General features: G+C 54.4%; 8 protein-coding genes across 14 annotated transcripts; 4 read left to right on the forward strand and 4 right to left on the reverse strand.

Moving 5' to 3' along the window:
* The first annotated feature begins 12,072 nt into the window (after nucleotides 1-12,072).
* IGFALS (insulin like growth factor binding protein acid labile subunit) lies at nucleotides 12,073-15,223 on the forward strand. Its single transcript, XM_082858050.1, has 2 exons — nucleotides 12,073-12,143; nucleotides 13,281-15,223. Exons 1-2 carry the CDS (start codon nucleotides 12,128-12,130, stop codon nucleotides 15,083-15,085), a joined length of 1,821 nt encoding a protein of 606 aa, XP_082714176.1. The 5' UTR covers nucleotides 12,073-12,127; the 3' UTR covers nucleotides 15,086-15,223.
* Nucleotides 15,224-16,173: 950 nt separating this feature from the next.
* On the reverse strand, nucleotides 16,174-21,594 carry NUBP2 (NUBP iron-sulfur cluster assembly factor 2, cytosolic). Of its 3 annotated transcripts, none has more exons than XM_082856253.1 (7): nucleotides 21,532-21,594; nucleotides 18,929-19,047; nucleotides 18,636-18,780; nucleotides 17,733-17,887; nucleotides 17,507-17,617; nucleotides 17,332-17,401; nucleotides 16,174-16,779 (listed from the first exon to the last, which is right to left on the reverse strand). In XM_082856253.1, exons 1-7 carry the CDS (start codon nucleotides 21,545-21,547, stop codon nucleotides 16,634-16,636), a joined length of 762 nt encoding a protein of 253 aa, XP_082712379.1. In that variant the 5' UTR covers nucleotides 21,548-21,594; the 3' UTR covers nucleotides 16,174-16,633. The 3 variants fall into 3 exon arrangements, with proteins under 3 accessions (XP_082712379.1, XP_082712378.1, XP_082712380.1); XM_082856252.1 differs by having other exon boundaries at nucleotides 18,636-18,834; XM_082856254.1 differs by lacking the exon at nucleotides 21,532-21,594 and adding an exon at nucleotides 19,250-19,620 and having other exon boundaries at nucleotides 18,636-18,834.
* Nucleotides 21,595-22,036: 442 nt separating this feature from the next.
* SPSB3 (splA/ryanodine receptor domain and SOCS box containing 3) lies at nucleotides 22,037-28,148 on the forward strand. Of its 2 annotated transcripts, none has more exons than XM_082856470.1 (7): nucleotides 22,037-22,071; nucleotides 23,350-23,487; nucleotides 26,316-26,490; nucleotides 26,572-26,759; nucleotides 26,839-26,941; nucleotides 27,019-27,144; nucleotides 27,372-28,148. In XM_082856470.1, exons 2-7 carry the CDS (start codon nucleotides 23,362-23,364, stop codon nucleotides 27,704-27,706), a joined length of 1,053 nt encoding a protein of 350 aa, XP_082712596.1. In that variant the 5' UTR covers nucleotides 22,037-22,071; nucleotides 23,350-23,361; the 3' UTR covers nucleotides 27,707-28,148. The 2 variants fall into 2 exon arrangements, with proteins under 2 accessions (XP_082712596.1, XP_082712597.1); XM_082856471.1 differs by lacking the exon at nucleotides 22,037-22,071 and adding an exon at nucleotides 22,589-22,606.
* A 618-nt stretch (nucleotides 28,149-28,766) lies between these two features.
* Nucleotides 28,767-31,977, reverse strand: EME2 (essential meiotic structure-specific endonuclease subunit 2; the record flags this gene model as incomplete). Its single annotated transcript, XM_082857786.1, is given in 15 exon segments — nucleotides 28,767-28,937; nucleotides 29,025-29,038; nucleotides 29,041-29,149; nucleotides 29,151-29,214; nucleotides 29,409-29,464; nucleotides 29,468-29,524; nucleotides 29,707-29,736; nucleotides 29,740-29,800; nucleotides 29,979-29,994; nucleotides 29,997-30,069; nucleotides 30,775-30,867; nucleotides 31,279-31,415; nucleotides 31,616-31,787; nucleotides 31,791-31,863; nucleotides 31,925-31,977. Coding segments are annotated over 15 exon segments (1,179 nt in total).
* MRPS34 (mitochondrial ribosomal protein S34) lies at nucleotides 31,940-33,224 on the forward strand. The gene is made up of 3 exons (XM_082856630.1): nucleotides 31,940-32,296; nucleotides 32,446-32,488; nucleotides 32,577-33,224. Exons 1-3 carry the CDS (start codon nucleotides 31,976-31,978, stop codon nucleotides 32,867-32,869), a joined length of 657 nt encoding a protein of 218 aa, XP_082712756.1. The 5' UTR covers nucleotides 31,940-31,975; the 3' UTR covers nucleotides 32,870-33,224.
* Nucleotides 33,225-33,527: 303 nt separating this feature from the next.
* NME3 (NME/NM23 nucleoside diphosphate kinase 3) lies at nucleotides 33,528-34,797 on the forward strand. The gene is made up of 5 exons (XM_082856664.1): nucleotides 33,528-33,605; nucleotides 33,684-33,814; nucleotides 33,979-34,080; nucleotides 34,145-34,257; nucleotides 34,373-34,797. The coding sequence occupies exons 1-5, from the start codon at nucleotides 33,560-33,562 to the stop codon at nucleotides 34,488-34,490; spliced, it is 510 nt and encodes a 169-aa protein (XP_082712790.1). The 5' UTR covers nucleotides 33,528-33,559; the 3' UTR covers nucleotides 34,491-34,797.
* A 1,534-nt stretch (nucleotides 34,798-36,331) lies between these two features.
* Nucleotides 36,332-82,186, reverse strand: MAPK8IP3 (mitogen-activated protein kinase 8 interacting protein 3; the record flags this gene model as incomplete). Of its 4 annotated transcripts, XM_082856182.1 has the most annotated exons (31): nucleotides 81,734-82,153; nucleotides 66,137-66,257; nucleotides 63,913-63,983; nucleotides 63,551-63,642; nucleotides 60,214-60,237; nucleotides 57,889-57,937; nucleotides 54,291-54,537; nucleotides 53,621-53,723; nucleotides 53,257-53,375; nucleotides 45,117-45,207; nucleotides 44,669-44,821; nucleotides 43,634-43,715; nucleotides 42,259-42,389; nucleotides 41,778-41,834; nucleotides 41,516-41,686; nucleotides 40,854-40,980; nucleotides 40,581-40,676; nucleotides 40,335-40,493; nucleotides 39,653-39,818; nucleotides 39,211-39,393; nucleotides 38,951-39,140; nucleotides 38,721-38,840; nucleotides 38,565-38,645; nucleotides 38,415-38,482; nucleotides 38,145-38,293; nucleotides 37,588-37,759; nucleotides 37,391-37,504; nucleotides 37,161-37,199; nucleotides 36,791-36,970; nucleotides 36,529-36,678; nucleotides 36,332-36,453 (listed from the first exon to the last, which is right to left on the reverse strand). In XM_082856182.1, the coding sequence occupies exons 1-31, from the start codon at nucleotides 82,049-82,051 to the stop codon at nucleotides 36,332-36,334; spliced, it is 3,945 nt and encodes a 1,314-aa protein (XP_082712308.1). In that variant the 5' UTR covers nucleotides 82,052-82,153. The 4 variants fall into 4 exon arrangements, with proteins under 4 accessions (XP_082712308.1, XP_082712309.1, XP_082712307.1 ...); XM_082856183.1 differs by lacking the exon at nucleotides 60,214-60,237 and having other exon boundaries at nucleotides 43,661-43,715; nucleotides 57,796-57,937; nucleotides 81,734-82,186; XM_082856181.1 differs by lacking the exon at nucleotides 60,214-60,237.
* A 5,219-nt stretch (nucleotides 82,187-87,405) lies between these two features.
* On the reverse strand, nucleotides 87,406-101,954 carry JPT2 (Jupiter microtubule associated homolog 2). Its single transcript, XM_082857138.1, has 5 exons — nucleotides 101,865-101,954; nucleotides 96,843-96,982; nucleotides 91,550-91,692; nucleotides 88,769-88,814; nucleotides 87,406-87,890 (listed from the first exon to the last, which is right to left on the reverse strand). Exons 1-5 carry the CDS (start codon nucleotides 101,906-101,908, stop codon nucleotides 87,709-87,711), a joined length of 555 nt encoding a protein of 184 aa, XP_082713264.1. The 5' UTR covers nucleotides 101,909-101,954; the 3' UTR covers nucleotides 87,406-87,708.
* Between the last annotated feature and the right edge of the window lie 1,361 nt (nucleotides 101,955-103,315).

The following is a 103,315-nucleotide window of genomic DNA, read 5'->3' on the forward strand; positions in this document are numbered from 1 at the left end:
ACGCCTGCCACACCCACTGTCAGACACCTTTGTTTTCGCTGATCTGTGGGTGTGGATGGCACTTTGTGGAGGTTTCACGGGTGTTTACCTGCCTGGTTCGGGGGTGGGGGGGAGGTTGACTGCTTTCCACACGCTTATTGGCCACTTGGATTTCCTCACCTGGGGGCTGCCTCTTAGGTTTCTTCCTGGGTTTTCTACCAGGTTTTTGTTTCTTACTGATCAGTTAGGAGTTCTTTGTTTCATGTTGCATATTTTATGATTTCTTTGGTTCTGTGTGTTTGCAGTTTCCTGCTAGTTTGTTGTGGCTTCACACTGGTGTCTTGTTGAAGAAATTCTTAACGTAGTCAAATGTATATTTTTTCCTTCATGATAAATGCTTTTGTGTCCTGTGTAATAACTCTTTCCCACCTCTGATGCCTTCCTATAATTTCATCCAGTAGTTTTTTGTTTTGCTTTTCACACTCAGGTTTGTGATTCTTGTGACTGAGCTGTTTATGCTGGTGTCTGGGAGACGGACACCTGATATCCCACCCCCTCTGCACTGCTAGCTGTGGTGAGCCAGCATCCAGGGGTCCAGACCTGTTTTGTGGCTCTCCATCCCACTGGTATGTCTGTCTGTCTGTCCTGACGCTGGCCCCACATTCCCTGTTACAACAGCTTTAGGACCTTCAATTCCAGGAATGCTGCCCAACCTCATCAGGAGAGTCTTGGCCCTTTGCTCTTATGTATAAAGATTAGGGTATTTATGTCTGGGATTTGGACTGGAATAATGTTGACTTGTTAGATTGGGAAGAAGTGACTTTTTTGTGATGTGGGGAGTTTCCAATTATGACACGCTGCTTATCCATCCATCCACTTGGGTCTCTGATGCTGTGTGTGCAGGGCAACTCTGCTATCAACCACAGCATTAGCACAAGCACAGGGCAAGGGCACGGTCCCCCGTCAAGACCGCCCTCACCTCAGACTCCAGCCAGAAGCTTGGGGGTCCCTGGCCACCTGCACTTCTAACCAGCTGGCTACAAGTTCAGAGGTTCTCATGACCTCTCAGATTCAGTAACTCACTAGGTTGATTCAGAATTTAGGGAAGCTCAACACTTATGATTTTACAGGTTTTTTTTTTGTTTTTTTTTTGCAGTACGCGGGCCTCTCACTGTTGTGGCGTGGCCTCTCCCGTTGCGGAGCACAGGCTCCGGACGCGCAGGCTCAGCGGCCATGGCTCACGGGCCCAGCCGCTCCGCAGCATGTGGGATCTTCCCGGACTGGGGCACGAACCCGTGTCCCCTGCATTGGCAGGCGGACTCTCAACCACTGCACCACCAGGGAAGCCCGATTTTACAGTTTTATTATAAAGGATACAAACTGGGACCAGCCAAGTGAAGAGACCCACAGGGCGAGGTGGGGAGGGTCTGGGTGGCCAAGCCATGCCCTCACTCCATGGAATGCAGGCTCCCACCGTGCTGGCACATCAGGAAGCTCACTGAGCCTCAGTATTCCAGTTGGGTTGGGGTGTCACTGTGTCATCCACAGCATGAACTCCAGCGCCCCCCAGCCATTCCACCCTCTGATCACAGGTGGGGCTCCCTGGTGACAGCTCTGAGTCACTACATTAGCATAAACTCAGGTGCTCACTATACTGTAAATGACGAAGTCCCCACCCCTCAGGACACTCCCAGGAGTTAGAGTCTCCCTCCCCAAACCAGGGACAAGACCAGACAAACTTTTCCATCAGGGTTTATAACTTCCTCCCTAGAAGCTGGTTCTGTGGGGACTCTGGCCCCTCAGTAGTATGTCTTTTGATGCTGTTATAAATGGTGTTTTGTTTTAAATCACTCCAGGGGTCAGGAGCGTATAGGAGTGCAGTCAGCCTTGTTCCTGGGGACCCTGCTACGCTTGCCCAGCCTGATGGTAACTGTTTCTTTTGTGGGCCTTTGTGGTACCATCAACAGGGCTTTTGTTTTTCATGTCTCCCCGAGGCAAGCGGGCCTTTATTCCTGGCTTCATTGATTGGTTTAACAAATACCTGAATGCTGACGATGTGGCAGGTACTGAGATGCTCTGGGGATTCAGAGTGAACAGACAGAAATTCCTGCCCTTGTGGAGCTTCTGTCCTGGTAGAGGAGACAAGATGAGTGGAATACCAAGCAGGTCACACAGAAGTACTGTGGAGAAAATAAGGCAGAAAAAGGTACAGAGGGAGCCGAGGATGTCAGCCTTCTTAAGTAGAGTGGCTGGGGCCTTGCTAAGGTGACATGTGAGTGACAATGAGAGGATGGAGAGAATGAGACATGCAGGTATCTGGGTGAGAAAAGCAAGTACAAAGGCCCTGGAGCAGGTCTGCAGAAGAGCAAGAGGCCGGCATAGCTGAGCCAGGCGAGGGTCAATGTACAGGACGTGCAAGGACCTCGGCGTCCACTCTGAGCTGTGCAGAGGCGGGGTCAGAGCTGAGCTTTACCAGGACTTCTCAGTGTGTCGTGGCAGGGCCCCTGGAGACAAGTCTGGGGCAGCAGCCCAGGGAGGGCCGGTGGAGGAGGGAGTGGTGGCAGGGTTCCCAGTGGGAGCTGAGGTGGAGGCAGCAGTATTTGGTCCCAGCTTGGATCTGAGCTGTGAGTGATGATTTAGGGAGACTCCACATCCATTTCCCAGGATGGGGAGACTGTGAGGGGCTCACAGGCTTGAGCGGTTGGCTTTGGGCAGGTCAAGTTTAAAATGTCTCCAGCATGTGGGTGAGTCCAAAGCCAGGAGATGGCACCATCACATGAGAGTGAGATGGAGATGTCAGGGGTAGGGGGAGAACTAGAGGGGGTGTATTGCCAGGAGGAAGCACCCTAGTCCCTGGAAGGCTGGCAGGCGGGCTGAGTAGCTGTTGTCAAGCTGAGCAAGTCTTCCTAGCTTGCTGGTCATCCGAGTGGGAGCTGGGTCTTACCACATACTCTCCTTTGGTCGGCTGAATTATCCCAACAGTTTTCAGTGCCTAGTCATTTTATTCTTGGGCGAGATCCCATTTCATCGGAACTTCTGCAGCTGGCTTGCTCTCCTTGTACAGTCCCTGTCTGGTTTTGGAAATAAGGTGACATGGAACGTTTCCTCACTTCTTGGGGAGTTTGTAGAAGGTAATGCTAGTCTGAGCCTTGTGCTTTCTTTTGCGGGTTATTTTAAAAACTAGTGATCCTGTTTTTTAATGGTTATAAGGGCTGTTACTTCTATCCTTCTTCAGCTGCTTTTGGTAAGTTGTTTTCTTTCCTACATTTTCAAATCTGGTCTGTAATGTCCTCTTGTCTCTGACGTGGGCATTTGTCTTCCCTCCCCATTCCTAGCTGAGCCCTTTGCTGTCTGTCCTATGGCTTTGGGGTCCTGCTTTCTTAGCTCCTCAGGGATCTCTCCTTTTTCTTGAGAATGTAAAGGTAAAAACTCCCCCAGAGCGTCTGTTGTGAAGCCCTACAATCTGGCCATGTAAACTGCCACAACTCCTCAGTTTCTTCCCGGGCACTAGTATAAACAGAGCCCAAGCATTTTCTTCACTAGTTCCTGATCCCTGACCCAGTGCCTGCCTGCTTCCCTCTGAGGATTTTTATTTTAAAGTATTTCCTGACTGCTCAGTTAACTGTCTGGGTGGAGGCTCCGTCTCTCACCAAGCTACACCTCTGTGCATTTACCCTGACTCTCTGGGAGGTGCCCCCAGGTGGTGGTCTTACTTCCCACAGCCAGCACACTAGGTCCTTGCTGCTTTTCTGACAGCCACCCACCTGACCTGTGTGTCATGTGCTATCCCAATGTGATATATTTCTCTCCAGCTGTAACACTGCTTAGATTTTAGGAGTGACTGTATTTTACTAAATAGAACTTTTAAAACTTATTTAAATTGAGGTGAGATTCACACAACATACAATTAAGTTTATAATTCAGTGGCCTTTTTTTTTTTTACTTTCTTGGCTGCACTGCACAACATACAGGATCTTAGTTCCCTGATCAGGGATCAAACCCGTGCCCTCTGCATTGGAAGCACAGAGTCTTAACCACTGGACCACCAGGGACAACAATTCAGTGGCATTTAGTACATTCACAATGTTGTGCATCCCCCACCTCTCTCTAATAATCTGAAACTTTTAACTATTAATCTGTCAGTAAAACTGTAAAAGGAGAGGCTTTTCCTGGACCATCCACTTCTATGGACACTGGTTCTGAGTTGGGGCAGCAGAGAGGCCTGGAGAAGAATTGGATCTCAGTGGATCTGGGAGAGAGCCTGGCCCAGGTGCTGTGGATCCAGAGAGGAAGGCTGGTCCTGCAGCCATGTGTGTCCCCAGGGTACACACACCTGTTCCACCGTGTCTCAGTCAGTCCTCAGCAAAGGTCAGGGTCACCTCTGCTCTGGGGCCCTTAGGCCCATCTGGGATTCCACTGAGGTGGCAGAAAATCAGGTTCCTTCTCTTCCTTTCTTCTCCAGCCTTTCTCCTGCTCTGTAGCTCAAAGAAAGAGTTTTCTTATTCTTTGTCAGAATATTTTCTTAGGCCAGAATCTTGACTTTTTAAGGTTCCAATAATCTCTTTTCTTTCCTCTGATTTCTGTTCTAACAACCCTCTTTTGAAGGAATGAATACCTCATGTCTAGTCTGAATGGTCAGGGACCAAAGAATTTTAGAAATTCAAAGATAAAATAAGTAATTCAACAATGATGGAGGGATTCCCTGGTGGCACAGTGGTTAAGAATCTGCCTGCCAATGAAGGGGAAATGGGTTCGAACCCTGTTCTGGGAAGATACCACATGCTGGGGAGCAACTAAGCCCGTGCACCACAACTACTGAACCTGCACTCTACAGCCCATGAGCCACAACTACTGAGCCCATGTGCCACAACTACTGAAGCCCACGTGCCTAGAGCCTATGCTGTACAACAAGAGAAGCTACTGTGATGAGAAGCCTGCGCACTGCAACGAAGAGTAGCCCCCACTCTCTGCAACTAGAGAAAGCCTGTGCGCAGCAACGAAGACCCAATACAGCCAAAAATAAATAATTAAAAAAAAACTCTTAAAATAATGGAGATTCTTTAATAGTCTAGTTGATAACAGGACACTGTCACTCAACTGAACCTATTTATAGAACATTCCACCAGCATTTTCAGGTGCTCATGGAACATTCTCCAGGATAGACAATATCTTAGACTACAAATCACAATGAATTTTAAAAGACAGAGTATACTTTGTAATTTCAAACTCCAGTGGAATTAGATATTTACAACAAAATGAAGCCTGGAAAACCCCCAAATGTTTGGAAGTTAACACATCTAAATAGTGTGTGGGTCAAAAGAGTGGAAATCAAAACACAAAATTTGTGGGATGCAGCTAAAGCAGTGCTGGAGGGAAATGTATATAGCTTTTAAACACCTGTATGAGAAAAGAAGAAAGGCCTCACAAAACCTAGGCTTCTACCTTAAAACACTAAAGAAGAGCAAACAAAACCCAAAGGAAGCAGAAGAAAAGAAATAGTAATGATTAGCAAGGAGATCAATGAAACAAAAAACAAAAACCACTGACCAACAAAGTAACACACAAATACCAAAATCATGAATGAAAAAGGGTACATCACTACCAATCCTACAGAAATGAACAGGACTTACAAAGGAATACTAGGGAAACTATACCAACAAATTAGATTTTAGATGAAATGGACAAATTCCTTAAATTGATTTAACAAAAGTCTGAAGTCTTCATGCAAAGGAAAGCTCAGGTCCACATGGCTTCACTAGTGCATTCTATCAGTAACACTAATCACTCACAAACTCTTCCAGAAAATACAGGAGGGGACACTTCCCAACTCATTCTATGAGGCTAATGTTATCCTGATACCAAACAAAACGAGAGATCAATGTCCCTCATGAATACAGATGTAAAATCTTTAAAACGTTAGCAACCCAAATACAGCAACATTATACACAACCAGGTGGGATTTATCACAGGAATGCAAGGTTGGTTAAACATCTAAAAATCAATTAACATAAACCACAGTCATAGAATAAAGGACAAAATCCACAAGATCATCTCAGTGGATGAAGGAAAACATTTGACAAAATCCCACACCTGTTCGTGATAAAAAGTCAACAAACTAGGAATAGAAGGGAGCCTCTTCGACCTGTTTAAAGGACATCTGTAATTTCCAAATGCTGCTGTATCAAATCATTACAAACTTAGTTGTTTAAAACAACATAAATGGGGACTTCCCTGGTTGCGCAGTGGTTAAGAATCCACCTGCCAATGCAGGGGGACACGGGTTCGAGGCCTGGTCTGGGAGGATTCCACATGCCGTGGAGCAACTGAGCCCATGCGCCACAACTACTGAGCCTGCACTCTGGAGCCCGCCAGCCACAGCTACTGAGCCCACGTGCCACAACAACTGAAGCCTGTGCTCCACAATGGGAGAAGCCACCACAATGAGAAGCCCACGCACTGCAATGAAGAGTAGCCCCCGCTCGCCGCAACTAGAGAAAGACTGCACGCAGCAATGAAGACCCAACGCAGCTAATCAATCGATAAATAAATAAAACAAAGAAACCACACAAATGTATCATCTAACAGTTCTGGAGGTCAGAAGTCTGACATGAGTCTCACTGGACTAAAAGTGTCCACAGAGCTGGTTCCTTCTTCAGGCTCTAAGGGAGAATCTGTTTCCTTGCCCTTTCCTGCTGCTAGAGGCGCCTGCATTCTTGGTTCCTGACCTCCTTCCTCCATCTTCAAAGGTCAGCAGCTGTGGGTTGAGTCCTTCTCTCATTGCCTCACACCGACCTCTTCTGACGCCCTCTGCCACTTTAGAGGACACTTGTAATTACAATGGGGCCACCTGGAAAATCCACATTAATCTCACTATCTTAACGTCAGCTGATTAGCAACCTCAATTCCCCTTTGCCATGTAACCTGACACATTCATGATTCCAGGGATAAAGACACAGACATCTTTGGTTTGGGAGCATTATTCTGCCTGTGACAGCATCAATGAAAAACATAAGCCAGCATCATAGTTCACAATGGATGACTGAATGCTTCCCACTAAAATCAGGAACAAGGCAAGGATATCTGCTCTTGCCACTTCTCAACATTGTACTGATGTGCAATAAGGCATACACACACACACACGGCAGTATACATATTGGAAAGGAGTAAAAATAAGTAAAAATGTCCTTACTCACAGATGGTGTGATCCTATATGTGGCTTATCCTAAGGAATCCAGATACACACACATACCTGGAACTAATAAGTTCAGTAAGGTCCTAGAACACAAGATTAACAAGAGAAATCTGTTGTATTTGCACATACTAATGACAGTCTGAAAACGAAATTAAAACAACTCCATAATAGCATCAAAACTAACAAAATACTTAGAAATGATCAAAATTAGTGCAAGATTTATACACTGCAAACTAAGAGAAAGAAGATGTAAGTAAATGGAAAGATCCTATAATCCTTGATTAGAAGATCTTTGTGATCTTGGGTTAGGCAAAGAGTTCTCAGACACCACACCAAAATCATGAGCCATGAGAGAAAAAAACTGATAAATTTTGGACTTCATTAAAATAAACGTTCGTACTTCAAAAGACAACATGAAAAAAAGGCGACAAACCACGAACAGAAAAATATCTGCAAATGTTATCCTTGATAATCCATAATATATAAAGTCTCATATCCATAATATATAGTGTTGCAACTCAGTAAGGAGTCAACTCAGTTAAAAAATGAACGAAAGTCTTGAACAGACACTTCACCAAAGAAGATATAAGAATGCCAACAAACACATGAATAGGTGCCCAATATCAATTGTCAGAGAAACAGAAGAGCTAAAAAACAAAAGAAAACAAAACTGACCATACCAAATAGTAGTGAGGATGTGGAATTGGAATTCTCGTAATTTGTAAAATGATACAATCATTTTGGAAAACAGTTTTTTAAAAACTAGACATAAATACTATGTGAACCAGTAATTCCACTCCTAAGAATCTACCCAAGAGGAGTGAAAGCTACGTCCACACAAAAACTCATACACAAATGTTCATGGCAACATTATTCATAATAACCCCAAAATAGGAACAAACCAGATGCCTATCATCTGATGAATGAATAAACAAATGTTGCAAATCCATAAAACAGAATATTGTCCAGCCATAACAAGGAATGAAGTACTGATATACACTATGTAGATGAACCCTGAAAACATGCTCAGTGCAAAAGGTGAGATACAGAAGGCCACCGATTGTATGGGGATGTTCTAAAGCTGGACTGTGCGTGTGGCTGCACAGCTGTACACATTTACTAAGAATCACTGAATTTTATATCGACAGTGGGTGAACTTTATGGTGTGAGAATTGTACATCAATCAAGCTGTTTTAGAAACAATCGTTGGGTAAAGGCACCATAATTAATACTTTATTACATTATCCCAACATACTTCTAGAAAAATATTTCAGCTTAGACAAAATGAAATGAAAGAGGAAAAAAGATAACACTTACAATAGTATCAAAAGTAACAACCGGGCTTCCCTGGTGGCGCTGTGGTTGAGAGTCCGCCTGCCGATGCAGGGGACACGGGTTCATGCCCCGGTCCGGGAAGATCCCACATGCTGCGGAGCTGCTGGGCCCGTGAGCCATGGCCGCTGAGCCTGTGTGTCCGGAGCCTGTGCTCCGCAACGGGAGAGGCCACAACAGTGAGAGGCCCGCGTACCGCAAAAAAAAAAAAAAAAAGTAACAACCAGGGCTTCCCTGGTGACGCAGTGGTTGAGAATCTGCCTGCTAATGCAGGGGACACGGGTTTGAGCTCTGGTTTGGGAGGATCCCACATGCCGCGGAGCAACTAGACCCGTGAGCCACAACTACTGAGCCTGCGTGTCTGGAGCCTGTGCTCCGCAACGAGAGGTCACGATAGTGAGAGGCCCGCGCACTGCGATGAAGAGTGGCCCCCGCTTGCCACAACTAGAGAAAGCCCTCACACAGAAACGAAGACCCAACACAGCAAAAATAAATAAACTCCTACCCCCAACATCTTCTTTAAAAATAAAAAAAAGTAACAACCACCTACAGGAAAAAAAAAATCTAAAAAATATATGCAAGATCGTAACATGGAAATCTACAAAAACACCACTGAAAGAAACTGAAGACCACCTAATTATGCCATGTCCACAGACTGGAAGACTCAAACTGCAACACAAGTCAAACCTGGACAGGCTGCTCCCACCGTAGACAAGGAAACACATGGACCACGAAGAGCCTGGAAGCTCTTGCAGACAGAGGAGGATCTGCTCTGCCTCCATGGTTCAGGGGGAGCCCAGAAAGGGCCAGGCTATGCGGCCCCTGACCACGTCAAGGGTGGCGTCCAGGAGTGAAGAGGGAAGGAAAGCCACTGCACTAGATGTGGGGAGGCGATCATAACCCACCAAAAAGAATGAAACTTGAGCATCACCTCACTCTTAGGAAGTGAAAGGGTGGCCCAAAGACGTCACAGAGAAAGGTAGGGCAGTGACGCGTTCACACAGTATTTTAAGAGAATACACTCAAGTCCATGTGCTGAACGGGACCTGAAATCATGATACATACATCAGCCTAGATAAAAAAAACTTTTTTTGCAGTTTTTCCATTTAAGGAACACCTTATGAGACCAAGTTAAAATTAAGAACTCTCACCAGAATCACAATGAAGAGAATGGAGGCAAACCACAGTGCAGAAGACAACACTGGCCACACATACCTAACAAGGGGCTTGCATCCAGCATACAGTTTTAAAAAAAACATAAGTTACACTGACAGCAAAAGACTTAAACATGTACTTTACAGAAAAGGACAATCCACTGGCCAATGAACCTCCCTGTGAACAGCTGCCATCATTAGTGATTGAACAAACACAGGACAATGAAAGCCACTGTCCCCCCACCTTCAGGGCTGAGAAGACAGGGTGGGGGTGGTGTTGAGGGCACCCCTATTGGCTCCAGGAAGGTGTGACCCCTAACTACCCCGGAAGGGGTTGGCCTTACCTGCAAGGATGACACAGGCTGGTCCCAGTGGGTCCACTCAGGACCACAGGAACGCACAAGGGCCCCACAGGGTCATAGCACCACGACAGGAAGGAGGGAAGGGATGCTATGACTTGGCACACGAGTGGCTGGGCCTGGGGCTTCTGTACAACACCATTTCCACAAAGACAAGAAACCAGACTCCTCGGGGGGACCCTCAGGGGGTGAACTGTAAAGAGAGACCAGGGCAGTAGTCAGCCTGGGTCAGGACTGGCCGCTTTGGGGGAGCAGGGACAGAGCTGGCCCCGGGGCGGCCAGAATAGAGGTCTTTTCTGAACTCAGCAGGCTGAACACCAGTGTTACCGCAGGACTCGAGAAAGGTTTACAAATACCTAACCTGCCTGCCACAGTCCCGATAAGGGTTCTCTGCCACACAAGCTCGACTGGGGATTTACAGGAAGTTTCCAGCCCCAACCCTCCAAGTGTGAGGAGACAGGAATGCTAACCCTCCTTCCAGTCCACGTGCGTCTGGCCCGCATGCGGAGAGCTTCCCAGTGAAGAGGCCCCATGGCCCCGGACTCCTGCTGAGTCCGCACTTTCTACTGTGTAAATGTATGTTTACCGTGTAAATTTCTGGGTGTGGACTTTCTCCCTGCAGATCTATAATTTCTCAGAAGAGAAGCTGAGAAACGACCTGGAAAAAAATCAAAGCTCAATAAAGGGAGGAAGACAAAGCCGCCCCTCGGCACTGCTGCAGGATGAGCTGGGGAGGGGGCGCCACGAGGTTGGGGGCGGGGCTGGCCTCCAGCCTCTCCTGGGCCCGGACAGCTCCTGCGTACCTCACTTCTTCTCTCCTCACCCATGCACCTTTCAGGAGGCAGACCTGACTCCTTCTCTGCCTCACCAAGAGGTTCAAGAGTCTCCTAAAGCTTGACAAGCCTTGCCCTCCCCAGACTCAGTTTTGCCTTTTTCAGTGCCTTCTGGCCCCTTCCGCGCACAGGCCCCCTGCCCCAGGCAGAGCAGAGGGACTGGTGGGCAGGCACGTCTGGCAGCCAGAGGAAGGGTCCTCAGCAAAGGAGGAAGGGGTGGCTGGAGGGCAGTATGGTACCTGGCAGCCTGGGGTAGATGTGGTCAGATCTGGAAGAGCAGAGCCCAGGGCTCCCCAGGTGGAGGGGAGGATGGTGCCCTGAATCAAGCAGCCACACCCCTTCTTACCATGTCTGACCTGTGGCTGACCTCAGGCTGGGCACTGGGTACCTGTCCCAGGGCCTGTGCAGTGCAGGGTGGCCGTGGCCCCAAAGGAGCCCTGAAGGGCAGGATGGGGCCCACTGCTGGTGGGGGCTGGTCTCACAGCCACAAGACCTCGCGCCCGAGGCCAGCCATCCCCCACTCTCTTCCTGGGAGGACATTGTTGGGGAAAACAAACACAAAGTGGCCGGGGCCCTGCCAAGCATTCCTAGAAGAGGCTAGGGGGAGGGGCAGTGGCCAGACAGCAGCTGACCCTGAGGTCACGGGAGAAGCCAAGGCTGGGCCAGGCCCCTGGGAGCTTGAACAAGGACCCCACCCAGGCAGTTAGGAAATGGGGAGGAGGGGGGGAGTGGTCAGCATGCCGGGGGTAGATGGGCAGGCCCATTTGGAGACGTGTGGTTCCTGCTTAACTCCCACATGGCCATCTGCTGGGAGGGAAGACCCTAGGAGCCCCCACCCACAGGCAGGGCAGCTGGCTGAGCACCAGCTCCTCACAGGCTGCTCCAAGGGAGACCCCCCCCCCAGTATTGCCTGCAGCCCCAGCTCTGCTCCACCCAGCCCTGCAGGGGGATGGGAAGATGGGGGGGTTGGGAAGATGGGGGTATGGGCCCCTGTTGTCCCTTAGAGCTGCACCCCGGGCCACCTTGCACCCTGAAGATGCGTCAGGGCAGATGCAGCCCCCAGCCTGTCCCCTGTGCCATCTGCACCCTGGGCCCCAGTGCTGATGCTGGCAGCCCGGCAGGAGGGGGTTAATGGAGCTGGGGCCAGCAGGCTGGGCTGGCCAGTGACAAGGGTGCTGGCTGTCCCAGAGGCAGTGGGGAAATCCAGAGGGCAGGAGCAGCCGGCCCCAACAGACGCGCCCCACTCCCTGCCCGCCTGCGGACTGCTCTGCACGAGGGATGGCCCTGAGGAGAGGTGAGGCCCCCACGTGCCCCAGCCACTCACTTCGGGGTGGGGGCGGCGACCGTGTGCCCCCAAGCTCACTGGGGTAGGGGCTGCCCCCAGGGAGGGCTCAGCTCTAGGTGGGCTGGGGCTCTGGGAGCCCATGGGGGAAATGTGGCCACTCAGGGTGGTGGGGTGCCTGGCCCTGGAGAATCGCTGTTGCCTCCTGCTCCCTCCTCTCCTACCCGAGGGCCCAGGCTGGCAGCGCAGGGGAGGAAGGGCACCCACACTGCTACCCCAGGGGCCCTGCCTTAGACCCTCCACTGGGCCAGGGCATGCTGCCTTCCCAGCTGCTCGGAGGCCAGTCCATTGCCACTCTGTCCCCTCTTGGAGCCTAGCCCAATCCAGCTGGCGTGTCCACCCTGGGACCCGGAACTCTCAGAGACCAGAGAGAGGCCTGATGTGGTGGGCAGCCCAGTGCCCAGTGGAACTTATGGGGATTGTTGCTGTGAAGCCTGGCATCCTTTGTTCTGTGCCACTACCCAACCTCCGGTGGGTCAGTGGCCTGGGGTCCCCATCTGCCCTTGAGGCCTGCACCCTCTTCCTCTCCCCACACCAGCACTGGGCCAAGTCCCTGGGTGCATGCCGGACACACTATGGAGGTGAGTACCCCCCAGTCAGGGGTCTAGCTGGGGCAGCGGGCATCCAGCTCACTGTCCAGACAATCAGGGCAGCAAGTGCATACCCACCCGAGCCTGCTCCAGAACGTTCTCTCACACTTTCCTCCAGGCCTGCCTGGCAGCCTAGCCTGGCTTGAGTGTCCACCTTGGGGACGCAGATGAACACACGGCCTAGTGGCCAGGTCCCCAGCTTTCAGTTTTCTCTGGAACAGGCACTGCCACCCCGTTGGTCCTGTGGGGTGGAAAGGGCAGTTGGTTTTGAACCAGAGAACATCCCAGCCGTCCTGCCTGGTCTCCGCTTCCCATTTAAGTGGGGGACCCAGATCTCAGCCCATACCTTCTCTGGTCCAGTCAGCAGTGCCTTCTCTAAATAGTTGTGTGCTGTGGTCCAGGTGTGTGGCTGAGGCCTGGAAGGTTCCATGTCTTGCTTGCCCTGGGCTTACATCCTGGGCTGCCTCAGTGCTGCCTCCCCAAGCCCCTCTCCCCACAGGAGGCCCGGCCCTGATGGTGCTGCTAGTCTCCTGGGCAGTGCTGGGCTCCCACAGCCTGGAGGAAGTGGAGTCCGCGGCACCAGCAGACCCTGAGGGCCCCCAGTGCCCAGCCGTCTGCTCCTGCAGCCACGACGACTACACAGATGAGCTCAGCGTCTTCTGTAGCTCTCGGAACCTCACGCGGCTGCCCAGCGGCATCCCGGACGGCACCAGGGCCCTGTGGCTGGATGGAAACAACTTCTCCTTCATTCCCGCGGCCACCTTCCGGAACCTCTCCAGCCTGGCCTTCCTCAACCTGCAGGGCAGCGGGCTGGCCAGCCTGGAGCCGCAGGTGCTGCTGGGCCTGCAGAACCTGTACCACCTGCACCTGGAGCGGAACCAGCTGCGCAGCCTGGCAGCCCGCACCTTCCTGCACACGCCGGGCCTGGCCTCGCTCGGCCTCAACAACAACCTGCTCAGCCGGGTAGACGAGGACCTCTTCAGGGGCCTTGCCCACCTCTGGGACCTCAACCTGGGCTGGAACAGCCTGGCCGTGCTGCCCGACACTGCGTTCCAGGACCTGGCCAGCCTACGCGAGCTGGTGCTGGCGGGCAACAAGCTGGCCTACTTGCAGCCCGCGCTCTTCTGCGGCCTCAGTGAGCTCCGCGAGCTGGACCTGAGCAGGAATGCCCTGCGGAGCGTCAAACCCAATGTCTTCGTCAAGTTGCCCAAGCTCCAGAAGCTCTACCTGGACCACAACCTCATCACTGCTGTGGCCCCAGGTGCCTTCCTGGGCATGAAGGCGCTGCGCTGGCTGGACCTGTCACACAACCGCGTGGGTGGCCTCCTGGAGGACACCTTCCCGGGGCTGCTGGGCCTGCACGTTCTGCGCCTCTCACACAATGCCATCGCCGGCCTACGGCCCCGGACCTTCAAGGACCTTCACTTCCTGGAGGAGCTGCAGCTTGGCTACAACCGTATCCGGCAGCTGCCGGAAGAGGCCTTCGAGGGCCTGGACCAGCTGGAGGTGCTGGCGCTCAACAACAACCAGCTACAGGAGCTCAAGGCAGGCGTCTTCCTGGGCCTCTACAACCTGGCCGTCATGAACCTCTCTGGCAACTGTCTGAGGAACCTTCCAGAGCAGGCGTTCCAGGGCCTGGGCAAGCTGCACAGCCTGCACCTGGAGGGCAGCTGCCTGGGCTGCCTCGGCCCACACACCTTCACCGGCCTCTCGGGGCTGCGCCGGCTCTTCCTCAAGGACAACGGCATTGCGGCCATCGATGAGCAGAGCCTGGGGGGGCTGGCCGAGCTGCTAGAGCTGGACCTCACCTCCAACCAGCTCACGCACCTGCCTGGCCAGCTCTTCCAGGGCCTCAGCCACCTGGAGTACCTCCTCCTGTCCCGCAACCGGCTGTCTGCGCTATCGGTGGATGCCCTGGGGCCCCTGCAGCGCATCTTCTGGCTGGATGTGTCGCACAACCGCCTGGAGGCGCTGCCTGAGACTGTGCTCGCGCCACTGAGGCGGCTGCGCTACCTCAGCCTCCGGAACAACTCGCTGCGGACCTTTGTGCCGCAGCCCCCCGGCCTGGAGCGCCTGTGGCTCGAGGGCAACCCCTGGGACTGCGGCTGCCCCCTCAAGGCCCTGAGGGCCTTCACCCTGCAGCACCCGGGCGTCGTGCCCCGCTTCGTCCAGGCCATGGCAGAGGGAGATGACGGCCACCAGCCGCCCGCATACGCCTACAACAACATCACCTGCGCCAGTCCCCCCAGCATCTCGGGCCTTGACCTGCGCGACATCGGCGAGGCCCACTTTGCCCACTGCTGACCCGAGGCTGCCCTGCGGTCTGGACGGGCCCTTGCCACCCCAGGGGACATGGACCTGGGACCTGTGGGCCCCAGCCTGGTCCCTGAGGGCCTGACTGGGAGGGTCGGGGACACAGCCTCCCCAACTATCAATTAAAAGCAACCCAATAAATGTGGCCACGTATGAGGTTGTGTGGGGAGCTCAGGGAGGGAGGAGTGCTGGCTGGGCCGCAGGCCCCTCTATGCCATGCCTGCCCCACCTCTGGCTGCCTTGGTCCCACATGCCCAACCACAACCCTTCCTGTCCTGTGCCCAGACAATTCTCGTCCACTAGTCCCCAGGCCCCATCCCCACCTGAGGAGCGGGGGGCACTTACTCAGGTCCTCCAGGAACCTCGGCATCTCAGCCCCCTCGCTGGGCAGCGTCCTTGGAGGTGGCCTGGTCCTGGGAAGCCGGGGCCCAGCTGCTCCTGCTGGGGCCAGCCTGGGGCCAGAGGGGGTGCAGACCCTCACTCTCCAGGTCCCTGTGCTCCTGGCCAAACCCCTCAACAGTTCTGCCCCTGCTCCCCCCACCCCCACAAGAAACATCCATCCTTGGTACACTCCTCGCCTCCCCATCTGCCCCCAAGAAGTGATATCTGAGGGCTGCTTCCCCAGGCCCCCTGCCACCCGTGCCCCAGGGACCGTTCCACATTCTCTACTGAGCACCCCACCTCTCCCATTGGGAAGAACAGCACACCATGCCACCATCCTGCTTTCCAGAACCTCCCCCTCCTGGCCTTCCTTGAAGCCGTGCAGGGAAAACTCCTGGGACTCTGTTTCACACTCACCTTTCTGCTCTTCAGCTCAACCCTTCAGGCCCGCAGCATGGAGGGCGGGGCGGGCACTTAGCTCTCACTGGGCCAAGCATGGCCACTCACACATTGCAAGTTACCTGACAAACTCTCCCCAAACGTATCTTCACCAGAGTCTCCAGGAGCCTGTCGATGACAGGGCTGTTGGCCCAGTTCCTGGGACTTAGGGAGTGGACACTGTCTGCCACAGGACGTGGTGACACTAAGCCAGAGAGGCGGGACCAGAGCAGAATGATCTAGAAAGGTCAGACCTGTAACCACGGCGGTGGGACGGGTTTATTTTGGGCTCCTCTGAATTACAAGTTTGACACCTTCCTGGGTGCTGCTGCCTATTTCACCAGGATTATAGGCCCAGCGCACTCCCAGACACACAAGCTTTGTGAACAACGTGGAGACTTGGCTGTCGGGAGCAGCCCGTCTATCTGGGGCATGTGAGTACTGAGCTGCACCACCAGGGAGGTCAGGCCACGGCATCGTGACCTCACGCTATCCCCGGGCCCTGCCACAGGCCGACCAGGCGGAACCACTGACTGTCAGTGGCTCTGATGCTGAGATGCTGCTGAAGCACCAGAAACGTCCAGGGCAGGCCCACGGGGAGAGGAGCACATGGTGACGGCAACCCAGGGCCACGGGTTTCAGGAACTGTGCCACCGCCTCTGTTCCAGGCTGTGAGCATGAGCCCCACAGCACACAGAGGAGACACTCAAACTGCCTTGGTCAGGAGAGTCCAACAGGCGCCTCATTCAGAATCTTCTGGGCTATGCAAGAGAGCGCAGGAAACGCGGGGCTCTCGGGGAACCCCCGGATGAAGTCTCGGCCCTCCTCCAGGCTCCGCGTGAGCTCGGGGTCCAGGGGCACAGAGCCTGGGAGAGAGAAAGGAAGGGGGCAGAGAAGGGGCCAGGTGGTGAGAGCAAAGCCCGGGGCCGGGAGGCCACGTCCACACTCCCCACGGCCCAGGAGCCCACTGGCAGTGCCGCTTTAACCGAGAGCAGACACCTCTTGCTGAGGTGCCTGGCAGGAATGTACTCTTGGCCTCAGTCTCCACTGGAACGGCCAGCAACCCACCCAGCAGGCCCGGCCCCACCACCTCTCAGGCTCCGGCCACTGTAAGAAAGCACAGGGTGAGTGCTGGGGACATGGTCCCGTGCCACTGGCGTCCCTGATACAGGCTCGCAGAGCCTCGGCCGCCCCTCTGCACCTCCGTGGTCTCAGCAGGTGTCTTAGCCGCAGACACCTGCTCAAAGCCTGGGGGGCTGCCTCTCTCCAGTTGGTGGGAACCAATTTGTTAGAGATGACACTCGCAGCTCAGGGAGGACAGGACTTTCCACCCTCCTCTCCTCTTCCCTGGGTGCAGGAGGCGTAGAGAGGTAAGGCCACCTAGAGCAGGGGCCCCGGGGCAGCCCTGGCTCGCTTACCCAGGAAGGGGACTCCAGCGTGTCTGGCCAGCTCTTCGCCGCCTCCCCTGGAGAAGACGTTGGTGCACTCCTAGAACACAGAGGTGCGGGGTTCACCTCCAGGCCTCTCACCACCCTCAAAGGGGATAGGCCGACCACCCACACCCCCGACTTCCTGCGACTTCCTACAACTCACCGTGCAGTGTGGGCAGACGAAGCCGCTCATGTTCTCCACGACCCCGATCACCTGCAACCCCACCTTCTTACAGAAGGTCAGCTCCCGCCTCACATCCCCCACGGACACTGCCTGGAGACCAGGAAAGAGACAGGACCAGCTGATGGGCATCCCGAAAACTCAGCCAAGATGAGCGGAAAGAGTAGGGCAAAGCGCCTGCCCCAGGGTGAGGGTGCTCCCGTAGTACCTGGGGCGTGGTGACCACGAGGGCCCCCAGGGGGCTGTAGGGGCGCAGGGTGTCCACCACGGCCATGTGCTCATCAGAGGTCCCTGGGGGCGTGTCCACAACCAGGTAGTCCAGCTGCCCCCAGGCCACATCGGACACAAACTGCTTTATCAGTGCTGTGGAGACCCAGGGTGGCCCGGGGTCGGGGAGAGAGCAGGCGAGGCAGGGTCTCACAAAGGGGTCACACGAAGCCCGCTGCCTCCTCCCAGCCCTGGGGCAGGGTGGTGTCTGTGGGTTCCGGTACAACCGGGCACCCCGAGAGCTGCGTGTGCCATTCCTCACCAGGGGCAGGATGAGTACAGCAAGGTGGGGAGACCCTTCCCCACCCCACCCCACCCCTAGGACTTCTGATCGGGCCTTAGCTGAGGATGGCTAGTGCGGATCCTCCTGGGGTAGGCATCTGTGCCTGAGAGAGGTGGCCTGTGGTGGAATGCCACGCCGGTGTGTCCTGGAAGCAGCCCCACCCTGAGCTTGCTCTCACACCCGGCAGCCTCGCTCTGCCCACCAGAGGGAGTTTAATGCCATCTGCTTGTTCAAAGGCACCAGAGCCCCACCAGGCACCCCACACTGGGTGGTCTGAGCCCCAGGGGATGGACCAGGTGGCTGAAGGCTTCACAGCTGAGTCTCATGCTCTTGCCCCCCAGGCCCGCTGTCCGAATACTTGCGGGCTGACTGCTTAGGCGCACAGCGGGAGAGTCTTGGAAATGAAAAGGCCAGCACTACTGTCTTTCGAACTTTACCCGAGGCTGGTGCTGTGGGGGGAGGGCTGTGTGGAGGAGAGCCAGCAGCCCTGGGGCTTCTGCACCAAGAGGGCAGCTGGGGAGGCCAGCAGGCTGACAGTGCTGTCTTCTGTCCGGTCATTACCGTTCTTCTTGGGGCCTCTCCACACCACTGCCTCATCCGGCTTCTCTAGCAGGAAGCCCACAGACATGAGGGAGATGCTCTGCTCCTGGTCCACGAAGACAGGCACCCAGCCACTGTCGCACTGATGCACAGCCTTGCCCTGCACCTGGAGCATGCGGGGGATGCTGGGGCCACACAGGTCCACGTCGAGGATACCCACCTGCAAGGAGGCGGGACGTCCACGCGGCATGCAGGGAACCGGCCAAGGCCCACAAGGGGCAGGGGTGGCGGCTCAGGAGATGGGAGGCACTCACCTTCTTGCCCGCGTGGCGCAGGGCCAGGGCCAGCTCCGTGGAGATGGTGCTTTTCCCAACACCCCCCTTTCCCGAAAGAACGAGGATGATGTGCCGGACGCCGGCCAGGTTTCCAGGCTCTAGTCAGAAGGACAACAGGGGAGGAGGGCAGGGCTCTCCTTCATACCAGCTGCCCTCCATGTTCATTCACTGCGGGATCACCAGATATTCCTACATCCCAGATCCTGAGACCAGGGCAGTCCTGAGACCTGCTCCATCACCCCGGCGTGAGCAAACACACCCCTGTGAAAGGGCTTCCAGCAGGCCCCAGACCCAACCTACCAGTTCCTCAAAAATGGCTGCTCCCACTCTGTCTGGAGTGGGGCTGCTGGGGCAGGAAATGCCTCAAACTGCTCCTCTTTCCAGCATGCACACCTGTGAGCTCATGTGCACCTATGAGCTCATGCGCACAAGGCCAATTCAAGCCAAAGACTCTCAGCTGATTCCAAGGGAAATGGGTGGAGACTAACGTAAATAGGGTGCTCGTTACAGTCAGGAGGTACACCTGTGCCAGGGCAGCACTCACGGCTCTGAGGTCTGACTGTAGGTGCCCAACCCCCTCCCCTGGGGTCAGAAGAGGCACTCAAGGCAGCCCTGGCCTCCAGTTCTCAGGAGGGAGGCCACAGGTGTGGGGAAGCAACCACAATCGTGTGGGTGCGGATGTCAGGTCACCTGGATGGCTGAAGATCGTGCCTTCAGAAACCCTGGGTACGCAAGGGTGGCCAAGGCATCAGTGCCATGCCCCAGGCAGGCCCGGGTCCAACCACTCTGGGAAGCCCTGTTGGTCGCTCTGCCCCAGCTGCTCTTCCTTTCAATGAGCCTGAAATGCCACCCTGTAAATACTCACCATTCCAATCCCTGCCTCCCCACAGCGGCTGCCATCTGCATACAAACAACCCTCAAACCCCCGGCAAAATGCCCACCTTCTTGCCCCAGCGCCCTCAGGACCTCACCATCGAGACTCCTGCCTGGCCTGCAGCAAGCTGCTCACTCACTCCACCACCCTCACTGCATACCCAGGTCCCCAGGAGGGGCTCAACGAAAGGTGAGTAAACACTGACCCCCCTCCTGACCCATCTCTCATGGGTAGGTTCAAAGGCCCCTGCCACCAAAGCCTCCCTAGAAACTCAAGAGTGCTCCTGGCCTGGCTTTCCAGCAGGTCCTTGTCACAAGTGCGTTCTAGCGCCTGTCCTGGGTCTCCGTCTGGTACTGGGGGCCGAGAGATCTCGTAAGGTGACAAGGAAAGGGCAACCCCCCACCCACCCAGATCATTGCCTACAAATACCTTGGACACCATGCCTCAGGCCACCTCTGCATCAACTTAAAAGGCTATTACTTAAATTGCTTTAATATCAAAAACTACTTGGGAATCAATTTCACCTTTCTTTGGTGTGGGGAGGGGTGCTCTGGTAGAAACTAAGGAAAGAACAAGCCAGATGTGGGTCCTGATTCCTACTCGCCCTTTGTGCGGGTGCTGCACTGCCAGGCCCCTAATAGTGAAGACTTGCTCTCCTCACTGGTGGGACTGGGGAACTTTATCTGCTTGAGCATCACACAGGACACTGCTGCTCCCAAGTCACCGCTGCTCCCAAGTCACTGCTGCTCCCAAGTCACTTCTCACACAACAATCCTTAGGAGCCAACCAGAAGAAACTTCCACTTATAAATATACTGAAAAAGTTTATAAACAGATCATCAACGATAATCCGAGTGCCTATTAGATGTGAGAGGCAAAGGAAAGCAGTATCTCCCCATGGAGGGAAGTAAAGGGCCCTCTGTATGGATAAAAAGCCCAGTCAAACCTTAAGTCTGGTTCAACCAAACCATGAGTATTTGATAACGCTGGACAAATATGGAAGTTTTTATATGTAAAAAATCCTTCCAGAAAAATAAGAGGGACACCAGGAGTTGCCTCTGGGCACAGGGAGGTTTACTGCAAAGCCCGTTAGGCTTTTGTACTTTCCTACTTTCCATGTGTACTTCCCCCTTAGTTAAAAGAGAAACCTTCATCCATCAATCTAGAAGCTATTCCTCTCACCTTGTAGCAAGTCTGCCCTTATCATAACAAACTTTTTCAGGTTTTTCTCTCCAGTATTACGTTTATAATCCAATGGATGAATGCAGCGTTGTAAGAGCTTTGTGCTCATGGTACCAGACCTGAGATCTTTTGGAAGATAACGTGGTTAAGCTGTGAGAATCCTATTGTGCCCAATGTACGTATTCCATCCCACGCAACTTCCCTTTAAATTATACACACACACACACACACACACACACACACACATATACACATATATATATATCAAGGCTTAAAAGACAAAATAATACTTCTACAAACAACTGCGAGTATGTGACGTTCCAATTTCTCCTTCTTAGAGTTCCTTATTCAAACAAGACTTATTTCTAAGCGCCGTAATGACGCACGCGAGCACCTCTGAGACCTTTACACTGTAAATAAGACGGTGTGCTAAAACCCGGAGCCCTGACCAGCATCTGCGGGCCGGCCCCTTCCCTCTTCCCTCGGTGCCCGCGGACCGAGAACGCCCCACAGGCCAGCGCACTCACCTCCTGCCGCCTCCATCCCACCCGGGTGGTCGTACGGCTTCCAGCCACTTCCTCCTCGCACAGTCCGCCTCCCTGCCTGAGTGAAGTGCCTTCGGACCAATGGGCAGCGCGACCACCCCACGACTCCTCTTGATAGGCCCACTCGCGCTACCCTCAGCCAATCAGATCGCACGAGGGGTTTACGAAAGTTCCGGCGCAGACGACGTACAGGACCTGGACCCACTTCCGTGTCAACGCCCCAGCGTGAGGCCGCTTCTTTTCCTCGCCCCGCGTCCAATGGACGTGCGGGCCTTGTCTCCGACCGCTTGAGATGTGGCCAATGGGGACGTCGGGTCAGGATTGACAGATCCAGCAGCCTCTCAGCAAGAGGCGTGTGCCACGAGGACCGCCCCTCCGCCGTAGCTCCGAGCCGCGCAAGCTGCGGGGCCAATGCGGCGCAGGGGGCGGGCCGCGAGGGCGGGGATTGTTTACGTCTAGCTCCGGAGCGGAAAGTAGGGCACAGCAGGCCGGGTTGAGCGCAGCGGCGCAGGGCGGCTGCAGGTGAGCGGCGGGCAGCGTCCGCGCCTCCCTGGGTCTCCCGGGCCCGGCCGCCCCGCCCGGCTCGACCCCGCCGCGCCCGCCGACCTTTCGGAGCTGCGGGCGGCGGGGCCGGCGCGCCTTTGTTCCTGCGGCGGCATCGGCAGCGGCAGGGCCGGGCGAGGCTGCCGAGGCGCTGCGCCGCAGACCGGGCGGGGCGGCGGGCGGGAGGAACCCCGCAACCCCACCGATCCTGAGACAGTGAGATGCCTGATGGGGAAGCAACCCCTACTGCAGCGGGGTCAGTCTCGGGGTCGTGCATTGCGCGTGCATGGCCTGGCGCTTACTGTTGCTGCGGCGGTGGCGGGCGAGGATTAGGCCGGGCCCACTCTGGCCAGTTTCAGTAACCAACCCTGGTCTGCGGACGGGCTCCTATCCCTCAAAAGCTCTGTCTGCGCTAATTCACTGCCGCCCCTCGGGGTCGTGGCAGGGCCCTTCTGGGGATTTCAAACCAGGGCAGAGCCGGGAAGTAGACGATCACAGAGGGCGACTTATTACTGTAAGTCGGGCATGGAAGTTGAGAGCCAAAGAGGGGAGGGGAAAGCGTTGTGGGCAAAGGGCTGGAAAGAGCTACCAGCCGGAACAGGGCCGGAACTTGTAGGCTTTGTAGAATATTGTACTTTATTCTACGAACAGTGGCAAGCCCTGAGGAGTTAACTCGTTAATTTAAAATTTTAAGATTTGTATTTCAAAAAAAGCTCAGTTGTAGTGAGTGAAGTGGGAGGAGCCAGAGCGAAGACGAGTTGTGTGCGGGTGGGGCAGGCAAGGTGGCAGCAGGGGTGGAGAGGGATTCAGGACACGTTTTGGAGACGGTGTGGGGCGCGGAGGGCTGTGAGGCCGTGGTGGGAGGGAGGAAAGAAGTGTTGGGGATGACTGCTGTGTGTCTGGCATGAGGAACTCGGAGGCTAGAGATGCCGTTTGTCAAAATGGAGAATGGAGGAGGGGCAGGCAAGGTTTGAGATGCTTGAGGGATGTGCAGGAGGGACACTTGCAATCCTGAGGCCGAGCTCGGAGAGGGGCTGAGCTAGGCATTTGAGAGTCATGGATGTCAGGATGGCATTCCATGCTCTCCACCTGGGTTTCATCAAGGTACTCGGACACTGGAGTGAGGTATGAGCTTGTGAAGAGAGTTCCGGACCCTGGGTGGGCTGGCACAGTCTGGGGGCCAAGTGCAGGGGGTGCTGGGGGACCTACTGGTGTGTCATATGTCTTTCTTTGCTCAGACCTTGTGCTTTCTTCCAGATCCTGCCCACCATGGCCAGGCGCCCACGGAGCAGCAGAGCGTGGCATTTTGTCCTGAGTGCAGCTCGCCGAGATGCGGATGCCCGGGCCGTGGCTCTGGCAGGGTCCACTAACTGGGGCTACGACTCTGATGGGCAGGTAGGTTCCAGTGGGTGAGCATGGTGGGCATGGCTGGACTAAATATTGCCTGAACTGAGACTGAAAGAGAAAGATGCCTCTGAGGGCAGAAAACAGGGCCAGGCTTGTCGGACCGTCCCCTGCGTGCACTCTGCTTCTGCTCCCCTAGGCTCTTCACACGGTTAAGGACACACGTGGCCCTGGGTAGCAGGACCTCAAGGCATATACTACGTTCCTCTGTAGACTTTTTTCTTTGAAGAGGGTGTCAGTGGGTACTTTGGTCAGTTCATTTAACGAAAACTTCTCCATTCCATTTACCCAACCGCTTTTCAAGGGTAGCTGTTGTTACCTCTGTGTGCAACCTTCTGGACGTTTTCTCTGCCTGTTGAAGTCTGTACTCAACGTTTGTGTATATGCATCTAGAAAAAGAATTTTGATCTTTAAAGACCCACATTCCTGAGCCTTCCTGTGCTCAGGACCCTGAGCTCTGCAAGGCCCAGGAATACAGAGGCCGTGAGGAGGGCGGCTCAGCTGTCTGTCTGCAGTGGAGGTTCCTGATGGACCTGAGGGGTTTGCAACCAGAGCCTCACCACGCTGACTCCCGCCACAGGGGTGGGGTGGTGGGGCTCTGTGGCCTCTGTGCCTGCCGTGGGGGGCATGTGGGGAGGGCTTCACAAGTCAGTTTCCTGAACCTCTCAGACCAGAGCTGGGCTTTGGCTTTGCCCTGAGTCACCTCTGTTGTTTTCAGGGTGATCTTCGGGTGACTTGGTTCTGCTCTGTCACAGCCACCCTGCCTGGGTGCCCTGGCTCAGCCAGGTGTCTGGGTGGGGACAGGTGCCTATCCTCCCCAGCCCTCAGTGAGGGCAGCTGAGTCCCGTGGAAGCACCAGGGCTTGGGGCAGAATTGGAGGCGACATCCTGGGTCCCCTTCCTGGGGCCTCCCTTAGCTCCCTGCCTGGGCCAGCGAGAGGCCTCGGCCTGCATTCCTGTCCCGCCTCCAGCTTCCACTGACCACGTGGCCTGGAGCAGTCTTTTCTCCTGTCTGTCTCTGCCTCTCTGGCTCATCGCTGTGGGATGTGGGAGGCGTCCAGGGCCTGGGGGTGCAGTGTCTGATACACACCTGTGGCTCATCCGGTCACCTAATGGGCCCGGGGTACTTGTGTGCACGTGTGGATGGAGAGAGCGTGTCACCCCAGCACCTTTGAAGGCCGAACACACATGTCCTTGTCTCCGCTGCTCTAAGCTCTCCTTACAGCTGGTGGTGGGGCCGGGTCTCCCCTCTGCACAGGGGGTTGTGTGCTGGGTGCGAAGCAGTATGACCCCCGGGGCCAGCAGTGCTCAGGTCTGTGCCCCTGGCTCCTGACTCAGTGGGAAGGGATTGTCTCCTCTGGCAGCAGTGGGCCTGCCTTGGCTTGTGGGGGATCGCTCTTCCCCGTGAGTGGGGTGCTTTGGGCCTGCTGCCACTGTCCTTGCTGGCGTCTGTCTCCAACTGGGGCTCGGCCTCCTCGCTCCCTGAGCTGTCTCTGCCATCGGTTCCCAGAGCTCCTGTGTGGCACTTGGGGCTGAGTGTAATAACAAAGGAACTCAGTTCCGGTGGGAGGAGGCAGGTGAGCAGGACCCAGGAGAGCGTCAGGGAAGCCTACGAGAAAGGAAGAGAAGGAAGAGGACGCAGCATGAGAGGCTGAAAGAGCCTCTTTGAAATGGTATCCAAAAGCCATCCAGGGGCAAACAGACCCCCACTCCTGCCCCATGGGGACAGGGGTGGACAGGGCAGAGGAGGAGGCTGGGCAAGGAGGGGGTCTTATATTCTCTGACGAGAGTTAAGTCTGTGGGCTTTGTTCTCAGGGCAGCAGGATTCCCAGGTCTGAACAGGTCACCCAGACCACTGTGCAGAGGGCATTTCCGCGGGGCCCAGAGCAGCACCCAGAGGCCAAGAGAGTGAGGGTGGAGGCCAGAGCCCCACCAGGACCCCAGGCGAAGCTGGGAGGGCTCAGAGAGCAGGCATGCAGAGGCTGCCTGCACCCCTGGGGCCTGAGACTCCAGGCCCTCACTGGTCGGCCAGATGTCAGAGCCTGGGTGGGTGTCTTGAGGGGCCCACGTGGCTCCAGAACAGGAACAACAAGGTGTACAGAGGCACCCTCACTGGCCTCCAGGAGGGTCTGTGGGTCAGCTGGTCCCCGGAACCAGACCAGCTCAGCCTTAGCGTCTGGCCCCTGGGCCAAGATCAGGCCCTCAAGGCTTGGAGTCCATTCGGTGAGGACTGAGAGCCACACGCAGAGGGCCAAGGCCCAACTGAATGTTTTCCTGCCACAGCCTGAGACCATGGGGCTTGCTTGTCAGGGTCCTGTGATGGGGGTTGAGAGCACACCCTTGCACGGACAAGGGGACCACGGCCATTGGCCCCCCTGGAGCCCAGCTGCTGCCATGGGGAGACCAGGTGCCTTCATTAGGTCAGCAACGGACTTTGCTGTCACGCTCCCATTTATCACAATCTAGATGTTCTCTGGACAACGACGATGGCTAAGCATGCAGCCCTGTCTTGGGGCTTATTAGTGGCTAGGCCTCCGGGGCCCTCCACTCCACTCCCAGGAAGCCACCGGCGTGGTAGGCCTTTGGCAAGGAGGCCCCCTTGCAGCTCCTGAGCCAGAAAAGATGTCCAGGGTCACTGTGGCTGGCTGGCTGAGCCCTTGAGACCTGAGGAGGCCCTTTGAGGCCAAAGCCCAGATCCCTTCCTTGGGGCGTGCGGCCGTTCACCCGTGGGCCTGGGGTGGGTGGCAGGGCAGGTGGGGGAAGGGGTCGGTTGGGCCGGCAGAGGGCAGGAGGCAGGAACAGCTGGCCCTTTCCCCTCAGCACAGCGACTCAGATTCCGACCCCGAGTATGCATCTCTGCCGTCATCCATCCCCAGCGCCGTGCCTGTGACTGGGGAGTCCTTCTGCGACTGTGACAGTCAGAGTGAGGCCTTCTGCGGCAGTCTGCACTCCGCCCACCGGGGCAGGGACTGCCGCTGCGGGGAGGAGGACGAGTGTGAGTGTGGGGGCCTGCGGCGGGTGGGCGGACCTCTGGGCTGGGGGGGAGCCTGGCGAGCCTGCGCCTCTTCTCGCACAGATTTTGACTGGGTCTGGGATGACCTGAATAAGTCCTCGGCCACCCTGCTGAGCTGTGACAACCGGAAGGTCAACTTCCACATGGAATACAGCTGTGGCACAGCGGCCATCCGGGGTACAAAGGAGCTGGGGGAGGGCCAGCACTTCTGGGAGATCAAGATGACCTCGCCCGTCTATGGCACTGACATGGTAAGTGGCCGGCAGGGTTGGGGGAGGGGTGCCGGGCACCTTGGTCCCCAGCCCCCTCTGCCAGTTCTGCCGTTTCCAGATGGTGGGCATCGGGACATCGGACGTGGACCTGGACAAGTACCACCACACGTTCTGCAGCCTGCTCGGCCGGGACGAGGACAGCTGGGGCCTCTCCTACACGGGTGCGTGGGGCCCCCAGGGTGGGCAGGGCTGGGGGGCCCCGAGGCTGCAGGGCTCACCCCGACCCTGCTGCCCCCAGGCCTCCTCCACCACAAGGGCGACAAGACGAGCTTCTCCTCCCGGTTCGGCCAGGGCTCCATCATTGGCGTGCACCTGGACACCTGGCATGGGACGCTGACCTTTTTTAAGAACAGGAAGTGCATAGGTGAGGAGGTGACTCTGACACATGCCCGCAGAGTGTGGCTGCCACTGAGCTCCTGGTGAGGTTGAGGGCCCTGAAAGGCCATCCTTGCAAGGCCATCCTTGCATCCCTGAGGTCTCAGGGTCCCCAGAACCGGGCAAGGCCGGGGGGTAGGTGGAAATCCCAGCATCCTTCGTCCCCTTAGGAGAGCCTGAGCTTAGGGTTCAGGCTGTGCCACCTCCCACCCCCAGGAGTGGCAGCCACCAAGCTGCAGAACAAGAGGTTCTACCCAATGGTGTGCTCCACGGCGGCCAAGAGCAGCATGAAGGTGATCCGCTCCTGTGCCAGCATCACCTCCCTGCAATACCTGTGCTGCTACCGCCTGCGCCAGCTGCGGCCTGACTCTGGGGACACGCTCGAGGGCCTGCCCCTGCCGCCCGGCCTCAAGCAGGTGCTGCACCACAAGCTGGGCTGGGTCCTGAGCATGAGCTGCGGCCACCGCAAGCCCCCCACACCCTCGCCCATGGCCAATCCCAGCAGCCCTGAGACCCGGCGCTGCCAGAGGAAGCGCTGCCGAAGGACCTAGCTTGTTTCCCAGTGAAAACTGCCTTCTACAGCTGGGATGGCGTTTTCTCTGTTTCTCCCTTTGGACCACCCCCAGGGCAACAGGAGAGGGAGGACTGAACCAAGGTTTGTCTCGGCTGCCCCCCTGCCACCCGAGGCTGGGAGAGGCCTTGCTACAGGGGCTCCGGGGCCATTATCCCTGTGATCCGGAGACCCGGACTTCCTAGTCTGTCTGCTTCCTGTGCCGGGTGTGGGAGCAGCCACTTTCCTTCTCAGAGTCTCTGGGGAGCTGCTGCCCCAGCATGTCTGGACTCAGGCTGCAGGCCTGGGAGGCTGGTCTGCTGCCTGTGAGGAGGACGGCTTCGTGAGAGGTCGGCTTTTCCTGCTGTCGCCGCCGGCCTTGGGTTTTTCTTAACTTGCTTTGCATGTTGTCAGCTGCTGTTCCTCTCGTCTGAGGCTGAAAACGACCGTAATAAACTTAGAGTTTATGTCTGATGCTTACATACCCATGGAATGAAAGGGGTCGGACTGAGGCCTGGGGCTCACAGGTGTCCACAGCTTTTCTCCTGTTGTGGGGGGGCGGGTCACAACACCCTTGAGGAGTCACGGCCTGGTTCTCTTTTCTCCCTCAAGACCTTGTCTTAATACTTCTCCTTTCTGAAGGGGCCTGCCTCCCCCGCCCCCGCAGCCTCCAGGTGACCGGCATTTGCCCTGTGGGGCCCTGAGGCTGCCCAGCCCTTCCTGCCTGTCGTAGCTGGCTAGCAGCCCCTCTGCCAGTGTGTACAGGGCCCAGGGCATATGAGCCCTGCCCACATCTTCTCCAGACTTTCCAGCTGGCTTGGCATCTCCTGGAGAGAAAGAATTTCCTCTTCTGCCCATCCCAGTTACACAAGAACTTTCTCTGCTGCCCCTCCTGCGCCCCCATCTTGCGGTCAGACCTGCCTGAGAGCCCCGATGCAGGTCATACTGGGTGTCTTGCTCCCGCACACCACCGCTCGTGGTTTCTAGTCTGTTCCCTGGGTGGGCTGCATTCAGTCCTGCCGGTAGGTGGGAGAAGGGCCCGTCAGGTACCACAGGCGTGGTCAGGAGCCCAGGTCCAGCGGGAGGTCGGGGATGGTGGTCATCAGGAAGAGGCAGATGCAGCAGGAGAGGTCAGGTCCCAACCTATGGGGCCGCACACCCTTGCCCATCCTCACAGGGAGGTCAGCCAGGAGGGCTAGGCACCCCTGCTCCATGCCACAGGCCACGCACACCTAGGGCGGGCATGGGGATGGGCGGGGCAGGCCTCGGGGGACCTGGCCTCCATATCTGGGAGTCTGGTTGGGGGGCGGGGGGCCCACCTGTTGCAAAGGCAGGGGGAAGGGAAGGCAGCAACAACAGCATTGGCCACAGCCGGGCTGACGCAGTTGAACTGCCTGATCTGCTGCCAGCAGGCCCCCCGCAGGCCGGTGCCATCTCTTGCCACTCTTCTCGGCTGCTGCCCAGCACGCGGTGGTGCAGAAGGAAAAGGCCCCAGACTCCCGGGACTGCCTGGGAAGGGGAGGATGCAGGGAAGTGCCTAGATTCTTCATCACCTCTACTGAGCGCCCCGCCCCCAGCTCAACAAAACCCACAGCCCCCTCTGCTCTAGAGGCCAGAGAGGCGCCACCCTGCCCAGCACTGCCACCCCGCCCGGCACTCCCATCCCTCCCGCTGCAGCCCCCAGCAGGGTGAGGGTCACACACTTGAAGGGACGCTGGGTGAGGGCCTTGGTGAAGGCACACACATGCTGACTTAGCTCCTACCAGGAGGCCACCAACAGCACATCCACGTTTGCCCAGAGCTGCAGAAGCACCAGGGCCTGAGAAGGAGATGAGCCTGTGGGTGTGGGTCAGAGAGTTCCCATGGGTGACACCCAGCTGAGACCAACCCCACATGCCCCACCCCCCCGCCCCGTGCCAAACCAGCCCCTGCTGGGTCTCGGAGAGCAGCCCAAGGGCCAGAGCCCATGCCAACCATCTGGCCCAACCCAACTGTCCTCACCTCCTCTACCTCGGGCCAGCCAACTGCCACCTAGGAACGAGTCACCACTAGACGCTCTGGCTGCCATGCCTCCTGGGTACTGGACTGGTAAGACCTATGCAGAGGTAACCATCCCTCTGGCTCCCTACCCTCCATGAGTTCTCCTCCTGCCCCCCAGAGCCCGCCCAAGAGAGAGGGTTAGCTGTGACACCAGCCCCCAGGGCCACCCCTGCCTTTTGCCCGAACTCTCCCATCCCAGGCAGGCTGGCTAAGGGTGTTAGGGTGACCGGTACCACAGGTAAACATCAGCCCAATGACAGCCAGGTGGAGGCAGGCAGGGCTCTCAGGACTGATCCAGGGCACAGAACAGGTTGGGCCACATGTCTGCAAACCAAGAAGATTTACCATACCTGTTCCTCGGGGGCTGCGGCAGGCGGGGCCTACCGGCCACCACCAGTTTGCAGGAAGCAGGGGAGTGAGCCCAAGAACAACCCCGCGGTGCTGGGAGGAAACAGGGGTGGACTCCTCCGCCCAACCAGTTCTCTTTAGAAATCTAGCTCTGTGCCTTCCACATGATCAAGAAGATCTATGAAAGAACCCGGGCACACCCCAGGCTCCTAGAAGAGTTGGACACAACCCTCCTCCCCATTCCTGGTCCACCTCTGCACCCCAGCCTGGCATTTGCTTGACATACACAGGTGCTTGATAAACGGAGAACCTTGAACTCTGGGACCTGGCAGAGGGTCTAACCTAATGACGCTCTGGTGCAAACATCAGCTGAGCAATCCCTATTTCTCCCGCCAGGCGGCAGCTGAGCGGTTGGGTGTCACAAGGTGGACTGCACAGCCAGCCTGCAGCCCTAGTCCCCAGGCCCCCTCTCAGCAGTTTACCACCTGACTTCCGACTCAGTTCTCAAGAGAACCCTCCTTATCCTGGCTTCTACCCTCAAGAAGCAGCCGTGGCTCCCACCTGCTCCCAGGCCAAGAGCCCGGCTGGCTTCCCCCATCTCACCCACAACATCCAAAATAGGGAACCCAGCCCCTCACGATCTGTGGTCAGGGATTACTCCTTCCTCCCTCCCTCCCGCACCTGGGTCAGCTGGACAACGCCCTGCAGAAACTCCTCAGGCTCCAGCAGCAGCAGCCGGTCCTGCTCATCCGCAGCCCACACCTCAGGAGGCACCTGTGGGAACATACACGGCGCTGTTGCCCACCCGTGGCCTCGTGCACGCCGGGCCATGGCCTGGGCACCCCAGGAGTCCTGAGGCTTGCGCAGGTTCTTCCCGGACTGCTCTACAGAAACCCAGCGTCCCACCTTCTACTGAGACTAAAAGCAGCGCAGGTCTGCCAGGCAGCAACACCTGTGGCCACAGCCTGGATGGGATGGAGCATCAATCAGCAGCAGCTGCGTTCAGGCTCTGGCTCCCAGCCCGCAACTTACCAAAAGTGGCCTGTGCATCACTCACTCAGCGTTCCCCGTTCTCCGTTTACTGGTATGTAAAACGTGCACAATTGCTGCAGCTGCCTCTCAAAAGAGCTTTGTCACATAAAACACCCAACCCAGGGCTGCATTCCGTAAACCCAGGACACTCACACTGAGGGAGCAAGGGTCTGGCTTCACTCTGCTCCACCCGAGGCTCCATGCAGGGCGTTCGGGCTCCACGCGGCACTCACAGCTCAGGGCGTCCAGAGCCTCCATCAGGATGTCGGCACCGGCATCTTCCAGAATGGCTGGATGGGGCAGAGGGGCAGTCAGCTGTCACTCCTTCTTTCCCCCACGACAGGACACTACTTGGGTGGGGACAGCAGCCCCACAGCCTGCACAGCGTGTTACCAACAACTTGATTCCCGTCCGGCTCCCAGAGCGCAGATAAACAAGCTCCTCAAGGCCGAGCTCCCCATCCCGGGCCGCTGCCCGCGCCCGCCCGCACCTGGGTCCATGAGCACCGCCAGGCGCCGCACGGCTTGCTCGGGCCGCAGCCGCCGCAGCACCTCGGCCGCCGCCCTGTGCTCTTCCGCCGGGTCTCGGACCCTGGCGGCGGCCTCCTCGCCCGCGGGGCCCTCGATGTCCGAGTCCGATATCTCCCAGGTCGGGGGCTGCAGCTATCCCCGGCCCCGGCGCGAGCCCCCAGCCCTCCCAGACCCAGCCCTCGCCACGGCCCGCCCGGCCTCTTCTCCCCTTCCAGCAGCGCCCGGACGCCTTTGCGGGGGACACCCGCCGCTTCCGGCGTCGGGCTCGCCCCGCGGCGCGCGGTGGCATCTTCCGGCCGGAGCGCGGAGGCTGCCCGGCCATGGCGCGGAAGAAGGTGGGGCCGCGGCTGATCGCCGAGCTGGCCCGCCGCGTGCGGGCCGTGCGCGAGCAGCGGGAGCGGCCGCGCGATTCGGAGCGCTACGCCCTGGACTACGAGACGCTGACGCGGCCGCACTCGGGCCGCAAGCTGCCCGCGCGAGCCTGGGCCGATGTGCGCCGCGAGAGCCGCCTCCTGCAGTTGCTTGGCCGCCTCCCGCTCTTCGGCCTGGGCCGCCTTGTCACGCGCAAGTCCTGGCTGTGGCAGCACGACGAGCCGTGCTACTGGCGCCTCACGCGGGTCCGGCCCGACTACACGGCGCAGGTGCGTGCACGGTGCCCACCCCTCAGCTCCCGGCACCGCGGGGCACCACTGTCTCCCCTGCGCGCGACTTTGTGGGGCGGGATATCCTGTCGCTCGATCCCTGGGCAAGCGAGCTTTCTGAGCTGATCTCCTCCCCACTTGCTTTGCAGAACTTGGACCATGGGAAGGCCTGGGGCGTCCTGACCTTCAAAGGTAAGGCGTCCAAACCCGGTGGGGAGGCTGCCGGCAACAGATTGTTCCGTCAACGTGTGTGCAAGAAGCCTCGTTCTTCTTTCCCCAGGAAAGACGGAGAGTGAGGCTCGGGAGATAGAACAGGTCATGTACCACGACTGGCGGCTGGTGCCCAAGCACGAGGAGGAAGCCTTCACCGCTTTCACGCCGGCGCCGGAGGACACTCTGCGCACTGTGCCCTACCCGCCGCTCCTCCGCGCAATGATTCTAGCAGAGCGACAGAGAAATGGAGACACCAGCACGGAGGAGCCCATGCTTAATCTGAAGAGGATACGCATTGATCCCTGGGACTATCCTGAGAACCAGGAGTCGAAGAGAAAGACCAAGGGCACTGCAGTCTAAAATGCCAGAGCGGGCAGGCTGCCGCAAGGGTGCAAGGCAGTGGCCACCATTTTCGGTTACACCTGAATCAGCCCCCTGGGAGCTTGGATCCTACCTCCCCGTGACTTGTTGAGGTTCTACATTTTCTTGGAAAAGGGTGGGGTCAGACCTTGCACCTTGTGTCTTTCCTCTGTCCCCGCTGCCCCAACACGCAGATCTGACTGAGGGGGCCTCTTAGGAGGTGGCTGCTGGGGGAAAGCCGCAGGTTTGGAGCCCCGCTGCTGGCTCCTGTCACTTCCACGCTGGCTTCCCTCCCTATGACCTGTTGCCTCTGCCGGGACCCAGGTAGAAACTGAACGCGAATAAAGGCACATGAAGCAGCCCTGGGTTGTGACTTTTTTGAGTTTGGGGTACCAAAGCGGGCTGTTGGCAGGGCTGTGGGGGAGGAGCAGGCTGACACTGCTGCTTACGGCCGTGTGGTGAGAGGAGTTCCGCGCAGGCGCCCGGTGGTGGGGAGACCCGAGGGGATTCGGGAGTCACAGGCGCGGCCGCAGAGGTCCCGGCGTCGGCGTGAACGACAGGCACCCCCTCTCCGCGTCCGCCGAGGTGGCGGCGCCCGGCGACCAGGCGGCTTTAAGCACAGGCCCCGCCCCGGCCCGCGCGTCTCCCCCGCCCCGGCCCTCGAGCCGCCCGAGCCCCGTTGCCGCCATCATGATCTGCCTGGTGCTGACCATCTTCGCCAATCTCTTCCCGGCGGGTGAGCGGCGCGGGCTGGGCGGGGCGGGTAGGGGATGCGACCGGGTCTGATGCGCCCCTACTCCGGCGGTTCCCACAGCGTACACCGGCGTGCACGAGCGCACTTTCCTGGCCGTGAAGCCTGACGGCGTGCAGCGGCGGCTCGTGGGCGAGATCGTTCGGCGCTTCGAGAGGAAGGGCTTCAAGCTGGTGGCGCTGAAGCTGGTGCTGGTGAGGGCCGGGGTCCCCAGGCGTGGGGAGTGGGACGGGGGTGTTGGGGAGAGGTCCCCGGGCGTGGGGAGCGCGGCGGGGTGGGGTGCAGGGGGAGACGGTGTCCCCGCGCGTGGGGGATGGGGGTCCCAGGAGCACGCGTCCCTTCCCCCCTCCCTCCCCAGGCCTCCGAGGAGCTGCTGCGCCAGCACTACGCCGAGCTGCGTGAGCGCCCTTTCTACGGGCGCCTGGTCAAGTACATGGGCTCCGGGCCGGTGGTGGCCATGGTGAGTGCTGGCTGGCGGGAGGGCGGCGCGCTGACCCCGTGCTGACCCCGGACCCCGTCTGCAGGTGTGGCAGGGTCTGGACGTTGTGCGCGCTTCGCGGGCGCTCATCGGGGCCACGAACCCTGCCGACGCCACGCCCGGTACCATCCGTGGCGATTTCTGCATCGAGGTCGGCAAGTAAGTCCGGTTCCAACTCCCCGAACCGGGCTGCGCGGGGCTCTCTGCCCGAGCTCTCTCTGCTCCGGGCCCTCTCTGCTCCGGGCCTGCGCTCACCCGCGCCTCTCCTGCACAGGAACGTGATTCACGGCAGCGACTCGGTGGAGAGCGCCCGCCGCGAGATAGCGCTCTGGTTCCGCGCAGACGAGCTTCTGTGCTGGGAGGACAGCGCCGGGCACTGGCTGTACGAGTAGCCGGTCGGGCAGATGTGCCCGTCTGCAGTGGGCTGTGGGTGATTCCGCATTCTCCAGGCCCCGGAGGTGTGCACACGTGTGGAACCAACCCCTAGGAGCTCAGAATACCCTTCCTGTGGCACGGGGCACAGGAGGGCAGGTAGTGCACGCCTGCGGAGCTCTGGTTGCTACAGGCCTTCCTGTCCTGGCTGAGGTTCTCAGGAGGCCCAGCCCGGCCTGCGCCTGTTTACAGCACGTCTGGAATGTGGCAGGGTGCCACCGTGGTACTTTGCTTGTCCCAGTACTTCTTTTTATAATAAATTGAGGAAAACTTTTGTGCTCCAGTTGGTTTGGGCTCAGGGACACAGAAGCATGATGTAAGACATTTATTACTTACAGAGCAGATATGTAGGTTCACTTGCAGGGCCAAAGCCTGAGGAGAATCGTGTCACCCAGTTGCACCCACCCAGCTAACCCCCGAGTCACTTCAGGCCCTGTGAGGACAGACAAGGGACTTGACGTACATCACAGTGGAGAGTGGCAGGGTGGTGGGGAGAAGCCTGCAGCTGCTGGTGGCTGCAGCAGTGGCCAGCTGGGCTCGTGGGATGGCTGCCCAAGATCTGTGCTTCTCTGGTGGGAGGTGGGTGGGCAGCAGTGCCTGGGGCTGCCCTGATCGGTGCCTCGAGGAACAGGAATAAGGCCTGGGCAGGTGGGGGAGTTGGCAGTCCAGGGCGGTGCCCCTCAAAGCAGGCACGCGCCATCGCCGAGAACCGGCTGGAGGCGGCTCCTGTCCTTAACCCTTGGGCCTCTGCTCGGTGGCCTATCATCACATGCCCTCAAGGGAGCAGGCCACACCGCTTATCCCTAGGCACTTAGTAGCGTGTCTTGGGAGCTGGGCTCCTTGGAGACTGCACAGGAGGCAGGCCCTGGAGCACACCTTTCCCCATCACCCTGAGGCTGAGCCTACATCCAAGGACTGACCCCGGGAGAGACCAGGGGCCTCCCCTTCCTGAGGCTTGGGCCTGCCCTGGCAGCCTGAGAAATTCCACCCTAGGGGCTTCCGGGAGGGGTGGGACTCAAGGGGCCTGCTCCTACAAGGTGAGTGTTCACCCAGGGAGAGTTAGCAGGGTCGGGGAGGACACAGGTCAGTGAGGGCCAGTGAGAGCCCACCACACAGGACGATTATGGGGCTTGAGCGGGATGAGGGTGTGTGTGTGTCTTCTCAGGCAGCTGCCCCAGGGAGCCTGGTTACATGCTTTCATGCCAGTTCCCAGGGCGGTAGGGATGGGGGAGGGGGAGCCCAGGGAAGGCTAGCAACTGGGCCAACTCCCTGAGGGTTGGATCCCCACTCCCATGGGCAGCAGCCAAAGGCAAGTGGACTCAGGGTGGGAAGACTCAGCGGGGTGAAGTCCCTGCTTGACTCCCTGGAGAGATCCTGGGAATGACTAGAGTGGGGAGCCCAGGGTGGAGCTCGGAGCCACCTGTAGGGGCTTCCCTGGCCCAACCCACCCTGGGGTTCTGCCTCGCTCTGGCCCTGAAGTGCCCTCGGGCCTGGAGGGCTTTGGGCTGGGTGCCAGCCAGGAGCTGCTGGGGAGAGGGTGTCCCGAGAGGCTCTGCCCCTCCCTGGTCAGGACGCCACCCCACTACCCGCTCCCAGCCAGACCCTATGCTCTCTGCCAGCTCATGGGGAGGCCCGGACTGAAGGTGAAAGCTGCAGGTTGAGAGGCTAGAAGTGGGGTGGACAGGCACCTGGCTGCCTGCGGGCAGGCTGCCCCCTGGGTGGGTGGTGGGCAGGTGGGCGGGGCTGTATGTACATGTGGCAGATGGCATCAGGCGGGGCGGGGTGGCGGCAGGCCGCAGCCTCACTCGGGGGTGTAGGACACCTGCCACACGATGATGTGGCTGCGCTCGGCCTTGGACAGCAGGGGCTTCACTTGGCTCACGTCCCCTGCACCCTCCTCGGGCTCATCGTCTTCTCCGTCGCCTGGAGAGAGCACAGCTGCCATGAAGGGGCCACCCCTGTCCGGGGACACCTGGGGCCCCAGCGGCACCCACTTACCGATGCGGAAGTCAATGTAGCCCTCTCCGCCGCTAAGCACCAGCACGTTCTTCAGCTTCTGGGCCTCGGTGTCTGCGGTGGGGGCAGTGGGCCCGGGACTCTCGGAGGGGCTGTCGAGCACGCTGCCGTTCAGAGTGGCCAACACGTTCCCTGTCATCGGGGCACAGGGACCTCAGCGGGGCAGCCAGAGCACCCCCCCACACAGGCTCCTGAAGGGAGGCTGCGGCTGCAGCCCTGCGGGGAGTGGGGCCCGGCCCCTCACCTGGCACGGAGACAAAGAATTTGACAGCGTCACGGTGCCCGTGGAAGCAGAGCTGAGCCTGGGCCATGGAGCAGTAAGGGATGAAGCTGCTGGCTGATTTGTCACTGCTGTCGTCTCCGTACACGTGGATGATGCCTCCTGGGCGGGCCCCCTCCCCAGATGTGGGGGACGACTTGTTGGCTGGAGAGAGAGGGTCCCGGAGGGGCTGAACCTGCTGACTGGGAGGACCAGTTTTCCAGCAGCCGAGGGCAGAGGGTGGGGCCTGCCTGGTGCCAGAGCCAGTCCGAGGGGCAAGGGCAGCCTCAGCCCCCAGGGTGTCCACAGTGGGGGGCTTCCTTCTGAGAGCAGGAGGCAGGCGCTCTGGACTTACCTCGGAGCCCCAGGAGCTGGCCTCGGTGCAGGACCACAGCTGGGGGAGGTGAGGGGCGGAGCATGGAAGAGAGAGGAGAGAAGTCACAGGAGGGACTGGCTGAGGATGGCTGCGGCTAGGGCAGCCCGCGTCCTCCTCTGTCCTGGCAGAGCGCACCTGCCCCTGGGACCCTGACATGCGCCTGTGAGTGGCAGCCAGGCCATCTCTACAGATGTCTGTGGGTCACTCACTCTCAGTCAGCGGGATGGAGATGACAACTCCGTTGCCGGTGCCCACCCAGAGGCGGTTGCCTGCGATGAGCAGGGCTGTGATGCGCACGAAGGAGAAGCCCAGCTTGCCTGTCCCTGGGGGTGAGGGGAGGCGGGTCAGCGGGGAGGGCTCGGGGGACCCTCCTGCCCCCACATGCCCAGCTGGGGTGGCCCCTCACCCAGCATCTTGCTGACATAGGGCTCAATATCCACGTCCTGCAGGTGCTGGTGGGTGTGGGCGTGGTAGAGCCGCAGCGTGGAGTCCAGGCGGATGGACACCCACACCCCATCACCAATCCACGCCAGTTGCCGTACCTGGCTCTCCCGCCGTGGGTGGGCGTCGAACGACTTCTGTGGGGTCAGGGCAGCCCATCAATGGGGTGGGGGGCCCTGAAGCTGCCATGGCCAAGAGTCCCTGAAGCAGCTCATGGGCACCTTTCTAGGGCCTCTTTGCTCCCTTGGGCCCTGGCTCCTAGGAGGAGCCCCAGCACCCCAGCCCCACCCCACAGCAGTGCCTGAGGGAGGTGCGGGGGAGCCCATTCAGACACCGATCTGCTTGTTTCAGAGAGAAGCAGCAGGTGGGCTCCAGAAAGACAGGCATTCACAGCCCAGCTGCCCTTTGTTGGTCCATGACCTTGGATGAACCAGTCACTTCCCTAAGTGCATTTTGTTTGACCCCACGAAGCCCCCACCAGAGTCCATTAGAAGGTGTGTGGAAGCCCCAGCCTGCACTTGCCTCAATCTGCATCGTCTTGGGCTGGATGACATGCACCTTGTTCTTGTAGCCGCACCAGACGCGGTCATACACGACGGCCATGCAGCGGATGGAGTGGTGTGGGTGGCCCAGGTCCATCAGGTGATAGTTGCTCAGGTCCCACTGGCTGTCTGTAGAGAGCCCGCGACCCCTGCTCAGGCCTGGCCAGGCCACCTCTGCTCACGGTGCAGGTGGTTCACGCCCTGCCTGGACGTCAGATGCTGCTCCCCCACCCACCGTGCCAGGCCTCACCTTCACCTCGGTGGAAGATGGCCAGGGTCCCATCGGCCAGAGCCACCAGCACTCGCCCTTTTACGTGCCTGCAATGGGAAGGTGGTGAGCCAGGCTCAGGCCGGCTGCCCTCGGCCCTCCCGACCCCGGCCCCCGGCGGGGGTTACGCACACCAGGCTCAGCACGGAGTCCTTCAGCTTGATGGAGTGCAGACACTTCTTCCAGTTGGCCACAGCCGAGTGCACGTAGAGCCTGCGGGAGGAGGCACGGTGGGCGGGGGCTCGCCCAGGGGACCCTCTCCACCCCGACCCCCAAGACCCAGCCTACCAGCCGTTCTGGGCTCCCAGCCACATAGTGGGTGCAGCACTGCTGCTGGCCCCCGCGGCGTCCCCACTGGGCTCTGGCTCAGGCTGCACACCGCTCACGTCCGTCTCCAGCCCGTTCTCACTGAAAGGGAGGATGGCAGCTCCAGGGCAGCCCATGGAAGCCCGTCCCTGCCCACCTCTGCCAGTCCCCGCTCCCCTCCTCCCCTGCTGCCCCATCCTGAGAGAGCCCACCTGTCAGGCTGGGTGCTGGTGGGTGGGGCAGGGGCCGGGTCGGTGAAGACGTGCTCTGTGAGGGGCCCAGGCCGCACCGCAGCTGCCTCTGCCTCACTGGGCCCAGAGTCTGGCACCTCCATGGCCTCCGTGGCCTCCTCCGTGGACTGAGATGGGTTGACCTTCCCATTGGCGACAGCAGCCACCTCCCCTGTGGAAGGGAGGGGTGAGCTTGGCTGGGTGAGAGAAGACGGCCGCCCGGGCTCAGGCCCAGGACTCACCCTGGCCCTTGTCCAGCACTGGGGTGTCCCCACGGGAGGAGCAGTTGCTGCGCGGCACGTTGCAGCGGGTGGCACAGCCCACCAGGGTGATGCCGGCCAGCACGCCGTCTGCACTAGAGTCCTCAGGGTTCACGTCGCTGTCCAGGAAGATCTCCCCCGGAGGGTAGTCACCATCGCTGGCCGCTGGAGGGAGAGTCACAGCCCCGTCACCCCGCGCTGAGAAGCCCCCATGACAGGACCCTACCCAGAGCTCCAGTCCCGGTGAGAGTGCAGGGGGAAGGGAGGGGCTGTTTGTGATGCCACCCCATCTCCTTGTCACCGGGTGAGCGTCATACAGGGGTCTCCTCCTGCATCATTAACAGGACTGAGCAGAGAGCTCAGACAGCTCCTCCCTGGACGCTCCACATTGACTCCCGGCCAGCAGCAGGGGCCCAGCACTCACCAGGGATGCTGGAGATGCATAGGACGTGGGCATTGCACACGGTGAACTGGTCCACGACGGTGCCCGGCTGGTTGGCATCGATGATCACCACTTTGCTGGTGGTCAGGGTGCTGGTGAGGATCCACACGCGGCTGGAGGTGGCGTCCGCCTCAGGGAGCTCCTTTGCCTGTTTCCGAGCACAGGGACAGGCTGGTGCCTGAGCACTCACTATTGTAGCAGCAATGGGGGGCGAGTGGGGGGGATCTTGGAATCTCAGGATCTAGCCTTACCCGTGGCCTTAGGGGACCTGAATGTCCTCCCTTGTCGCCAGGACGGTGAGAACTCTGAACTGCACATTGTGCCTAGGTCGTGGCACTCACGGCCTCCCTTCCTCAGAGGAAGGCTGAGCTCCCGGTGATTAAGTCACTGGCCCCCACATCGAGCCGGGACAGAAAGTGAAGCCTCCAGGCACTAAGCCCCTCACACGGCTCCTGGGCAGGCACAGACCTGCTCCAGCCTGGCTGCCCTGAGCCTCCGCTCCTCCTTGCTGCCCCACCCACCGGCAGGGGACCGGGCTACCCCAGTCTCCTGCCACTGTCCCCAGCTGTCCTCCGTTTCTGTCACTCCCACCCAGACTAGTCATAGCAGAGCCATCGGGATGGCAGAAGCAGAAGATGGCCCTGGCCCTGCCTGCCACTCTGACCTTCTTCTTCTCGGGGGACGCGTGGTTGCTTTTGGTCTCTCCTTCTACTTCCCGGTCGCAGGTCAGAGGGTCGCGGCCTGGCACAGGCTTGACTCCATTCCCGGGGTCATCCTCACTCAGTTTCCAGCCGCTCAGGTTGACGCCCGCAGCACACCACAGCTGGGAGGACAGGGCCATGAGGTCCGGCCTCATGGGCTTCTGGGGCAGGGGGACCTCTCCCAGCCTCGCGCCTTCCGCGGGGCTCACCTTCATGGTCGGGTCCTTCTCCACCAGAGGGCGGCAGTACACAGGGACAGGCACGTTCTTCATGCGGGTGTCCTCCTGGCCTCCGTTGGGACTCAGCTGCAGGAACAAGGCAGAGGGGCGCTGTGGGCGCCAGGCCTGGCCGGCTTACATGTGTGGGGCTGCAGTCCACTACCCCCGGTCCTCCAGGTTTTGGACTTGGGGCCCTGGGCGCCTACGGGGCTCCCCAGGGGCTCCCTGCCTGCGGCGCCCCCCATGCTGCCCTGCGCCCAGCACCTGCTTGTACTTGGCTGGTAGGCTCCAGCCACAGGCCTGCAGCCGCCCGTCGTCATTGCGCACGTGCTCGCGCACCTGGCGGTACTGCTCACGCTTCTGCTCCCGCCTTGCAGAGGATGTGCAGTCGCTGGCGGAGGAAGGGCAGGTTACTGCGTCTGCAGGGAGCACGCCTGCCGCCCCGGAGCTCTCCCTGCTGGACCTGGACCGTCCTTGCCGGGGGCCCATCTGACGGCAGGGGGCTCTCCCCAGCTCTAGGCTTGGAGGCCACATCCAGCCGTTGCCCTGGGCCAGCTGGCAGGGACCCACAGCCCTGGTGGCACCTGAAATGGCTGCGGGCTGCCTGCTAGGGGTCACCCGAGGAGCAAGGCGCAGGCCTCTGGGACTAAGCGGAGGGACTGTGGGGGAGCACAGCCTCTGCTGAGGGACATCCAATGCTCCCACTGGGGGTGGAAGGGTAAACACGGTGTGCACGGAGAGGTCGTGACCCCTGATGCCTGGTCAGTGTCCTTCCCACTATGGACCCCATCCCCTGAGCACAGCCACCAAAGCAGCAAGGTGGAAACCGGTCCTGCTTCAGAGCCTGGAGGGGAGGGGCCCTGGGACACAGGGACTCCCCCTGTGCAGGCCAGTGGGGAAGGGCAGGGCAGGCCTGGGAAACTCACTCATCTGGGAAGAACTCCAGGGGCCGGCTGCCGGCGGAGATCTGGCACATGGCGTGGCTGCGGCGCTGACTGAAGCCGGCCGTGGTGGGTGACTTGTAATGGATGTTCACTGAGGGGTAGGACCGCTTGGCCGGAGGGGGGCTTGAGGAGGAGCTGAAGAGGCGGCTGAAGCTGCCAGCCGAAGCATAGGGGGTGAGGGGTGGCCTGAGGGGAGACCTCCCCAGCAGCCACTGCCAGTGCCCTCCCAGTGCCCCCAACTCACAATTGCCAGATGGTGGACTTCTTCTTCTCCTGGACAGATGGATGCTCTCGGGATGCTCTACAGGGGACGGCAGGGGGAGAGGCCCCACTCAGCCATGCCCACCCAGTCCAACCAAGCCCCCCTCTCACCGGGCCCCTCTTGCCTCCCTTGCTTGGGACCCTCCCCATGGACACACGGACTGGAGCATCAGACAAGAGGGGGTCCCAGGCGAGTCACCCGTAACTTCCTAGAGAGACCCTGGTGCACTGGCCCCAACAAACCAGGTACATCCACTGGCCAGGGCTGCACCAGAGGCCCAGTTCTGCTGGCCCCCTGCAGGCTTCCACCAGGGATGACCCGACACCCTTAATTCTCCCGGAAGAGAGGGAGGTGTAGGGGTGGTCAGCCTCAATCCCATCCCCAGGACCTCCTAGAGCGACCACAGCTCACAGATGGAGATGGGAGCGTGTCTTCTGGAGCCCACAGGAGCCGGGAGGCCCACCTGATCATCTCGGTCCACCGCACGGCCTCCTGCAGCTCCATCAGCCGCTCCTTGTACTGGTTGCGCTCCATGAGCACGCGGGCCATCTCCACACGCGTGAAGCGGCGGCGCTGCGCCATGGGGATTTTGTCCTGCGGGGAGAGTGCCGCTGCTCAGCCAGCAAGGGGCCGCCTCCGGGAGTGGGCGCACCCAAGGGCGCTTTCCCACAGAGCTTCAGGTAAACGCGGTGGGGAGGGGTGGGCACAGGAACAGGAGCCACCACCCCGAAAGGGCCCCCCTTCTTTCCAGAAGGTCACATGACACACTCGAGGGGTACAACACCCACAGTGTGTTTTCCTACAAGCTCCCAGACACCCTGGCAATCCCAAATGCCACCGGTCAATGCTAACAGGTGGGACTGGCCCACGGTGGCATAGCAGGAAGAAAGGTTCTGGGGAAGGTCTGGCGAGCAGGACCCTGGTCACTGCCTCGGAGCTGGACACTTGTACCAGCGGATCTGCATGGGATCTGCTGTCCCTGGCAGGACTGTCTCCTTACGCAGCCCTGCCCTGGGCTGCCCTCCCCTCGTGCCCCCACCACCGGCACTCGGAGTTCACAGGAGCATCGGCAGCCCCAGGCCCCCCACCAGGAGGTCAAGGCACCAATTGGGTGCCCTCCATGCCCGAGTGGGAGGGCCTTGAGGAGCCGCAGCTGCCTAATACACCTGCGGCTTTGTTTCTTTCCTATAGTATTTGGAGGTGAGGGGCTGCGCAGGATGAGCAAGGTGAACAGCTACAGCTTCCCAAGTGACTGCTATGGGATCGGCATCCTGTTACGTGCATCCCACAACCCCCAAAATAACAGTGGATGAGTGGTGAGGTCGGCGTCCAAACTTCACCTTGGCTTAAAAGACCCATGCCTGCTCTCTCTGTAAGGAAGGCGGCCAGGTCGCTGGGCTGGGGCCCCTATTCTGGAGAGGATCTGGGAAGGGCAAAGACCCCTACAAACCCTTCCCTACAGCCACTCCTAGGGCTTTTCTCAGAACATTCCATGCATCTCCGGGGGTTTGTGAGGACAGATGAGGCATCTGAGGGCCTCAGGTACTCAAACTGTTCTGTCTGGGGGGCAGCAGTTGGGCCGGTAAGCAGGGAGACCCCACTTGTGACAGTGCAATCCACATCTGCTAGGACCTAGGTAAGGGGGCATCCCGCAGAGAGGGGGCTGGTTCTGACCGTACGAAGTCACCGGGGCAGTGGGGTGGTGGGGCTGCTGCTGGGTGCAGTCATCACACAGGAAGGGTGAGGAGGAGCCAGAGACCCAGAAGAACTAGCACATCCCCGGGAAGCCCGCCCACACTGCCCACCCCCCATGCCCACATGTTAATAGTGGAATATACCAATTCTGTACAGAGATAGCTGCTTACATCCTCCACCTCTTCTTTGGGTTCACGGTGGGCAATGATGGCCTCTGACTTCACTCTACAGGATGAGGAAGGAAGCGGGGCAGGGTGAGGGCCCCACTGGGCACTGGCCCAGAGGATGTGTCCCACCTCTCAGCTGCACTCAGGGCTCTCCCCTCAGGTTCTAGGCCCTGAGCATTCCTGCCAGTGCCTTGGGGACGGGTGGCTCCACACCCCTGCCCACATGTGCCCTGAAGCCCAGCCAAGGAACAGGACCTCCAATTCAGGTGGTCAATTGCTAATGGGAAGGTAAGGGCAGTGCTGGCTTCAGGCAGGGCCAGAGGAGACCTGGCTCCCAGTCCCACAAACCTGGCACAGGTGCCACCTGCCTAGGGCCCGCCCCTAACACCTCCCCTTTCCTGTCTGGAGCCAAAGGCACCACTTTGGGAGAATGGGGTGAGGATCAGGCTGGAAGAGAAAGGCCACAGGGACGTGCAGAGTGCTGGGGAGGACACCCCAGAGCTTCCCAGCAAGGCTCTGTGACCCAACCTCAGCTGATTGAGGGCTGGGGAGCAGAGGGGAGTGCGGGGGACCTTCGGTGGCCAGAGGCCATTATCCTCCCTTCCCTCCTCCTGAACGAATGTAATAGTGTGAGAGGAGTGGGAAGGCCCCACTCAGCCGCCAGAAAAAGGACACCCAAGACAGGACACTGTCCCTCGTGTGGGATTATTCCACCGAGGATGGTGGAGACCAGAGGGGAGGGGTGGGTTGCCAACACAGTAGTTGGGTCTGGATGGGTCGAATATGAGATGTAGCTCAAGGATGAGCAGGAGGCTGAGCAGTGAGCACGCAAAGTGAGCCACTTTGGGAAGGAATGACCTCAGGGGCTGTGCTTAGCTAGAGAGCAGATGCCAGGGAATTGCGGAGAGGTGCGGAGAGGACAGGAGGGGCCTGGGCAGGGCCTGACCCCGCTCTCCACGCCTGGTGGCCCAGCCTCCATGGGAGCCTCACCCCTCAAGGAGCCCCGCTCACCTCCTCAGCTCCTCCTCCAGGTCCTTGATGCGGTTCTCCAGTCTGAGTTTGGCCTGCCTGGCGGCTTCCAAGTCCCCCTTCAGCACCTCCTGCTCCCCCGAGAGCTGGTCCACCTTGGCGATGAGGTCGTTCTTCACCACGTTCAGAGCGTTTCTTTGAAAAGGCAGAAAGAGGGGAGCTCCTTGTGAGCCGGTGTGTACATTAAGTGATGGGGTTTCAAAGGAGTCTGCCCACCCTGGTGTATCTGAGCAGACACATCCTGGCCTTGAAAGTGGTGAGAGGAGGTGACCACCCCACCCTCTCCCCAGGAGGGGTGAGCTCAGTCCAGTGGGTCCAGGTCCTCCCTGGGGACTGCCCTGAGGCTGGGCCAACGCAGTTGTTACAGGAGCCCCTGGTCCTGGTTGGGGGCTGTCTCAGCAACTGTGGTGCTGAGGAAGAACATCCTTACTTGGTTTCTAGAAGCTGTGAGTTCTCCAGCAGCAGATTCCCCACTTCCTTGCCCATTCCTGAAACAAAAGGTATGGAGTTATTACGTGTGCCTGGTGAAGCCAGACCCTGATGCTCACACCTGCCTCAGAATAACAGACGTCCTGCCGGGGGGCGGCCCACCCCTGGAAGGATGGCCCCCCCCGGGAGGGCTGAGGTGAAGGGATAAGGAACAGAGGCCCGATCTGCAGGAAGACGCCTGCCCGGGGAGGCCGGGCGACCTTAAGAGAGGCCTCTGCCGGTCTTGAGGCAGGCTCTCCACCAAGCAACGCAGTCAGGAAAGGACCTGCTGCGTGCGAGCCCCGTGGGGGTCTCAGACTGGCCTCTGGAGGGCAATGAGCAGGTCTCCTCTGCCCCGATGGATGCAGCAGCCCTGGGCTTACATTCTGGAACTCAGTGATGGGCTCTCACAGCTCTCTACCAACATGAAGTCTGGGCACCAGCAGGGCCTGGACAGTACCCTTATGGCCTCTGTGCAACCTCCTCAATCAAGGCCCACCCCTGGCCCAGTATCACTGCCTTCCCCCAGCCCTGTGACTTCCAGGCCATCATGAAGCAGACCCTTTTCAGAGCTGCCCCCTCGGAGAATGGAGGTTGGAGCTGTGGTGATGGGGACAGAGAGCCCTGGCCAAGGAGATGGGATGGTCCATGGCAGGTGCAGCCCTCCACCAGGCTGGGAGCAGGCCTTCAGGAGCCAGAAGGTGGGAGTGGAGGTGAGGACAGCACTCCGGGGGCTGGTGCCCAGAGGGGATGGCCAGACCCCAAAGTGGGCCCCGCAGACTGAGGTCTCTGCAGGCGTGTCACAAAACCCCCAAAGCACCATATCTAATCCTTCAGGACTGCCTCGAAGCCCAAGGTCTGTTCCTCTCGTTCACTTCCCTCCTCCACGGCCTTAACACAACTATGAGACGAGATGACCCACACACACGGTGTGGCGAGCTTAGGGTTCTGCTGGCTGTTTCTATTCTCACCTCCTCGCCTCAAACGTGGCCTGCCTGCCCTTCAGATGGGATGCAGCAGGCACTAGGCTCAGGCCTTCCTGAACTAATGGGGGGTGCTGAGAGAGGCTGGGGTCCCCTTCTCAGCCCGTCAAGGGTCTGCTCTGAGGGAGTCAGGTGCCTGCTCACCATGCCTGCTGGAGGCTCCACCCCCACCCCTGAAGCCACAGATACCACTGCCCCCACGGCTGCCCCACCGGGCTCAACAAAGCAAATGGCTCATGAAGCATGAGAAGGTGTCAGGGAGGCAGAGGAAGCCAGAAGCAGGGAAACACATACTGAAACAGGGCCTCGGCCTTACCAAAAAAATCATCGCGCACTATGGGCGCCGTCCCAGTCCCAGGGAGATGGGCGACCAGGGCGGGAGGAAGGAGAGGGAGAGAGGAGGGGAGAGAAAAGAAGCGCGTTAAGCCCGTGTGATAAGCAGGCGGGGGGACTTCAGGGCTAATTCTCGCTGGGTTAGCGGTGGACACAGGAGTGGGACAGGAGGGGCGGGAGACGGGATGGGGCCAGCTACTCCTTCCAGAAAGTTTACCTTGGGTGGTGAGGTGGAGGATCAGGGCAACACAACTGACATCTTACACTAAAATCCTGGGTTGGTGGGGTGGTGGGGTGGGGGCTAAGGACAGAGGTCTCTGCAAATGAGGGAGAGCTGTGACCAGGCCCCGGGTGCCCTTGAACATAGTGGGGAAGTAGCACGGGGATGGGCAGGACCTCAGAGCCTCTGCTGAAAGCAGAAAAGCAGGAGCTTGGTCCATGTGCCCCGTGGGGAGAGGACCCCTGACTTCGAGGGTGTACCCAACAGAGGGGAGATGCCACAGCACTGAGTCTGTACTCTGTGTCCAGTTAACTAGCCTCCACCTCTATCGGCTCTGTAGGACCTTAAGAAATGGCCTACAGAGAGAGACAGGGGTCAAGGGCACAGCAGCTCTCCCTCAATTGTCAAGGTCACTGTCAGTGGGCTGGTGGAGCAAACCAAAAGCTTCCGAGCAGCCGTGGGCTGGTGAGCAAAAGCACGTGTGCCTTAGTGGCCTGGGCCAGGGTTGGGAGGGGACAGGCTGCACAGCTGGCGGTGACTGGGCAGCAGCAGTGGGGTGTCCCAGGGTGCCACCCCCTCCACCTGGACGCCACCATGGGGAAAAGGGTCCGCAAACAGACAGCAGAGATACACACCTGAGAACTCCCCTGGGGCCGTGTCCAGCGAAGCACAGAGAGACGGGGAAGGAAGGGACAAAGGTTAATTGGTGACTGAAACCAACAAAATGAAGAAACTCTTATTAAAGAAAAAGTGACGATGATCAGCCATTTCCACGTTGAAGGGCCCAAAAGCATACGAGCAGACGACCCCAGGCCTGTGGGTGCCAAATGCATCCAAGGCAGGAACCCTGAAGGAAAGGGGAGGTCAGAACATCACGCTCCTCAGTCCTGGGGGCCCTGGGGCAGGCGTGCACATCTAAAGCCTGCTTGCCCCTGTACTCCCACCACCATCAGGAGGGCCAGACCCCTGTAAAGCTAACGTGTGTGTGGGTGTGGTGTGGTGGGTGCTGGGCATCCAGCCTCACAGGCGCCCCCAGAGTGAGTGAGCCACGGACAAGGACCTGGCCTCGGTGGGGGGTGGGGGTGGGGCCCTGGCCAGCCCAGGTCTTAGGGGAAGGGCAAGAGCTTAGGTCAAGGGCAACCAGAAGACAAGGGCCCTACTGTGCAGGGAGGGAATCACTGAGTCAGGATGTGAGGGGTGGGGGGGGACGCTTGTGCCAAACTGCTCTCTGCCACCCAGCTGAAGACTTGAGGAAATGATGCTGTTCTATTTGGTTCATTTCACGCAGAATTGGTATAAAAAGTCGCCTGACTTAAATGACAAACTACAGAATCTGTGGAAGGAATTCAAATGATAAAGTGGATTTATCATTTTGATAGGCGGTTCAGAGGTGGATGTGTCCCCTCTCATCTCTACTTCCCAGGCAGCTGCTGTTCACGCTTGATATTCTCCTTCTCAGACATCTTTCTAGGCAGACATCAGTTTCTAAAAATCAAAATCGTGACCACCACTCTCCATCCTCTTGCGCAACTTCCTCCGTTGCACCTCACACGGTATCCCAGGACCCCTTCCACATGAAGGATCCATGATCACCTTGAAAGCTTCGATGTATTTCCATATGGAGACGTCCCATCGTTTCCTAGGGCATCGGCTCCTTTGACAGGTATTTCGGGCCTGCACGGTTGTGTGTGGGCACCAGGACTCGCGCACGGGCTCCTGTGGGTGCCTTGGCCCTATCTGAGGAGAGGTGGTCCCGCTCCCTCCAGGTCCAGCCTGGCCGTACCCTGCCAGCTGGCCTCTGCCGGCCACCTCCCATCAGCGGGGTGGACAGTACCCACTTCATTTTTATCAATCATTTGAGGAAAAAGAGTTAGCTGTATACTCTCTCACTATTCATTTCTGTGTTATTCTTGAAGTTAAACATCTTTTCAGGTTTGTGGGTCTCTTCTGTGAATGTCCTGCTTTATCCTCTACTCATTTCATATTAAAAAAATTTTTTTTAAATTAATTTTTGCCTGCATTGGGTCTTCATTGCTGCACACAGGCTATCTCTAGTTGCGGCGAGTGGGGGCAACTCTTTGTTCCGGTGTGCAGACTTCTCGTTGCGGTGGCTTCTCTTGTTGTGGAGCACAGGCTCTAGGTGCAAGGGCTTCAGTAGTCGTGGCATGTGGGCTCAGTAATTGTGGCTCGCGGGCTCTAGAGCACAGGCTCAGTAGTTGTGGCGCACGGGTTTAGTTGCTCCGTGGCATGTGGGATCTTACCAGACTAGGGCTCGAACCTGTGTCCCCTGCATTGGCAGGCAGATTCTTAACCACTGCACCACTAGGGAAGCTTCCTATTGTACTTCACTTCTTTTAACGTTAATGGTGGAGACCATAAATACATATATATACATACACATACGTACATATACACACACACACACACACACACACACACATATATTCTTTGGTTTTGGCAATGAAGAGAAGCCCAGATTATGAAAATACTCTCCAATATTCTCTTCCAGTTCTGTTATCCTTGTATTTTTATGTTTAGATCTTTAATCCACCTAGAAATTATTTTTGTGTTCGGAGTGAGGTTGAATTAGACCTCATTTTTTTCCAAGTGGCTAGTCAACGAATCCAGTACACATATTGAATAATCCATCATCTGAATGTCTTCAGGAACTGGTGATGGGGGACCAGGCCTCCTGTCACTGACACTTCCTCCAGCTGAGCCAGACTCTGGGGACTCGAGCAGACCCCAGCTCATCCCTCCACCCTGCTGGGCAAAGGGCCGGCCCCTCACTCCAGGGCTCTGTCCACAGATCACAGGAGCTCGAGGTTCTCCTCAACATCTCAGGGCTGCCTGCCTTGCCTGTGCTCCTCGTGATGAAGGCTCCAGAAAGGCACCCAAAGGCCCATCACTCCCAAGAGTGGGGTCTCATTCCAACCAGAACTAAGTGGTGCCTGAGAGGGCCCCCGCCCGCCAAGCGTTGCAGCGCAAGTGCCTGGGCACTCACCATCAGGTGAGAAGACGATTCTCACTTCAGCCCCTCAACACAGACCCATCAGATGCACTGGTTAGAGCTTCTCACGTCAGGCACTCCTGCTTGAGGGAACTGACCTCAGGAGATGCATCAGACATCATTTCCCTCTCAGGAACCCTGCTGCAACAGACTGCACCTCTATCTACTGACTCAGTCAATGTGGTTCCAGGTAAAACTCACTGGTGTGCGGTTTCTAGTTCTCTGCTTTTCTCTCCCATCACTCTTTATGGAGACTCTGGCGTCCGGAACGGTGCTGTCTGAACCACAGGATGTGGCCACATGCTAGAGCATCTGCCAGCCCCGGGGGCGCCAGGATGGGTGGGGAGCAGTCACATGGAGTGAGCACGCACACCATCAGCACTGCACCTGTGGGCGCTGCAGAGGAGGGGACAGCTCTGCAGCCTGGGGCCACAGGGCAAGGCAGGAAACGTGGCCGATGGGATGGACTGACTGGCAGGCCACCCAGTGCCACCAGGTAGCGAGGAGGCCAGTGAGCTCCGGTGATCTCATAGAACCATGCGAGGCATCACAAGTGTAGCAGAAGCATCAGTCACAACAGTCAAAAGTGAAATGACCCAAATGTCCATCAGTGGCTGAATGGATACATGAAATGTGGCCTATCCACACTGAAACATTATTCAGCCATAAAAAGGAATGAAACTCTGACACACTCCAACATGGACGAACCTTAAAGGCATGATGCTAAATGAAGGTAGCCAGATGGAAAAGGTCACTGACGTGAAATGTCCAGAACAGGCAAGTCTGCAGAGATAGGAAGTAGAGCAGCAGTGCCAGGGTGGTGGCGGGGAGCGACTGCTAGTGGGTACAGGTTTCGTTTGAGGGGCGGTGTAAAATGTTCTAAAGCTATGTGGTGATGACTGCACAAATCCGAACGTGCTAAAAGTCACTGAGGCGTACACTGAAAGTGGGTGGATTGTATGGTGTGGAAATTCCATCTCAATAAGGCTGTTAAAAAAAGCACAGCGGTGGTCGGAGGCAGGGCTGCCACCCTGGGTGGGACCTGAGTTCAAGTCCTGGCTCTGCCACTTCACCTCGGCCTCTGTGACCTCAGTTTCTTCATCTGTGAAATGGAGACACTAGCAGTATGAGGCATTAACGGTGGCTGGGTATATAAAACATTGGTGTCGCTCTTCTTGTAAGGCCCGTGATGAGTGTTGGAATCTTGTCACATGACGAGACTGAAGAAAGGTATGAGGTGCAGGGGCCCCCGCTTCGCCCCTCAGACCTCCTCCAGAGCTCCGCACCAGGAGCAGGAATGCGAAGCTGGGCCTCCGACCCTGACGTGGAAATGCAAAACATCCTATGTCTGTATGTCTTCCTAGGGAGATGCCTTTTACCTTTTTATCAGGTTCTCAAAAGCTCAAGAAAGTGTGGTGCGCTGCTGTGTAAGCTCTCTAGTGCAGGAGGCTGCCCCCCAGGCCCGGTGCGGCTCCAACGTTGCCCGGGCCGAAAGGCACTCCTTCCAGTGACCACCCGTCACAGCCTGGATCCCAGGTGCCTCCTCCCGGCCACGCCCGGCCCTGCTGGTGTGAGCACATGCAGGGGAGCAGCCTACAGCCCATCCCCACGAGTCCACACCTGTCCAGGGGGTTCCCACATCTAGAAAGATCTACGCCCGCAGGTAGCTATGACAGTGGTATTCAAACAGCAAAAATTAGAATTGATTAGGCAATTCACAGTCACACAAAGATAAGGAAATTAAAACGTGCAGAGGAATCTTAGTGGTTCAGGGAAACATTAACATCAGCCATGAAGAAAAGGCCAGACAAAAGCTGCCACCCCACGTCCCAGGTGCGCATGCTGGGGCCCTGGCACCTGGGAGGGTGTCACTCATCACGGCTTGGGGGCTCCTCTGGTTTTTACTTCCTTCTTGGCAATGTCTGATATTACTTTAATATTATTATCAGCATGTATCCTTTTTCTAAAAATAAAAAAATGCCTAAAAATTGAATTTATATGGTAGTATCTGAAATATGTAAAGAAGAGAAGGATGTCAAAATACTAAAAGTGACTATCCCTAATGAGTAGACTTTTTCTGAATACTAACAGCTTTTGTGTATTTTTAAATATATATTTTTACAATGCTTGTGAGAAAAATTCCATTAAAAATATATACTGCCAAAAGCGGGCATCTCTGTCTTGTTCCTAATCTTAGAGGGGACGCTTTCAGTCTTTCACCATTGAGTATGAATGTACTTTACTGAAATATACACCTAAAAACTGATAAGTTTTACATTATGGTTTTACCACAATTTGATATATACAGTTGTGTACCTGTATCTCTGGCTGAAAATTCTGGCTGAAAAATTTAAATTCTGGCTGAAAAAACTTCTGTTCCAGGCACAAGGCGTGCTGGTGCTAAACACCCCAGATGATGCTGCTGCCTGGAGGTCTCCCCACCCTGAGTAAGACCAACTTATGAGAACTAATAGGAATGCAGGCCCACTGCAAAGAAAGCGAGGCTGTTCCAGCTAAAAACGCCAGCTGGGCCCCCTTCATTTGCAGGTCAGGCCTGGTGGTGTGTGCAGCTGGCAGGCCGGCCGGGCGGCGCTGTCTACCCGGGGAACCGGTCCAAAGATGCCCCGAGTCCCTGCTGGTGCGTCTATCAGGGGGGAGTGAGAGCAGCAGAGAGGCTGGCAACAGAAACCCTCAGATGCCAGACAGCTCCGCCTCCTCAGGCAGCAGATGATAAAACATGGATCAAACGTCAGAAGGCAGCCTTCCCGGATTCTCTTAGTGGAATCGCTACCACCCTGCTTGCCACGTATCCAGTGGAGGCAGCTGCTGCCCCTCCCCAAGGAGAAACAAGAGGACCCTTCCTTGGGGTGTGGGGAGGGGACAGAACAGAACCACGGCCCTGACGCCCACCTTGCTGGCTGCTGAGCAGGAGAGAGGGCTTCGGGGACAAGGCCGCTTCTCCAGGCTGGGGCTCCGGACACACATCTGGGCCAGGGGAGCTTGAACCCCACTGAGAGAGAGCGTGACTTCCCTCCACTGCCCTGAGGGCCACAGCCTGGCCTCAGAGCCATGCAGGCTGCCCTCAGGTACAGGCATACGCTGGCACACGGGGCCTGGCTCGGGCAGGGAGGGAGGACCAGGAGCAAGTCTGCATCAGGCAGGCTGTCTCTGCACCCGTCTCAGACATAGCCTCACAGGGCTCCCAGAGGGCACTGACACTGTCTGGGCACGCTCCTCGTGGACTGGAGGAGCTGGCAACCACCACCCTCCCAAAACGTTCCTAGAAAGTGGGCTGCCCAGGGGAGGGGCTTGGAGCAGGGCTGGGCTGAGGGCTACTGGGAATGGGTTTCTTCTTGGGCTGACAAGATGGTCTATAGACAGTTGCTCGAATCCGTGAGCACCCCAAACCCCACCGAGCGGCACACTTTAAGAGGCGAGTTACGGTAAGTGAATACATCTCAATATTCAGTTTGTAAAAAGAACTTCCTGGCTCACAGAGACTTTGCTTTCATCACAAACTCAACCACAACAGGGTCCCGGGGATGGTTGTTTTTACCTAGCAGGTCGGCCCCTTCGTCCACATCCCCGATGACCTCGGACCCCGCAGTCGACAGCTCGTGGTACAGGGAGTCAGTGTTGATGCCAAAAGCCTTGTTCACGATCCCCTGGGTTGGGCTGTGGGGACACGCAGCCAAGGAAGGTGGAGTGAGTGGGCAGCACCACTGGACCGCACACGGAGACACCTCTGAGGGGCCACTCGATGCCAACACTGCTGGCGCAAGTGCAGGTGTGGCGGGTGGCGGGTCAGTGTCCTGGGCAGTTCTCCCACCTCGAGGGGCTGCGAGGCACCTCTACCAGGGGCACCAACTCCCAGGGTGAGTGCTGAGCCATTCGGGACTGGCTTTGGGCCCAATGAGCACCTGCTGCCCGTGCGGTCCAGGCGGGGCTCCCGGCCCATGTCCAGCTCTGGGGTGGAGTCGATAATGTCCTGAACATCAGACCACTCGTCACTGCTGCCCATGCCTGGGGGAAACAGTGGAGCCCAGGGTCAGGGGGTGACCAGCAGTTCCCTGTACCACTCATGGCTGCCCTGGGGCCCCTTGTCCGGAGACCCCACGCTAGGCCACCACAGGCAGGGACGGCCATGGTGGGGGATCTTCCCGAGCTGGTGGCTGGATGGGGCCTGTCCCCCAGAACTGTGATCCCATCTGAACAGGCCATTTTTTCCTTCCCTTTTCTCTGATTAGACTGTGTCTGCTGGATGACAGTGGTCTACTGTCAGGCTGAGTTGTGTCCCCCAAATTCACAGGCTGAAGCCCTGGACCCCAGTTCCTCAGAATGTGACTGTATTGGAGATGGGTTTTTAAAGAGGTGATGAAGGTAAAATGAGGCCAAAGGGTGGGCCCTGGTCTCATCTGACTGTTTCCTTATAAAAAGCAGGGGTCGGTCAGGACACACATACAGAGGCATGACCACTTGAGGACAGGGCAGCCAAGGAGAGGCCTCAGGAGCGACCAGCCCTGCGAACTGGGAGGAGACATGCGTGGTGCTGGTGAGGGTGGGGCGCTGGGCAGGCAGGGCGGCCAGTACCTATGCTGACGTTGCGCATCTCCTGTGTGACCTGCACCTCCATGTTGCGGCTGTTGCGCTTCTCCCGCGCTCTCTTGTTGTTCTTGGAGCTGCCGCTGTAGTCGCCCAGAGGTTGCAGGCCCTCGCTGAGGGGTGTGACCGCAGCCGAGGGCACAGAGGACGTGGGCGTGTTGGACTTGGTGCCCGTGGTGCTGGGCGTGGCCGCCGCTGAGGACTGGCCTGACTCGGACATCTCATCCTGCGGACACTGGGGCCAAACACAGGAAGAGGGAAGCTCGTGGCGCGGGTCAGGTCCCCCGGGGAGGCCACGAGGGGTGGACCACGCAGGGCCGGCAGGGCCTCGGCCACCACCACGAGGCCCCCTTGCTTGGGGTCTTTGCCACTCGGCCGCAGTAAAACAGCACTCCGTGCCAGAATGGAAGTGACAGGAGGCCACTTCTCTCCCGCTGGGCTGATTCCTCCCAGCCTCTTCACTTGACTCATCCAGCCTCTGGCTTTCCAGAGGCGGCCACACCTTATTTAAATGGCTTGGGCCGGGCTTTTGGCTTGCACGCTTTCCAGTATGGGGCTAGACACGAAGCTATGTGGATGTGGCCGGTAACCCCTTGCAGCCGGTGGGTGGGCCGAGCTAAGCCCCAGCCCAGGTCAGGGCAGAAGCTCCCCGGCTGGGAAGGAGGCCGGGGAGGCCGGCGTGCCTTCTGATCAAGTTACTGCTCCACTGCGAGGCCCTCGAGGGCTGGTCCCTCTCGTTCCTGCCTCCTGCCTCCCGCCCTGGCCACAGTCAGGGGCTGTGACAAGTGGGCACCTCCCCAGTTCTGCCAGTGGTGGCCTCCCCAACAAAGAGACACCAGGGGATGGGTCTCGCTTAATCTCCACGGCCCAACCGAACCAAAGTTTGCCTTCAACACCTACGCAAATGCAAATTCCACAGAATGGGACGTCCCCCAAATGTTCCGAGAGTGAAAAAAGACCAGATTAGTAAAAACTGCAATCAACTGTTGACCTTAAGAATCTCCCTGGAGAGAGAACACATTGTTTGAATAAATGTGGACAGCAAACAAACATTCCTCTCCTACCGTCTTTCCTGGTGAAACCATCAGGGAACCTCAATAAAAATAGCCTCCGCTCTTCTACGAACTAACATCGGTAACCCCAGACTCACCCCCGACTCATCCCTGAGCAGGTGCCGTGGGGCCCCCGCAGCCTCTTTCTTGCCTGGTGCCGAGAAGGGGCATGGCCTCAGGAGGGGCTGAGGCCCATGGGGGCGGAGGGGGGCAGCACTGAGAGGCCACTCTGGGTACATGTTCCCATCGGCGCCAGATCACACGGTTTCCTCAGAGGACACACTTTCAGGAGAACTTTCTTACAAGAGGAGCTGATGACGGGGTGTCGGCCTTCTCTGTGAAGCTGGATGGATGCTGGGACCAACCTACCCCCACCTTTAACTAGGAAGGGCTGACTGTGCTCCCATGGCCACCTCCAGGTGACTAGGAGTCAGAGTGGTTTGGGAGCCTTGTGGGATCTGCCTTTTCCCGAGCAGCCTGGTCCCCGCCAGGCGCCGCCTCTCCCTGGGCTGAGACTCTTCTACCCGGAACCTCACATCCTCGTTCTCCTCTCGACAGGGCTCCCATCCCAGCAGCTGTGTCCCCGAGGGACACTTGGTGATGTCTGGAGACACTTGTGGTGACCAGAGCTGGGGATGGGTGGAGGCAAGGTGCCCACAACACCCCACAGGGAACAGGATGGCCCCCATAGCCAACAACACTCATCCGGGTTGCTGATGAGCTGTGGTGAGAAGCGCCTCCTGCAAACATTTTTGGTTTGGGTTTGGGTTCTGCAGCTCAGGGCCAATTTGTAAAGAAAAAACCTTTTCCTCTTCACAGCACCGTGCACACTGCACGCCTCTGTGGTGGGGGCCCGAGTGCTCTCCCACAGGGAGGGTTCCGAGGAGAGTGGTACCCGAAGAGGGCTATGCTCCAGGCTGATGCACAGGGACTTCCACAAAGACGGCCGGACACATGAGCCCATGCCTCACGGAAGCACACACTGTCAGACCACCTGACTCAATGGCCACGCTCCCCACCTGTCCGTGATTTGAACACTGTTTCCGTGGGCCTCCTGACTCTGGTAGTCACCGTGGGTAATTCTGCGGCATAACCAGGCCTCCCCCTACTCCCCTAGCTGTCTGTCGCCTGCAGGCCACCACTTACCCACAGGACACTCCCCCTGGCCACCACTTACCTAAAGAAACCTGCCAACCTCTAACACCAACGTGCAGCAGTGACCTCCAAATGCAAAGAACCCACATCCCAGCGGCCATGCCTCCCATGAGGAGCCACAACTGTTTGGTTAAAACACTGAAAATACAGTACATAAAAACAAAAAACAAAACAAAAACAACAAAACAAATTAAAAAATTAGAAAAACTTGAAAACCTAGAGCATAAAATAAAAAGAACTTAAAAGTAATTATTAAAAAAAATCAAACAAAACACACCTATGAACTAAAACATATAAAGGACTATAATTTATTAAGAGAGAACGATTTCAGACGACGCAGGAGAAAGAGAGACGCATAAGAACACAGGCTAGCCCAAGGGGCCATCTGGAGACCCCAGCCTCCCAGCTTTCTGAGGCTCAACGCCCCCGCAGGGGCTTGGGGGTACACGCCAGCTGTGGGCCCCGCCCCTTCTGCCCGGACCCCACTTGCTGGCAGGACAGCCAGTGACTGGCGGGCACGAGGAGTGCTCACTCCGCGGAACAGACGCCGAGTGAGTGGGGTCACTTTCCGATACAGCTGACAGCTTGTGGTGACCTCCTGCAGCCCAGCTGGACACTGCGAGGCAGGAGGACAGCCGGCAATGAATTGCGGCGGGAAGGAAGCTGTGGGGAAGACTGGGGCCACATCCACTGCTCGACCCGGCCCAGAGGGTATCCTCTGATGGCCTCAGTGGGGAATCACCAGACCCAGGGCGAGGGTCTGGTCTCTTCAACGAGCAATGGGGCCCGCGTTCCGTCCTGCCACAGCCTGCCTTCACCAGATGGGCTGAGCTCACAGACCAAGACTGGCAGCAAGTGCCCAGGGGCCCTGCACAAGTGCCTGCCCTTGGCCTTCCCAGGGCCCCAGTGCTGGGGATGGAGGGTGGGTGCTCTCACTGCTGAGCTGAGCACACCCAAGATGTCTTCCTTCTCAAACTCAGGGGTTAGCACGGGTAGGCTGGTAAGAACAGCCCAAAGAAGAGAAGCTGAACCCTGGCCTTTGACTTTCTCCTGGTTGGAGTGCAAACCTCAGATGCTAGAAGGACAACACGTGTGGGGTGAAGCCCAGTCTGGTTGCGAGGCTCTGGGTTATGTTCGGGGATGGTCACTACGCTCAGCCCTGCCCGATGGGCACGCCCTGGCTGTAGGCAGGTCCCCGAGCAGCCAAGAGTCCCAGCTGCGGCCACACCCTCCTGAAAGAATGTGGGGCAACGGGTAGCCCTCACTCCATAGCACGGCTACAAAACCTGGTAGCTGGAGCTGAGCTGCAGCTGGCCGAGGTCACTCAGGTGCCAGTGGTCCCCCGCAGGCATGAGCTTGCCCCCCATCTGTGCACGTACCATACCGTCGGTCAGGGGGAAGACGCTCAGGGAGGTGGGGCGCTCCTTCCTGTTGAAATGTGGGGAGAGAAGGAGAGGGGGGATTAGACGGTGGCTCCTGAAACAGGGCTGCAAACTCTTTCTGGACATGCAGATGCTTATTCTGCAGCTGGAGCTGCTCTAAAAGACGCCCCTGACCACGGGCTGTAGGGAAGGGCGTGACCTTCTGGGTGGCCAGGCACACAGGACCTCAGACCCCTCTGACCTGCAGCCGCACTAATCAGCGTGTTCACCCGCTCAGGGCATCGCCACTCCGCTGTGATCCCATAGAACATTTCCCCTCCGTTACACTGTCATTTATCACTTTTATTTATTTCCATTGTAAACAGACACCTGCACAGCAGTGCCTGTGATAGGCCCTTTGGCATCACAGGCAGCATTGCCTGGTTCCTCCTTGGCCCTACTTCTGCCTCCTGGAGCCAGCCAGGAGGAGTCAACCCTTTCTCCCCTGTTCTTTGTTCCTCGCCCTCCCCCAACACCCCATCACTGTTTTCAGGAGACCTGGGTACGGAGTTTCTCATGGGGCGCTTTTCTCTTGCCCCGAGCAGTTCCCCCCGTCACGGAGCACTGACACCACAGAGGCAACTTATAAAGCTATGCTAGCCAACTGAGAATGTCCAGTGGGCTGGACTGATGCTCAAAGCCGCCTGCCGTGGGCTCAGTCCCTGGGATATGCCCCGCGGGCTGTTAGCGGCGAGGGAATGGAGCCCAGGCCCAGGGCAGACACATGGCGCCCCAGAGCCTGTCGGTGGCTGCATGGAGTCCATGCTGCTCAGAGCTGTTCAGGCCAAGCATCCGAATCCCTGACACACAGGGGCTGAGGTGGGAGGGGTGGCAAGGCTTCCTCAGGGGTCCCACGGAGCCGGGTCCAGAGGCTGGGCTGTCCTGGAGGGAGGATGGTGGCTTCCTCACAGTGCCTGGAGGATGCAGGTGATGGACAGGGGAGCGGAGCGGCCGCCATGACCAGAACTTCCTATGGCTGGCGGGCAGCTGCCTGAGGCACGACTCTGGGAAGAATGTCTCTCTGGGGGTGCCCCAACAGCTCCAGGGCGGCGGGGCTGGGGCGCAGCAGGAGGAGAACTCCGAATCTGGAAGCCCCTCCGAGCTGCTCGAGCTGTTGGGTCTGTTCTGTTCAGGAAGACACTGCCTCCCGCAGAGCAGGGTCCCCAGACCTGTTGGGACCTGGCTGTGCCTCTAGGGGCTAAGCTGTGGGAGGGACAGGGCCAGAGGAGGCCTGCAGGGCTGGACAGGGGCCTCGGCCGCTCAGGAAGGCGGTTTCCTGCTGACGACCTCAAGTGCCTCATGCAGCCGTTGTCCCCCATGACAGACGACACTTTCTTGGTTAAGAGCTCAGACGTCAAATTAGAAAGCTCTGGGTCTGCAGATCCATCCCAAGCTCAGCAGCCCATGGCTCAGTCCTCGCCAGGCTGTCCTCTGACCACAGCCCCCAGGCCCTTGGCGTCCGGGAAGGCAGCCACTGCTCCGTGGGCTGCTCCTTCAGGGCTCCCAGCCCCTCATCCACCACTGCTCCTCCACTGGGCTCCCAGTGCCCATATGGGGGTGCCTCTCCTGGGGCCCAGCTCTGACCTCGGTGGGGGACGCACATAAGGGGTTCCTCGGCCTAGGCTGTCACCAGATACCACAGGGTAACATGACGGCAGGGCAGGCTGGGGCCACCTGCCCCCCAGGATGAGAGCCCGTATCCATCGCCCGCCTCCACGACTCTATGCGTCAACAGACAGCCAGGCCGCACTCCCCGATGGAAATCCTCACGAGGATCGAGTCCTGCGTCCTCTCCGCTGCTCCCCGCAACCGCAAGCCTCAAGAGCATTCGCTGGGTGCTGCTGACTGCCGGCCAGAGCCCATCCAAGGCTCACCCACCGTGTCCTCTTGTTATAGCCCTGCAGCTCCCCCGGGAGACGCCAATGCTCGTCCACTTCAGAGGCTATAGCCCGAGGGCGTCACGCTGCTCGCAGAGGTCACGCCACTGGCTCTGGGTCCTAAGTGACTGAGCTGGGCTGCCTAACACCAGGCGCAGGGTCTCCACCCCTGCCCGCCACCTCCTGGGGGTGCAGACATGCGGCCCCGACCCGCAGGCCGGGTGGACGTTTGCTAGTGGGGCCTGCACTGCTACCTGCTTCAGGGCTGCCTTGGGGCCTGGGACCCGCCTGCCTCTCCTTGGCAGCAGGCCCTGTCAACGCCAAGTCCAGAGCCTCCAATCTGTATGATTCCGGCAGCCATCCGAGCTCCCCCAACCCGAGGCCCAGGGACAGCTGCAGCCTTTACCTTCTCCTCCACGACTGGCGAGGACTGCATGGCAGTGACAGACGAAGGCCAGCACACGGCGGGGACAGCACAGAGGGCAAGACAAGAAGGCAACATTAGAGAGGGAAGGTTGGGGGCTCTGGGGGCATGTGTGCGCACATGGAGAGGGAGGCCCCCATGGAGACAGACAAATGTGGAACACGCAGATCCTATGCAGGATGGACACAGGGCACACAGACACACACCCCCTTGGCTTGGACGGCAGGGTGCGCCCACTCAGCCCCGGGCAGTGGGTGAGCGTCCTCCCCACGATGCTCCTGGCACACGCAAGCACTCGAGTGTGCAGTGACAGGGCACACGATTGCATATGCCATGTTCACGGGCCCACGCACGCTCACCACCGGTTTTGTTTTGTTTTAATTGATTTATTTTATTTATTTATTTTTGGCTGTGTTGGGTCTTTGTTGCTGTGTGTGGGCTTTCTCTAGCTGCGGTGAGCGAGCGCTACTCTTTGCTGCGGTACACAGGCCTCTCATTGTAGTGGTTTCTCTTGTTGTGGAGCATGGGCTCTAGGTGCGCAGGCTTCAGTAGTTGTGGCACGCAGGCTCAGAAGTTGTGAATCACGGGCTCTAGAGTACAGGCTCAGTAGTTGTGGTGCACGGGCTTAGTTGCTCCTCCACAGCATGTGGGATCTTCCCAGACCAGGGCTCGAAACCGTGTCCCCTGCATTGGCAGGCGGATTCTTAACCACTGCGCCACGATGGAAGCCGTCACCACCGGTTTTATTCTAAAGACACACAGATTCACAAAACCAAGCCAGGACTGAAGGAAAACTGTGCCTGTCTGGGCTCAGCAGTGGCCAGCAGCTCCCCGGCACTAAGGACGAGCCTCCTCGGGGAGCTGGAGAGTCTAAGCTAAGATGGGCAGACACACATCTGTCCCCAAAGGATACAGAGTTGTGGCTAGAGGGGTACACCCCAGAGAAGAGCAGGCCAGGAGGGCAGAACAGGGCTTTCCCCTTCATCTGCTGCAGTAGCACAGGCCACAGTGGGATGTCTGCACTCTCTGAGCCCTACAGAGGCCAACGCCCAGCGCAGTGAGAGAAGGCCTGTGCTTTCTCTCCTTCCACCAGCGTGCCCGCTGGACATGGGAGGCATGGCTGCCATCCACATCCATTCGTCGGAAAGTGGGCCCAGGACCGTCAGAGACGCACAGTGGGCCCTGGGAACATCTCCATCACAGCCCAGTGTCCAGGCTGGCGGGACAAGGGCGGCTACGGGGCCAGCAGGAGCCCAGAGTCTCATACACTGTGGCAGCAAGCATGGGGCAAGCGATTTCGTGTGCCACAGTGAGGTTAAATGTCTCTAGCCAGCTGACAGAGCAATGGAGGCAGCCCAAACGCAGCCCTGCCTCTCTGCTTCCCAAACAAGCTCTGCTCCGGCCACTGCCCCGCAACACACACACACACAGGAAGGCGCCTCTTCACTGCCAAGGCACAGGAGGGTCGCAGCTGACAGCCCCAGGCTCCTCCTTCCTGCTGGCAGGCATCTCTACCCCCGTGGGGCTCAGGAAGGTGTCTTAGCAGAGAGTGTCCAGGGCCTGGAGAGGATGGACACACAGCCAAGTGCACCCTGGCCTTGGTGACACCCTGAGGAGGATCAGATGGGGACACAAGGCTGGGCAGGAATCTGGGCCTGAGCCCAAACTCTAGGTAATGCCCGAACAGCCAGCCTCTGCAGCCCCAAAACAACACGAGGAGCTCCCGATTCCAGGTTGGCTTTGGTGCAGTTCCTTGGAAATTCCCTCAGCAACTTCTAAGGGCCAGGAGTGAGGCTTTCACAGTGTGTTGGGAAACGGTGGCTTGGAGATGGGTATTTCCTACCTTCAGATAAAACTAACCCAGAAACAATATCTGCAAAGGGTTTTGCAGTTTAACACACTCTTTGATACACAATCTCTCACTTAATTCTCACAGAGCCAGGGGGGTCAGCTAATGACCCCCTGATACCCTTTCCTGGGGCACACACATTTACAGAAAGAAAGCATCCACAACAGCTGTATCCCCTACTCCCCACGAGAAGTGGCGAGACTGTCTAAAAACATGCCAGTGGTCCCCTGGATGACTGCTCTTCCTAGGCCCTGCTAGGCCTCCGCTGACATATTACACTTTCCGTTTTCAAACTGGAAGACTCAACAGCTTCGCCCACCATGGCCCAGTGAGTAGCTGACGATGCCCAGAATGGAAGGGCCTGAATCTCCTTGTTTGCAGACATCACCCATCAAGGAGACAGGTGCAGAGAAAATAGAGCTTTTTCGTGACCAGACCTGGGGCTTCCGGTGTTCGCTGCAGGAACAAGGGGCCACAGCTGCAGAGGCACGAACGGCGAGCTCCATCCATTGGGCCTGGGGTTCCAGCCTCAGGCACCTCCTCCCTCCTCCAGCCTGATGGAGCCATGGCCTCCCATGGTAACACCCTGGAGAAGATCTCTGACAATCTGCTCCTGGGGTACTGAGGTGTGGTTTTATCCTGAATGAAGATGAAGCAGGAACCTGGCCTCTGCAGGCTTCTCTCTGCTCCCCGAATAAAACCAGCATGGCGGGGTGTGACTGTGTCTGCTGGTCACCGAGGTGTGCAGGCCTCCCCTACCACCTAGAGTCGATTCTCGCAATTCGAGCTGGTTGTATTCTACAAAGTCACCGCAAACACGTTTGCTTGTAGAAGAAACATGTACATAGGTAGGTACACATCTCACACAGATTAGAATCTCCATTCCTCACTCATCCTGGTACACTGTTTCCTTTATTTTACAAAACAGAAAACGAGGTGCTAGAAGTATTTAACATGTCTTAGAGGACAGGGGCCAGAGCTGGGCTCCATCCAGTCCCCACTGACTGGCCCCTGGACCCCAGCGTCTTGCAGGACACTGCGCCACCCGCTGCCCCCATCCCTGGGCATCTCTGCAGGAGGTGGAGCGTCGCCTGGCACCACCTCAGCTGGCACCCTGTGCTCTGGGTGACTCAAATTTTTCACTGCTCTGCGCACATCTGCAGATGACTGTGAAAGTGCCATGAGTGGTGATTTTGAGGCTACAAATAAATTTTACAGAGTAGGCGAATTCAGAAACAGAATTTGCAGGTATTAGGATGGACTACATGGTTTTCCCTGGGTCTCTGTGATGGCCTGCGGGCCCGCAGCAGGCCCACCCCAGCCCCTCACCTGCTTGGTGCCGTCCTCTGCACACACCCCGGCTCAAGCCACACACTCCGACCGGACACCCCTCTCCCTGAGTCGGGGGTGGGGGCCACGGCTCCTCTTGGGGGAGGGCACCAAGCTCTGGCACCCGGCTTCCCGCCCTACCTCCTCCCCGGCAGGGTGCTCTCGGTCTGGCTGTTCCCCCCGACCTGCTGCATCTTGGACCTCTCGATGTGCTCCACGTAGGTCTGGATCATCTGTGAAGAGGACACATCCGAGTGAGTGCTCCCTGCCCACGAGGTCCACCCGCCCACCCCCTCTAGCCTGTGCCACTTTCACCCCCACTGGGCTCGGACAGAGATGAAGGCAGAGTTCAGGGAAGGGAGTCTGGCCACATGAGGCCCAAGGCTTTCAGGTTCAGCAGGTGAACCCCAGGGAATGAAAAGGCAGTCAAGGGCGGCAGCCAACCCCACGTGTGGGGCTTTACCACTTACTCGTGGCCCTGGCCCCGTGGCGGGGATACCCACCTCTGTGTGCCGCTGGTGCAGGGCATTGTACTCCTTCTTCATCTCCGACTCCCGCTCCTCCAGCCGGGAAACTAGAAAACACAACCAATGTTTGTCAACTGCACAACCCGCTTCTCCAGGGCACGTACTTCTCTGGACTTGACTGCTGGGGGACAGAGTATTCCAGACAAACCCTGCCTGGACCCTGAGCTCAGAGGTGGCCTCATCAGCGCAAAACACCCTGGGGACCCTAGCAGGCGGTTCTGATGGGCCCGGGTCTGGGTGCATCACCGTGTGTGCGGTTATCTGAGGCTATTCAATCCTGCTACAGAGAGGCAGAGCTGGGTGAAACTCACACAAGCCTTGCTCTCTATGTCTAAGTCACGTTGTGTCACATGTAGACAAGGAACGAGCAGGTGGCTTGTGGACAGAGGCAGAATTCGGAAGTAAGCAGCCTCTGAGACACACTAAAGAGAAGAATATCTGAACACAGGATGGAACACACAGGTGTCCCTCACACGGACCAGGGGCTGGAAAGACCAAGTCATGATCGTGCCACCTCTGGGCTGGCAGCTGTGCCACCCCTGTGACACCCAGGATGGTCCCCACCACGTGTGCTCTGACCAAGAGGCACAGGGAAGCACCTGAGTGCCACGGGCTAACTGGACAGCCAAGCCACGGAGCCAGCATGCCGCGGGCCTCAGACACCTTGCGTCTGTGGCCCTTTGTTCCAACGTCAGTTCTGTTGAACTCTGTACAGAGCGAGACAGGACACACAGCAGCCTTGTTCTCCCCTCTCCTCAGTCCTTGCCCCTGATGCTGACCAAATGGAAAACTTCAGACTGTACCTTGGAGTTTACATGTTTTCCTTCTAAGAAAAGATGAAAAGGTTTCACATGAAAATTATTCTAAGCAAAGGGAATATTAAGGATTCTGTGTAGTTATAGAAAGGGTGGATCTATGCAAAACTAAAATGGGCCTTTCGGTTTGCCTCTGCTCCACAAAGACTAGCATGTTTGTGTGTGTTTGTTGCCACTAGCTGTGCTCACCTACAACACTCGGGGGGTATTGGCTTTAGCAAAATGGGTTTCCAGTTTTGGTTTGGGATACGGATAGACCCAACCATCAAACCATTTTTTTTTTAATTAATTAATTAAATTTTATTTTTGGCTGCATTGGGTCTTCATTGCTGCAAGCAGGCTTTCTCTAGTTGCAGCAAGTGGGGGCTACTCTTCGTTGCGGTGCGCAGGCTTCTCATTGTGGTGGCTTCTCTTGTTGGGAGCATGGGCTCTAGGTGAGCGGGCTTCAGTAGTTGTGGCACGCAGGCTCAGTAATTGTGGCTTGTGGGCTCTAGAGCACAGGCTCAGTAGTTGTGGTGCACGGGCTTAGCTGCTCTGTGGCATGTGGGATCTCCCCAGACCAGGGCTCGAACCCGTCACCTGAATTGGCAGGCGGATTAGTAACCACTGCACCACCAGGGAAGTCCCTCTTTTTTTTTTTTTTTTTTTTTGATATGATCTTAACTTTCCAGAGGAACGAAGGCACCTGTTATCCAAGGTAATGAGGTAAAGCAGCAAACTAGGTCTCAACCATCAAAACCACTAATTACAGAAAACTGAAATTACAGGGTCGTTATAACTTTGAGAATATAGTTTAAACAAAGACTTCTAAAGGTAAAATAGTAGTTCTTATTTTAAAAAAACCAAAAAACAAAAACAAAACAACACAAAACCCCTTCCTCGTCTCTCCTTGTAAAGGGACAGGGTGTTCCCATAGGCACCCTGGTCAGCCATGAGTGCCCCCTAGGAACTGTCATTACAGGGGCACCATTGTTGGGCCCAACTTTCAGGTCACAAAAGAAAACCCGCTCCTCAAGCAGCTCACAGACAGGAGCCCCAGACAGCAGCCAGGAGCTCTGTCCTAAAGGGCCACACAAAGTTCACAGATCTGTGAATTTTGGGTCAGACTGCAACACTAAGCAAAAGTGCTCTGTCATCAGAGGGGCCTTATTTATAAATTTTATTTATTTCCACAAAGGATTTGAGGCCATTTACAGAAATACAGAGCAGTGTAAAGATAGAAAACAAATTATTGAGGGAATCACAATGAAAGTAAGATAAGGCTCTCCTTGGGTTTTCTCACTCTCTTTTTATCAAAGGCTTTCAACATCCCTCCCAGCTGGGTTGGTCTGAGAACAACAAATGCATTCAAAATGCAATTTCATCTCTCCGGGCTAGCGACTTACTCTGATCTGCGTAGTTTTTGGCCTTCAGTTCCAGCTGGCGGGTCTGAAAGTCATAGTGTTCCACCTGGGTTTGTAGCTCTTTCTTCTCTTGTTCCAAGGCATCTTCAAACTCAATAAATTTCTATACGTGCAAGGAAGAAAAACAGCAGGCGTCATGAATGTGGGACGGTCAGATGACAGCAGCCCCTCAGAAGGGCTCACGCTCAGGCCCAGAATGTGGTTTCTGCACCCCAGAGCCGGCTTCCCTTCCCGTCCACCACCCGCCACAGCCCTGTGGAGAGCTTCCTAACAGTAGATACCACAGCTTTCTAACCAGCTATCCGCCAGTCACCCGGGGCCCTGAAGTTGGAAAAGCCTACACACGCTGGCTTTAATCTTGAAATTCTGAATAGTTTTTGAACAAGGGGCCCCCATTTCCAGTTTTGCACTGAGCCCCACAAATTATGTAGCTGGTCCTTAGGCAATGGAGTAATATTATTCCTCTCAACACTGCACATCTAAAAGAGGCCAGGTGTGGACTTCCCTGGTGGCGCAGTGGTTAAGCATCTGCCTGCCAATGCAGGGGATATGGGTTTGATCCCTGGTCTGGGAAGATCCCACATGCCGCAGAGCAACTAAGCCTGTGCACCACAACTACTGAGCCTGTGCTCTAGAGCCCGCGTGCCACAAGTACTGAAGCCCGCACGCCTAGAGCCCGTGCTCCACAACAAGAGAAGCCACCGCAACGAGAAGCCCATGCACCACAACAAAGAGTAGCCCCCACTCGCTGCAACTAGAGAAAGCCCGCGCGCAACAACAAAGACCCAATGCAGCCAAAAATAAATTAAAAAAAAAAAAGTCTCTAATTTTCAAAAATAAAAATAAAGAGGCCAGGTGTACTTTCCTCTTAACCTGTATCTCAGTCACTGCTCAGTTCAGGAAGCCATCCTTCGTGGAGTAACCGGCAATGCATAGTACTGTTCCGATTCTTTTAAAAACAAGATGGGGGGTTGTTGGCCTAGATTTGGAATCTGCACTTTATATGGTAAGTTTCTGAGCAAAATTACTATCGAATCAAGTGAAAAGAAAGCACTTTGTAAAATAAAAGAAAATCCTAAATGTTCTTAGGAGGAGACCTAGGTTAACACTGACAGCCCAGGGTAAAGGCAGGGTCTGGGGGGATGGGCACTGGGCAGCAAACCGCCCCCCCACCCCTTGGCTAGGTGATGGCCTGAAGGCCACAGCCCTGCAACAGCCCTGATGGGAACTGTTAACACCTTGATTTTACAGCGTACAAAATGGAAATATTAGAAATTTCATTTGTAGGAAGCATAAATGTCAGCTGGGTTCTTAAGACACTAACAGTGTCACAGAAGATGGGAATATAAAACGGGCTGTTGGTTCCAGGTTTTGGGTGTCTGGGAGAGGCAATGAGTTCATGGTGGCCATAGCTGTATTTCCCGTAAAAACTGCACCCAGTCCCCCACCCCAACTCTGGGCCCCAGAGACGCTTCTTCCTACAGCGGCTTCTCAGAGGTCTTTGTGCTGAAAAGCACTGGGGCTCCTGCCCAAAGGATGACTCACCCAGTGCAGTGGCAGAGGGCAAAAACAACCGGGGCGGGGGCGGGCGGGGGTGCATCAGAAAGAAAATCTGTATTGATGACATCACTCACAACTTAACTAAAATGAAGAACACCCGCCCCATTGCCAGGAAAATGCACACAAATGGTGCAGCGGCACAAAAATTTAAAGTAAGCGGTTTTGAATGACTGTGGCCATGACCAGCATATGAAGAATAAACAAATGCTATTAATTGGCTGGTAAAGAAATTATTTAACTTGGGTAATTTTAATTCCTATTACTTAAAAAAAATTAAAAGAATGATATAAACATATTCTTTTGTAGAAAAATCAGAAGAGAGTGTTAAGTGAAAATAATACTTTTAAAAAACCGTAATTCTGCCATGCTATCAATGGTTAAGAAACAACAACAACAACAAAACCATAATTCTACCAACCAGAGAGGGTCAGTTAAAATTGGGTGACATTCTTCCAGACATGTGTGTAAGTGTGTGGAGCGGATGGGCCATCATTTTGTACACGGTATCATGACCTGACTTATTCACTCGTTTACACTGGAAATGTCTCTCCACACTGAGAACTGTGCTCTGCCACTCCTACTTCTAACAGTTGTGTGTTCCCCTGTCGGTGTGTGTCTGCAGAGCATAGTTTACTCAACTGATCGCCTCCTGTTGGACTTTCAGGCTGCTTTAAAACGTCCGTTATTATTGTTACTACTTGTGTATCTGCCCAGTGGCATCCTGCTCCCCAGGCCAGACAGGCACCCTAGCCCACACCCCCCAGGTCGGGTGGCGCCCTTCCCGGAGCCCCCATGGCCTCTGTGCTGCCAACCCGACAGGTGGGAAAACGGCAGAGCATAACTGTCTTAATTTTCAGCTCCTGGATTACTAGTGAGACTGAATAAATTCATTAGTCATATACACTACATCTAACAGCTCATTATGTCCTTTGTCCGATTTTCTACTACAGGTTATTTTTCTTAACAATTTGTAAGGACTTATTAGACCCATTCAAGAATTTGTCTTCTACGCTGCAAGTACTTTTCCCAGGATGTAGTCTGTGTGTGTACAGTAGTTTACTTACTTCTACACCATTTACTTAATAATTTACCCTTTCTTCATTGCTCTGAATGCTACCTTTATGATATGGTACCTTCTAAGACATATTTCGGTCTATTTCTGAGCCAGTAACCAAAGGTTTTTTTAATCACTTTCTAAAAAAAATTTAATTATTTATTTATTTTTGGCTGTGTTGGGTCTTCGTTTCTGTGCGAGGGCTTTCTCCAGTTGTGGCGAGCGGGGCCCACTCTTCATCGCGGTGTGCAGGTCTCTCACTGTCGTAGCCTCTCTTGTTGCAGAGCACAGGCTCCAGACGCGCAGGCTCAGTAGCTGTGGCTCACGGGCCTAATCGCTCCGCGGCATGTGGGATCTTCCCAGACCAGGGCTCGAACCCGTGTCCCCTGCATTGGCAGGCAGATTCTCAACCACTGCGCCACCAGGGAAGTCCCCAAAGGTTTTTTTAAACTTGTAGTGTAATAGCATCTTTTAATAGCTGATATACATTTACCCTCTTAACTCTTCCTTTTCAGTATTTTCTTGGTTACTCCCACTTGTGAATTGTTCTAGATTAAGTTGAGAATCATCCTGAATCACTTATATATTTATTTTTTGAATCAACATTTTGCCTGTCAGAAAGCATCAGTTCTCTGGTCCTCAGGAAGGGTCCCTGTTTTTCATGACAAAATGCTCAGGGCTGGACTTGGGCTGAATGGAAAGCTCATCTTGAGCCAGTGAAGAGCTGAATGATGGGGCGACTGGGGCTGGAGGATGGAAAATGCTCCCTTTCTGTAAACTGAGCCCTGTCCTACCTCCAAGCTGGAGCACCAAAGTTTTACACAAAGAAAAGTGTTCTGTGGTGCTAACACCATTTCTCTAGAATTCCCATCGGTATTTCATCATATTACCTGCATTTCATAGCTGAGAGCCAGCTAAAAAGATTTCTAGATGAAAGATGACTGGCTGCCCCATGCAGCATGTGGGATCTTAGTTCCCTGACCAGGGATCAAACCCATGGGCCCTGCAGTGGAAGCGTGGAGTCTTAACCACTGGACCGCCAGGGAATTCCTCCAGATTCTTAAGAAGGTCAGACAGATGTTCCTAAATCTATCCTGATAGGTGATCGTTAAAATCCAATGTAGATGACAGTCCCAAAAAGCTTTGTCATGCCATAAAACAACCGATATGCTTTGAGATCCCCGACGAAGTTGGCCCCAAACCAGGTGACATGCAGAAATCCTCTGATGTTATGATATTGTAAGGCCTTTCAGCCCTAGGAAATACTGAGACATTAACTGAGAGAGAAAACATCTAGGTAAGCTGTGTACATGTATGTCCTCAAGGCCAAAGGCAGAGGGCACCCCAAGTGGCAGGGAGACATGAACGCACAGGACAGTTGTGGTTCCCAGGCCACAAGGAATCCTGGAGCCAAGGGACAGTCCTGTGATGGGAATGGTCAGTCATCAGTAACCACCTGCAGACAAGGGGTGTGAGTGATCACGATCACAATCACGTGGCAGCAACTCCCCAGATGAACAAAAAGCCCCAAGGAACCCACAAGGGACCACCAGCATACTAAAGGGCCAGCCCTCAGCTTCCCTGCTCGGCTGGATCACACACTGGGACACCGGGACACTGCAGGCTCTGCAGGTTGGCGACCACCGCACTTGGCATTTGGGGAAGAACAGCTCTTCCCCGCTACCTTGAGGGACAGCATCGAACCAGACAGAGCTGACTAGGGGGCATCTCAGGGGCTCCAAGTCCACGAAAACATCACAAACACAATATGCTATTCTACAGCTTAAAAGGCATCCTCTTTCTTCCCCTCCTGAAAAAACTCTTTCAACGTTATTACAGTAATTTTAGTTAACAGAAATGCAAGCTAACTGTTTAACTGAAATGGAAGATGCAATGCCACCTTCATCAAATATTATGAGGGATAAATAACGTGAAGGACCAGTGCCTGGCCAAGACTAAACAGATATTTAATCATTGCTCTTTTTTTTTTTTTTTTAATCATTGCTTTTTATGAGGAAATGCTTGGGGCTAGACTTGGGATGAAGTAACAATCACCTGGACAAGTAAGGAGTAGTTGATGGAATAAAGCAGGGGCTTTGTGGTTGGTGGTTAAATGAATAAGTGAGGAAAATACAAGTTCTCCTCCAAAACGAGGGGGGCAGCTGTGGCGGGGGAGGTGTCAGGAGGGAACTCTAGTAACTGGGTTAGAGTCACAAAACAATAGATGTTTTCAAGGAAGCAGAAAATATTTTTATTTACAGATCATTTACTTTAGATTTAAGAGAATCAAGAATTTTCAGTGGTGGGGGACAGGCTAAGTTATCTCTATAAGGAAGTCGTCCAAAAGAAAGCTAAACATTTTTCAACTTCTATTGAATTTGTTCAATTCAATTTATCCAGTATGAATGGAAATGAGAAGAATAAAATTTTTAACAGCATTTGGGTTGAGTGGGTCTGCCTGTTGCTGGACTGTGAAACAGAAGGAATCTACCGTCCGAGACATGCCAAAGTGAAAAACTCGTACACAAGCCAATTACATGCACTACAGATTTGAGTTTGTCTGGAATTGTCATCTATCTAACTGAGTCTAGTCAAAATGTCACTTAGCACCTGATAACACACAGAGGTTTAAGGCCACCTCACAACAAATCTTTTGAGCCTCCCGAAGAGCAATGAGGAGCAACTAACAATTGAGGAAAAGGTACCAGGTGTCTTAACATGAACACTGAGCTAGGAAATACCTGATTCTTACTGCTAAATACCAATCTACTACATGATTCCCCCCTTTTTTTTTTTTTTGCAGTACGCGGGCCTCTCACTGTTGTGGCCTCTCCCGTTGCGGAGCACAGGCTCCGGACGCACAGGCTCAGCGGCCATGGCTCACGGGCCTAGCCGGTCCGCGGCATGTGGGATCCTCCCGGACCAGGGCACGAACCCGTGTCCCCTGCATCAGCAGGTGGACTCTCAACCACTGTGCCACCAAGGAAGCCCCCATGATTCCCTTTTTAGATTTTGTTTTTAAGATATACTTCTACCCCTCCCTCTTACTAACAAATTGCTCTGTTTTAAAATTAAATTCAACTGGTTTTCAGAATTTGCTTTTTGGTGAATTTCAAGGTACATACTGAAGTAACCTGAGAGTGTGGGAACTTCCAAAACTCCAGGAGCCAGAGGAAGCTTTTCTCAATATCCCATGGAATGAGATCATTCTATCTAACTCATGCATAAAACCAAACTTAAGAAATAAAACTGACTTTTTCAGGACTTCCCTGGTGGCACAGTGGTTAGGAATCCGCCGGCCAATGCAGGGGACACAGGTTTGAGCCCTGGTCCGGGAAGATCCCACATGCCGCAGAGCATCTAAGCCCGCGTACCACACTACTGAGCCTGCGCTCTAGAGCCTGCGAGCCACAACTACTGAGCCCGTGTGCCTACAGCCCGTGCTCTGCAACAAGAGAAGCCACTGCAATAAGTCCGTGCACTGCAATGAAGAGTAGCCCCTGCTCGCTGCAACTAGAAAAAGCCTGCGCGCAGCAACGAATACCCAACGCAGCCAAAAATAAATAAATTTATTTTTTAAAAAAGAAATAAACTGACTTTTCATGTCAAATATAAAATTAAGACAACAGAAGCCAGCATTCCTAATCCCAGAATGCAAGAGAGATTACTAGATAAACACTCTTTTATAACATAATCATTAGAATTCTGGTAACTTTCATAATTGAAGGCTATTTTAATTAAAGGCAAAGTAAATTAAGACATTAAATCCAATCCTTTCCTCTTATATGTCCTTTAGGCCAGGGTCACACATAGGAAATAATTCAATTCTGGTTGAATTGTTAGAAATAAAACAGGAATCAAAGATTTTGTTCTTTTGCATGTAATTCCTTCCTGGCGGTGAGGGGGTAGAGTGAATGTCCAAAAGAAAAACGCTCTTTTTGGGTCTTTTATCTTAGGCAGAGTGGTGCACTGGGGTGCTGGGCACAGGCTGTTCCCAGGGGAGATGCCCTTTATGGATGGGTAATTCCCTGCTCCTGTCGGTCACTCCCATCATGATCAAATATTTACTGGGTGCTCACAGGGGTGCTGAACTCATGAGACCTCAAACCTCAGAGGTTTTTTTTCCCATATTCCATGACTGTTACCATTTACATCTAAAATGCAGTGTGGGCAGGTGGACAGAGAGGGAGGGAAGGGCATTTCTGCATTCAAGTTTTAGACATACGTCTGAGATCAGGCCACTATGCAGGAACCCAAGAACAAGGTTGGATTCATTTTTTAAAAAGCATAGATTCCTCATTTCGGTTAAAGGAACCACTGGTTCAGCATCTGCCTGAGATGAATCCCAACAAATGGCATTGGTTTAACTCACACTGATTTTCAAGAATTGGTAAGATAGGGACTTCCCTGGTGGCTCAATGGTTAAGACTCCATGCTCCGAATGCAGGGGGGCCGGGTTTGATCCCTGGTCAGGGAACCAGATCCCACACGCAGGCCACAACTAAGAGTTCGCATGCCACAACAAAGGAGCCTGTGAGCTGCAACTAAGGAGTCCACCTGCCACAACTAAGACCCAGCGCAACCAAATAAATAAAATAAATATTAAAAAGAAAAAAAAAGAATTGGTAAGTTAGGAAAGATGTCTGTAAAAAATACATATTTTAATATATTACATATTTAAGTATTTTATGTTAGATACTAATATATATTTTGTATCTTAAAATATACATTACATTTATTATATTATTTATGATATACGGCATGATTGGTTCTGGAGGGAAATAAGAAAAAGGAAGATAAGATGAAAACTATAAATGCCCCGTCCTGGGAGAAATTTCCCTGGGAGAAGTTATTCTTAACTAGACTGTGTTCTTTGAAGCATTCTTTTTTTTAATTAATTAATTAATTTATTTATTTTTGGCTGCATTGGGTCTTCACTGCTGCACATGGGCTTTCTCTAGTTGTGGTGAGCAGGGGTTACTCTTCATTGCGGTGCGTGGGCATCTCATTGTGGTGGCTTCTCTTATTGTGGGGCACAGGCTCTAGGTGCAAGGGCTTCAGTAGTTGTGGCACGCGAGCTCAGTAGTTGTGGCTTGCGGGCTCTAGAGCGCAGGCTCAGTAACTGTGGCACATGGACTTAGTTGCTCCACAGCATGTGGGATCTTCCTGGACCAGGGTTTGAACCCATATCCCCTGCACTGGCAGGCAGATTCTTAACCACTGCGCCCAGGGAAGTCCATCTCTGAAGCATTCTTAGCAGTTTACACTGATTTCTTCAACTTCCTAATCCACCTGGCTTCTACATCCCTCTCACTCCATTTAACAGGAGAGACCTGAGGACACCGATGGTCGCCCTTTGGTGGACACAGGGTCTCGCTGTCCAGAAGCGTACACTGAAGACCCGAGGCCACAAGCTTGGGCAGAATCCATGGGATCCCGCCTGGATCTGGGTCCAATTCACTGAGAGAAGGAAGAGGTAAGAGGCCGGCGTGGGAAGGTCAGGGAGCAGGAGCACAAGCTGAAGTTGAGTGGAAGGAAGGGCACCCAGAGAACTTGAACAAAAGGCATCACCTTGAACCCACCACTGTAGATAATCAGAATCCAAATGCCCTGACCCCTGTCTCACAAACCCCGCCAATGGAGGTCCACTCCACTGATCTTGGCATTCCCCAAATCTCTTGCCCATGAGAGGCGTTCAAAAGAAGGTAACTGACTTATGATTCCGCGGGCTCTAAGTGTCTGTGTATATTTCCTTTCCTTGGGTCGAGCCTTTCCCACCCTGGTGACAGGGATGCTTTCTTAGGAAGCGCTAGCCAGCCACCAACTGATTCTAACCGCTTGGTTTCCCTGACCATCTTCCAGCGGGGCTCCCTGTGTGCAGCTGCATGCAGGACAGGCTGCGCCGGAGCCTCCCAAGGTCCCGAGAAACAGGGCGCAGGTGTGGACGGCGAGCTCCTGCTCCACCAGAGGAGATGGATGGACACCCACACAGCAGGCTACACTAGCAATGAACGGATGAATGAAAGAACGGCAACAACCTGGGTAATCTCAAATCATTATGCCGTGTGAGAGGAGCCAGTCAAAAAAAGAGTGTACACTGCAGGATTCAGTTTATATAAGGTTCTAGAAAATGCAAATCAATCTACAGTGACAGAAAGCAGACCGTGGTTACCTAGGGATGGGGGAAGCGGGGAGAGAGTATTGAGGGCCACAAGGAAACTTTGGGGACGATGGAGATCATCATCTTGATTGTGAGGATGTTTTTTCGGGTGTAGACGTGTTAAAACTCACCAAATTGCACACTTCAAATATGTACAGCTTAATGCACTGACCTCAACAAAGTTGTTACAAAGAAAGAACAGAACAGAACTGAAGCCTATGGTCGAAGATTTCATGGTGTGCCGTAAGCACTAGCTGCTTTCTAGGTGCTGGGATTTCCCTCCAGACCTCTTCTCAGCCTTTCAAGAATTTCATCACCTCTCTGTTGTTTCCTAAATAGCTGCAATGCTTTTTTTCTTTTTCCTCATCTCACAATATTTTCTTCTATTCTCCTGTTTCAAAACCCACTACACTTTGGGGTCTCCCCTCTTTCTAGAACATGTTCACTGAAGAAAAACACCCCACCTTTTAAGCATCTTCCTTTCTTGCCTGACGTTATGTAACAGGTCAAAGAAACATTTACTGCCTGTCCTTACAGAACAGTGATTGAGCTAGACCGTCCACGGCTACACTGCCCAGTACCTTAGCCACAGCCACGTGTGGGTATTTAAACTTAATTTAAGGAATTCCCCGGTGGTGCAGTGGTTGGGAATCTGCCTGCCAATGCAGGGGACACGGGTTCAAGCCCTGGTCTGGGAAGATCCCACACGCCGCGGAGCAACTAAGCCCGTGTACCACAATTACTGAGCCTGCGCTCTAGAGCCCGGGAGCCACAACTACTGAGCCTACGCACCACAACTACTGAAGCCCGTGTGCCTAGAGCCCATGCTCCACAACAAGAAAAGCCACTGCAATGAGAAGCCCCCGCACCGCAATGAGGAGTAGCCCCAGCTTGCCACAACTAGAGAAAGCCCACGCACAGCAACGATGACCCAACCTAGCCAAAAATAAATAATTAAAAAAAATAAACTTAAATTAATTTAAATGACATAAAAATAAAAACTCATCCTAAACTGCATGAGGCACATGTGAAGTGTCAGTGGCCCTGTGTGGACACACAGCAGAACAGAAATTTCCGTCCTCACACAGAGCTGTGTTGGACAGATGGATGGCTGAAAACCACAGAAAGTTGGTTCCGGCCCTCCAGGAACCAACAGCTCGGTGCAGCACGTGGAAGCAGAGAAAGGCTGCCCTCCTTCCTCACCTGCACACGCACAGGCAGCTGGCATCTCTGTGGGACATGTGTCAGAGAGAAAAGAACCAGCCTTGGGGCTGAAAGAACCAGAAGGACACTGCCCTTGGCTAACCAGGAAAGAGCCCCCACGTGGGGACTCTGGGGTGACAGGGACTCACTTGAGCACCCACATCTGAATGTCACGGTGCTAGACGCAAGGGAGTCAGGTGTACGCAGCAAAAGTACATGCAGAGGGGGCAGAAGGAAGTGGAAGGGCAGGGGACAGGGCACACGGTGCTGGGGGGGGTGGATGCTGGGGACCCCGGGAGAAGGCGGTCTCCTCCTGGGAGCGTCCCTTCCTCTGTTCCCATCCATACCCTTCGCTCTCCATCCCACGTTGCCGTTTTCTCACCATCTGACAGTGTGGCAGGACCTCCCCATCCGAGCACCTGCATCAGGGCAGCACAGACCCATCCCCGGCAGCAAGCCTGGCCCTCACTATGCTTAGTTGACTGAGTTACCGAACAAGAGAGAGTGGGAGATGGGACCTGCCTGCGGACCAGTTCATGCCACAGAAGGGTTGGGAGGGGGAGAAAGTGGCTGGGGGAGCAGCATGACAGTGGTGACTCGAGCCAGGATGGTAGCAAAGGAGATAAAAAAGAAGCACAAAAAGTACAAAAAAAAAAAAATCAGGCCAAAAGAATGGCCAGGACTTAGTGAGTCACTGGACATGGGAGGTTGTGAGGATGACCCCTGGGGCCCTGACTTTCAACAGAGCAAAAGCCTGTAACATGAGCCGTCTGGCTGCTGACCACCCTTGGGAAAAGGGACCCTGCCCCCTACACAAGTGTCCCTCCCCAGCTTCCATCCTGCAACTGGTCATGAGGTCACACGAAAGCCAAACTAAGGGACATCCTGCAAGATAACTGGCCTGTGATATCACATCATCAAGGTTGTAAAAAGCACAAAGTGAGAAGCCGATAGGGAACTGAGGACACCATAGGACTTGCAGGAGCCCTCAGGTCATAGCAGAGCAGGAGGGAGGGAGGGAGATGGAGAGAGAAGAGTAATGTGGAAAAACGTTCACCTTGGGTAATCTGGGTGAGATTGTCCATAAATTATTTCTATATTTTTCTATAAATTATTCCAAAACAGAAACTTTAAAAAAAGACAGATTTAAAATTTAACTTAGAAATTCTAGTTTTGGGAGAACTAACTTGCCCCAGTCCCTGCCCCGCTGCCTAACGGCCACCACAGGGCCTTGAGGGTTCCAAGGGTTCCCGCTGGGTGAGCCTGGCAGGGCGGTGGGGCTTATTCCGCATGTTCTGTTCTCTCTGGCTGGAAAGCGCCTCTCTCTGCTCTCCTGTGCCTATTTGTTTTTTGTTTTTTTAAATTTAATTTACTTTTATTTAATTTTGGCTGCATTGGTTCTTTGGTGCTGAGTGCGGGCTTTCTCTAGTTGCGGCGAGTGGGGGCTACTCTTCAGTGCAGTGTGCTGGCTTCTCATGGCAGTGGCTTCTCTTGTTGCAGAGCAGGGGCTCTAGGTGCGTGGGCTTCAGTAATTGCAGCACGTGGGCTCAGTAGTTGTGGCTCGCGGGCTTTAGAGCGCAGGCTCAGTAGTTGTGGTGCATGAGCTTAGCTGCTCCACGGCATGTGGGATCTTCCCTGACCAGGGCTTGAACCTATGTTCTCTGCATTGGCAGGTGGATTCTTAACCACTGCGCCACCAGGCAAGCCCTCTCCTGTGCCTATTTGTTCCCATTGTTTAGGGAGAGTCTGTTGTACTCCTGGTGACTCTAGTAAGAGAGCTATAATGGACCAGTATTTAGAGGCAACGAGGAAAGGCAGCTCTGGGCACCAAATCTTAATGGCTTCATGTAAAAAAAGTTAACAATTGAAAAAAACTGCCCTGGGACTTCCCTGGTGGTCCAGTGATTAGGACTCCACGCTTCCACCACAGTGGACACAGGTTTGATCCCTGGTCAGGGAACTGGGATCCCACATGCTGAGTGTGGCACAGCCAAAAAAACCCAAAACAAAACAAAACAAAACAAAAACCTCTCTTTTAATACGACAACATGGCAGCAGAAGAAACTGCATACTTTGTCTAAGCTGGGGTGAATTTACTATTTGTAATATGGGACACAAGAAGAAAAACTTCTGAGTCAATATATTAATTCACTTATAAAAAAAATGCCAAATGATCATCTCTATAGAGTAGAATGATGGCTTCTGCCCCCTCCAGCTTCATCCTGTCCAAATATTCTTCTACAAAATGCATTACTTTTGTACAACTAGAAAAACACAGTTTTGGGTAAAACTTTCCAGTTGGATGCTTTCCTTACACAGCACCAGACACTGAGGTATCAGCAAATACCCACAGCCATGTCTCATGGACAGAACGTCCACTTGAGTTGCTTGTGATGAGTGGGGGATGTTACCAGTAGTTTCCTTAGGGCCAAGAAGACTTCAAGGTGAATGATGGCTGCTAAACTCACACCTTGTCTCTCAAACACTGTTTTTCCTCCTGTGAGCCTAATACTTGATCCCTGCGAGGAAGGCTCTTTGCTGCTCAGGACTGGAGTGAATGGAGTCCTCTGCTCCCTCCTCCCTGGGGGCCACGGTGGGCAGCACTGCCCAGGGGCGCCCACTCGGTCCCGGCCATCCTGGTCAAATGCCCATTTCCAACCTTCTTTTCTAATGGGAAAGAACTCAGTGGGTTTTCAAAACTTTGTATTGGATACAGTTTCAGCATTTTTAAGGTCTCTGTAGAGGTTTTAGAAGCCAGCAACATCCATTTAGCTCTGCAAGTCTGAGCGGGACTCACTGGTCTCGATGACAAGCATAAAACCCGCACAGAGACTGAGATGCCCCACGCTTGCCACCCGCGGCTGCCCCATCAAGGTGCTCTTCCCTGGCTTGGCTAGATCTGCCTTGCTGCAATTCTCCAGGCAAACAACAGCCAATCACGGGACTTGGCACTTGAGATGAAAGAAACTTGCCACGTCTGGCAACCCACGCACTTTACAGAAGCGGCCAGTGAGGCCAGAGAGGGGAAGACTGGTCACAGGGTGTGCAGCTCCCAAAGGCGAGGCTGACACTCAAGCATCTGCAAACTCTGGGGCCTGGCCCCCCTCCCTGGACCCCACTACCTCTAGCTACCGTCACTCCCATCGAGAGAGTCACCCTGGGACCAGAACAGACTCGCAATCTCTCACTGCGGTTATTACAGGCAAGATGTAGCGGGCAGAGGTGTTTGCTCTGCTCAAGGCTCTTTCTTTTTAAATCTGCAGATTCTGTGTGCTAGGAAGGCTGCAGGCGGCTCAGGTTACTCAGCTCTGACTAAGCCTTCTTGAGCAGAGTGGCCGGGGAGGCAGAAGCTACTCTGCATCACGCACACGCCTGCAGCCCATGCTGTTCAGCCTCCCGTGTTATCAGACACACATCTAGGATCTCATGCCCTGTGTGGAAAAAGAAGCCAGGCCACAGTGTACATTGGTCTTTTCCACAAAACTGAAAATGAATGTCTACTGGATTTAGTAAATGAGCTAGAATACCAAAATGGTTACAGATTTTGGCCCTTTTCTTGGTTGTAACATCACATGAGGTCTCTCCAAGGGCATACTATTTAGCATCAAATCACAGCCTTTATGCCGGCCAGCCAAGCGTTTTGTTCACTCTGTGGCTCTCTGTTCAGCATCTCTTAATAGCTGGGGCAAGGATGGGTCTCGGCCTCCAGGGCACTCTCCTCCATACCACATGCGCACCCTCAGCTCTTAGTCCAGGGCGTAAGTGGGAGGCCAGAACCACACTCGCTTGCGGCTGCACTTGAACCATGCAGAGCAGAGCAGGGGCTTCATCCACGCAGAGCAAATTTTTAAGGTAGATGGTTATGATTCTTAGCCTTAAGGTTGTCCATCTTTCTCCTTTTAGTTCCTTCTCGTCCACTATATTGACCACATCGGTACATAGTGAAAGAAAACAAACCTACTCAAAACCTCAGTTAGGCATCAAATGGCCGCTGAGAGCAGTCAGAGAAGTGGGAGGTGCTGCCCAGCATGAGGGAGGCAGCCACTGCCCCACGGCCAGTGAGGGGAGCCCCAGAGCTCGTCTTCTGGGGGTACGCTCTCTGACCTCCCACAGCAGTGGAACGAAGAGCCCACTCCAGGTGTCAGGGTAGACTGCGTCTTGGCCTGGTTCTTCTAGAGCATGTGACCTTGGTCCACCCCCACTCCTTCTTGCGGCCAGTTCTTTCCCTAGTAAATGCCTATGGCCACTCTGAACTCTAAAATCCTACGAGCTCTTGCATCTCCCTTAAGTTGAGAACTCTAAATCAGTTTTGGTGGAGCCTGGCACCCCAATCAATAGGCAAGAGCCTCTTGACAGATGAATGAAAAAACCCAAGATCAACGTAAACCACCGTAAGTAGGAACGATACAAGGCACTCTTAATTTTTATAAACATACTTTAAACCAAACTAGGAGAACATAAACTGCCCTAGCTTAAGAAAAAGCCAAAATACTGGAACAGTCTTCCATTTCAATACTAAAATCAAGAATGTGTTAATCCAAATTAGTTAAAAAGGAATTTAGCTCATTTAATAAGAAACTGCCCATTCATAAACCAAAAAGCCATCACCTAATGCCTGGAACAACAGAATGTCAGGGCTTAGAGATCATCTAGGGCAACTGACTCATATGACTGAAGGAAAATCAAAATCCAGAGGGGGGCAGGCGACATGGACAAGGTCACAAAGGCAAGGCAGGAATGAGAACCCAGGTCCCCTGAATCCACCTGGGTCTGACAACAGGGCTAAATATTTCATAGTGAATGAATGAAGGTAAGTGGTATTCCCTGCAATGCATGGTTCTTCTAACTGGTTCACAAATAAGTGATTTCCAGGTTATGGAGGTATCCTAAAACACGATCAAGTACTTCAAAATTCTACTTTTAACTCCTCAGAAGCCACAGTGGAATTTCTCAGCATTGTCCACATAAGCTAACAATATTCCCAACGGAGGGAACCACAGGGCAAAGAAATCACCTCCGGAAACCTGGAGTCTTTCACCTGGTGCCAGAGGAGCAGCCTAACTGTGGCTTTGGTAATGTGTTTACCTCAATCACCAAATTCACCCATGTCACAGACCGTCAAAACATTGGATTAGGGATAAGGCAAAGATCTGACAACACCTCTTCTGGCTGCAGAACCATAAGAAGATCAGAAATCCCCTTTCTGGAAGGGTTTAAAATTAAAATTAAAATTGCAGCAACCAGAAGTTGTAACTGGGGTCTAGGACACGTTTGCGGAAAAACACACACAAAAGCAAAAAGAACTGGCGTCTGCAATGAGAAGTGGGTATGGAGGGGAGACGGAGGCCTGAGGCAGTTTAGGATGCAAGGTCCCCCAGTGACGCCAGGTGGTTCAGGGCTAGGGTTCCTGGCTGGAGCAGCAGGCCAGGAGGATGTGGGAGCCAGGCATCAGCCCCTGGGCCGGGCTCGGCGTCGGGGGCGTTGGTGGGATGGGCGGGGCGTGAGCTGGGGCCCGGGCAGGGCGGGGGCTAAGGGCGGGGTCCCCGGGCCGGGAAGGACTGGGGTCCCCGGGAGGGGCCCCGGCGCCTCCCGGCCCACGCACCTCCTCGGCCTGCTTGCGCAGCGCCTTCTCCCGCTCGTACTGGGTGAGCAGCTGCTCGTTGTCCTCGCGCAGCAGCTCCAGCTCCACCTCGTGCTCCTGGTTCTCGCTGAGCACCGAGTCCAGATTCTCGAGCACGTTGACCACGAGTGGCATCAGCTCCTTGACGACCTCCTCGTCGTAGCAGTGGATGAGGCGCTCGAACTCGCGGTAGATGGAGCCCGCCAGGCCCGACACCCGCTCCGACATCACCGAGCCAGAGCAGTAGTCGTCCTGGTACACGACCACGCCGCCGCCCTCGTCCATCTGGATCTCCATCATCGCGGCCACCGCCGCCGCCAGCGCGGCCTGCTGTCCGCCGGCGCGCCCGCCCGCTCCGGCTGCCCGTAGTCCGCAGGCCGCGACCCGTTGCCTGCGCCGCAGCCGCTGTCGCCTCAGCCGCCGCCAGCTGATACTGATGCTGATGCTGCGCCCGTCGCTCAGCGGCCGGAAGTCCCGCCGCCCGGAAGTCCCGCCCCCTAGACAGCGGGGGCGGTGCCCGCCCGTCCAGCCGGAGCCCCGCGGCGTCACGCCGCTAGAGGTCGCAGGGGTCCTAACGTAGGAAGAAGCCAGTCCCCGCGCCAGAAGCTCGGCCGAGCGGGGCTGGGAGCGCTTCCGGTCAGGCTCATCAGAGCAGCTGTCTGCCAGCTCCCACGACGCAGGCGTGGACTTCTACAAAGTGACAGCGTTATGTCCTAAGTATATACAAATGACTTTGTACGGTTTAGACTTAAGCGAGCGTCCGTGTGCCCACCCTACCCTCCAAAGAAAAATGGCCGTTATCTTTGTGCGCCCCTCCCTCCCTTACGGAGTTGACCGCGATACTGACCTGGTTAAATGTGACTTGCCTTTGTAGCCTCACTGCACAGCAGTATGTACTCCTACACAGTAGGTACTCAGAGCTCCCTTCAGAGCGGCTGTGCTTTCCATGGTCCCTCCTGGGATTCCAAGTAAATGCAAGTTGCCCGTCTCATCCTAAAATCCAGTAACAAACTCTCACTTGGTCCACTTCTGTGTCCTGATGTTGCGTAACTTCTTCAAATTTACCAGTTTCACTTCAGCTATGTGTAGTCTAACCTCTACGCTGAGTTTTTTATTTCAACTTTTTTTTTTTTTGGCCTCTCCCCGCGGCATGTGGGATCTTAGTTCCCTGACCAGGGATGGAACCTGCACCCCCTGCAGTGGAAGCGCAGAGTCCTAACCACCGGACTGCTAGGGAAGTCCCTCAACAGTTATATTTTTAATTTCCATTTGTCCTGTTTGACTTTCTTATATTCTACCAGTTTTGATAGGCCCTTATTTCTTCCACTTTTAGCCAGTTGATTTGCATTTTCTTTCTCTGGTATCTTGAGGACACCATGAATCTAAGACTTACACTTTCAGCTTTGGGGGCCACACAGGTGGCATGAATCCTGATCATAAACCCATGAGTGACAGCTTCGTGTTAACAGAAATGCTCTTACCCCTGCCTTTTACCTGATGCGATGCTTCAAGGGGAGTTCATCCTAACCTGATTGCACCAATGAACGTTCCTGCAGGTGATGCCCTAAATACTGTTGCACAATTTTCCCCTTGCAATGTACTGTGCTGTATGGATGCTCACCCACCCCACTAAGAGACGATCTGAGGTTTCAGTCTCACATTCAGACTGCCTGGGTTTTGATCCTAGCTAACTGTAAAACTGAGCCTAAAACAATTACCAACCTACTAGGAGTGCTATGAAGATCACAAAAGAGGCTTAGTACAATCTCTAGCAAATAGTAAGCATGCAATATAGACTTGTTTTATATTCTCAAAATAAGCCAGGACAAACATGAAATATATAATTTCTTCTGGTAAGCAAGTTACAGAGAAAGCTGGTGAATGTTTTGGGGAATGTTTCTGACTTCTGCTCTAAGCCGTTCCAAGAAATATGGCCCCTTTTCAATTCCTAAAATAGCGAATACAGTAAGCCAGCCACCACTACCACAGTCAGAGGCCAACTGACTTGTCATCAACTTTATTAGTTTTTACCACTAACATGTATGGGCAGATTTGTTACTTGAAACTGGTTAAAGAAAAAGGAGTTTTAACAAAATGATATGCTGGATAATTCTTGATGCTTACTGAAGAACACTAGTACACTCTTGAGAGCTCAAGCTAACTGAATTAGAACTTGCTTCCTTTACAATTTGTAAAGATAATTCGCTATTCAACTTTTTCTCTTTCTCATTACAAGACCCTAAAATGTAATTTGGGCACACAGGTTTCAAAAGTTCTATCAATACTTTAACTTCGAAGTATCCACCCCTAATGCCTGCTAAAAACTCACCTAGGTCCCTGTAATGTCCCCCTCATTTCTTCCTAAGTTCAAGTTTAGATAGCACTTTGTAGCACTTTGTAGTCACACACAGAACAGGAAGATTTCATTCATGAGCTCCAAGAACGCTAAGGATTAAGAATATAACGAGTTCAGAAGAAACAAACGGGATAATATAGGAGGAGGTGTAGACATCCTTGCAGGGTTCAACTCACAAAGATGTTAGAACAAGTTATGCTCTGTCCAAAGAGCCGTGTATTTCTGGACAAGGCACAGGCCCTGAAGAGGGAACCCTTAGATGTCTTCCACTTCTTCACCATAATGCAGGGGAGCCCACCTTGCTCCTCTGACTCAGCCACTGCCTGACCTCTGGAGACAAACAGGCTGTGACACTCCAAAACCTCAGTGCTTGCCTGCAGCTGGAGCAGCTGCTACAAATAGGTGATGTACTGGTGCCAGTGCCTAGCCCAGTTCTGGGAACATGCTCTCAGATGAACAAGTGAAGACAGTGTCAGGTCACCCATGCTGGGTTTCCTTCTGAAGTGCTGTCCAGTTAGTTGGCCCTGATGCAGCAGTCTTCTAGAAGGAAGCCTCCTCTAGTGGAGCTCTCCAGGCAGGCAGTCTGAGAAGCTCCATCACCCTGAGTCCACTTAACACACATAAAGATATTAAGTTTGCTTGTAGGACATATGAAAATAGCTAATATATAAGAAAGAAGAAAAATCTATGCTTTCTCTACAGGACCTGAATCTATAGGCAGATTCTAATAGCTCAGCATTTCATCTACTCACTGTCAGGCTTTCGTGGAAGTTTCAAAGTCAACTCAGAGGCAAATTCTTCAGGAAAACAAGTGGTGTTAAGTGAAAAAAGAATTATTACCTTCAATTTACGTAAACTAAAAGAACACTGCCGCATTCCTGTCCATTCTATTCAAAGCCAAGTCTTTGGTTTTCAAATGAAAAAACCTTAAATCCATAAACTTTGAGAAGATTAATTTTGGCATCTTCTAGTTTTAAAAAAAAAAGGCAAACCCCATCAACCAATGAAAAGCTGTAAGGGAAGGAGCAGAGTTCAGGCACTCTGGAGAATGGACGTGGAGGAAACACATGAACATGTCCACCCACCCACCCGCATGCACACACACTGTGTACACAACCAATAGGCAAAGACTGAGTACGTGACTGCTAAGTTTAATTCAACGGCTACACCCACTCCTGCCTTGTAAAAATAACAGAATGCTCCTCTCAAAGTTACATCGAGATGTGAGCACAGGTTTGTTGTTTTTGATACAGCTTTACAAAAAGTTGGCACCAAATGCACATAAAGTTTTAAGGCTTAATAAAAATACAGATGAGTAATTTCTCAATGCAGCTTGGAGGTTGAGAAAAGGATTCTAAGAGTTAATGAAGCTTCCAAATACAGGCAGTCCCCAATGTACAGAGCATTTTCCAAATGCAAGTGGCCTCCCCCATCAGGTTCAAACGAGCAAAAACTTTTCTGCTGCTCCTCCCAGTGACCAGACTGCTCGGGGCTCTCTAAATCCATGCCCACGGCCCCAAGGAGGGAAAGGAAGAGGGAAGATGGGAACAAAAATAAGGTGATGTGGTCACTGCTGCCCAGAGGCTCTGCTCTAGTTGTTTTCCTCCTTCCCCCAGGCCTCTAACCCCAGCTCTGCTCCGGAAGTCCCTGCCAGGGGACAGATCTAGAAAGCTCTTCCCCTCATATAACTGACGGTGAGACTGAAGCCCCGAGGGCCAAGCAGCATGTCAGGGTCTTCTTGGCAATCCAATTTGGAATTCATAAATCATTTTCTTGTATATTAAAAAAAAAGTTATAAATAGCAGTTCATTTCTACCTTTGGAACATCTTATTGTAAGTTAAATAAGTTAGTGTGTTTGAGCTTAAAAGCTAACCACCATTTATGACATTTTTTAATGTGGAAAAAAATGAATTCCAGACAACTTTCCTATAAATGACCATCTGAAGGATGGAGGAGATAGGAAGCACTTGAGAGTCACATAGAATCAGTGTTTCTTGGCTCCAAAGTCAGCAGGGGGACAGAAAAGCAAAGTGTCTTTGCTTGGCAAAGCACTGTGTGAACCCCCCCAGCGCCCGTGGAGGATGTGGAGCTTGGCAGGGAGCTCCTGCAGGCACTTGAGCGTCCAGGCCACTAGAAGTGTGACTACATTTTAACGATGAAGACATTTTTAGCACCTGCATTAGCTTTGTAGGCACTCGTACCAGTAGCTCCAACCCAGACTGTTGGTCCCACGTGACTGCAGTACAGGAACCGACACCGTAGCCCTTTAGAGGCTCAATGGGAGAAACTTCCACCTGACAGATTACAGCACCACGATTCTTGCCAGCCCATTATCTTTGCTGGCAAATACCATGGAATGGGCCAGTTGAGACTTTACTGCCAAACTATTTAATCTCTTGGCCTAAGGTCTCTAAGACTCGTCTGGAAACTGTGAATATGATCCAGAGGTTCTGCAAAGCTTTATAAAGGGTGGCCTAAGAACACTTTCCTTCCTCTTTGGTGTACCTGAGCAACAGACTTTTTCTAGAAAGGTGTCAGAAACAGACCAGAGTCAACAGTTACTGATGTAAAGCTGGTACTTGAGAACAGGTCTTGAGCTATTATGACAGAACCCAAACCTAAGAACCCACGGTTCTCAAGCATCTCTTCTTCCCACTGTCAGCAGGAATATAAATGAAGACACATGAAGGAGTTAAATAATCCCATTACCTGGATATATCTGGGTAGTTTCAAAGTCCTATAGAAGTTAGTGGCCTTGTAGATAGGAAGTGTTGCTGGTGAAGGGAACTGTCCACATCATTGGTGAGGTGCAAAGGCCTAGACTTAAGGCTGATGAGGAAAAAAGGAACAATTCACAAGCAAAACTGCCTGTAAAGAGCCCAAAACCAGTCTCTCGTGGATGAAAGGGAGAGATTTCTACGTAAGATCTGGCCAAGGATTGAGAGGGCAGAAGCGGGGCACCTTGGGAGATCAGGGTACAAAATCTTTCCATAAAGCATCAGACTGAGAACAACATTTTGGTTTTTTGTTGACAGCTGCTGAGGAAAAGCAATGAAGATGTTTCAAGAAAATCTGTGGAACTGAAGTGAAAAACACTGGGGCCGAAGTCCCAGAAACAGAGACCGTGTCCATGAAGGGTAAACAGCATCAGGATCTGAGGGGTCTATCCAGATACCCACCCTCCCCACCCCACTAGGGTTTCAGTGTGTCTTGCTCTTCTATCCCACAGTAACGGACACATGGTTTCTGGATTTCTCTCAAAGGCTTTAAACTCTGCTACTGTGTTAGTGACTCCTAGATACCCAATTAGCCAACACACCAAGGACGTGAAGACCCCACACCTCAGGCGCACCTGCCTGGCACCACCTCCCTGCCCACCCACCCGAGAGCTCCTCTCACACCAGGGATCACGTTTCCTCCCTTGGTTTCTGGGAGGCGAGGTCTCCGGCTTCTCGTGATGGCAGTGGAGCCGGAGCAGCAGCTTCAGGTGTCCACCCAACAGACCCTCTCCCCACCCCGCTCCTTCAGGCTAAAGAAACTATAATTTTGAAATCCTATCTCTCGAGTTTCTTGTCTGGCTATGGGGGACGCAGCAGCATCTTAGTAGAAGGAGATGCTGGACTTGCCTCCAGGCGGGTTCAGGACTTTGTTGTGGGAGCGAGGCCTCGGGCCCAGCCTGGGCTCATGGCTGTCAACGGTGGGCGCAGGCTCCTGGGCGCGGGCTGCTTCTCTCGGGCCACCTGGCTCACCCGGCTCTTGTCTGGGGGAGGCGCTGGCTGTGGCTGCGGGACAAAGTCAGCACAGCGTCCTGTTAGAGGCTGCCTGCCACCCAACGGGCAAGGGCATGCCGTCCAGGGAAATGTGAAAGCAGAGCAGGTTCTGCCTGCCCCAGGGCTGGGCTGAAGCCAGGCTTGTACTGAAACATGCTTGGAAAAATCCTTGAGGGGTTATCTCCATACTGCTTGCTGGACTCCCCTCCCCTCCATCCCACCTCAAGTATGAAAAGGAAACATCCTCAAAGTGAGCTCGTCTTAAGTGAGGGGCCCAGCAAGGCAAGGCAAGGTTACTCTGGACTTTCTGAATGAACAAATTCCCATCTCTTCCTAATCGACAAAGGGAAATGGTGACCCGAAGGCAGAAATCAGTGCCTGCAGTCAGCTCAGAGGACAATGGGGGACTGACTGGGCCTGACACCCAAGCCCACGAGCGGGGTGGCTCACTGCGGAGCGATCCATCAGGGGGGAGCCCCGCCCCTACCACAGCCCCGCACTGCTCCTCCTCACCCCCCCCCTCCCCCCCCCGTCTTCCCCTCCTTCACGCCCTCTCTTCTGCCAGGTCTGAAAGCGCTGCCCTTGGTCACAAGTTCATTGAAGGCTTTGGACCCTTGCCCTTCACTACATGAGATGAGCTTCTAGAAGAGGACGCCTTGGCCTTAGGCCCAGGCTGACCAGCACTGACAGGAGGTGCAGAAAAGTGGGAATGCTGTCACCAGAAGTAACTGAGCCCATTTCCCCTGCCTCCTTCCAACACAAAACCCTCCCGCAATCACAACTCTGCTGTCTTCACCAGCAGGCTGTGGGGGCACCAGGTTTTCCCTCCCCACCCACCAGCGGCCTCTGCAAAGCGTGGGCCCCAGGGAAGGGACAGAAAATAAGCTCACCTCTAAGGTCCAATGTGTCCTCTCCCTCACACAGGAACACGTGGTCCTGTAACGAGGCAAACCCAGGTCAATCCGCCACTCGGACACCTCCTACCTCGCGCAGGCAGACGATGGGAAAGGCGTGGATGACCTGGGTCTATTTTTACCTTTAAAAAGTTTTTATTTGGACAATTTTAACCATAAACAAAGCAGAGAGAAGAGCCCCGTGAGCCCCCAGGTAACCTGCTCTACAGCAAGTGACATCAGCTTGCTCGCCTCCATTCTGGTCTCAGCCACACATGCCTCCCAACTTCCAGCCCTCCACCCCTTAGTGGGATTATTTGAAAGCAAATCCCATATTTCATTTATCCATAAATATTTCAAGATGTGGCTCTTTAAAATGTCCTAAAAAACTCTCTCGCAACTGCAAATATTAACGACTCCTTAAATGTCTTAACACGTAGTCAAGTTTAAACTCAGCACATGTTCTCACAGTCATCCGTGTTGCACTGTGTCAGAACTTAATTCCTCTTTAGGGCTGAATAATATAACATCACATGTGTACAGCACAGCACATTCTGTTCACCCATTCAACTGCCGATGGACACTTGGGTTGTTTCCACTCTTGTTATTGTGAATAATGCTATTAAAATTAAGTGTACAAGTATCTGTTTGAGTTCTTGTTTGCACAGTTGGGGGTATATATCTAAGAGTAAAACTGCTGGATCATATGATAAATTCTATGTTTAACTTCTTCAGAAACGGCCAAACTGTTTTCCAGTGACTGAACCATTATACATTCCCAAGAGCAGTGTATGAGGGTTCCAATTTCTCCACATCCTCACCATTTCTTATTTTCTGTTTTTTCTGATAATAGCCATCCTAGCGGGAGTTAAGTGGTATCTCATTGTGATTTTGATTGGCATTTCCCCACTAAGGATGGTCAGCATCTTTTCATATGTTGATTGACCATTTGTATGTCTTCTTTGGAGAAATGTCTATTCAAATGCTTTGCCTCCTTTTTTCTGGTTCTGAAATTTTTATTTTAAAAAAATTTATTTTATTCAAGTATAGTTGATTTACAATGTCGTGTTAATTTCTGCTGTACAGCACAGTGATTCAGTTATACATATACATTCTTTTTCATATTCTTTTCCATTATGGTTTATCACAGGATACTGAATATAGTTCCCTGTGCTATACAGTAGGAGGATCTTATCCATTCTATATGTAATAGTTTGCATCTGCTAACCCCAAACTCCCATGCCATCCCTCCCCCTTGCCTCTGCCCATTTTTGAATGTGGTTGTCTTTTTGTTGCTGAATTGTAAGGGTTTTTTACATATTCTGGCTAGATAGCAAATCTTTGTCAGATATGTGATGTGCAAATACTTTCTCCCATTCTGTGAGCTGCCTTTTCATTCTCTTGATAGTATCTTTTGATGCACAAAAGTTTTTAATTTTAAGGAAGTTCAACTTATTTATTTAAATTTTGTTGCCTGTTTTTGGTGTCACATTTAAGAAACCACTGCCGAATCCAAGAATAATATCTGTCCCTATATTTTGAGTTCATTTTTGTACATGGTGTAAGGTAAGGGTCCACCTTCATTCTTCTCATGTGCACATTCAATTTCCCAGCACCATTTGTTGGAGAGACCGCTCTCCCCTCACGAATGATCTTGGCACTTTTGTGGAAATATCAATGAACCACAGATGTGAGTTATTTCTCAGCTCTCAATTCTATTCTGTTGGTCTACATGCCAGCACCATGCTGTTTTGATTCATGTAGTTTTGTAGTAAGCTTTGAAATTGGGAAGTGTGACCCTCCAATCTTGTACTTCATTTTCAAGACTGTTTGGCCATTCAGGGTCCCTTGAGATTCCATATGAATTTTAGGATAGGTCTTTCCATTTTTTTAAAAAAACAAACAAAACACCACAAACAAAAACAAACCAAAAAACCAAACCACACCACTGTTGGAACTTTGATAGGGATTGCAATCCTCAGTCTTTTTAAAAATTACTAAGATCTCCCCCTATTGACTCCATGTAGTTTCCTATATCTTGTATTACTCTGACTAAATCCCTGTGGTGTTGATTGATATGAGGATTGGTCTGACTGAGGCTTGGTTGTTCTGATAAGAATTCAAAGATGGTCCATGGGGCTTCCCTGGTGGCACAGTGGTTGAGAGTCCGCCTGCCGATGCAGGGGACACGGGTTCGTGCTCCGGTCCGGGAAGATCCCACATGCTGTGGAGTGGCTGGGCCCGTGAGCCATGGCTGCTGAGCCTGTGCGTCCGCAGCCTGTGCTCCGCAACGGGAGAGGCCACAACAGTGAGAGACCCGCGTACCGCAAAAAAAAAAAAAAAATTATCAGGAACCCATAAATTCTAAGTATTTGGTGAATTTTAATCCGATGTAGTTACTGTACTTATTGATTGATGACCACTAAAAATAGTGGAATGTTTATGAGGTGAACTCCCCTGTTTTACATTCAGTATTATAAATATCCTCAGCATCCATCCATGATGTGCAGAGAAGGGCAGTGGCCTACCTGCAGTGGGCTGCCCCCACCACCAGCGACCCCCAAGGCTCGAGTCATCACGAGGCTGGAATACATTCCTCTGATGACTCAGGAGAGCTCTGAAACTTGGTGACTAATGACTACAGCCAGGAAAAGCACTGTCACCCATCTTGTCTCTTCCTAATAACATGTCACACCTTCCTCAGAGCCTTTTTAAGAGTACCTGGCTCAAGTTTTGCTTTTCTTACTCTCATGTCTGCTATCTGTATGCAGTCCATACCTTGGGTTTGTTTGGGTGTGCCATGGGTGAAGTAGCAGCGACTGGGGAGCCAAAAATGTCACTGGTCTTCCCACCAGGGGGGTTCAGACGCTGTCGAGTCTGCACAGGCATGGATTCGTCAAATATACCACTTCCTTTCCCCCCTGAAGAAAAAATCAGGATGGTTAGCAACCCGGAACATCCACCCCACCCACCCTCCACACTCGTGACTTCAGAGACCTCCTCTCACCGCAGTGCCAGTCCTGAATTCAGGCCAAGAAGGGTGGGGTGATCAGGTTGACGAGCATCCCTAAAGACCCATGTCAAACCCAGCCCCTTTCTGGGGGCCAGCTGGGGCCTTCCTCACGATTACTGAGCTGTCCCGGGCTTGCCGCTAAGAGTGAGACGGTAAGATGGCATAAAACAGCATTTTCCCCTCTAGAATTTCCTTAACCCTGAACTTTTCATGTTTTCCTGCTTAAGAATCTTCTACATTAAAGCCATGAAAAGTTCTTTCATAGATTAAAAGCAAACACCTGGGGCTTTCCTGGTGGCGCAGTGGTTGAGAGTCCGCCTGCCGATGCAGGGGGCATGGGTTTGTGCCCCGGTCCGGGAAGATCCCACATGCCGCAGAGCGGGCTAGGTCCGTGAGCCATGGCCGCTGGGCCTGCGCGTCCGGAGCCTGTGCTCCGCAGCGGGAAAGGCCACAGCAGTGAGAGGCCCACGTACCACAAAAAAAAAAAAAAAGCAAACATCCGCTAAATTTTGAGGTCAGACAGACAGAACTGAATTAATAACATGCCCTATTCAAGGCAAACCTGTAATCTGGAAAACAACATTTACTGAGAATGACTACTCTCCTCACCTCAATCTGTCTGGAGCTTCCAGTGACAACTAGATGTGTCACTGAATTACAGACATTTAACATCTTTGCTGCCAAACAGAAATGATTTGATGAGCTACAATGAAAATATGCATCTCAGATGTAAGTTCTTTTTTTTTTTGCGGTACGCGGGCCTCTCACTGTTGTGGTCTCTCCCGTTGCGGAGCACAGGCTGCGGACGCACAGGCTCAGCAGCCATGGTTCACGGGCCTAGCCGCTCCGCGGCATGTGGGATCTTTCCAGACCAGGGCACGAACCCGTGTCCCCTGCATCGGCAGGTGGACTCTCAACCACTGCATCACCAGGGAAGCCCTCAGATGTAAGTTCTTATAAGCTGATGGCTAAGGCATGGACATGAGAAGTAAATGCTGACGTTAAACAGGAAGATGCTAGCACATGCCACCAGCCCATCCCCCTCTGCACTCAGCAACCAGCGCCCCCCTTCCACCAAGCGCCCACTAAGATTTATAATCTTACAGAAGAAAGGTGCATCCACAAATGGCTATGAGACCAGACACAAGTTGCTCGGCCCCTCTGCGCCCCACATTCCTCACCCTTTGAACGGCGGTGGTACAAGGCCCTTCCTCACGGCGCTGTGAGGGGATTCAGTGACTCACTGTCGCTTGTGTGTCAAATGCTTACGACAACACTGGGGACGTAAATGCTCAGTGAACATTTGCTAAAGAAGCTTCCCTTGGACACTGTTCAGTGAAAAAGGCACAAAACGATCTAGACAGCACACAGCGTCTTACTGTAAAAGGAAGGGTATTCTTATCCACCTGTATGTGAATAAAGGGCATTGGTTACTCCACTTTCCTCCCTGCAAAGTGCTCCCCTCTGGGGGCCATGTGTCTGCTCAGGAAATGGGGTGGCTGTGGTACAGGGGCTTAGGACTGCTAAACATATTCATTTTTATAGTTGTGATCTTTGTTGACTGTCTCCAGGAAATTCAATTTTAAACAGTCACTTCTTGGCTGTAATAACCCATACTGTTAGAACAGGGGACAGTGCACCGTGAGAGGAGCACGGAGCTCCAAGGAGGAGGAGGCTCCATGGGGCGCTTGTCCCCTCGCAAGCCCTCAGACTTGACCAGCCTTTCGGGACGCCGGTTGGTTGTCTGGGAGACACAAAGCACAGCTCCACAAGGACGGGAACCTGGCCCTGGAAGCTTTTCTGGGCCAGGAGAAGCTTAGAGAACGGGTGGGACTGACTGCAGGAAGATGCACACATTCGTGTCGTTTGAGGCCGATCACAAGCCTTCCAGCCCCAGCCACAGCCTCCCAGGGACCCGCAGCCCTCGGGCTGGGGCAGGCGGCACAGCATGGGGTCAGGACCCAGTGCCAGGCGGGATCCTGCTCAGCCGCTAACCAACTGTGTGACAGCACCTGGCTGGGGTCATTGGTGAGATAAGTGAGTCGACACGTGGAGTGGGCAGAGCAGAGCATGGAGAGGAAGCTCCCAGTCATGCTGCTGGGCTGCTGTTACAAACAGGGTGTCGTCAGCAGAAGAAATGTTTGGACTACAAAGTGGAGAAAAGCTGCTGCCCGAGGTCACCCCTCGCTGCTTGTTACCACGCTGTTGCTGGTCATGCTTAAGTAAATTCTCTCTAAGATCGCATTCAGCTTATTTTAAAATGCAAGATAAAAATAAAAGTAACTCAATTTCAAGTTTTTGGTTAAAGGCACTGCTCATTTAAAAACATTTTAAAAACTATGAAACATGACACAGATAAGTACCTAAGATATAAATAAAGCAAACACCCAAGTAACGATCACAGACAATCACGCGTCTTACAGAATGTTATCAACTCCCAAAAACCTGTGTGGTTCTGCGTCCGAATTTTCTGGAAACTACAAACTTCTTCTAGTTTTACCATGTATATGTCCAACCCTAAACAACACAGTTCTGTTTTTGAATTTTATGAAAAGTAAAATAACAGACACACTGCACATCTATTATTCAACATTTTACCTGAAAGATGAATTCGGCTATGAAGGTGGAAAAGATGCTCAATTCACTCATAATTGAAGAAAAATAAATTCAAGATATGCTTTTTAAAGAACCAAATCACAAGGCACAGCGCCTTGCGTGGGGAGCAAGCGCTACAGACATCCTGGAGCACACGTCTGAAGACCAGTGGAAGCACCAGCATTTTATTTATTTATATTATGATTATTTATTTTTGGCTGTGTTGGGTCTTCGTTGCTGCACACGGGCTTTCTCTTGCTGCGGTGAGCGGGGGCTACTCTTCGTTGCGGTGCGTGGGCTTCTCATTGCGGTGGCTTCTCTTGTAGAGTACGGGCTCTAGGTGCGCAGGCTTTAGTAGTTGTGGCACGAGGGCTCAGTAGTTGTGGCTCGCGGGCTCTAGAGCGCAGGCTCGGTAGTTGTGACACACGGGCTTAGTTGCTCTGCGGCATGTGGGATCTTCCAGGGCCAGGGATCAAATCTGTGTCCCCTCCACCGGCAGGCAGATTCTTAACCACTGCGCCACCAGGGAAGCCCTAGAACCATCATTTTAAACTGACCCAGCAATTCCATTTCAGGAAATTTACCCCAATTGATATATTCAGGAGGTAAGTTGGGAGCACGGGCTTTGGAGTCAGGAAAACCTGCATCCAAAGGCTAGTTCTGCCACCCAGGCGAGCTGTGGACTCAGGCAGGCCAGTGAACCCCGAGCCTCAGCTTCCTCCTCTGTAAAGGGGGTAACGCCACCTATCCCCCAAGCTGTGGAGAAGACCGGCACCCAGCACAGCCCCTGAAAAACACCAAATGACCCACCCGTATCAATCACCACTGTCAGGAGGAGGTCTAAACCAGAAGCATAGATGAAACACGGCACCCGACCAGCCTGGGTTAACTTCCAGTGACGGCCAGTGGCAAGTCCCTTGCTCTGAACGTGCTCCATTAGGCCCTCCCCGGAGTCTGCGGGGTCGAGTCTGCGGGGCTGGACATACCAGCAGGTTCCCTTCTGGGCTGCCCTTGAAATTCATCACAGGTGATTTTCTTCCTTCTTTCCTTGCTTCCCTCCTTCCTCTCTCTCTTTTTTTTAAATGTAAGTTCATTCATCAGTTAGAAAGAGTTCTTGGGTGACAGGAGGAGGCAGAGGGGGGACTCCGGCGTTTGTTAAATGCTCAACTATCACCACAGAGCACTTGGCAGGACAGAAAACAAACCCCAAACAACAGGACCATGAGAAGCAGACATTTTGGCACAGGGCGTCCTGTCGCTGTCATGATACCTTGCGACTGTGCACAACGTAGGGGTTTTCTAACTCTCCAGTCAGGAGGGGCCCAGGCTGCCCACAGGGCATGAGATGGGCGGGGGAGCATGAGATTCTGAGGGCCTGGCAAAGCAGCGCCGCCCCACGCTGTCACACTGTCTAGAGAACCCGAAGCCCCAGAGACAGCTGCAGCCGCGCATGGTGCCGAGCCAGAGCCACGGCTGCTGGTGCACCCACCTCCAGTGCCTCCAGTCTGAGTCTATCTGCCACATCACATCGTTGGTACAAAGGATGAGCAGGGCTGAGCACTCCTGGCCCTGCACCCCCACAAACTGGGTAGGGGAGAATGTTACTCAGCAAGAACCACCTGCTTCTCTGCTATAACTAAATCCAAAGGTACCACTAACCTCCACCCCTCCTTACCCCCCACCCCAAACCACTGAAAACAACCAAACAACCAAAAAACTAGCTTTTGAATCTATTGCTTTGTGTGTCCTCTAGGTCTGTCAAGCAATATTTGTACCCAGAATTGGGGTGGGGTAGGGAGCAGTTCCAGCTCTGGTTCTGCTTGATTTCGTTACTTGTCTGAAATTCTGACTCCTGTGTTGGGTCTCTCAGATCTTTAAGGATGGAACAAACCTTGTCTTCCCCTCGTAGATACAGACAGGGGAAAGCTCCTCAGGTAACTATCACTGTGCAGTCGCTCAGCTGGACCGTCCATCAACCAAGAGAAACACTCTTCTGAGATTCCCTCCCACTGGAGCCACTAGAAGGTGGGTAAGTAGTGAGGAGCCACACAGATGTGTGCCAGGCTCAGCCACCCTTTTTAGTTTCAATCCCACTAACAATCTGATTAAAACTACAATTTGCATGCAATTTCAAGAATCTCAAGGAGTCCATGGGACAATTTGGGGAGCCTCCGTGGTGGGAACCAGAACCCCACCATCTGCCTTTGTACCCTCAGTGCCCGTACACAGCCAGTATCTGGTGACAGATGAGGGGGAGTTCCAAAATGACCGAGCCACCTTCAGGACACAAAGCACAAGTCAGGATAAAACTTTCCTTCCACTCTAGGACTCTGATGGCAGGGGATAACCTGCACCAGAAAATATCTGAAAGGATCAATATAAAGAAAGGGAAATTTTTATCAAAAGAGCAGCACAAAAGAGAACAGGTAGAGGCCAAAGGGTTAAGGAGTCAAAAGCCCATACCAGGGGGATTGGTCCTTTTGGGTATGTTCTGAGGTTCTTCAGTTGATCCAAAAATATTAGATGCCATCCTGTCAGGCCTGCGTGGAGATGCGGCTTCTTCTGGACGATCACTCGGCTCTCCTCCCGGGGGCTTCATGGCCCTGCAAGCAGACAGGGTGTGAGGGACCGACAGATGGCCCGGGCGCCACCATCCAGGGGCTGTGGCACAGCCAGACAGGGCAGACATCTGTGGGAAAACCACACACCGTGGCACGACAAGCTCATGGCCGTTGGCCAGCCGGCAAACCTCCCTTCTTGCCCTTGAGTTCCCTTAAAGGTTTTCTCTGCACATCTTGATTATGCCAAGACCTCCAGAGATGTGCATACTCTGAAGTTACTCCTGTGACCTCTCATTAGTAAAATTAAAGTTTCCATAAAACAGGCAAACTGAGCCAGTTCAGTAGAATTTAATAGTCACTTTAATTAGCAGACAATAGTGCTGGGTGTTGTAGCTCACACTCCCTCAGCGTTTATACACGCTAGCTCCTGTTCCAAAGAACTGACACGGCCACCCTCTAAGGCAGGCATGATTTTCACAGAGATGAGTGTGAGCTAAAGAGAGGGCCACACAGGAAGTAGCAGAGCCAGGACTCAGACCCAGGCAGTCTGGCTGCAGAGCTCAGACTACACCCTAATAATCCTCAACATCCTCTAGAAAGAAACGACGGGGCAGTGCACCATTTACCCAGAGTAAGCTTGACCCAGAGAGCTGCGTCCTCAAAAGGGCAGCCACTGGCCACTGTGGCCAGTGGGCACTTGGACATGGGGGTCTGAGCTCTGATGTGCTGTAGGTATAGATTACACACCAGACTTTGAAGACTCAGCACAAAGAAGAAAAGGCAAAAATATCTCTTTAATTGTATCTTTTACATTGATCACATGTTGAAATAATGTTTTGTACATATTAAGTTGAATAATATCTATTAAACTTAATTTTTCCTGAATCTTTTTACTTTTTAAAGTGTGGCTACTAGAAAATTTAAAATTCCTTATGTGGCTCACATTTCTAATGGAAAGTGTCAGCTCAGACCATGGGGAGCACCACCCCCACTAACCCACGTGAGTCCTGGGAATCTACACCAGGCTGATGATTTCCAGTCCCAAGGTCTGGTACCACCAATGACAAGTTAAACATCAGACAGATCAGAACACACCAGCTGGACCACTGTTCACTTTAGATCAACACATGTGCAGAGTGTCACCCCAGCACACACTGGCATCCTTCAAGTGTGGATTTTAATTAAACACCCACAGAGATCAGTGCTATTCCCACACTCAGTCACCACCAGCCGAATCTACTGTGGTCTCGATCTTTGGGAATCTGCCATGCACTTGGAGGCTGGGTATTTCAGAAGTGGATGAGCAGGACCTTGAGTCACTTTTTATTGCAATAACTGAAGAATTAAGAAAATTCCATAAAGCTCTTCCCTGACACCCCAAGAGCATCGGTCTCCTTCAGCAGGGCAGCATAACACTGAATTCATATGCATCTTTACAGGAAACCTATGGCCACACTGCAGGATCTTAGCTCTCCCACCAGGGATGGAACCTGTGCTGCCTGCAGTGAAAGCGTGGAGGCCTAACCACTGGACCGCCAGGAAAGTCCCAGGACACCTAGATTTTCAAACGTATTTTAAAGCAGAGTTTTAAACTGCTGAGTGGCCCCTGCTCTTTCACCAGTCCTAAGCAAGAGGACTGCCTGTGACCCCAGACATTTAGAAAGTGAAACTGCGGAGCTCGCCACACAAAAGCGATGCAGACACTAGAAGAATAGGATGTTTAACATGCTGTTTCCTCAACAGAGCTAGAAAGGGAGCTGATCATTCGTTGTAATTTAAAGGGAACAGAGTTTTCTGCTCTCTGGCTGTAAAGCAGGACAGCAGAAAGTGCTCGTCTGCTCCGAGGGCCACCAGTGTAGTGTGCCTGCTCACTGGGACGGAGACCGCAGGCAGGCTGCTCGCCACCACCCACGCCGCCACCCAAGCCGAGTGCGCAGTGGGCCAGCCTTCCACATGGGTTCAGTCACATCAGCTTGAAGGAAGGGGCCAGGGATGCCTGTCCAGCAGTTAGCATTTCCTTAAGGATTTGATAAAGAAAAAAATTACTCGGTTTAAGGGAAAAAACCTTTTTTAAAAAAATGACCAATAACCAGACTTAAATTAGAAAGGCAGTAGTAAGATCTCACGTCAGGCCCTCTGGTGGGGGACACCCGAGGCCATCCGACTCCCACACCCATTATAAATCTCACAGCCCCAACACAATGACATTCCTGATTTTTCTTGGCATATTTTCAAGCAGGTCCAACAGGCTTGGGTCTCTGAGATCTGCCATCCTCAGAACTGAACTGAACTTAACATCAAGTCTCATACTGGCATGAATTAAAATTCCTATTTTACTGACTTACTTGCAACACAGCTTTTCTTTCAAACCCTCAAATTGTCAGACCAGATGTGGGGTAGGCTCCCCAGCACTCTCTCCTCTCACATTCCACATCCCTGGATACACGCCTCTCCCTGGCCTCCACCGCTTGCTTCACTCTAACTTGCACGTTCCCTAAGCACCTACCACGGGTGGGCCTGCACCAGACCCTGTGGATGGAAAGACAAGCAAGAGCAAGTCCTGGGCCTGGAGAAGCTCCCCGCTTTCTGGGAAGGCTAGAGCTGTGCAGAGGCAGTTTCCATGTTCTGCATGAGTGATGCCACAGAGGCACTGAGTGTCACTGGAACTCCAAAGACACCTTTGGAGTAGGTAAGGCTCAAATTGTGTCTGCAGTCTCCATGAGGAAAGAGAACCACTGCAGCACAGGAGGTAAGCAATATTTATTTGAAACTGCCAAATGTTAATTTGGGGTGGTGGAAATATGTTATTATATTGTGTACTTTTCTGAATTTTATTTTACTTTACTTTGAAAAGAAGGGAAGGAAAGTGGTGCCCAAGAATGTTGTAGCAGAGAGATTATCGTACACAATGGCCAAGTTTCCTGGGAAGAGGTGGCAAGCGTCTCCACCACAAAAGCTATGGGGTGGCACTAGGGTCGCACAGCCTTGCAGCAGTCAAGCAAATCACACAAGCGTCAAGCAAATCACACAAGCTGGGTCTCGAATAAACCGGACTGAGAGTTAAACAGACATTTCCATAAAAACAGAAGCTCCAACAATGGCTCAAGGCGGCCCTCACAGGCTCACTATCAAGTGCAGGTATCACTTCAACCCTAATTACAGGAGGGGGATGGGAATACCAGTAGCTCAGACGTCTTGGGGATGACCTCACTACATGGGGATGCCTCCCAGTTATGGCTTCCTTTTTCAGTACCCCTTGGATACATTTCAATGAAGACATTCCAAGTACAAAACAGAAACTAAGGGGCACGTGATAAGAAAATACACACAGCTTAAGTGGACCACAGAAACAGCAGAGGCCACATCGACGGTCACCTGGAGGGATCCATGCTTGTGACCCCCCTTCCAACAGCTTATTCCTGTATCCCAGAAAAGCTATGGGGGACCTGCCAGGTTTGGAGTGAAGCTGCAAAATAGACCTAGATTAAATTCTTTACAAATATACATCCTGCAGCTTAAAAGACCTCAGATTAATGATGGCTAAAGCATAATGCTTTTATAGTTCAAAATCCCTTTAACACCAGATAATCCTTCAGCAAGAAAACAAAAGTAGGGTTTTAAGAGAGGAAAACCTGGCCCAGTAATCTTACAGCCACCACTTGATTCCCTTCACAGCTAAGTAAAAAGGCCTGTCGAGCTAGTCAATTCCTCTAAGACAAAGCTGCTAACTGATCCCAAGCAGGAGCTTCCAATCGATCATCCAATTAAGATGGGTTTTCCTTCTCCAACATCCTAAAAGGAAGAATTTTCTCCTTATCCTCTCCAAAAACTAATGCCCCAAAGAAATGTGGGTATCAGTTTAGAACACCAGCTCTGCACTGTCGCCTACAGCTTGGAAGTCAGCCTCACAGCGTTCCTCACAGTGTTTATTCGCTAACTGGACCAATGTTTGCCAGGCATCCAGTGCCAGGCTGTGTAAACAAAGAAAGAGTGTACTTAGTGGACACAACGGAGAAAGTGCTGGGAAGCAGCCCTTGCCCAGCTGGTGTGGGTGGTGCAGAACAGCAGCTTTCAGGCACCAGAAACCTGACTCATTCTGAGCACTCCAGGATATACTTCTGGCCCCATATCAGCACAGATCTAGACAAGAGTGATTAATAGTCACTGTTACGTGGGATAAGGACTCATTATTTGGGTAGGAGTATTACTGAATACTGACCTAACTCCCTCAAATTTACAGGGATTTTATCACTCGAAACAATTCTTTAATTTTATATACTGTTTACCTCAACAGACGTCACACTCTTCTGCTTTTATTGTGGGGCTGGGTCACAGAAAAGGCTCACAATAAAGAAAACTCTTAGGCAGCTGAAGAACCAGCTGGACAACGCAAGCTGGCTCCTCCAGCGGCAGGACACTGCTAGCTCTGGCGACTCTATGTGACTCCCAATACCCATTGCTCTACAAGCTAAAAAGAAAGCAAGCGCGCTGCTATGTGTTCCTGAGTGTTTAAACCCAGTCGAAACTCCTTCTATCACTTGCTGTCCCGCCTGTTTCCTTGTCAGTAAAGTGGGGGAGGGCGCCGCCTGGCTCCCGAGCTGCGGCAGTGCTGAGGGCTCCCGGGACGAGACTTTGCCCCGAGGCCCATCCACTCGCGCACACGCCGCAGGGCCCCAGAATCCCAGCAGCGCCGCCACGCCCGCCCCCCCGCAGCAGACGGCTCGGCCAGCATCTCCGGCGCGCTCGTCAATGAAGGAGCACGTGCTGGGACCGGACGCGCGGGGAGGCGCGCTCAGGCCTCCGGGTCCCGCGGGCGCGCCCACCTCCCCGACTCGGCCCCGGAGGCCCCGGCTCTGTGAGCTCACCGCGGCCGCCCCGCCGCCCCCGCGCATCCTACGTGACCGTGGCTGCGCCCGCGCCGCACCTGGAGCCGGCCCGGCCTCCCTTACTCTCCGGCGCCCGGAACATGTCGGCCGCCACTCGGAGCCTCCCGGCCGCCTCGCCGTCCTTCCCGCTCGGCCCCGCGCGACCCGAGGCCCGCCTTCTCGCTCTTATTGGGCGCCGCCGACACCAGTCAAGCTGCATCAGCCTATCGTGGTGTCGGACTCCGCCCCACGAGACGGAAGCTTGGTGAGGCCTGAGCCGCGCTCGCGGCCGATTGGTGAGAACAGGTACCGCTCACGGCGCCGGGCGCCGCCATTGGACAGTAACCCGGCGGGGGACTGTCCCTCCCCACTCCCCCGAGGTGGGCGGGGTCGGGCACTATCCGGGCACCTGGCCGAAACTCCCCGCAGCCCCGCGGGGGCCTCCCGCCCGCCTCCCGGGTCTGCCGTGCCGGCACCAAGCAGCACCGAGCTGGGTCCAGCCTGTCCGGAGACGCTTGGTTTTCGCCAGCCAGTCAATGGCACGTCGATACGTGGCCAAAGGAAACGGAATCGCAGTTCCTCTGTCCTGCACGTCGTGGGGGCAAGAACACTAACTCAGAAATGGGAAGCAAGGGATAAACTATGCCAGCTGTCTGATTTCTAGCTCAAAAAAACAAAACACATTCAGCATTGTATTGTTGCTCAGTTACACTGTGGACAGCCCATCGATTCCTCTGAGATCTCACCAGATGAGAGCCACTTGGGCTGTTTGCAAAGTGCACACTTAAAAAGAAAAAAGCAGAAACAGTAATTATTAGATCAAGTATTAGTATGTATTTATGCACAATAATAAAAACAGATTTACAAGTTGAACTGGAAATTTAAACATAAGAAGTTTAACAGCTTTTGTTTATTATATTAAATAACCAAACACCTTTTATTCCCCAAATTGATAAAGAATAAATAATATAATTTACAATATGGTACAAAAAATAATCAGGAAGGACAGGCATTCTGCTTTATACATACACTGTATATGTATATTTATAATCTATAAAACAAATTCACATCTCAAGCCGAAAACCTTAGATGATATGGCTTAACGATTATTATAAAAAACAGCAATAAGTTCTGCTGCCCAGAAGCTCTAGAGCCGGTTATCCTGTTACAGAACAAAGGGCATGGGCTACTGTAGTGCTTCCAAGACTTACCTCACCTAACACGACTTACAAGTTACTGTAGGATTAGGAGAGTTTTGACAAGTCAGGAAAGGTTTGCTGTGGGTTTCTTTCTTTTTTTTCTTAAGACAAAGTGCCATATTACCTCCTAAATGCATCTGATAGATCTCAATGTTAAAAGAAAAAGAAAAAGCAACTGCTGTTTTCCTCCTCCACTTGTTTCAAGTGTCTTTTATTCTATGACTGTTCTTTGTACATGTTTGGATTCAATGGTGTGATCTAGTTAAAGATGCTATTAAACTGAAAAGACACCACCAGTAATGAGGCTATGG

The sequence above is a fragment of the Leucopleurus acutus genome (assembly GCF_964270905.1).
Source record: "Leucopleurus acutus genome assembly, chromosome: 16".
Lineage (NCBI taxonomy): Eukaryota > Metazoa > Chordata > Mammalia > Artiodactyla > Delphinidae > Leucopleurus > Leucopleurus acutus.

Excerpts from the sequence above, each read along its gene's own strand:
- NUBP2 (XM_082856252.1), bottom strand. Across the intron at positions 17,888-18,635 it reads GAGAGGCCCCAAGAAGAACG|CACTGATAAAGCAGTTTGTG; the intron begins GTAATGACCGGA and ends GGGTCTCCACAG. Across the intron at positions 17,618-17,732 it reads TCGTGGTCACCACGCCCCAG|GCAGTGTCCGTGGGGGATGT; the intron begins GTACTACGGGAG and ends CCTGGTCTCCAG.
- MRPS34 (XM_082856630.1), top strand. The coding sequence starts at position 31,976 with ATGGCGCGGAAGAAGGTGGGGCCGCGGCTGATCGCCGAGCTGGCCCGC. Across the intron at positions 32,297-32,445 it reads GGCCCGACTACACGGCGCAG|AACTTGGACCATGGGAAGGC; the intron begins GTGCGTGCACGG and ends CTTGCTTTGCAG. Across the intron at positions 32,489-32,576 it reads GGGCGTCCTGACCTTCAAAG|GAAAGACGGAGAGTGAGGCT; the intron begins GTAAGGCGTCCA and ends TTCTTTCCCCAG.
- JPT2 (XM_082857138.1), bottom strand. The coding sequence starts at position 101,908 with ATGTTCCGGGCGCCGGAGAGTAAGGGAGGCCGGGCCGGCTCCAG. Across the intron at positions 91,693-96,842 it reads CAAAAGGACCAATCCCCCTG|GGGGGAAAGGAAGTGGTATA; the intron begins GTATGGGCTTTT and ends TTTTTTCTTCAG. Across the intron at positions 88,815-91,549 it reads CACACCCAAACAAACCCAAG|GACCACGTGTTCCTGTGTGA; the intron begins GTATGGACTGCA and ends GCCTCGTTACAG.
- NME3 (XM_082856664.1), top strand. The coding sequence starts at position 33,560 with ATGATCTGCCTGGTGCTGACCATCTTCGCCAATCTCTTCCCGGCGG. Across the intron at positions 34,081-34,144 it reads CCGGGCCGGTGGTGGCCATG|GTGTGGCAGGGTCTGGACGT; the intron begins GTGAGTGCTGGC and ends CCCCGTCTGCAG. Across the intron at positions 34,258-34,372 it reads TTCTGCATCGAGGTCGGCAA|GAACGTGATTCACGGCAGCG; the intron begins GTAAGTCCGGTT and ends TCTCCTGCACAG.
- SPSB3 (XM_082856470.1), top strand. The coding sequence starts at position 23,362 with ATGGCCAGGCGCCCACGGAGCAGCAGAGCGTGGCATTTTGTCCTGAGT. Across the intron at positions 23,488-26,315 it reads GCTACGACTCTGATGGGCAG|CACAGCGACTCAGATTCCGA; the intron begins GTAGGTTCCAGT and ends CTTTCCCCTCAG. Across the intron at positions 26,491-26,571 it reads CTGCGGGGAGGAGGACGAGT|ATTTTGACTGGGTCTGGGAT; the intron begins GTGAGTGTGGGG and ends CTTCTCGCACAG.